The 136,961-nt window shown below is 45.9% G+C and overlaps 2 protein-coding genes across 3 annotated transcripts; one reads left to right on the forward strand and one right to left on the reverse strand.

Moving 5' to 3' along the window:
- The first annotated feature begins 21,211 nt into the window (after positions 1-21,211).
- Positions 21,212-51,141, forward strand: LOC102462613 (butyrophilin-like protein 2). 2 transcript variants are annotated; one of them, XM_075914244.1, is made up of 6 exons: positions 21,212-21,370; positions 32,636-32,798; positions 34,896-35,246; positions 36,192-36,542; positions 37,161-37,511; positions 50,903-51,141. In XM_075914244.1, the coding sequence occupies exons 2-6, from the start codon at positions 32,726-32,728 to the stop codon at positions 51,010-51,012; spliced, it is 1,236 nt and encodes a 411-aa protein (XP_075770359.1). In that variant the 5' UTR covers positions 21,212-21,370; positions 32,636-32,725; the 3' UTR covers positions 51,013-51,141. The 2 variants fall into 2 exon arrangements, with proteins under 2 accessions (XP_075770359.1, XP_075770360.1); XM_075914245.1 differs by lacking the exon at positions 21,212-21,370 and adding an exon at positions 31,750-31,865.
- Positions 51,142-56,274: 5,133 nt separating this feature from the next.
- Positions 56,275-92,233, reverse strand: LOC102458418 (butyrophilin subfamily 3 member A1-like). Its single transcript, XM_075914249.1, has 11 exons — positions 92,126-92,233; positions 88,167-88,213; positions 86,569-86,661; positions 82,327-82,356; positions 72,058-72,078; positions 70,258-70,278; positions 67,720-67,740; positions 65,710-65,730; positions 61,757-61,777; positions 59,875-59,901; positions 56,275-58,107 (listed from the first exon to the last, which is right to left on the reverse strand). The coding sequence occupies exons 2-11, from the start codon at positions 88,177-88,179 to the stop codon at positions 57,581-57,583; spliced, it is 795 nt and encodes a 264-aa protein (XP_075770364.1). The 5' UTR covers positions 88,180-88,213; positions 92,126-92,233; the 3' UTR covers positions 56,275-57,580.
- Positions 92,234-136,961: the final 44,728 nt, after the last annotated feature.

A 136,961-nucleotide genomic window follows, 5' to 3' on the forward strand; every position in this document is an offset into this window, starting at 1 on the left:
AGCGTCATGGCCGGCTTTGCTGCCCTCGGCTTCCCCAATTGCGGAGGAGCGCTCGATGGGACACACATTGCCATCCGTGCACCGCCCCATCGAGCAGCCCAATTCATCAATCGAAAGGGCTACTTTTCTATGGTCCTCCAGGCCCTGGTCGACCATCGTGGACAGTTTTCGGACATTTGTGTTGGGTGGTCAGGGCGGGCACACGATGCCCGCATCCTCAGGAACTCGTACCTGTACTGGAGGCTTCAGGCAGGAACATTTTTCCCCCATCGCCAGTTTGCGGTTGGGGATGTGCACATGCCGGTGTGCATAGTGGCTGATGCCGCCTATCCCCTGATGCCGTGGCTGATGAAGCCCTACACCGGCCAGCTGGATGCGAGCAAGGAGCAGTTTAATGCTCGCCTTAACCGGGCTCGCAACCAGGTGGAATGTGCGTTTGGCCATTTAAAGGGCAGATTCCGGTGCTTGCTCACACGCCTCGACATGGGGGAGACCAACATCCCCGAGGTGGTGGCCGCGTGTTGCGTCCTCCATAACCTCATGGAGAGGAAAGGGGAGGCCTTCCTACCAGGGTGGGGGAGAGCTGCTGATGCCCAGGAGAGGCTCTTTGCCCAGCCCCGGACAGCTGCCATCCGCCAGGCTCACCGGTCTGCAGTTGGCATCCGGGAGGCCCTCCGGGAGCAATTCTCCAGTGGAGGCCACTGAGTGCACTGAGGGGCTTCTGCCTGGGGACTGGGCCCTGGCCCCCAATAGAAGCTTCCCTCCACAACCCATCTCCTGACCCAGTTTGGACACATCACTTACACCAGGGTGTGTTTCAAAATAAAATGTTCTCTTTAATTATTTTTAATTTAGTACATATTATCAAACAATGTTGCAAACATAACAAAAATTTTTTTCATTTTTGTTGTTGCCAAACTATATACAATAAACAAACAGTTCGTTTAACCCTTTGTTTGTGCTTTAACTGGGGTGATGGGGGTGATTGAAACCTGGAGGGGGGAAGGGGACTGGAAACCTGGAGGGGGGAAGGGGACTGGAAACCTGGAGGGGGGAAGGGGATCAGGTTGAACGGGGCTTGGCAGATTTCCCTTTCCTGCCTGGGCCTCGTGTTTGGGGTGCTCCCCGGCTACGGGATCGGGTGATGCACCTGTCAGTTGGCTGGCTGCTGGGGGGCTCTTGGGACGTGGAAGCCTGGGGGAAAGGAGGGCCAGGGGGAGAGAGGGGCTGGGGAGCTGGGGGAGCTGGGGGAGAGGGAGGTCCAAGGGGGGAAAGGGATGCTGTTGTGGAAGGGGGGTTTGGTGGGGTGGGGTCATGGGGTGCTGGAGGAGCAGGACCTGGCACAGCAGCAGGCAAGCCGCTGACCTCCCTCAGGGTGCTGTACAGCACCGTGTGCTGCAGGACCAGCTCATTCATGAGCCAATCACGCCACCGCTCCTCTGCCTCCGCCCTCTGTAGCAGGATAGCGTTCTGCTCCTGCACAGCCTCGACGTGCTGCCGGAGGATGTCGGCGTACACACGCCTGTATCTGTGGCTCCCATGTCTCCGAGATGGAGATGGAGGTGGGGCTCTGGTGCTGCGGCCCTCTTCCACGGCTGGTCCGGCTGTGGAGGAAAAGAAGAAGACACAATCAGTCCTATAAACTGGACTCTGTAGCACTTACAATACTAACAGGATGGTTTATTAGGGGATGAGCTTTCCAGGGCCAGACCCACTTCCTCAGATCAGAGTAACACGGCTACATTTCTATCACAATCAGTCATGTATGCAACAGCTGTCCAAAAGGGCATGCCCTCTCCCTTGAGACAGGGGAAGCAGACATTCTGAAGGTCACACTGTGTGTGTGTGTGTGTGTGTGTGTGTGTGTGTGTGTGTGTGTGTGACCTGGGCATCAGCCTGAGCATGACAGGTTTCCCTTGTGCATCACCCACTGTGCACCCACCTACCTCCCCCCCCCGGGTGTGACACAAACTCACTGTACTCACCTGCTGCTTCCTCTCCCACGCCAGATGATGCCTGGGAGGCCTCAGAGGTCTGGGTGACTGGCTCCAGGGTGAGGGTCGCCGTCTCCTCGCTGTCGTCCTCTGGGACCATGTCCCCGTCTCCAGACTGCTGTAGCTCCCACTCTGGAGCGTCCACCACGGGATCTGCCAGTCCGGACTGCACGAACCGCCGTGGTGTGCGTGCTTCTGCACTGCCACCCAGGATCTGGTCCAGCTCTGGGTAGTAGGGGCAGTAGTGGGGGGCTGCCCCAGAACGGGAGCTCTCCTCCCTGGCTTTGGCGTAGCCCTGGCGCAGCTCCTTTACCTTGGAGCGCACCTGGTCCTGGGTGCGGGGGTAGTGGCCCTTCTGGGCCAGGGCTTCAGCCATGCGGCCATAAATATCCGCATTTCGCCGCCGGCTTTTGAGGGCCTGTAAGGCCTCCTCCTCTCCCCACAGCTCCAGCAGGCTCTTGATCTCAGCGCCGGACCAGGATGGTGCCCGGCACTTGGAGCCCTTGGCTGGGTCCCCAGAAGGCTCTGTGGAAGGGCCAGGACGCTCTTGGGGCTGGGACATGCTGCAGCAAAGTAGCCGTGTGCTCTGGCTCCTTGTCTGCAACAAGTGGCTGTGAGGGTGCGCCTGTCCCTTTAAGGAATGGCTGCAGCCAGGAACCACAGACGTGCAACCCATGGCCCAGATTGTTCACCAGGGCTTCTTCCTGGAGGCCAATAATTTCGAAAGAAAGGGCTCCCCCCGTCCAGACTCACGTTCTTTCGACGGATCTCCCTCGAAAAAGGCGTTCTTCCTCGTGAAACGAGGTTTACCGCCGTCGAAAGAAAAGCCGCATTCTTTCGATTTACTTTCAAAAGAACGCGGCTTGAGTCTGGACGCAGGGGAAGTTCTTTCGAAAAAAGGGTACTTTTTTCGAAAGAACCCCTGAGTGTGGACACAGCCTAGGAAAAACTTCCTAACTGTCAGGCGGTTAAACACTGAAATAAATTGCCTAGGGAGACAGTGGAATCTCCATGGATATGTCTACACCGGCATCTTCTTGCACAAGAAAATGTCCACACCGCCATGTGCGAGCTGTGCTTTTGCGCAAGAGCACCCATGGCAGTGTGGACGCGCTCTTGCACAAGAAAGCTCTGATGGCCATTTTAGCCATTGGGCTTTCTTGCACAAGAAATCCCTGCCGACGTCCACATTGCCCTCTTGCGCAAGAGCTCCTGCGCAAGAGGGCTTACACCTGTTAAAAAAGAGTGTAGCTCTTGCGCAAGAAGCCCTCTCTTACCACGCCGTACTGTAAATCTTCTTGCGTAAGAGCGGGTGGGCAGTATGGATGCCTTCCAGAAGAATGGCCGTTCTTGCTCAATAACTCGCCAGTGTAGACATAGCCCATTAGTGGAGATATTTAAGAGCAGGTTAGATAGATACCTATCAGGGATGGTCTAGACAGTGCTTGATCCTACAGTGAGGGCAGGGGATTGGACCCAATGATCTCTCATGGACCCTTCCAGATCTAGAGTCTATGATTCTCTGATTCTATCCAGGCCTGAATCTGGAGATATAATTTGTGTGTTGAGAAGGGCACCTCAATGAGGGATAAAATATGAATTTAACTTTGGCTGAAATCATGTCTCCATTGAAGCTTATAGGCCTTTCATGAACAATGAAAGAAAAGGCATAAGGAAAGAGAGGCTAACAAAGGAAAAATTATAAACACACAAATGGCCTTGTCAGTAACATGTACTTAGGAAGAGAAATAGTAAAAAGAGAAACGTGTGATATGTCTTCAGCTGCAGCTTTGCTTATCGGCATACTTTGCCGGTTTTGGATGGTTCATGGTCTCTACAGGGAATGGGTGCAAACATTTGTAAACTGATACAGCATGAAGTGTAATGTGCATGTGTCAGTTTGTTTTAGAATATGAATAGAGAATAGAATCATAGGATTAGAAGAGACCTCAGAAGTCATTGAGTCCAGCCCCTTGCCCAAGGCAGGACCAACCCCAACTAAATCATCCCAGCCAGGGCTTTGTCAAACCAGGACTTAAAAACCTCTAGGAATGGAGATTCCACCACCTCCCTCGGGAACCCATCCAATGCTTCACCACTCTCCTAGAGAAATAGCTTTTCCTAATAGCCAACCTAGACCTCCCCCACTATAATTTGATACCGCTGCTCTTTGTCCTGCCATCCGTCACTACTGTGACCAGCCTCTCTCCATCCTCTTTGGAACCTCCCTTCAGGAAGTCAAAGGCTGCTATCAAATCCCCCCTCACTCTTCTCTTCTGTAGACTAAATAAGCCCAAATCCTTCAGGGTATGTCTACACTGCCACCCTAGTTCAAACTAGGGTGGCTAATGTAGGCATTCGAACTTGTAAATGAAGCCTGGGATTTAAATATCTCGGGCTTCATTTGCATGTTCCTGGGCGGGCGCCATTTTTAAATGCCCATAGTTCGAACTAACTGCCCACGGCTACACGCAGTACAGACTAGGTAGTTCAAATTAAATCTCCTAATTCGAACTACCGTTACTTCTCCTGCATGTGAGTACAATCCACACCACCCTGATTTTGTACTTATCGATTGTGTCTCTTACTAGCCCAGACATGGGTTATGGTGGGTTTTCCAGATTGAGCAATTCAGCTTTCTTAGGCTTCCTATTATTTGTATTTGTTTGTAATTACTTGGTCTTATGCAAACTTGTTAGCATTAAGTTGGGAGTACAAAACAGGAGAATTCCCTACCCACTTTCCTGACTGAATAAATTGTCATTGATGTTGCTTTGTATGAATTTTTAAAGAATGGCTAAACTTCTGAAAATAAACAATTATTAAATGTGAATAACACAGACATGTTGGTTACATTATAAAAGATCACCTGCTTGTCTTGGTAACTAAGGTTGTTGTTTTTTTCTGTACCGTCGCATGGCCCAATAATCTCTCCCACTCAAACCCAGAGCAATGAATCTTGCTTTACTGAACAAGGAAAGTTTTCCTTTTTGCTGTATTAATTTTCAGGCCACTCCGAGGTCCCAGTCAGTGCTTCTCACAACCTCCACCTCCCAGTAGTGTTTTCCAGAGGAGAATCCTTCAGAGCCCAGCAAGCAGATAGTCAAATTGAAACTCTCCGGATTTGGTGGAGCTTTCTGATATATCCCCAGCAATGGAGAGGTTGAGGTGGGCAGCTCCGGCTTCAAGAGTCATGTCATCTACAGGAACAGAGTTTTGGTTTTGAGAATCACTCCTATTATGCCAGTATAAAAAGACAGTGGCTGTAAATGCACCCTGTGGGCCTTTTCTTCAGTCCTTCCTCATGTGGAGCTCCCACTGCAATCATTGAGAGTGTTACCTGAGTAAGAACATAAGAATGGTCACACTGGGTCAGACCAAAGGTCCATGCAGCCCAGTAGCCTGTCTGACGACAGTGGCCAATTCCAGGTGCCCCAGAGGTAATGATCAAGCAACCTCTCTCCTGCTATCCATCTCCATCCTCTGACAGAGGCTAGGGACATCATTCTTTACCATACTGAGTAATAGCCATTTATGGACTTAACCACCATGAATTTATCTAATTCTCTTTTAAACCCTGTTATAGTTCTAGCCTTCACAACCTCCTCAGGCAAGGAGTTCCACAGATTGACTATGAGCTGTGTGAAGAAGAACTTCCTTTTATTTGTTTTAAACCTGCCGCCCATTAGTTTCATTTGATGGCCCCTAGTTCTTATATTATGGGAACAAGTAAATAACTTTTCTTTATTCACGTTCTCCACACCACTCATGATTTTTATATACCTCTGTCATATTCCCCTTTAGTCTCCTCTTTTCCAAGCTGAAAAGTCCTAGTCTCTTTAATCTCTCCTCATATGGGACCCATTCCAAACCCCTCATCATTTTAGTTGCCCTTCTCTGAACCTTTTCTAATGCCAGTATATCTTTTTTGAGATGAGGAGACCACATCTGTAAGCAGTATTCAAGACGTGGGAGTACCATGGATTTATATAAGGGCAATAAGATATTCTCCATCTTATTCTCTATCCATTTTTTAATGATTCCTAACATCCTGTTTGCTTTTTTGACTGCTGCTGCATACTGCACGGACGTCTTGAGACAACTATCCACAAAGGCTATGTCTACACTGGCACGTTCTCACGCAAAAACTCTTTTGCGGAAGAGTTCTTGTGCAAAAACTCTTCCAGAAGAGAACATCTACACTGGCATATGCTTTTGTGCAAGAAATGTGCTTTTGCGCAAGAGCATCCAGGCCAATGTAGACGCTCTCTTGCGCAAAAAAACTCTGATGGCCATTTTAGCCATAGGGCTTTCTTGTGCAAGAAATTCATGTTGCCTGTCTACAATGGCTTCTTGTGCAAGAACAGTTGCACAAAAGGGCTTATTCCTGAGTGGGAGCATCAGAGTTCTGATGCAAGAAGCCCTGATTTCATACATCAGAATGTCAGCTTATTTGCAGAAGAACACGCGACCAGTGTAGACAGGCAGATTTACTGTAGAGAGAACTCGGTGGTAGTGTAGACCCAGGTACAGTTTTGTCGGCAAAAGTCCGCTGTTGTCGACAAAACCCTGTAGTCTAGACACACCCTCAGAGAAGACTACATGTGTGTCACTGAGGGTATGTCTAGACTACATGTCTCTGTCGCCAGAGCCATGTAGATTAGTTTACTAGACTTACCCAAATGAAGCGGGGATTTAAATAATTGCTGCTTCATTTAAATTAAAATGGCTGCTGCGCTGTGCCGATCAGCTGTTTGGAGATACAACGCAGTAGTCTGGACGCTCTGGGATGAGGTTTACCAGGGAGGTCGACAAATGCCTTTGATGTCGACCGCGGAATGTCCAGACTACTGCGCTGTGCCACAAAAAAGCTGATCGGCAAAAGCGCGGCAGCCATTTTAATTTCAATGAAGCAGAGCCATGTAGTCTAGACATACCCTGAGAGTACGTCTACACTGTGGGGGGTTTCTGGGATACCACTGTGTCCAGGGAACATGTTTGCTCTTCCACTTTTTTTTCAATCACGCTCTTTTGGGGAGCCCTGTATACCTCATTCAATGAAGCATAAGGGCTCCTCTGAGAGAGGAGGCTTTTCTGCCATTTGGCCCCATCTAGAAGAAAGCCCTCTTCTGGAAAAGCAATCGGAAAAATCTACGCAAATTGCGGAGTGCATTTTGCAGAGCGCATTTTGTGTAGCTTTTTCTGGAAAAAGCTGATAGTGTAGACCTAGCCTGACTGGAATATCATTTCATTTCACATGGAATCTCACAAAAGCTGCGACTGTTTTAAATCATATAGCATTTGAGAATGCAGCCCAAAGAGGGTGTTAAATCATAGTTATTCTAAAAATGAAAAGTATAACTTTTTGCTTGTGTATTAAATAGATTAAAATAGCATGGAGCCAAGCAAACGCACTAGGCAGACAGAAGATGTTTCAAAGTCCACATTATATATCAACAGGCTGTAGATTTACAAGATATTAATAGCTTTGTTTCTTGGTAGAATTCATAAGAGCTCAGAACCATGCTAGTAAACTCAAATGCATACGGTATACCTATCTATTATATATTTTGAAGAGTTTGTTTGTGGATTTGTTTGTGCAAAATAAAGTCAGACTTCACAATTATCTACAGATACCAAATTTTGCATAAACAATCTTTCAACTTAAATTAGCTGAATGTGATACTTTTTACACTGGAATATGCTGGGTGAAAGGTTTAAATAGTAATTTTTGATTTTCATTGGAAAAAAGTCATGACTATTATGATTAGAGTTCATAAAATATTTGTTAAAATTAAAATTGGGTCACCTATTCAACTGTCATTTTAGTGCAAAAAATATCTTACTGTTGCAAATAATAAAATACTTCAAATTAGTTATGGAAAGATTAATGGAAGCTTTACAAGTTTCTGATTCAAGTTTTTTTTTGTTTTTTGTTTTTTTTTTAGATAAAGGAAATGCAGTGGATCTAATCTACCTCGACTTTAGTAAGGCATTTGATACAGTACCACATGGGGAATTATTGGTTAAATTGGAAAAGATAGGGATTAATATGAAAGTTGAGAGGTGGATAAGCAACTGGTTAAAGGGGAGACTACAGCGGGTTATATTGAAAGGTGAACTGTCAGGCTGGAGGAAGGTTAATAACGGAGTTCCTCAGGGATCAGTTTTGGGGCCAATTTTATTTAATCTTTTTATTGCTGATCTTGGCACCAAAAGTGGAAGTGTCCTAATAAAATTTGCGGATGACACAAAGTTGGGAGCTATTGCCAATTCAGAAAAGGATCGGGATATCATACAGGAAGATCTGGATGATCTTGTAAATTGGAGTGATAGCAATAGGATGAAATTTAATAGTGAGAAGTGTAAGGTTATGCATTTAGGGATTAATAATAAGAATTTTAGTTATAAGCTGGGGACACATCAGTTGGAAGTAACAGAGGAGGAGAAGGACCTCGGAGTCCTGGTTGATCATAGAATGACTATGAGCCGCCATTGTGACATGGCCGTGAAAAAGGCTAATATGATCTTGGGATGTATTAGGTGAGGTATTTCCAGTAGGGATAAGGAGGTGTTAGTGCCATTATACAAGGCATTGGTGAGACCCCATTTGGAATACTGTGTGCAGTTCTGGTCTCCCATGTTTAAGAAGGATGAATTCAAACTGGAACAGGTACAAAGAAGGGCCACTAGGATAATCCGAGGAATGGAAAACCTGTCTTATGAAAGAAGACTCAAGGAGCTTGGCTTGTTTACCTTAACCAAAAGAAGGCTGAGGGGAGACATGATTGCACTTTTTAAAAATATTAGAGGGATAAATACCAGGGAGGGAGAGGAATTATTTAAGTTTAATACCAATGTGGACACAAGAACAAATGGATATAAGCTGGCTAGTAGGAAGTTTAGACTTGAGATTAGACGAAGGTTTCTAACCATTAGAGGAGTGAGGTTCTGGAACGGCCTTCCAAGGGAAGTAGTGGGGGCAAAAGATCTATCTGGTTTTAAGATTAAACTAGATGGGTTTATGAATGGGATGGTTTGATGAGATAACATGATCTTGGTAACTAATTGACCATTCATTATCAGTGGGAAATAGGTCAATGGAGGGATGATAGGAGTTGCTATAGGGAACTTTCTGGTGTCTGACTGATGAGTCTTGCCCACATGCTCAGGGTTTAGCTGATCGCCATATTTGGGGTCGGGAAGGAATTTTCCTCCAGGGTAGATTGGCAGAGGCCCTGGAGGTTTTTCGCCTTCCTCTGTAGCATGTGGTACAGATCACAACTGGAGGATTCTCTGCATCTTGGGCTCTTCAAAGTATTTGAAGGCTTCAATATCTGAGATATAGGTGAGAGGATTATTCTAGGAGGGGTGGGTGAGATTTTGTGGCCTGCACTGTGCAGGGGGTCAGACTAGGTGATCATAAAGGTCCCTTCTGACCTCAAAGTCTATGAGTCTATGAGTATTGTAATTCCATAAAATGAATTACATTTGAAGTTGAAATCCCTCAAATGTAAACCTTTTTTTTCCTTCCCTTTTGCAAGCATATTAATAAAAAATTCTACCCAAATGAATCTACACAAAATGACTTTTGCCCAGTCAATGATGGGCCTCACCTACTAGTTATCTATAAATTACAAAGGTGCTATTTTCTTTCAGAAGATTAATATTGAAAAGGAAACTGATGCCGTGTTCATTATCTTCAGTTATTTCCTGATAAGTTGGATTTAAGCCTATTTTATCTCTTCCAACTCACCTTACTTTAAAGATCATTGCGTGTCTCTGGTTTCCATACCAATAGATTAGTTAAGCCCTAATGATGAACTCAGGGCTGTGCAAACACTGTGAAAGGTATGATCCCTGTCAAGAACAGTTAACAATAAAAGACATCAGTCAGCAAGGGTATGTCTACACTACCCCGCTAGTTCGAACTAGCAGGGTAATGTAGGCATACCACACTTGCAAATGAAGCCCGGGATTTGAATTTCCCGGGCTTCATTTGCATAAGCCAGGCGCTGCCATTTTTAAATCCCGGCTAGTTCGAACCCCGTGCCGCGTGGCTACACGCTGCACGCAGTAGCTAGTTTGGGTTAGGCTTCCTAATCCGAACCAGCTACTCCATGCCGCGTGTAGCTGCGCGGCACGGGGTTTGAACTAGCCGGGATTTAAAAATGGCGGCGCCCGGCTTATGCAAATGAAGCCCGGGAAATTCAAATCCCGGGCTTCATTTGCAAGTGCGGTATGCCTACATTACCTTCCTAGTTCGAATTAGGAGGGTAGTGTAGACATACCCCAAAGTCCTTAATTATGAGCATATCAGTAGATACACTGATGTAAAAGGGACAACCTGCCTGTATCTTACGTGCTTTACTGGATGGGGATCTACATAATAAGAGAAAAATATTCACCCACAACAAGCTGTGAAAAAGCTCTAGGTCTTGCTTATGTTTTGCAGCATAATTGTGTGTGTGCAATACTTATTCCAGACTGGTGTGTAACAGTATTTTGCTGAGTGGGTTAACACAACTAGGGTTTTACCTAAAAAGACACTTGAGTGAAGCAAGGCTGTGTGTATTCCATGCTCAAGAAGACCACAGGGAACTCTAGGAATATGGGGAAGCTGGGAGGGAGCCATGCATAAAAATGTTATCTGCAGAAAGATAAATAGGGAGTGGTAGGATCAGAGTCAGGAGAGAACAAGTGGAGAAATTGTGGGCGATGAAGATGGACGTGTTGTTGCACTGTGCAGATGTAACCCACACACCTACTATGGTTCACTGTCCCATGTAGGGGCACTTGGACCACTTACAGCCAAAGATAAGAATGAGTTTGCTCTACAGCCTTAGCTGAGAGCCAGCTGGATTTTACCTCAAACTGAAGAGGATCATGCACTAAACTCCAGGGCTACAGCTACACTGCTTCCCTCTCCCGCAAGAGCCTATGCAAATGAAGCGTGGATTAGTATATTGCCATGCTTCATTTGCATAATTAATTAGGAGTGATTTTTATGCAAAAAGGCATCTACACAGCGCCTTTTTGCACACAAAAATCCCTCTTGCACAAGAGCTGTTCTTCCTGAAAAAATGAGGAAGAATGGCTCTTGTGCAAGAGGGACATTTTGTGCAAAAAGGCGCTATTTAAATGGCACCTTTTTGCGCAAAAATCTCTTGTGAAAAAATGGCTCCTAATTAATTATGCAAATGAAATATGGCAATATGCTAATATATGCTTCATTTGAATAGGTTCTTGTGGAAGAGGGAAGCAGTACCCAGAGCCTGGATGAAAAACTTAATTCTGGTGTGCAGGGTGAGAAGAAGATAAGGGTATGTCTACACTACAAAGTTAGTTCAAACTAACGGACGTTAGTTCGAACTAACTTTCCTAGGCGCTACACTAGCGCTCCGTTAGTTCGAACTTAATTCGAACTAACGGAGCGCTTAGTTCGAACTAGGTAAACCTCATTTTACGAGGATTAAGCCTAGTTCGAACTAGCTAGTTCGAATTAAGGGCTGTGTAGACCCTTAATTCGAACTAGTGGGAGGCTAAGGCTTCCCAGGTTTCCCTGGTGGCCACTCTGGCAAACACCAGGCAAACTCTATTGCCCCCCTCCCGGCCCCGGAGCCCTTAAAGGGCCACGGGCTGGCTACACACTTTGTGCCAGTTGCAAGGCTGCCAGCACCCGTGCCTGCACAGTCTGCACCTGCCACAGGATGAGCCAGCCACCCGAGGGCTCCCAGCCCTCCACTGCTCCCCAGGACCAGCCTGGCGGCTCCCAGGAGCCTGCCCGGGGGTGCAAAAGGCGGGCGCCCACCTGGTCAAGTGCGGAGATCATGGACCTCATCGAGGTTTGGGGGGAAGCCTCCAATGTCCATGATCTCCACACTAGCCACCGGAACATGGCCGTCTACGGCCGCATGGCTGCCAGCCTGGCCGCCAGGGGCCACCAACGCAGCCGGGAGCAGGTCCGCTGCAAAATTAAGGACTTGCGGCAGTCCTACTCCCGGGCCTGCCAGCCAGGGGCCGACCCGGAGGCCTGCCCCCACTTCCACGCCCTGGACCGCCTCCTGGGGGCTCATGCCGTCCCTGCCCCCCGGGACGTGATTGACCCCGGGGCAGAGGGACCGCTCCTGGAGACGGAGGAGGAAGAAGAGGGCTCTGAGAGCCAGGAACCTGCCGCCAGCCTGCCCAGGACCCGGGACCCCCGAGGCACTCCACAGACCCGCTCGCCTGCGTCGTCTGAGGCCGGGGAGGCGTCCACCTGTGAGTACCCTCGTGTTCCCCTTATGTGTACGGGGGGCTGGGGCGAGAGGGAGCCCCGGGACCGTGCGCCTGGGCCTTTCCCACCAAGGAGCAGCAGCTGGGGATCCTGCAGGGGCCCTGGCCTTGCAGAGGGGAGCTGGGTTTCACACACCTGGGCCCCTGGGGTAATTGACCGCTAGTCTTGTTGCACCACAGCTGCAGCACCTGGGACTGCAGGGCACACCACCCCGCCTGCAGCAGCCGCCCACGCCCGGGCAAGCAGGACAGCCAGGAACCAGGAGGACTACCAGAGGCAGCACCTCCGGTTCCTGGATCAACAGCTCCGTCTCCAGGACCACTGGGTCCAGGAGGACCTGAGGCTGCGCCGGAGGAGTCTGGAGGCCCTGGAGGAGCAGGGCCGTGCCCTGCAAGGCCACCTCCAGAACCTGCTGGACCGCTTCCCATTTCCTCCTTCCCCTGCTCCCCCTGCTCCCGCTCCTGCTTCCGCTCCTGCTTCCTCCACACCCCCTGTCCCTCCTGCCCCCCCCCCACAACCATTTCCCACCGACGCCCCCGGACCCGCAGTGTGGCGAGACGGGAGAGGCAGCCGGACTCCCACCCCTGAGCTTTCCTTTCCCTTCCTCCCTTCCCTCCCCTTCCCTTCCAGCTCCCTCGTCCCAGGTTTCCCCCTCCCCTCTCCAACCCTCATTCCTCCCTTCCCGCACCCAGTTATGTTAAATAAACAGACGTTTTTGTTTCAAAAACAGGTGTCTTTATTTGACAGTAGGTAGGGAGGGGAAAGGGGAAGGGGGGGGGTTGGGTGGAAGAAGGCCCCAGTGGGGCATGCAGGGAGAGGTCAGTCCTCCTCCTACTCCACCAGGAAGCTCTCCCGCAGGGCTTCCCGGATCCGGACGGCCCCCCGCTGGGCTTCCCGAATGGCGGCGGTGCGGGGCTGACCGTAGTGTCCAGCCATGCGGTCAGCCTCAGCCATCCAGGCTGGCAGGAAAGCCTCCCCCTTCCGCTCACACAAATTGTGGAGAACACAACATGCCACCACCACGGGAGGGATGTTGTGCTCGGCCAGGTCCAGACGGGTGAGGAGGCATCGAAAGCAGGCTTTCAGTGGCCCGAAGGCCCCCTCCACCATGATGTGGGCCCTGGTCAGCCTGGCATTGAAGGCCTGGCGGGAGGGATTGAGGTGCCCCGTGTAGGGCTTCATGAGCCAGGGCTGCAGTGGGCCGGCGGCATCCCCCACCAGGCATACGGGCATGTCCACGTCCCCGACCCTGATGTGGCGGTCGGGGAAGAAGGTCCCGTCCTGCAGCCACTGGCACACGGAGGAGTTGCGGTACACCCGGGCGTCGTGTGCTTTGCTGGACCAGCCCACATTAATGTCCGTGAACTGTCCCCGGTGGTCACACATGGCCTGCAGGATCACGGAGAAGTACCCCTTTCTGTTGACGCACCGGGACGCCTGGTGTTCCGGGGCACGGATGGGGATGTGCGTCCCGTCGATGGCCCCCCCGCAGTTGGGGAAGCCGAGGGCGCCGAATCCCTGGATGACGGCGTCCGGGTCGGCGAGACGGACCACCCTGCGGAGCAGCACCCGGTTGATGGCCTTGACCACCTGCGGAGAGAGACAGCAAAGCGCCAATCAGTGGGGCGCCCGGGTGGCTGGGAGTGTGCGTGCCCTGGCAGTGCCCCGCGCCCCACTCCCGGAAGCAACCCCCTTGGCGGCGTGTAGTACGGCCGGGACAGCCCGACCCCTCCGGTTCGGGGCGCTTTTGCCTCCTCCCGCCCCCCCTTTGTCCCTGGGGCGGCCCATCCCCTCCTCACAGCCCCCCTCCTCCCCGGCTCGGTGGCCGACGAGTGCCGTACCTGCATGAGCACCGCTCCAACGGTGGATCTCCCCACGCCGAACTGGTTCCCGACGGATCGGTAGCTGTCCGGCGTGGAGAGCTTCCAGAGGGCGATGGCCACCCGCTTCTGGAGGGGGATGGCGGGTCTCATGCGAGTGTCCCTTCTTTGCAGGGCAGGGGTGAGCCACTCGCAGAGCTCCAGGAAGGTGTCCCTCCTCATCCTGAAGTTCTGGGTCCACTGTCGTTCCTCCCAGCGCTCCAGGACGATGCGGTCCCACCAGTCGGTGCTGGTGTCCAGACGCCAGACGCGACGGGGCACGCCGGTGCTGGGGCGCCGCCGCGGCTCCTCCATGGCCCCCAGGGCGGCCAGGTGGAGAGGCAGGGGGCTGACGTTCACCAGGTGGTGCCAGGCAGCCTCAAGCCATTGCTGGCAGGCTTGCAGCAGCAAGTCCAGAAAGTGCACCAGAAGGTGCAGGGCGAGCTGTGGCTCCATGTTGCCACCTGCGGCGGCCCCCCCCGAAGGGAAGCACCAACACAGACGGTCACAGAGACCAACGCTTTGCTGTCCCTCGGCGAGGTTGGCAAGCAAGCAGGAAAAGCTGAGAACCGGCTGTCCAGGGGGGTCCCTTTAAGCTCGAGCCTCAGATAGCCTCAGACAGCAGCCACACAAAGCAACTACTGACCTGATGCCCTGCCAGAACCGGTTTCAGCTGCCCTTAAATGCCCCCCTGCGTCCAATCAGTGTGGACGCGCTAGTTCGAATTAGCAAAATGCTAATTCGAACTAGTTTTTAGTTCTAGATGCGCTAGTTCGAATTAGCTTAGTTCGAATTAACTAATTCGAACTAAGTTAGTTCGAACTAGCGCTGTAGTGTAGACATACCCTAAGAGAGGTATTGAAGAATGTGACAGAGAGGGGAGGCAGCATGACACAGGGCAGAAGAGGAGCCTGACTTGAAATGATGATGTTTAAAAGAAAGGAGGAACGTGAGGTGTGAGCTGGGGAGGTTGTGGGGGAGGAAGCTTTGGGAAATGGTGAAAGACTGGAAAAGCTGTTTTGTCGTAGGGAGAGGTGGACTTTTAAGACGTTAAGGAGAAAGAGCAAATCAGGTTTGTCACAGAGGGTAGATGAATATAACACCTAGGTTGGGGATCTGGACCCCAAGGTTAAGACCTCAGTGTCACAAGGAATGGTGATGGAAAGGAAAGTAACAGTCTCAGGATGAAAGCTGAAGAGTTTACCCTCCACCCTAGCCCTGAGCCGCCCTCTGACACTCAGAAGCCTTTGGCCCCACATCACCCCCATATCCATAAAACTTTTCCGTTAAAAGTATTTCCGTAAAATCATGCCAGTCTAGATGCAGCCTGCATGGTTATTTCAGAATAAGCTATTCCAGACGATATATTCTGAAATTGCTTATTTCGAAATAGCACATCTATACTACAGGGAAGCCTCAAAATTAGTCCTAGGCAGGTTTCCCTAATGTGTATGTGTTATCTCTACTTAGAGCCCCAGGAAGTACTGGGGAGAAATTATGTAGACTGGGTGAGGAGCTATTTCAAAATAGCAGCAGTGGAGCTATTTCAGAAGAGGAGTTATTCCTCATGGAATGAGGTTTACAGAACTTGGAATAAGCCGTCCATTATTTTGATATTTCAGACTAATGGAATAGCTATGTAGATGCTCACATTGTTATTTCAGAATAATGGCTGTTATTCCAAAATAATGGTGCAGTGTTACAGGACTACTCATTGTTTTTAAAGTTACAGACTAATACGCCAACCCTCTGAGACCTGTGATTTAGGATTGTCATTTTGACACCTTTGGGAAGTCACAATGCACATCCCCAGAGGCAGGAATATAGCTGCAAAGGGAACTTTTCTTGCAGAACCTTAGGTACCAAGTGGGTTTAGGCACTGGCAGGTTTGGTGGAGAGCAGGAAAGAAGGTGCTGAAATCAAAGTGGATGACCCTTTTTTCCCCATTCTATTCAGATCACATGTGAACTTGGCTGCCTGTTTCTCTCCAAAGGACAACAGCTTCCGGTTTAACTATTGCATTTGGTTAGTCAATAACTAAAAACGTGTATAAAATGAAAGTACAATCTTCAGTGGTAATAATCCACATTTGTAAAAGTTCAAAGATTCCTTCAAAGCCACAAGCCGTGCACCACTTTGAATTGTGCTGTGCTTGTAAAAAATCACGTTTGGGTGACAATGGTCATAAATAGATGGCTGAGTGTCCAGCTCCTAATATAATTGGGAAATTAAACTCAGATTTTTTATTCGAAACAACACTGTTCTCCTTGAGGTACAGCAGGATCTCAAAGGTGAGTGGTCTGGTAAATTTGTCTGGCTATCTTGTGAGCGAAGACCAATAAACATGGCCAAATGCCAGCCTGGGAGACTCTGAGTCTTCTTTAGAAAGTAAGTCATCTGTGCAACCATGGGCTTGAGATATATTCTCCTGTGATGATGGGTCTATCTCACTGAGTATATTATTTGATTTATTTATTTAAGTATATTAGGGTATCACCCAGGTGGCCCAGAAATTGAGTAGGGTCCCATTGTGCTACGGGTGGACAAATTGAGCCCAAAGAAGAGCCAGAATTTACTGTGTATATTGCCAGTCAGCCACAGTAATATATCAGTAGCACCTATCAGCTGCATCCCCATGCCTGCTTACAGTACCTTCTGCTTATTGGCAGAGTTTCCAATTAGCATCTCCCCTTCACTCCCCACACTACGCTCCTGATGCAATCAGCTGTTTCATATTTTGTAAGAGGCGCTAAGGAGCTGAGGGAGAGAGGGCATGCCAGCTCGGGGGAGGGATGCAGGAAGGGGAATGGGTGTTGGGGGTAGGGGTGGAGTGGGGGGTAAGGTCTGGGGCAGAGCTGGGGCTTAAGCAGTGAGCACCTCCAAGCAAATTGGAATGCCTGCATTTGTAGCTGAGGCCCCAGAGTCCGCACCTAAGCATAGAGTCACATCTTAACTTCTGAAGAGCCCCATGCTCTTCAAACCCTGAGCCCTGGAGCTTAACACAGCATCCCATGAGCTCAGAACACCAGATAAATCCATCTTACTCTGCATAAAAGTTTTACACAGAGAAATCTCATACAGTTCACTCCCTTTAGCAATGGAAGAGAGAAATGCACAGCTGTGGCTTCCCTCAGGAAACAATTATTTACATTGGGTTTCAAAATATACAGAAGTGATTTTATTAAGAATAAATAGTAGGATTTAAGTGATTTTTAGTGATGATGGACTGATCAAAGTAAGTTACTAAACTAAACTAAAACAAAATATGCCAGATACGCCTAATACACTAAGAGAAATTTTGACAAATGATAATTTCTCACCCAAATTCTTTTTTTAGGTGAAGTTCTTCTCAGGCCAGAGCTAATCTTTCTTTTTCTAACCTGGCCCAACAGAGTCTCCCTCCCCCCACTTGTTAGAGTACTTTTGTTTCCATGTCTTTTCATGTGTTCTCTTGGGGGTGGAGCGCAGAATATGAAGCCAGATGAAGATAGTCGTCATTTGCTTTCCCATTCCTTAAATAGAATTTCCCCAAGGCAGGAATCCTATGTTCCAGTCTCCCCACCCCATGGTAAAATACCATATTTAAGATGGATTCCAGCATCAGGGGGCATGATTACATGTCTTTGTAGGACCAGCTACAGTTTAGACTTGCAGGAAAAACAAGGCTATTGACTCAGATAATTGTCTTGAGCTCCGGGCCATTAAGTTGCTTAAATACCACAAATGGCATTCACAAATGGCATTCACCTAGATTAAGAAAAAAGATTTACACTTTATATTTCTAACTTCACACACACAGAAATAGAATATATATATTCAGGAGATTAAAATATCTTGAATGATAGTATATTCCACATTGTTTTGTATAAAATGAATTTGAGTTATGTTTACACAGTAAGCCTGTCATTTTGGGCTTGCTATTCTGACATCCCCATAAACCTCTTTCTACGAGGAGTAAGGGACGTTTCGGAATAGCGCTTTATTTTTAAATTTGGTGCTGTGTTGACAAAATAAGCAATTTCAAAACAGTATTGAAATGATATACAATTTGAGTAGCTCAAATTGCCTACCTTATTTTGAGTTATAGTGCAGTGTAGATGCACCCTTCATTCTAGCAGAGAAAGGCACAACATGATCCAATGGCTGGAAGTTAAAGTTAGAGATATTCAAATGGGAAATAAAATGTACATTTGTAACGGTGGCAGAGAACTATACAAAACAGAGGGTTTGATCCTGCAGGGTGCTGAGCGCTCTGACCCAATCCAATGAAGCAAGCGCTGTTAATTGGGCTTTCATGGTCTCAAGCTCTTTGCCAGAGATCTCAGCACTGCTCAAGTTTGGGCTCATGTCACTTTTCATAATGAACTTTCCAAAACAAGACTTAAGAAGATTCCTGCTTGTGGTCAGCAAAGGGTCTCTGGGGTGTTGACCCCCGCCCCCTCCCCCCCCGCAGTGGGTCCAGAGCCAACAGCTACCACAGGGCAGAAAGGGTCAGAGCAACATGCAGGAAACATGCTTCATGTTGCTCCTGCCTGCAGCTCACAAAAGAGCACCTTGAATCTCACCTCCAGCCACTGCTTCATCCTGGCCCTTGACCTTTAGAGCAAAGACGGAGTAGGGTGAATCTCAGCCAGCGCCTCTGTGGCCTTATTCCAGCATTGGAGTGCAAGAGTGGGAAGAGGTTCCCGGTCCGGTCTTTGCCTGCAAAGTGTGTAAATGGCTGTCATAGTGCTACTGCTTATGTTAATATTTACATGGATGTATCATTTCAAACTTCTGTTTATTCCTTGATTCTTCTCCTTGCACTGAGCAGCGCTGATTAACCCTTTAGTAACCAGGGGACTGTTCCAGTTTCTCTCTCCTGTTCCTATCATTCCTGACCCAGATTACAAGCACCCCAATCAAAGTGTCTGAGGGTCGAAAACGACTCTGTTGTGAACCTTCCTGTCCAGAGCAGGTGAGCGCAGAGGGAGGGGTTTGTTGCTGGCACCACAGATTCCAAGTCCCTGGGTAGATCTAGGTTTGACACTCCTGAAAAAAAGTATGTGCGTATTCAGAACCCACGAGCCACTGTGGCTTGCATGAGCTACCAGTCGCCTGTTTGGCAACGCCCCTTATCAGCTAATTGGGGCACTGCCAAGTATCCTATCAGGGCACTAACCAACAGGGTGCCAAGAGATAACTGAGCAGTGGTGCTGCCAAACAGCTTGGAGAGGGGTGTGGAGGAGGATGGAGAGCAGTGTAGGAGGGGGAAGAGGTGGATTGGTTTGGCCTTACAGGAATAATTTTAGATGTTAGGATCAATATTAGACTTATAATAGGAATCTCACTTCTTCATTTCAGAAAAATCCACATTACTCAAGGACAAAGTCTCATTTAAAGCGTGTGGGTGATATGTGGTCCCCTCTGAACACAATGGGAATGTTGCTATTTCACCTTATTGGGACATTAATTTAATTCCACACAAGTAAAATTACATGAGTAAAACAGATAAACTTTGGGGGATTAAATAAGTACAAAATGATGCAATGCTTGTCTTGAGGCAATCAAAGGCAAGACATGTCCTTACGTTGCAGGAAAAAAGAAAAAAAAATCCTATTCAGAGACTGTAATAAAAATTAATTAAAAACGTCATCCTCAAAAAACATGCTTGTGGAGGGGAATGGCAGGCCTCGTATGTGCGTCCCATCTCCTCAAAGCTGGGGCAAGCCACTCACAGAGCTCCAGGAAGGTGTCCTTCTTCCTCCTGAAGTTCTGGATCCATTGTTGGTCTCCAGAGAGCTCCAGGACTATGTGGTCCCAACAGTTGCTGCTGGTGTCCAGATGCCAGATGTGGTGGGGCACACCAGCATCCAGGTCCTGCAGCCGCTCTGCCACATATCCCAAGAGGGTCTGGAAGAAGGCCTGGGGGTTGGTTTGCTGCAGAGCCTGTGAGGCAGCCTGCAGAAAGTGCTGCCAGACATGCAGCAACATGTCCAGGAGCTGCGGAGTGCCATGGGGCAGCTCCAGCTCCGTGCTGCAGAGTCCTGTGGTGTCCTGAGTCGGGGAAACCAGAGCACATAGAGAAAAAATGCTTTGCTGTCCCTCAGCAAGATACACAAGCAAGCAAAGAAACCTGAGAACCGGCTGTCCAGGGGGGTCCCTCTAAGCACAAGCCTCAGATAACCTCAATCAGTAGCCACACAAGGTAACTACTGACCTGATGCCCTGTCTGAACCAGTTCCAGGCAGTCTTAAAAGTGATTCAGTGTCCAATCAGTGTGGATGTGCTGTTTCGAAATAAGATTTGAAATAACGCTGTAGTGTAGACATACCCAAACTGTTTGCAGGGCCAGAGAGCCTAGCACTGCTCACGTTCAGGCCCACATCATTTTTCATAATGATTTTTCCATAGCAATACTTAAGAAGATCTCTTTTTGTGTTCAGCAAAGGGGCTCTGGGGTGTTGACCCCCCAGCACCAGGTCCAGAGCCACCAGCTACCACAAGGCAGAAAGGGTCAGAGCAACATGCACGAAATATGCTCCATTTTGCTCTTGATTGCAGCTCACAAAGGAACATTTTGTTATCTCATCTCCAGACATTCATCCTGGCCCCCAGCCAGCAGAAGCCCATCCCTTAAAGCAAAGATAGAGCAGGGTGGATCTTAGCCAGCACCCCTGTGGCCTTATTCCAGTGCTGGAGTGCAAGAGTGGGAAGAGGTCCCCAGTCCGGACTTTGCCCACAGGGTGTGTAAATGTCTGTCAACTACTGCTTGTGCTAATATTTACATGGATGTATCATTTCATTGTTTAGTTTTATTTCCTGCCTGTTCACTTTACATTGAACATCACCAATTAACCCCTTACTAACCAGGGGACTGTTGCAGTTTCTCTCCCCAGTTCCATTTGTTCTTGCTCCAGGTTGCAAGTGTAACCCACCCACAGTGTCATGTACTGTGTGATGGGGCGAACAAGCCCCACACTAAAGGGCTGGGAGAGGCCCAGGCCCAACTGGCTGAAAGAGCCCCACCCTTACAGCTCTGCTGGGCATGCTCCCAGCAGAGCCAGTATATAAAGCAGGCAGCGGCCCAGCAGAGGAGAGGAGAGAGCAATCAGAGGTTAGGAGGAGCCAGGCTGCAAATCCAGTGTTCCTGCAACATCTCGGACCCCACTGAAGGCCAGTGTTGGACCCCGGGAGTGAAGCCGACCCCAACCCCAACCCCATGGAGTAACGAGCACACCTATCCTGCCAACCCAGCCCTGGTAAGGACCGCCACACAGATGGACAGACTGGGGGGGGGAGGTGCCAGGGTGGTAGGAAGCGGCCCAGGGCGGAGGTTTCTTAATCCAGCTTGGTGCGTAGCGGCTGGATTCCCCGCCAAGCTGGCAGGACCGAGAGTCCCTGCCCACAGGGCCCTGGGCCAGGACCCGGTGGAGAGGGAGGGCCTGGGTCCCCCCCACCATCCCTTGCTGCACCTGGGGAGTCACTCAAGCCAGGAGAGGCTTTTGCCCCAGAACTAGGCCTTGGGTACTGTAAATGCCCTGAGAGAGGGGCCAAGACTTTGGGGATTTTAGGTACTGTATACGCCCTGAGAGAAGGGCCTGGACCAAGATATGGGCCAGTAGAAGGGGGCCGCAACCCACGTCAGGGGCGTACCCCCTGACATACTGGTTCTTAGACCACTTACAGCCAGAGAAAAGAAAGAGTGAGCTCTATAGCCTAAGCTGAGCGTCAGCTGGCTTTATAGCTCAAGCTGTATTGGGTCCTATGCTGAACTCCAAACATACCAGGTTTGGTTCCACCCACAAGCGGTTTCATAAGCACCCCCCAACTCAAAGGCTATGTCAACACTGGCGTATTCTCATGGAAAAAAATCTTTTGTGGGCACTTAGGAAAGCGGGAAGAAGCCTTTTTTTTGTGTGTGTGAAAAGGTACTGGTTAAGGAAAATATGGAGGGGAGAATGGAAGATCATTGATAGTTGCAGGTTTATAGATTTCATAGATCTGAATATCAGAGGGGACAACTGTATTAGCCCTTCAAAATTAAGGGCATTAATTAGGTCTGGAAAAATGATGGAGTTGGTTAAAAAATTGTATTAAAAATAAACATAAGTCTCTTTTTCATTGCATTTTGGCTCCTCGGTATTTAGACTATACTTGCATCATGTTTGCAAGATATTCTGTGTAACAATAGTGTTAGAAACATGCTATTTTTTGTTAAATGAAACCTGAGATTCAAATGACTCCTGTAGATCTGAAGAGAAACACAATATATTGTAAGATTTGCACTAAAAGTACAATAACTAGCAACACTGGATTACAAAGTTTGACTTCTTACAACACAGGCTTGAGAAATTCATTCAATAAAACCCACAATGTTTTTCTGAGCTAGAACAAATCTTTTAAAAGACATCCAGTCCTGATCTAAGAGCAATCTACCATCACATTAAATATAGAATCAGTCTCTTTCTGGCCTAGTCAATACTTAAGTATTTAGACATAGTAGAACATTTCTGGCAAGAGAAATTGAGAGGTTTATAGAGGATATTGTGTGAGATTTCTATTCAAATTCCCTGATCCAACTAATCTCCTCTCCCCTCACCCCCCCCCCCCATCTCTCATTTATATTAAAAAAATCAAGTTTTTTTTTCTTCCCTCCGAAGTAATGCCACTTCTTTTCCTGCATGACCTCCGGAACAGTCTCTCTTCTCTGGCTGCAACTGTGCATACTAACCCAAAAAGAATGTCAATGATTGAGTTCCTTCTGCCATACCAATGACACAGCCTCAGAATGACCTGTTATAGCCAGACATGAACCCCATCTTGTTCTCTCTTCCCCCCCCCCCCCCCCCCCGAGAGCAAGAGAAAGGCAGTCAGCCTTTGATGCCCTGGGAACGCAGGTGTGGTGCCTGTCCCTGACTCTACCATAAACAGAAACCAGACAGTAAATGGGCTAGCTGACGACTGGGAGGCCTCCCGCCACCCTGATGGCTAGTACCAGTAGTTGACACATCTGCACTGTCCCAGGAGAGGAATCTTCGCCCATCACATACCAGAGGTGCCCATTGTCTGAATTTTCCCAGGTGTGAATTATGCTTTGCACCCTTTGTGGGAAACTTGGCATTCAAAGCCATTTTTCCTAACTGGCCACTTGAGACCAGGAAGAAGCCTAAGTGACCCAACGGGTATAAAGAGGGGTTTAGTAGCCCACCCCATTTGAACTCCAATCATCTACACCTGCTGGCAGGTATTGATTGACTCCCGAGGTCTGTGGGACGCCCAACCTCATCCTACTTCTTCCCGAGGGATTGAGAGAAAGATGCTTGCCATGCCAAGTCTGGAACGCAGGGGTGAGAATATATACCTGCTAGATGTCTATTTTGCATGCACTTAATAAGAGCTCAGAGAACCAAAAGGGTTTCATGGTACCTGTAAGTGACTTATTAGTGTAATTTCTGTCCTGTCCTTTGTAGTGGCTGTATTATCTGTAACACAGCAGTAGCATTTAACAGCTAAGTTTACCCTGTAACAAAATAGTAACTGTTTAAGCTGTGACCTGACTTCTTCAGTTGCTGTAACAGAACCAAGCACAATTTTAAAAAGAACTTCAGGACAGATATAGGAAAAGCTTGAGAGTTGGATTATGTCGCTTCCAGGGGACAGATCCGTTGGGGCATCTCTCAGCCTCCCCAGGCTGCCTGCTGTGAAGGGATCGTGTATCCTAGCAGTCAAAATCTGAGGTGTAATAAGCTCTCCCTGTAAACTTCTAGGGGCACCTGGCAACCTTCTCCAGGTTGCCCGATGCGAAGGGACCCCAGTCCCAGCAGTTGAAGTCTTGGGTGTATAACACACACACACACCACTCACTGCCCTGACCATCGGCTGACACCTGTGCTATTGATCTTTCTGAATGTAATAATAATAATGAGATATAATAATCATTAATAACTTCATTACAAATTAAACATAGCCAATACTTTACATGACAGCACTTTTGTTGAGTTGTGGTTCTCTGCTGAGAAAGGTGCCATAATTTATCATCTAAAAATAAGTAAACAAATCTTTTAAAAACTGATGTTCAGTTAAGCGCTATTTAACTATCATAGGGTATGTCTACACTATCCCCCTAGTTCGAACTAGCGGGGTAATGTATGTATACCGCACTTGCTAATGAAGCCTGGGATTTGAATTTCCCGGGCTTCATTAGCAAGTGCGGTATGCATACATTACCCTCCTAGTTCGAACTAGGAGGGTAGTGTAGACATACCCATATCTACTTGAAAATTCTCAGAAAATCTGTCTTTACTCACAGATTGTGGCCTAGAATTTTAGATACACACAGTCTACCTTTTTTGTATAGAGAGATTTCATAGTGTCATAGAGCTTAGTTTGAGAAGGAGCCATTAGATCATCTAGTCCACTGTTAGCTGTAGTAAGTTGAGTCAGTAATATGGAGTCAACAGGCTTGAATAAAGGCCTGTATTATAAAAACAGCACCAGGCCTGGAACCTAGCAAGCAAGACTTTGGTTCAGTAACATGGCAGCCAAGAAAGAGGCCTTATTGATTATTAAATGTTTGTGTGAGTCGGGCCGAACATGGAAGGACATGGGGGGCATGGGGGATTGTAAGCCACAGGGGAGTAGTAAAACATCTCAATAAGAAATGTCTTGGTACCAGCCAATTCCTCAAACAAATGTAAATAACGACCAAAGTTCAGGACTGGGTCGAAGTTGACAGCATGAAAGATAGTAAGTAATCCCCCCCGCCTTCTGCATGGTGAAGGGTGGTAACCAGGTAACAGAGGCTGGCAACCTGGTACGTAAGAAGTGATGTAAGGTGTTTGTTTGTTTGTTTTGTACATGTCTATAAAAGGGCTCCACAAATGGTGATCACTTTGAGAGGGTGCACTAGGCACCTTTATAGGTAAGTGTCATTGGCAAGACTTACAGAATGCACAGTAGTTTAGCTGTGAGATTATCTGCTAACATCTATTAATGTATTTATTTGGCAATAGGCCTGCTAAGTGTTGATACATTGCCAATGCTTGCAGAATGCACAGTGGCTTGGTGTTGAGAGTTTCTGCTGACAACTGTTAATGCATGGCATTTGGCAATAAACTTGTGTCACAGTGCATTGAGGTTTTCCCGTCTCCTGCACCCCCATAATGGCACGAACAGACTCCACCAGCCAGTAGAATAGAGGTGTTTATTGCCTCTCCAGGATACAGCACAGATGTAATCTGGTTACAGGGCAGGCCTAGGATGCCTCAGCCCCCCCTTGAGATGGAGGAGACTGGGCCCTTAAATTCCAGCCCCTTTCCCCAGGCTGTCTCCTCCATGCTCCCAGACAGAAACCCACCAACTCACTTTGAGCCCTGCCCCCAGTCAGGGCTCCACTCCCCTTCTTCCCACTGTTCTGCTCCCTGGGAGAACTCGTCAGACAGGTTCAGAAGTCCCCTTGCATAATGACTCATCCCCTGCCTTGCTGGGCTGTGCTGCAGACAGCAGCCAGCAGCCAGTGGAGGTCACTCACAACCTACTGCCCAGCATAGCAACCAGCAAGGTACCCCCCACTATGTCACAACTTGCTTGATTGGTTTCATCCTTGCCTGAATCTGTAATTTCTGGAGGCTCTCAGGAGTCTACTGTATTGACCAAAGTGCACACAATTTAACTCTTTAGATAGAGGGAGCACACACATGCAGCCAAAAGTTTATCATTGTTAACGGAGTAGAGGTCTGGTCAGGGATCTGCCAGGACAACCCAGAAACTCTGACAACAATAGGGAACTTGTAGCCCATAGGCTGCATAAATGGCTTCTATATGTAGCCTGTGAGACATATTTTTTTACCATTGCCCACACACAGGGTTGGTAGAGCCAGCTAATTTCCATCCATGCATGTTTTTTTTCCTATTGTACTCACATAAAACTAGGGCAAGTAAAGTGAAGTACATCCAAACAAAATGCTGCCACAGTTCCATTGGTACACCCTGAAAATTTTGGGTTCACAATGGCACTTAAAACTTCCCTATCCTTGGACACTCTCTCTTGGTTATTGAAACAACCTTGTGGCCCTCTCATTAGCCTAGGTTGCCTATCACTGGTCAACATCTTTATTAGTGACTTCCATGAGGGAATGGATAGCAGTGTCAGAAAGTCTGCAGATGACACTAAGCTAGGGGGAGAGGTAGATACGCTGGAGGGCAGGGATAGGGTCCAGAGTGACCTGGATAGATTAGAGGATTGGGCCACAAGAAATCTGATGAGGTTCAACAAGGACAAGTGTGGATTCCTGCACTTAGGACGGAAGAATACCAAGCATTGTTACAGGCTGGGGACAGAATGGCTAAGCAGTATTTCTGCAGAAAAGGACCTGGAGATTACAGTGGATGAGAAGCTGGAAATGAGTCAACAGTGTTCCCTTGTAGCCAAGAAGCCTAATGGCATATTAGGTTACATTAAGAGGAGCATTGCCAGCAGATCCTGAGATGTCATTATTCCCCTTTATTCGGCTCTGGTGAGGCCACATCTGGAGTATTGTGTCCAGTTCTGGGCCCCCCACTATAGAAAGGATGTGGATGCATTGGAGAGTGTCCAGTAGAGGGTGACCAAAATGATTAGGGGGCTGGAACACATGACCTACAAGGAGAGGCTGAGGGATCTGGATTTGTTTAGTCTTCAGAAGAGAAGAGTAAGGGGGGATTTGATAACAGCTTTCAACTTCCTGAAGGGAGCTTCCAGTGGGGATGGAGAAAGGCTGATCACAGTAGTGATGGATGGCAGGAGGAGGAACAATGGTCTCAAGTTGTGGTGGGAGTGGTCTAGGTTGGATATTAGGAAAAAACTATTTCACTAGGAGGGTGCTGAAGCACTGGAATGAATTATCTAGGGAGGTGGTGGAATCTCCATTCCTAGAGGTTTTTAAGTCTCAGCTTGACAAAGCCCTGGCCAAGTTGATTTAGTTGGGATTGGTCCTGCCTTGGGCAGGGGTCTGGACTTGATGACCTCCTGAGGTCCCTTCCAGCTCTGAGTCTGTTTCTATGATCACTGATCTAACCTGACCCCATGACGAAGGCCATTATATTTCACCAAGTTACTCCCATGCTTAATCCAATAATTGCTTAGACTAAAGCTTTTCAGTCCTCAGGAGACTGAACCATGATGTGAGTCTGGTGAGACAAGGAGAAAGTGAGGGTCCAACAATGACTAAGTAGAATGAGGTGTACCGGTAGAGAGCCTAATTCGAACTACGTACTCCGTGCCGCGAGTAGCCACAGGCTCGGAGTCTGCACTAATGGGGATTTAAAAATGGCAGCATCCGGCAAGATGTAAATGAAGCCCAGGATATTTAAATCCCGGGCTTCCTTTGCAACTTCGAATGCCTACATTAGCCACCCTAGTTCGAACTAGGATGGCAGTGTAGACATACCCCTACATAGTAGGGAATGGATGAAGTGAATCAATGCCAGCAGACAAGCCATCCTGTAGTGAAAGGCAAAAACACAAGAACAAAACTAGGGATTAAATTAATATGCCTCCATTAAACTGTAGTTATTACCACAACGCATGCTCATTAATATTTGGATTTATGCTTTTTGTAGAAGCAGATCCCATTGTTACCTGCCCAGCTTGTCACAGATTCAGTGACATCATGACTACCTGACCTGTATTTCTTTCCAATAAAATTGTTCACAAATTTGCTGGTGTCTGGTTAATAGATAGCTATATGCACATGAGAATATGATAGTAAATTTTGCAGACTGCTATAACTGATAACCCAAAAGGCTCAAAGGTTCACAAGAGCCACATGCCATACAGAGGGTGTGAGGGCCCTATTGTCACTGGGTCCTGTTGCGTAGGTAAGAAAGCAATTACTGCTAAATCAGAGAAAAAATTCAGCAGCAATCCTAGCTGTCTGACACACACACACAAAAATCAGATCTTTCCTGGGCTAATCTTCCTATCATTGGTAAGTAAGTAAAAGTGATTTTGTTTTCAAGTGTTTGTTTCAGTTGCACGGAATTTAAGACTTTTCTCTGAACTGGAGAGATTAATCATTGTGAAGACGGGTGGTTGTTTCTAACCAAAGCAGGATTTTGAAAGAGCTTAATACTGATCATTGAATGGCTTTATTCACCCCTCTGGGATTTATATACATGAAACCGTATATAAAATTGTTCAAGTTCTCTATACTCGGAGGGTTGACACAACAAATGTGTCCAGCATCTGCCCTGATTTTAAGACAAATTAATTGTTGATGAAATGAAGTTGCAGTCATGTGGGTAAAAGGCATTAGACGGACACAGTGGGAAAAGTAATATCTTTTACTGGATGAACTTCTGTGGATGAATGAGACAAACTTGGGGCTTACACAAAGCCCTTCGTCAGGTCTGAGGAATCTTTAACCAAATGTGGGAGAGGAATCCTCTCCTGGCTATTAAAAATCATAAAAGGAACCCAGAGAGAAAGATCCATCTGAGTCTTCTGCTTTCTTCTGTTTTATACCAATATTACCCTACTCACTTCATCTGGCATTCCTCTGACTTCAGCCATCGCTACCTTGCGTTCTTATGCATTTTAACATTACATTACAGCTGATTTGCATGTGTCAGTGACTGGTGATTCAATCCTTATAAATATTTTCTTTTTAGCAGTGGGGAATTGATTTTGGAGAGCAGGAAGGACAAAAGGAATATGTTAACTGAGTAAGCAAATATGTAATCATTTCGGCCTGACAACATTTTTACTCAAATCAGAATCTGAACAAAAGCAAGTTTTTAGGTATAACTTTCTTGCCTTGATGAGCAGGAAACTTGTGGAGATCAGTAACATCAGGCCCTGGCATTGCAACAGTGACAAGTGCACCCAATGTAGGGTTAATCCATTTTTGCCTTTATTTAGAAATATTCAGACAGAATTGTTGTCACTGGCAGTTTCTCGACAGAGACTGATGTCAACAAGAAACAGACAAGAAGAAAGCAGTAGGGGCCCAGCTTGCCAAGTTCTGCCATAATGGGAAGCTCACCCACATTTCATAATGGGTTTTTTCTGTCTATGGCTTGGTTCCTTCACCTTCTCATCTGGTATTCCTCTGACTTCAGCCATCGCTAACTCGCTTTCTTATACATTTTCATGTTATATTTTTGTTAGCTTCCCTCCAATCCATATCATCCATACAATAGGTATGTCCAAGCTTCTATACATATTTTAGCTCTCTATGCTATTTTCATGTCATATGTTCCTATTACTTTCTTTCCGTTTTCCCTTGCATAGGTACTTGTATTTTTTGTATTTATTATCTTCCTCTGATTCGTGTCTTTTGACACAATGCTATCCATTAAAATTGTCCTGTCAGGAACACTGCATGTGCATTTTTAAGTGGTCTTTTAAATTTAGGTTGTTGGCATATAATGTTTCCTTTCAAAACTTTTGGAAATTTAGTATTTTGAGGGTGTAACTTATTTTACTTGAGGGAATAGGTGGTATGTCCCAGTAGTAGTTTTCTTTACTGTTTTAAATGCCAGCTGTGAAACATTCAGCTTATAACACATTAGAATTGTTAGTAACCATAATAACTGAAACTGAGTTTCATTAGTTTGTGGAGGAAATGGTATGATAAGACTGCCTACAATGTAGCCAATCTGTGCCTCTAGCAAAGGTCTCCAATGGTCAGTAATGGAACACTAAATTGGGAGGTAAAGCTGAGTTTCCCAGATAGCTGTCTGGTCGGTCTTGCCCACATGGTCCAGGTCTAACTGATCACCATATTTGGGGCTGGAAAGAAATTTTTCTTCAGGTCAGATTAGCAGAGAGCATAAGGGAGTTTTCCTCTATAGCAGGGAGTATGGGTCATGTGTAGGTTTTGCCCAGCTTTTTTTGTACTTTGAGAACCCAGTGTAGGATCTGAGACTTACTCTTGCCGGCAACTCCTAGTGTGAATGGTGACGTCTATGTAATATAAAGTCTGTAAGCCACAATGTGAGTTCTGTAGCTCAGCCAGAGGGTAGGGGTCTCTTACAGGAGCGGCTGGGTAAATTTCTTCGACCTGTAATGTGCTGGAGATCACAATAGATGATCATAATGGTCCCTTTTCGCCTATATAACCATGTTTACTAGATGGGCCATGGTCAATCAGGACAAACTGCAAGGAATGGGGCCAACAATCTCCCAAATAAATGGTTATTCTAATAATTAGATTCTCCTAGCCAGGAAAAAGTTTCTACAATACCTGGCTGGTTATCCAGAAATGAAAATGCAGATTCCCTGGGCTTCCACAAATCCTTGTCATATTTGACAAGGCTTATGTAAAATCTTGTTCACCATCTATAAAGTTCTACCAATCCCAAGAGATCAGACACATTACCCACCAGATCAATGAGTATGTCCAATCTTACCCAAATATATACTAAATATATGTACTAATATATAGTACTACATATGTATACTAGTATAGTATAATAAATATACTAACATCAGATTTATTTTAAGAGAGGACAGAGTACTGTGGTTAAAATATCATTATACACACAGATATGGATACAATTCTTAGGTCAGTTTCATAGCAGAGATCATGACTGCTGATTTGTAGAAAGTTTGTACAGAATTAACTTCATCTAATATATAAAGGAGAATGTTTGTATGTTTGTGCTCTAATAACTTGGACTCTATAAGGGTACATCTACACTAGCCCCCTAGTTCGAAGTAAGGAGGCTAATGAGGATGAACGAAATTGCAAATGAAGCGCAGGATTTAAATATCCCGTGTTACCGGGCAGTCGCCATTTTGGAAATTGACTAGCCCGAAATAACTGCCTACGTCTACATGCAGCAGAGAAGGGCGATTCCGAAATAAACCCCTTACTTCGAATTAACAGTTAAACCTCATGGCGCCGGGCCAGACACAAGGTAGGGAGTGAGAGAGGAGGAAGGGAGAGCAAGTTTGGCTCTTTTGCACGCTGCCACCCCCCTTCCCCACCACCTCCCTAACTACCAGCCTGCGCCACATACAGACAGCTTCCTGTTCCTCCCCGCCCTTCCCCACCACCTCCTTAAAAGTCACCCTGTGCCCCTCACAGACGGTGCCCCGCTCCTCCCCACACCTCCCCCGCCACCTCCCTAACTGCCAGCCTGTGCCCCACATAGACAGAGAATCTGATTTTCTTCCACCACATCTGTCCAAGTACCACCCTATCTAATATATAAAGGAGAATGTTTGTGTGCTAATAACTTGGACACTATATGAGCTACCGCAACCAAACTTTGCATGGGATAACCTTTCCTCCAGGAGAAGGTTTTAAGGTACTTTTGGACCCAATCGGGGTCCTGTCCTGCCCCCTATGGCACCTGCAGCCCTGGGCGTGAGCTGGGGTGCCCCTCCCTCATTTAGCTTCTCCAGATCTCGTCCCCTCCCACCCGTGAGGTTACATAACCGACCCTCTTCCTGCCCCCCCCCTCCCCGCCCCACACAGTGCGCACAATGGCCTGGGCACCTGCTCTGCCTCCCACGGCACCTGCAGCCTCCGGCACGAGCTGGGATGCCCCTCCTGCGTTAACCTCCCCTCCTACCTGGGGTCACTCCCTACCTGCCACTCCCCACTCCAGAAACCAAAACCAAAGCCAGCCAGCCTTTCTGCTCAGCTCGCTGGGCTTATCTGAGCAGAAGGAATCCATGTGCCTGCTGCAGCACAGGGCAGAGGGGCCGGGTTAAACCCTCGATGCGTTACACTGCTGTGAAGCCAGCCGGCTGCTGTTCGTACTGTGAGTGGGGCTCTTCTGTGTCTCGTTCCAGCCTTCGGGGTTAGATGTGAACTCTGAGCTTTTGCTTGCCAAGGCAGGGCAGGTGGATCCCTGAGCCAACCTGGCAAAGAAGTCCCCTTGCTACTAGCCGCATGGCTGTGTACTGTTCTCCTGGAGGCTGGCTGCTCGGTCCTGGGGGAGGAGGGTCCTGCTGCTCTCAGAGGGTCAGGTGTGGGCCATGGTCCGTGGATCTGGGGGGTCCCTGGCTCAGGGTCCCCTCCTTTCCTACATTTTCTAAATTTTGTTCCTTCGTTTTCCCAAGCAATGCCAGGTAAGTCCAGCTAGTAGGTTATAGGCGAATAGGTCATCCACACACAAAGTTAGTTCAAATTCTTACATAAGAATTTGCAGGGACAGTGCAGAGTATCTATACATCATCAGTGGGCAACTGCACATTTTAGAGCTGGGTTCTCTTGTTGAAACAGTTAAATATTCACTGAGACAGAGAGACTGTCCCTATAGCCTTGTGGTTATCTCACCCCTCTGGGAGACACTGAAGTTCCTGCTGCAATTCCCACAGAAATCAATGAACATTTGACAGGGCATGTAAAGAATATGTTTGCTCCATGTGTGTAGTAAGAGAATGGGCCTGTTCCTGTGGAAGTGGAGGGTAAAACTGCCTTTAGACTCACTGGGTTCTTTCTATAACCTGCTCTTCGTGTCCTTGCTATAGTGTGGGCCTATTGCCTACCCTCACTGCTGTCACTTTATGGTTTGCATTTGCTCACCAGAGGAGGCGGACAACATCAGACGCTGGAAGTTGCACCCTTGATGTCCTGCTGGTAATTTGAAAGCCAAATGTCTCCAGCTCCTGCTCAGTGATGGGTTCTTTATTTCCATCGGGGACAACGATTCAGATTCTGACCTTTCTACAAATAGCCCATCTGGCAACAGGTAATGAGAATTCTATGCCACACGGATTGTAAAACGCAATTCATCTAATCGTTGCTTAGGAGCACAGAAAATCACTAGCACCAAGAGTGATGGATTTGAGATCTGGAACACACATCATGAAATAAGTGATTTCAGGAGCTCACTCTATTTCATTTTACCAAAATAAGGTTAAGGTGATATTTTGCCATTATCCAGGAGTAACCTAGGGAAATTTGTGGTAAGAAAAGGCTTTTTAGTATTCAGAGGCAGATTATTATCCATTGGCTGGAAGCTGAATGTAGATTATTCAAACTAGAAATAAGACACAAATCTCTGTCTGTGAGGGAGACAAATCACTGGAACTAAAGGATGTGGTGGATTTTTATGTCATGATTGAGTGTTTTTATAAAAAAAAATGCACATAGTATTGGGCTTGATTTAGGTCTGGGTTACAAAGAAGGACTAAGTGGCCTGGCCTTAGATCCTATAGGCCTATGTTTTTGTTTGATTGTTAAGAGCGAGAGTTTTCATTTCAAAAAATGAGAGTCTAATCCTATGGTCAGAGAATTTACCACGAGTGTCATTTTGTCCTGTCCATCCCAAGGTGTGGCAGCTAGTCAAACACAAAATAGTGAAACAGATATTATTCAGCTTCCAAGATCAGAAGGGACCAGTGTGGTCACATGCACTGACCCTAAGTACGACACAGGCTGAAACTTTCCCAAGAATCTGCTTATCTAGCAATTAGCAGAGTGGAGTCAACAGACTGGGTTCTGGAAAGTGTCCCAGAGAATGAAGTTCTACTTCTGTGTGCTTTAAAAGGACGAGGGGTCTGGAATACATGACCTGTGAGCAGAGGCTGAGGGATTTGGGGCTTATTTAGTCTGCAGAAGAAGAGAGTGAGGAGGGATTTGATATTAGCCAGAAAGGATGGAGAGAGGCTGTTATCAGTGGTGATGGATGGCAGAACAAGGAGCAATGGTCTCAAGTTACACTGGGGGAGATGTAGGTTGGATATTAGGAAAAACTATTTCCCTAGGATGGTGGTGAAGCACTGGAATGGGTTCCCGAGGGAGGTGGTAGAATCTGCATCCAAGTCCCGGCTTGACAAAGTCCTGACTGGGATCATAGAATCCTAGGGCTGGAAGAGACCTCCAGAGGTCATTGAGTCCAGCACCCTACCCAAAGCAGGAGCAATGCCAACTAAATCATCCCAGCCAGGGCTTTGTCAAGCCGGGGCTTAAAAACCTCTAGGGATTTAATCCTGCTTTGGGCAGGGGGCTGGACTCAATGATCTCCTGAGGTCTCTTCAAACCCTATGACTATATGCTTTACAATGGACACCCGTCCATTGGTGAATTTGTTTCTTCACGGGCCTTCAGTTTGCGTATCTACAAAATGGGTACAATGATACTGAACTCCTTTGTAAAGCAATTCCAGACCTGTGGATGGGAAAATGCAATATGCATTTATATAGACTGATTGAGGAAATAGAAGATTAAGGCAAGGAGGGAAGTGCAACAGAGTAGAGAGAAAAGACACATTGTTTGATATAGCATCCAAATCCCTGTGACTCTGTACCTTCTCAGCACAAATATTTATTATCCTTCAAAATGCATCAATATACTTGCAGGTGTAAGTAAATGGGGGATGCATAGAGAAAAGTTCAGAGGTAGACAGATTGATAGAAGGGCATGTAATACGAAGATAGATAGATAGATATTTGTCTCTTTAGATTTTGATGGGAAAAACATAATGGAAGATTAAAAAATAATTTCTGTCTTTAAATATGTGGCTCATTCAAATGTTTTATTTTAAGTAATCATAAATTGCTAAAATAAATCAGAGCAGAGAGATAATCTGTTTAGTCCATTAAACAAGGGACACATTGCTGGCTCCGACACTGGTGAATACATTTTATAATATTTAGTGTGCTTTGAAGAGAGATCCAGCACATCCCAAGATTGTAAGTCATGGATTGGAACTGTCTTTAGGAGTGAATTGACATGTCTAGCTGCCTCCATTTGGGTTTGGACAGGGTCCCCATAAGAATCCACATCTGCATTCCATTGGGAACTACGCAAAACACATGAAATATGTATTTGTGTCTCCATACAGGCCAGTTCAGAATCCATTCGCCTGACAACACTGTCATTGGAGTCGCTGGAGAAGACACTATCCTACCCTGCTCCCTGTCATCTCCGAGAGTCCCTCTCAGCCCTGTTGTCCAGTGGACACTTGTGAGACCTTTCAAGAGCATAGAAGTGAGCTCCTATAATGGAGGAAGCCAAACAGAAAGGCAGGGCGAGGGGTACCAGGGCCGCACAGAGTTCTTCACCTCTCAGCTGAGCAAAGGAAATCTCTCCCTGATGCTGAAGAACATCCGGGTAACTGACAAAGGGAAATACACTTGCCGGGTTGATATCTCAGACTGGCATGGAGAAGCCTACATTGAACTGGAGGTGACGGGTCAGTGAAACAGTTTCTGGTTTTACAGCAAGATAATCGTAAATCTTCTAGAGTCTGGCAATGGGAGACGAGGGGCCAAATCCATCCCAGACCCAGCTCCAATTATTTGGGAGTTGGGAATCCCAGGGACTGAAGCAGTGGAATCATTTAATGAGCCAAATCTCCATGTGAATGGAACTGACAGGTCAAGGCCACAAAACAAAAGTAAATGTGTCACTTTCTTCTGAGGGCCGGTTGTAAATCTGGTAGGTGATTCCACCTCCTTTTTAAAAGACTCTGTCACTGGAAGAATTGCCTCCCAGAGCTGCCTGCAGTGGCGGGATAGGAGGGGAGTTTTGTCCCGCCCATTGTGAAGATGGGCCTCCAAACAAGAGGCACTGAGACCTGGTTCAAAGGATCACAACGCAGCTCTCCTCTGGCCCAGCCTCCCCTTCCTCACGAGAGGGCAGGCAACTAGGTGAGTGGCTTTGTGGCCTGGCTTGTGGGGTTGCTGCAGTGCTCACTCAGGCTTGGCCTAGCTGCCCCTGTCATGCGGGTTGACTAGGCCAAGCCTCACTGTCACGGCGAACCCTTTGATCCTGTCACAAAGTCTGGGTCAGGATTCCGGCCCAGCTTGATGGACAAGAACCATCAATAACCTGGGGTGGGTTCATTCTCCAAACCCCTCCCACACTGGGTCCTCCTCTCAGGGTATGTCTAAGCTATATGCCTCTGACAACAGAGGCATATAGATTAGGCTACCCGGCATAGGGAAATGAAGTCGCAATTTAAATAATCGCGGCTTCATTTAAATTAAAATGGCTGCCATGCTCTGACGACCAGCTGATGTTCAGCTGTTTGTCGGCCAGGTCGGGGCAGTCTAGACGCGCTGCGATCGACAAGGAAGCCTTTGTCGACCGGCGCAGGTATGCCTCGTGAAACACGTGTATTGCTCTCTCCTGACAGCTCCCTACAGAATCCTTCCTCCCAACAACCCTGTTATTGGAGTCATTGGAGCAGACATCATCCTCCCATGCCAGCTCTCAGTCACTACGTTATCTGGAAGCTTCAAAGTGCAGTGGAAGCTGTTAAGATCATCAGCACTAGTCCATGAAGTCTCCTACAATGGAGGAATCCAGGCAGAATCAGAAGGGGAGAAATACCAGGATCGAACGGAGCTGTTCTTCACTGAAATGACTCAGGGGAACCTCTCATTGAAGCTCAAGCACGTCCAGGCCTCTGACAAAGCAGAATACATCTGCAGCCTGGATTCTGACAGCTGGTATGATGAGATGGTGGTGGAACTGGATGTGACGGGTTGGTGAATCAGCCTCTTTGTTTATGATAAATACGTGCTAAATCTTTAACATTTGCTTTATAGGTGAAGGTCTGAAGGGTGGAGACAAGTATGGAAAAATTGCAAGTTTGGTGCTATATGTGATGTCTCAACATCTAAACAGAGGGCTATTCATAACAGAAACTCTGAGTGTCAATATTCCCATTAGAACTGAGCAGAAATGTTTTGGTGGTTTTTTTTGCCAAAAGATGTCTTTTCCAAAAACTATTTACTCACCCATCTTCAGCAAATAGCTTTGGTTGAGAAGTTGTCTTTTGCAAAGAGTTGAAAGATTTCATTTTGGTCACTGTGTTTTTAAGCTTTTCTTTTCTATATTTTGACTTTAAACCTGGATTTTACCTCTTGATGGTGTTTATAAAAGGGGGAGGAGGGAGTGGTGAAAAAAATCCAAAATGCCCAATATAAAAATCAATTGTAAAACCACAAAAATATTTTGAGGTGGCTCACAAAATGTTGGTAGATTCAAAACTACTTTTTAATTTTATTTTATTTCATTAGTTTTTGTAGCTGCCAAAAAAGGAGAAAAATGAGTTTCAAATGAAAAATCCTTTATTTGTTCATTTCTAAAATCCACACAGGCAAATTCAGAATCCTCCCCCCAAGTCACCCTGTTATTGGGGTTATTGGAAAGGATGTGATCCTGCCCTGCCGGCTCTCAGACACCATTATTCCTACAAACATCATTGTCCAATGGACCCTTATCCAGCCCTCTAAGAAACCAGTCAAAATCCTCTACAATGGGAGGTTCAGTGAGGACCAGCAGAATGAAAGATCCTGGGGTGCGATGGAGGTCTTCAGCACTGAGTGGACTAAGGGCAACATGTCTCTAAAGCTGAACAACATCCAGCTCCCGGACAGAGGGAAATATCTCTGCAGTGTGGCAGCTGGGGACTGGAATGACAAGGTGGCCATCGAGCTGGAGTTGAAAGGTAAATACTTGTTTTGTTCCCTGTTACTGCTCTGCAATGTGAGGCTTGAGAAGAGAGAGGAAGGTGCCAGACCTGCCCCTGGCATAGGCCATTGAATCTGATGGAATTATAACAAGAACGAACAGGGGTCTAAGTCATGCAAGTGTCTTGACAGTCATAGAATCATAGAATATTAGGACAGGAAGGGACCTCGAGAGGTCATCAAATCCAGTCCCCTGTTCTCATGGCAGGACCCAGTACTGTCTAGACCATCCCTGATAGACATTTATCTAATCTGCTCTTAAATAGCTCCAGAGATGGAGATTACCACCCTGACAGTTAGGAAGTTTTTCCTAATGTCCAGCCTAAATCTCCCTTGCTGCAGTTTAAGCCCATTGCTTCTTGTCCTGTCCTCAGAGGCCAGGAAGAACAATTTTTCTCCCTCCTCCTTGTAGCCACCATGTGCAATGCACCCTACTTAACTGAGGGTATGTCTACACTTGCTCCCTATCTCGACATAGGGATGCAAATGTAGTGTACTGAAATTGCTAATGAAGCACGGGGTTCAAATATCCCGTGCTTAATTAGCATAATCGCATCTGGCTGCCATTTTGAAATCGCATTATTGTGAAATAAAACACCCTGTGTAGCAGCGTTATTTAGAGCAAAAACCCTTCTCTCAAAATAACTGTTAAACCTCACTGTGTGAGGAATAACAGTTATTTCGAGAGAAGGGTTTTCTCTTGAAATAATGCTGCTACATTGGGCATTTTATTTCATAATAATGCGATTTCAAAATGGCGGCAGGACGCGGTTATGCTAATTAAGTGTGGGATATTTAAATCCCTTGCTTCATTAGCAATTTTGGTAAACTACATTTGCATCCCTATCTCGAGATAGGGAACAAGTGTAGACATACCCTAAGGGAGCAGAGAAAAAATTGTGCATCTTCCCAGCTGGGGTGTTAAAGAACTCAGTTCTTCAATTGTCCTAGAAATTGCCTTTCAGGGAGCTGTGTTCCATTGGCATTGATCATATCTATACTAAAGTGATTCAACAGTTGTGCAACTCTAGTGTGTCCAGTGTAAACTGCCACCTGCCTTCTAGCCTCATGCCTTAACCTCATGCCTCCGGGATTCATCTTTGAGATTTTGGAGGCACCCTTTCTGTCTGTGGTACCTAGCTGTGGACATGGCACCAAAAACCAGTTTTCCACATGCCCTAAACATTTTCAAGATACCAAAATTTTTGCTGTCACAAATCCAGAAAAAAGGCAAAGCCTTGAAAAAGGTGACGAACCAAAAATTCTACCCACAATTATGTGCAGATCAAGCAAAGCTTTTAGATTTTGCTAATTTCAAAATGTGTTGTTTCAGTTTTAATTTTAATCTCTCTGGGTCTATCCAATTAGCTCCTGTCTCAGAATCAAAAGCAGTTTTGTAAAGCAGAACTAGATTTTTTTTTTATTTGAAAACATGAAAATGGTTCACCATTTCAAAAAAAAAGTTCCCACTCAGAAAAAAATAAAACATAATTTTTTGAGACTGACCCTTCCATGCAAAAAAAATCAATTTTAATGAACTAGCATTTTCTGGTTAAAAAAAAATTTTTTGTCAAACAATCTCTTAACATGGCTCCTCATCTGGCCATCACAAAGTAACAAAGCAAAGTGACAGGGGACAGCAATCAACAGCTTATGTCAACTGGAGCTCTGGCTGGATGCGTGTGTGTGAGACAGCTAGGAAATCAGTCCCATACTCTTGGACTGATGCACACTTTGAAGGAGCAGCTTCACAGGGAAGCCTCTGGACTGACAGCATGCACAGCAAGCAAAGTGGTATGGGAAAGCTCATTCAAATGCAAACAGCTGTAGCCCCATGCCCCATGTAGAGAAGTACATGCTCAAATTTTTCTTACACTGCAAGGCTATGTCTACACTCGCGGCTTCTTGCGCAAGTACGACTGTTCTTGCGCAAGAATCTGAGGGCATCCACACTGCCCACCCGCCCTTGTGCAAGTAAATTTAGAGTACGGTGTGGTAAGAGGGCTCCTTGCGCAAGAGCTATGCTCTTTTTTAACAGATGTAAGCCCTCTTGCGCAGGAGCTCTTGCGCAAGAGGGCAGTGTGGACGCTTGGCAGGGATTTCTTGTGCAAGAAAGCCCTATGGCTAAAATGGCCATCAGAGCTTTCTTGTGCAAGAGAGCGTCCACACTGCCCTGGGTGCTCTTGCACAAAAGCACAGCTCGCACATGGCAGTGTGGACATTTTCTTGCACAAGACTTCTTGCACAAGAACACTAGCACAAGATGTAGATGCCAGTGTAGACATAGCCCAAGAGAAACACACATCAGAGGAGCAGTGAACCATTCCTACAGCACACCCATGTTCAGAGTTCCCACCAGCTGATGGCCCTGGAAGAACGGCATCTTCCCCTAGAATTTTCACACTCACACAGCAGCAGGTACAGTTTTCATTGCTTGACCATACACTATTTCTCCCCTCCATCTGCTGCATGTAATATTTGAACCTAGAACCTCCTACTGTCCAGCTCAAACTTGACGGCTGCGTCTAGACTGGCATGATTTTCCACAAATGCTTTTAACGGAAAAGTTTTTCCGTTAAAAGCATTTGAGGAAAAGAGCGTCTAGATTGGCATGGACGCTTTTCCGCAAAAGCACTTTTTGCAGAAAAGTATCCGTGCCAATCTAGATGTGGTTTTGCGCAAGAAAGCCCCAATCGCCATTTTCGCCACTGGGGCTTTTTTGCGCAAAACAGTTTTTACCTGTCTGCACTGGCCCTCTTGCGCAAATACATTTGTGCAAGAGGGCTTATCCCTGAGCGGGAGCATCATAGTATTTGTGCAAGAACACTGACAATCTTACATTAGATCGTCAGTGTTCTTGCACAAATTCAAGTGGCCAGTGTAGACAGCTAGCACTTTTTACGCAAAAGCATTTGCTTTTGCGCAAAAACTTGCCAGTCTAGACGCAGCCAACTTGTTTGAAAGCTGAGTAAAAGTTAGACCCAGAACTCATGGTGACTTGACTCACAGCTCCCTAACCTAAGGGTTCTTTCTTAGAATGGGGTCTTGCTTCCCAGTTTGTTCTGCATTATCGCTAGGCATAGGCGGGATAGCTCAGTGCTTTGAGCATTAGCATACTAAACCCAGTGTTGTGAGTTCAATCCTTTTGGAGGCTGATTTAGGGCAAAAATTTGTCAGGGAGGATACTTGGTCCTGCTGTGAAGGCAGGGAACTGGACTTGATGACCTTTCAAGGTCCCTTCCAGTTCTAGGAGATAGGCAATCTCCATTAATATAATATAGATGCACACAGTAACTGACAAGTCCAAATTAAAGACAGGCCCTGCTTCAGGGGAAGAAGAGCACTCTGAGGTACATGGATATTGCTTATGGAGCTAGGTGAGCACAGTTGTGTTTTTATACTGCTCAGGTATCAACCATTCCCTCTCTTTATTGCGTTACTGGAGCTGTTGGAGGAGACGTTATCTTGGGTTTCACACTGCCAGTGGTCAGGGCCCCCTCAAACATCTCAGTCAAGTGGCTTCTCTGTAGAGCCTCAGAATTGATTCATTTGAGCCCTTATAATGGAGGTGCCCAAGCAGAGAGACAGGATGAAAGATACGGGGATCAGCAGAACTCTTCAGCCTTGAACTGAGCAAGGGGGGTATGTCTTGAGGCTAAAAGAAACCCAGGTCTCTGACACGGGTATGTTTCAGTTGCATGTCTGCTTAGGACTGGTATGAGGAGCTTAGGACTGGTATGAGGAGCTTAGGACTGGTATGAGGAGCTGGACTTTGAACTGAAGGTGGCAAGTCAACAAAACACCTTGTTTTGTGCCAGATGAACAAATAGACTCACCTAAGTAGAGTTCTGGGAAATGAAATACAGCTGACATTATATAATTGCATGGGGTGGTGTTAAGACACTGCTGTCTGGGTACTGAGACAATGCCTTATTTAAGACTTTCTATGATGGTTTATTATAAATACACTAAAATAGCACCCAGAGGTTTCAACAGGGTCAAGGCCATATTGTTTTATGTGCTATTGTTAAGTTAGAATGTCCTGAGTTTCTGTTAATTATTAACTCTGCTGTCCTGGAGCACTGATACACATTTACAGAATTGAGACACACCTGCAACCTTTTCTTCACCTTAGCAAAGGGTTTGGTGTGTGGATTTTTAGTATCTCCCTCCCCTCCACACCTACTGGCTCTGCAAAAGAAGGAAGGCCTGGTCCTGCAGAAGCTATATGGAGAACAGGGAGGGAACAGCATTTTCTTGTGCTGGCCGTCAAAGGCTAGATCCACAAAGGGGACTTGGATTCAACATTGCAGAACCTATTGCTTGGGTGTCTTACTATCTAGTGGGATCCATAACATCAAATTGGGTACCCAGGCTTCCAAGCAGGTATGGGGAATGTTTGGCTCCTAAGAATTGTTGGGATTTTGCAGTTCCCTGAGAGTCGGGTGCTAGGCAGAATCAAGGGTCTTCGATAATTCAATTCAACAAGACTTTATTCAATGTGCACAAAGGGAGAGCCCCGGGTACTAAAATCAGTCAGAGCCCCACGAGCAAGGAGCCCCTCCCCTTGCTGTTTTATAGCACATGGCAGTTACATAACAGGTCACATAACACAAACTTCTAAACCAATCAGATTCAACCTTTCCATATATGGCTTTGTTTGTCACATGCTTGTACTTCTCCACTCCACATGTTGAGTTCACCCCCCTCCCCTTGGCCTTTTCTAGACTGTTCCTAGGGTGGTGAGCCACAGCATGCTTCTTTATGCATCTCTACTTTCCAAACCACATTTTGTTTCAAATGAACACATGCATACCCTTCAGCTCCCCCATTTGGTTTTGGGGCTAAGAACAATTCTTAGACCCCACTAACACCACTTCCTTGTATTTATTAGGAGCTATAATTGACCTTATCAACACTTAATTAACTGCAGTTTTGGTAACAGAATTAAACAATACATTCAACCTTTAATACATAATGATATCTACTCTAAAAGTAATAATAAGTCCCCATATCCATTGCGAAAACACAACTGAAATCCATCCCCAGGGAATCTCTGTTCCCACAATAGCAAACTCTTCTATCCACCGAATCACTGTAATTGCCTTACCACTTCTTTCATAATATCGTCCACAATAGGAAGAACGAGATGTTCAAGCCAGGCTTACCTTCCAAAGCTAAATACCCAAATCCACACCAGGTAGTGGAGTCTTTCTTCACTGTAATATCATCCATTAAATTAAACATTACATGCACCATTAAGTCAGGTCCCAACATTTGAGATAGGGCTTGTCCTGACTCCATGTTTCTTATATGCAAAACCCATCCTCCCAGGATGGAACATTGGTCCCATGGGAAAGCTATATAGTTATCTCCAGCCATTATTACATACTCAGCTACACAGGTGTCTATGACATGAGAATGGGAGTGGGTGGAAGGGCTGAGCCTCAAATCCAGGAGACCAACCCACAGGATTTAACACCTCTCCAAAGATGGAATGATCATTCCAAAATGCCCGTTATCAATAAAGACCACTCCCCTGCCATCATCCAAGGTGAAGACATTCAGTCTTTGAGAACTGCGGCTCTCACCCAACAGGGCACCTGTGACACGAGCAAGTCTCCTATCAGGGCTGCAACTTTCATGTTGAACACCATGCCAGTATGATAACACCATTCCAGACCAATGCTTGCTCATACGTTTTAGTAGTTTTTAATAGATGGCTGAGTACAACAGTGAGGACTTAACCAACTATGTTGCTGAGTTAAGGTAATATCTAATTAATTAGACATGAGCCCTACTTTCACCACAATAAACTGTCATCCCTGCTACTAACACATTTTCAACCCAGTTCCTATTATGAGATTTGATAGCTTGAGTAATGGCATTTACAACTGATCCAGTGGCTCCTCCCCAGGTGACTACATCAATAAAACACTGAAAGCCATGGCAGCATTATTAAGATGAGACTCTAAAAGAACTTTCAAGTCTCAGAAACCACTCAAAACAATTAGTAGATCACAAAAAAATTCCTACATCAATTTTAAACTGGGAATATCAAATTTAAACACTTAACAATACTGAGAATGGCCCTCAAAGAGTCCATAGGGTAAACAGAGATTAGTGTGCCCTATGTTGAGTGTCATCCTTGTATACTTACTCATGACAGGTGCACCCAAACTGGAATTCCAGTGACCTGGGCCGCTGAAGGAGTTACCAAGAGAACCATGTGAGGTCCAGTCCAGGCTGGTTCAAAGGTTCGTTTTCTATAGGCTTTCACCAGTACCTGATCACCGGGCTGCACCTCACATGTGTCCTCTTCGCTGGCCTTTGAGTCTGGTTCAGTTCGGGGATCCTGTGAGACACATTGAGATAACAATTTGCAATATTCAGCAAGCTGGTCACCCATGACATACAACTCCCCCGCTCCAATGCACAGATTTCCTGGCGTCCTAATCGCCCACCCTGTCAGCATTTCAAAAGGAGATAAGGAATGTGGATTAGTAGGACTGGATCTCATAGACATGAGAACCACTGGTAAATTGGTGACCCAGTCTTTCCTTGTAGCAGAAAACATCTGTTTGGTTAATTTGTTTTTAATGGTTCGGTTAGCTCTTTCTACTAATCCCGAACTCTGGGGATGGTAGGGACAGTGGAATTTCTGTTTGATCCCCAGTGCCATGCATACCGTTTCATCACCTTCCCTGTAAAGTGGGTACCTTAGTCACTATCAATGAAGCATGGAAATCCCCATTGGGGAATTATTTCGGTCATCAATATTTTAGCTACATCAGACGCAGTGGCCTTGGCCACTGGGAAAGCTTCTATCCACTTAGTAAAGTGATCCACAATCACTAGAACATATTCTTTCCCTCTGCACCTTGGCATGGGTCCAATGAAATCTATTTGTAACTGTGTGAAGGGCTGTGTTGGTCTTGGCTGATGTCGCATTCTCACTTTTACTGTGGGAGCAGAATTACATTGAGCACATGTTACACACCTCCTCACATAATCATGCACATTTTCTTTAAGCTTAGGATGCCACCAGGTGTCCGACATCCGGTGGATCACCCTCCGTGCTCCATCATGTCCCAACATGTGATATTTGTATCATAGTTCCCATCAGCACATTTGGTAACACTAATGTGTTTTCTGGGCCTCTCCAAGTGTTATCATCACACAGTTTGCCCCCATTATCCATCCATAACCACTTCTCTTTCCTTGGTGCAGCATGTTGGATGTCCTGTAATTCAAAAAAGTTTGGGGGTTTTATGAGAGGCTCTGTTGCAGCAATCAGTTGCATCTCTTTACCTTCTACTGCTGCTCGTTTAGCTAGTTCATCTGCCCTTCGGTTCCCCTTACTATGAGGGTCTGTCCCCTTTTTTCACGGCTAATTCGGTAGGTTTCTGCATGGCTGCATGAAGTTTCTCCACTATTCCCCCATTTTGTATTGGGGATCCTGTACTCGTCAGGAATCCCCGATTTACCCACAAGTTAATGTAATCATGTACAACCCCAAATGCATATCTAAAATCAGTAAATATGTTCACAGCTTCACATGCTGCAACTAATGCCTGCAGTTCTGCTACTTGTGCAGATGTCCCAGGCAAACTGCCATGTGCGACCAGCTGTCCATCTTGAGTACAAACGGCCCATCCTGTGTGTCGCTTGCCATCCACATAGAAGGAAGAACCATCCACGTATAGGCAAGGGGCACCAGGTATTTCAGTTTCTTTTACAAATGGAAGGTTCATGGGCTCTTCCTCAAGGCAACAGTGATGTGGGTGTCCCTCATCTGGGGTAGGCATGAGGGTGGCAGGGTTTAACGATGACGCTCTTTGCAGATGTACTGAAGGAATTAGCAAGCTCGTTTCCCATCGAGTCCATCTTGCTACATGGACTGCTGAAGATTTCTTCCCTGATAAAATAGCAAGGACAGCGTGAGGTACAACAATATTTACATTCTGTGCACCAATAAGTGGTGTGGCCTGATTTAGAGCCATAGAAGCTCCTTCTACTGCCTGAAGGCATGGTGGCATTGCTTGAGCAACAGCATCTAGTTTAGAATAGTAGTATGCTACTGGGCGCTGTTTGTCCCCATGTTTTTGCATTAACACTGCTGCCATATGTCCCTCACTGACATGCGTGTACAATGTAAATGGCATTAATGGATTAGGAAGTCCCAACCCTGGGGCAGTACTTAGCCTTTGTTTCAATGTGGTAAATGCCTGTTCACAGTCAATTGTCCATTCAATTGCCTCATGGGGTCCACCAGCACCCTTCAGGAGACTATTAAGAGGCTGGACAATCCTTGAATAATTGGGGATTTGAGTTTGGCAGAAATTGAATAGCCCCAACACTTTCCTAACTCCCCTGACCGTAGTTGGTCATGGGCATGCATTAATAGCCTCAGTGTGGTCAACAGTTAAACGCCTGTACCCTTTGGATATTAGGTACCCCAGATATGATACTTCCTCCTTTGCAATCTGAGCCTTTCTAGCGTTACATTTTACCCCACTGTCTGCCAAATGCTGCAGGATCACTTCTAAGTCTTTCATGTGCATTTGGCGATCTGGTGAGGAGATAAGAAGATCATCAACATACTGTACAACACAAGAAGCCATGTCTGGCAGCTTTGCCAGCACATCAGCTATTGCTCTATGAAACAAAGTAGGTGAGTTATGAAAACCCTGGCTTAGGCAAGTAAAAGTATATTGCTTCCCTTTAACAGTAAATGCAAACCAAAACTGACGGTCAGGGTGCACAGGACATTTTGCTTTATCATGGTGAAAACATCAAAAGCATGCAGGCCTCCCACTACTATCCACTCCTGCACCTTTTCCCAGAAGGGTATGTTTGGGTTATTAAGCTGCAAAGATGGCAATTCTTTTAACATGCTCCGCAGGTCAGATGGACTCATAGGAGTGTGCTCTAGGTGACTAACAGTAATCCTTGATTAGGATTAGGGACAGTGTGCACTCTCACTGGAGCCATAAAACCAGACTGATATCCCCACATTCCACATGTAGGGTCCAAAGGTGCTGAGGGACAAGATCTCTTTTCCTGCAAGGCTGTTTCTTTATAGTTTTTTGCTTCTGTTTGCAGTTTTTCTACCTCTGCTTCTAACTCTCCTACCCTTCCTTTTAGCGTATCACACTTTCTAACCAGCTGTTCATAATCACCAATTAAACACATACCAGCCATTTTGTCCTTCTCGTTACTGTCTTTTAACCCCATACACCAACAGGCAACATAATATGGATGTTTAGTTGGGTAATCATCATGTGTTGGATATCCTTGTTTCAATGCCTTGTCATACTGAGACAGGGCAGATCTTATACCCAGCAACCTCACATCTACACTGAGGACATCATCTTCCTCTGATAAATATTGTAGTTTATGCACAAAATCAGTGTTGCCCACCTGTATTGGGGGCTGGTCATCCTTCTTTCTTTCAGTCATACAGCCAAAATATCTCAACAAGAAAACTAATAAACTTACTGCTACAATAGTTATAAAAGCACTAATTAAACACTCTTCATATTGTGGATCACCATATCCCTTCATCTTTCCCTTTTTTTTAACCTAAATATCCTCCAATCTCAAAATCTTTAAATACAATTCTGTTTATAAACTAATAACAATTTCCAATTAGGAGATCTGGGCCAGCCAACACATTAATTAGAGGTACTTATGGCTATACCTGCCCCTACACTAACTGTTGGTCCTTATGGCCTCTTTGATTTCCCACTTCAACAACACTTAGTCAGAGGAACTTACAGCTTAACCCGCCCCCACACTAAGTACAGTGTCTTAAGACTGCAACCAAAATGTTTCAAAACTGCAACAAACCCCTTAAATTCCCCAACACCCAGATTCACTTACTACAAAAGGAATGAGAGTCACCAGTCAGGTCAGGGACACACAACCAAATGAAAAATGAACAAAATCACCCTCTAATTTGATTGTAGGTCTTGATCCTGAAGGATATTTCTCACCCTGCTCGCTGTGCCAAGAAACTGTTGGGATTTTGCAGTTCCCAGAGAGTCAGATGCTGGGCAGAATCAAGGGTCTTCTATACTTCAGTTCAATAAGACTTTATTCAATGTGCACAAAGGGAGAGCCCCTGGTACTAAAATCAGCCAGAGCCCCTCGAGCAAGGAGCCCCTCCCCTTGCTGTTTTATAGCACATGACAGTTACAGGTTACATAACACAAACTTCTAAACCAATCAGATTCAACCTTTCCATTTATGGCTTTGTTTATCACATGCTTGTACTTCTCCACTCCACATGTTGAGTTCACCCCCCTCCCCTTGGCCTTTTCTAGACTGTTCCTAGGGTGGTGAGCCACAGCATGCTTCTTTATGCATCTCTACTTTCCAAACCACATTTTGTTTAAAATGAACACATGCATACCCTTCAGAATGAGATCTACAGAAATCAGCAGGTTGAGTGGGGAACTACCTAAGCTACTCACTTGGCAACACCAAGGAGAAAGGAGTGTCCTACCCCTCAAAAGGAGTGGGGTGTCTTAGTTAAGCCAGCAGAGGACTTAGTACCTCCCTTTCACATTAGGTAGAGCACTCGTATGGGATGGTAATGGTTTGGGTTTAAGTCCCTGCCCTGTATGATGTAGGCCAAGGACTTAAATGCAGATCACAACACCAGTGCTCTAAACACAAGGCTACAGGACAACCTGCTCCAGGGCTCCCTCACTCTCTCCTGTCAAGGGTGTTCTATTGTGTATAAATAACTAAATAGCCATCTGTCTCTGTGCTTGAATTCTAGGGGGCCCATGATGGGACTGAACACATGAACCAATCACAGCAACTTCTTCCTATGGCTGATTTTAGTTTAGGGTCTGATCTAGAAAGTATGTTCTGGTGGGATAGATCGGGAGGACACCCAATTTGGGGCCCATGCAAAGACCTGGCCACTATGTTGGTGATGGAAACTAGAGATGAGATGAGGGTGCATGAGCTCATAACTAGAAATGTAGGAACCTGGTGTACTTCACCAGCAGAAATGTAGGTATCTGGAGGAATTCAGGCATTTACATGAGTGGGCAGTGACTGAGTGGAAATTTGGAAGATCTAGATTTTGGACTCAGGCACCTAAAGTGCTAGGTAAGCCTCACATCCCTTTGTGGATCTAGCCCTGGCACGTTTGGTAAGCATCATTCCCGCCTTTCTGCCTGTCGAAGGGAAATCTGCTGCTGCTGCCTCTCTAGGAACAAAGAACACGAGTCAAAATTACAGGGTGGGTGACTCTATCTTGGGAAACAGGGATTCTGATAAAGAATTCTGGGTTGTGGTGGATAATCAGAAGGTCACAATCCTGGGAAGCATACGCGGGAGCATCTGGAGTATTAAGAGAGAGGTTATTTTACCTCTGACTTGGGCACTGGTGTGGACAGAATTGGAATCCTGTGTCCAGTTCTACTGCCCATAACTGAAGACAGATGAAGTGGAGAGGGTTCAAAGAAGAGCCATGAGAATGAGGAAGGGATTAGAAAATCTCTCTCACTGAGATATTTAGATTAACAAAGAGACGATTAAAGAATGACTTGATCAAAAGCCATAAGTGCCTATAGGGCAACAAATACATAACAGTCTGCTCCTCAGTCTATCAGAGAAAGGTTTAACACGAACCAGTGACTAGACAAATGCCAACTGGAAAGAGGGTGCAATTTTTAATTGTGACAGTCTAGTCATGCCAAACCTCAGGTTGCACCTCACTTAAAGACGATTTGCAGATAAAAAATACAAAAGCGTCGCTGCATACTTATTCAATGATTACTCATCTGCTCATTTTTTCCACATAATTATAAAATAAATTGCTTGGAATATGAATATTGTCCTTACCTTTCAATGTGACACTTGAGCCTGTAATTCACTTGTGAGCCTTGACTGATATGCGATCCCAGGAAGGTGAGGATGAAGGCTGTAACTTAGCATTGTGAAGCAATAGGCATTTCCCTACTGCCAACCTCACAGTTATGATCCCCTAAAACCATCTTGTGACATCTCCTGAGGGCTGCAATCTTCAGGTTGAGAATCACTGATCTAAATTAGTTGAGTACCTCCTGGCAGACCTCTGGGATGTGTACTCCTGCATGAGAGTCACTGGACTAAATGATCGCATGATCCCTCCTGACCTTGGAATCTATGATCCACACAAAGGTTGTTCCATATCTGTGCTGTCAGCAGAGCCCAAAGGGGAGAGCAAGCATGGTTCCCTTTCTTTCAGCTTCATAACAGCCCATGGATTGGAGATTACCTTTTAGAATCAGCAAGGGGCAGATGACGTCTGTCTTGCAGGTCAGCAGAATTTGGGGAAGAATCTTAATTTTTTTCCTTATTCACCTAAATGCAATGAACCAACACAAGACCTACTCACCCTCACCCTTCCACTTAACCTTCAAAACAGGGCTTAATTGGTGCTTAGGAGAGCTGAGATAATAATGGAATATTATCACTGAAAGTGACGGTATTCTTTCTACTTTTCAACTGAAAACAGTGTTTTGGTTTTAAAGTTGGCTATTTTAATGCCACTTCCCTCCCCACACACAAACATAGAAAGGGCAAAAGACACATATAACAACTGAATGATGTCAAAGACTCAGAATAAAAGTCCTTTCAAATATTTCAGTTGATTTCAAATTATGTTTTCAAACTCTTTAATTCAGTGCACAATTAAGAAAAAAAACTAATTAGAGAAATCCACCACTTCCCAATAAATCTGATTCATCTGGAATTGAAACTTTTTTTTTCTAAATTGAGCATTAAATCAAAGAACTCATTTTATTTCAGTTCACTCAATATGATTTTTTTCATATCTCCTCCTCTCCCAATTTGACCTTATGGAGGGATTTTTACCCATTTTTGTGTTTATTTTAAAATGAACAAATTTAAGATGGATATGTCATATTGAATTGAAAAGTTGAAGCCAAATATTTTACCCATTTAAAAAATTATTGTAATGGAAAGAATTAATTGAATTTAATGCAAAAATAGATTTGACTCCTTCAAAAATGTATATGTTGACCAGAACACCCCAACCGCTTCCTATATTCCCCTAGTTCTGGTGCTGAGGTCTGTGTCAGAAGGTTCACTGTTATGCCAGGCCTACAGTGGGGACAAATTTGAACTAAGGAATGCAACTCCATCAGCATGAATAGTATAGCTGGGGTCAACAAACCTTAGTTTGACTTACCTCAGCATTCCCACTGCTGGGAGTTGACAGCAGAAACCCTCCTGTCGACTTCCCTTCCTCATTGCGACCCAGTGAAGTGTGATCGGTGATTGATTTTATGTTTTGGTATGTGTGGAGGGGGTCTCATCTGTGTCATTGCTCCTTCCCTCTCAGCAACAGGAAACAGACAGAGGGGAGGAGAATTCAGAAGAGCTGGCCAAGGTCACAGGAAAGCTCCAGCTAAGAGAACTAAGAAGCATAACGTGAAGAAGAAGGCAGAATAACAGAAGAGCAGAACAACCAGAAATGTCTATGGGATATTGGCACTAAAGAGGGTGTTTACACTGTGTAACAAACATCACATTGATTATAGCTTTGTTAATGGAATAAACTGAGGTGGCACCATAACAAAAGTCTCAGGGTTCAGTTAGAATTGTTATTGCTAATACTGGGCGGGAAAGAATTTTCCAACGTCCAGGAAATTTTTTGAAACCACAAAACGGCTCTGACTGTCTGATGCTGGGACTGGACGACAAGGGATGGATCTCTGGATGTTTGTTGTGTTCTGTCTATTTCCTCTGAAATATCTGGCAGTGGCCATGGATGGAAGACAGAATATTGGGCTAGATCAACCATTGTTTTCATGCAGTATGGTCATCACTAATTCACATGTTCTTAAATCCAGAAACTTGACACTGGATAAGTGTAAAGTAATGCACATTGGAAAAAATAACCCCAACTATAAGTACAGTATAATGGAAGCTACGACAAATCAGGAAAGAGATCTTGGAGTTATCGTGGATAGTTCTCTGAAAACTTCCACACAGTGTGCAGTGGCAGTCAAAAAGGCAAATAGGATGCTAGGAATTATTAAGAAAGGGATAGAAAATAAGACCCAGAATATCTTACTGCCCCTGTATAAAACTATGGAACGCCCACATCTTGAATACTGTGTACAGATGTGGTCTCCTCACATCAAAAATATATTTTGGCCTTGGAAAGGGTTCAGAAAAGGGCAACTAAAATGATTAGGGGTTTGGAATGGGTCCCATATGAAGAGAGGCTAAAGCAACTGGGACTTTTCAGTTTAGAAAAGAGGAGAATGAGGCGAGATATGACAGAGGTATATAAAAATCATGAGTGGCGTGGAGAAGGTGAATAAATAAAAGTTATTTATTAGTTCCCATAATAGAAGAACTAGAGGACACTAAATGAAATTAATGGGTAGCAGGTTTAAAACTAATAAAATAAAGATCTTCTTCACACAGCATGTAATCAACCTGTGGAACTCCTTGCCAGAGGAGGCTATGAAGGCTAGGACTATAACAGAGTTTAAAGAGAAGCTAGATAATTTCATGGAGGTTAGGTCCATAAAAGGCTATTAGCCAGGGGATAGAAATGGTGTCCCTGGCCTCTGTTTGTCAGAGGCTGGAGATGGATGGCAAGAGACAAATCGCTTGATCATTGTCTTTGGTCCATCTCCTCTGGGTCACCTGGTGCTGGCCACTGTCGGCAGACAGGCTACTGGGCTAGAAGGACCTTTGGTCTGACCCAGTATGGCCATTCTTAGGTTCAAAAATCTCAGCATTTTCTTTGGAAAAAAACCCATCCTCTTTGGAACCCCGCTTCAGGAGCTAGTTGAAGGCTGCTATCAAACCCCTCCTACCTCTTCTGGAAACTAAAGAAGTCCAGTCCTCTCAGCCACTCCTCTCAAATCATGTGCTTCTCTCTTTCTGAGCACCAGCAGGAGAGCAGCATCGGTAAGGATGGGAGGCTGTTCTCAGTGGTGACGGATGGCAGAATGAAGAGCCAGGAGTCTCAAGTTACTCTTTACCTCAGGGTGCTCGACTACCCCTCCACCATGGGACCTGCCCCTATTGCACCCTTCCCCAAAGCCCCCTCCTTCCGTGACTTTTACTGCCCCCATTCTGCCCCCATTCCACCTCTTCTTGTCCCCTGCTCTGCTTTGTCCCACCTCTTCCCCGCCACTTTCTGCTTCTTCCCCTCTGTCTCCCTCTCAGAGTCTCCTGCACATCATGGAGCAGCTGATGGCAGTAAACGCTGGACGTGAGGGGAAGGAGTTGATTAGTGAGGCTGTTGGCAAGCAATAGGCACTGAGAGAAGGGGCAGAGCTTAGCTGCTGGTGCATACTAAGAATCTGCTAATTTAATGTAATATGAAGTTGGCACATGTGCTGTTGCTTCTCCCTGCCACAGCATTCCCCACAGTTTTAGCCTTTCCCTATGACAGAGAAGGGGGGCTATGTTGGGAGAGGGCTGGGAACCAGGTCTCTTTGGCCCCATCCCCCTCTGTGGGGGACACAAGGGGGGAGCAGCAGAACACTACACTCTGAACATAGCAATGCAGATGTGAATGCATTGCATGGGTATGCACAAAGCCATGGAGGGTATATACCCCATGGTTCTGGCATGGCTTTTCTTGCCTAAGCTGTGTCTGCCTGTCTTCATTGCTCCTTATACCCATGCTGATGGATGGGGGAGTAGTGCACGTATACTACACACTGCTGCAATTGCAGACATGGCTTTTTCTGGGCACAATATTTCCTCCTATGACTGCAAATCACTGATGCTGCCACTGCAAACCTTTGATAGGATTATAGCCGGGGCAGTGGGTAAGACATAGCATGTGTTACCACAGGGGAACAGGCCAAAGGCGATGACCCATTTCTGAAGATGGTGTGATTGTCATGCTAGACCTCACACAGAGAGGTGAAATCCTGCACAATATCTTCTCCAGTCAGGTCAGTCTAGGCAGGCAGCAATGCGGAAGATAACTACAGATACTTCCTACCCTTTGAGTATGCTTAGGAACAACTCTTGTGATTGTTTATGGACCTGGAGGGCACCGCATGGTAATTGGAAGGGATACTTCCCAGGATGAGGATGATACTAGAGAACACAGTCATGAATAGGGCCAGGAAGGATTTGCATGGGTTCTGATTTTTTTTAAAGGGTGAGCTCCTTGGAAGGCCCTACCAAAACTCTATTAAATATTGTTTTTCAAAGGCTCATGAATTGTCATAATTGGAGAAAATCACAAACCAAAACTCGATAGCAAATGATTATTTATTATTATTTTTATGTGATGAAGACAGCATAAAAATGAACATTTGAAACAACCGCTTTTTTACATCAAAATAAATGTGTGAAAATCTTGATTTTGGTTACATCAGTATAAAATCTGCATCCATGTCTGACAGGCTATGTTCAAACTACAAATATAAGTAGGAAGAAGAGAGACAAACCGTGAACTACAATTTGTGTATCTTTTTTCACTTTTCTGTCAAAGAGTCTTTTCTGACATTTGGCACATCTACACAGTAGTCCAAAGAAGAGCAACAAAAATGATGAAAGGTCTAGAAAACATGACCTATGAGAGAAGACTGAAAGAACTGGGATTTTTTAGTTTAGAAAAGAGAAGACTGAGAGGCGACATGATAGCAATTTTCAAGTATCTAAAAGGAGAGAGAAAAAATGTTTCCCTTGGCCTCTGATGATAGGGGAAGACGCAATGGGCTTAACCTGAATCAAAAGGGCTGTGTCTAGACTGGCAAGTTTTTGAGCAAAAGCACCTGCTTTTGCGCAAAAACTTGCCAGCTGTCTACACTGGCCACTTGAATTTGTGCAAGAGCACTGACTTTGTAATGTACAAAATCAGTGCTTCTTGCGCAAATACGTTGATGCGCCCACTCAGGGATAAGCCCTCTTGCGCAAGAATACTTGCAAGAGGATAGAGGATAGAGTCATAATTCATGTTACCTTCCTATCAATAAACTAGGGAAATACAACCTAGATGGGGCTACCGTTCTCAGAGAGTAGTTATTAACAGTTCGCAATCCTGCTTGAAGGGTATAACAAATGGGGTTCCACAGGGGTCTTACTTGCGCAAGAGGGCCAGTGTAGACAGGCCCTTAATTTTTTGTGCAAAAAAGCCTCGATGGCGAAAGTGGCCACCGGAGCTTTCTTGCGCAAAATTGCATCTAGACTGGTCACATATGCTCTTCTACGCAAATGCTTTTAACGGAAAAAGCATTTGCGGAAAATCATGCCAGTCTAGAGGCAGCCATCAAGTTTGAGCTGGACATTAGGAAAAACTTCTTGTCAGGGTGGTTAAACACTGGAATATATTGTCTAGGGAGATAGAATCTCCATCTCTGGAGAAATTTAAGATTGAGTTAGATAATTGTCTACGGGTACGTCTACACTACAAAGTTAATTTGAACTAACAGCCATTAGTTTGAATTAACTTTAATAGGCGCTACACAGGCAAACCGCTAGTTCGAACTTAATTCGAACTAGCGGAGCGCTTAATTCGAACTAGGCCTTAGTCCTCGTAGAATGAGGTTTACCTAGTTCGAATTGAGTGCTCTGCTAGTTGGAATTAAGTTCGAACTAGAGGTTTGCCTGTGTAGCGCCTATCAAAGTTAATTCGAACTAACGTTTGTTAGTTCGAATTAACTTTGTAGTGTAGACATACCCTAGATGAGGACTAACGCCTAGTTTGAATTAAGTAGTTCGAATTAAGGGCTGTGTAGCCACTTAATTCGAACTAGTGGGAGGCTAGCCCTTCCCAGCTTTCCCTGGTGGCCACTCTGGGCAGCACCAGGAAACTCTTCTGCCCCCCTCCCGGGCCCGGAGCCCTCAAAGGGGCACGGTCTGGCTACGGTGCCCGTGACAGGTGCAAGCCTGCCAGCACCCAGCCAGCAGACCCTGCACCTGGCATAGCACGAGCCAGCCACCCGCTGCCACCCAGCCCTCCGCCTCTTCCCGGGACCAGGCTTGCAGCTTCCAGGAGCCTGCCCGGGTCCACAAAAGGCGGGCGCCCGCGTGGTCTAGTGCGGAGATCATGGATCTCATCCACAACCTCCACACTAGGCACAGGAAAGTGGCCGTCTAGGGCAGGATAGCTGCCAGCCTCGCCACCCAGGAGCAGGTTTGCATGAAAATCAAGGTGGTCCAGTGAGACCCCCGACCCTGAGCCCTGAACTTAGAATGGCCGTACTGGGTCAGACCAGTGGCCAACACCAGCTACCCTGGAGGGGATGGACAGAAGACAATGACCAAGCCATTTGTCTCGTGCCATCCATCTCCAGTCTTCCAAAACAGAGGCCAGTGACACCATTTCTATCCCCTGGATAATAGCACTCCATGGACCCAGCCTCCATGAATTTATCTAACTTCTCTTTGAACTCTGTTATAGTTCTAGCCTTAACAGCATCCTGCAGCAAGGAGTTCCACAGGTTGACTATTTGCTTTGTGAAGAACAACTTTCTGTTATTAGTTTGAAGCCTGCTACCCATTCATTTCATTTGGTGTCCTCTAGTCCTTATATTATGGGAACTAATGATGAACTTTTCTTTATGCACCCTCTCCACACCACTTGTGCTTCTCTAGGCCTCTATCATATCCCCCCTCACTCTTCTCTTTTGTAAGCTGAAAAGTCCCAGTCTCTTTAGCCTCTCTTCATATGGGACCTGTTCCAAACCCCTCATCATTTTAGTTGCCCTCCCCTCTCCCACCCTCTCTCTTCCCCTCTCCCACCTCCTTTTCCCAGTCTCCCCGAGTGTTGTTAAATAAAGAGAGTTTCTATTTTTGAACACACGTGTCCTTTATTTTGTACATCAGGAAGGGGGGCTAGAGAGGGGTAAGTGGAAGGAGGTGAGGGAGGAATGGGGTACAAGCCCCCGATGGGGAAGACTGGGCTGGCTCTGCAGGCTCCTCGGGATGGAAGCTCTCCTGCAGCCCCCCGATTGACACCCCAGATGGCAGCCTGTGGCAAGTGCAGCTGGGCTGATGGCCGAGTGCTGTGATGTGCCGAGTGTGGGCATTCAGAGCACTCCAAGCCAGGACTGCTTTGCTGTCCCTCATCGAGTTAGACAAGCGAGCGGGGAACCCCTGAGAACTGTCTGTCCAGGGTGGGGGTCGGGTTCCTTTAAGCACAGCCCTCGTCTAGCCTGAGACAGCAGCTCCACGCTCTAAGTCCTCATCTGATGCCCTGCCGGCACTGCTTCCGGCCATCCTTAACCTCGGTTCAGGGTCCACTCAGTGTGGACATGCTAGTTCGAATTAGCAAAACGCTAATTCGAACTAGTTTTTAGATCTAGATGCACTAGTTCGGATTAGCTTAGTTTGAATTAACGAATTCGAATTAAGTTAGTTCGAATTAGTGCTGTAGTGTAGACATACCCTATCAGCGATGATTTAGACAGTGCTTGGTCCTGCCATGAGGGCAAGGGGCTGGACTAGATTATCCCTCATGGTCCCTTCCATTTGAGTATTCTATGATTCTATGATTATATAACCAATTATATCCCATAACCTTAATTGGTTTGTACTCAGAAACATTAATTATACAGCAGAAAGAAACAATTAAAGTTCCAGACAGACCATACAGATAAAGTGTAGAGAACTGGGGAGTATAATGAGGAAACACTAAAGACATGAGGATTTCAAAACCCCAACTATTGATAAGTGGTTACTTCACAGACAGGAAACTATCAACCTTATTTTCTTTAAATTTTCTAGGCCCTTCCTTTTATCTGTAGGCAGTAGTTTAGATTGCCTTTCTAACATCCCAAAATTGCCTCATTTCAATATGAATGATTTGGACTGTGTGAGGATATGTCTGTACATTTCTCAGCTTATTAGCTAAAGGGAAAGGATTCAGACTGTCATAGTGAGAGAAGACCCAATCACAGGCAGACTGTAATTCTGAGTCTTTCTTTTTTTAACCCCATAACTAGCTGAATGGTAAGAATAGACCTAAATTCTTAAAGCATAGGACTTTAGAGGCAGGACTGAATATCTATATCCTAGTAGTGTCTCTTCACTTTTATTCCTCTTTAATTGAACAGATTTTCAATGTTGTTTCTTTGTGTGAATTTTTAAAGAATGGACAAACCTCTTCTGAGAACGAACAATCATTAAATCCGAACAACACAGAGATGTCAGTTACATTGAAAAAGGTCACCTGCCTGTCTTTGTAACTAACGTAAACTCCAATTTTCTTGGGCTTTTTCTGCACTATGATCCGGGTCCAGGGATCTGTTTTTGCCCAATAATCTCTCCCACTCAGACCCAGAACCCAGAATCCCTCTTTAGGGGACAGGGAAAGTTTCCCGTTTCTTGCTATGGATTTGCTGGCCAGTCCCAGGTCCCAGTCAGTGCTGCTCTCAACATCCACCTCCCAGTAGTGCTTTCCATTGGAGAAATCTTCAGAGCCCAGCACACAGACAGTCGCATCGAACCTCTCTGGGTTTGGTGGAAGTTGTTGAGGTTGGGTTTCATGTGTCAAACTCTTCTTATCCCCAGCAATGGAGAGGTTGGGATGAGCCGTGTCTGCATCAAGGGTGATGTCAGCTACAGAAATAAAATTTTGGTTTAGAGAATCACTCCTGTGATGCTGGTGACAGCGGAAAGAAATACACCCCGTGGGGCCTTCTCCTGTCACCCCTTCTCATGCAGAGCAGCTATTGATTTGAGTGGGTATTTTGCCTGAGTAAGAACCGCAAGCCTTGACCAGTGCTGCACACTTGGCCTATTTGATATTTCATAGAAATATTTCAGAAATGAGAATTGCTTGTTATTTATGTAAAATAAACGTGACCTTGAGCAAATTATCACACTTGCACTAATTCTGATCTGTTACATAGGTGTGAATCCAGAGTAACTTCATTTAAACTTCTCACCAGGAAAGTATATCATTACCATTATGACTGAGAGAAGAAATGGTCCCACTATGGCTATCGCTATGTGATGATTTGTGCATGAACTGTGGCAAACATATACTTCCAATGATAGCTAACTCTAACGAGAAATTCAGTATCATTGATCATTGGTCAACATGCCCCTCTTACTACCATTATAAATAAATAATATATAAATAAACACTAATTCATTATAGTACAGTGTATTTTACTCATTAAAATAAAGACCTGGAACCACTAGGTTCGGTTCCCAACTCTGCTGCTGTGTGAGGTTGGTTGGATCACACAAGCTCTGTGATAGCTGGTTTATGCCTCAGTAAGCTCAGTATGATGCCATCATTATTGTCAGCAGAAAATGGCTGTAATACGCAAATTATTACCTGCACTGTCTCCAATGTCAGATCACCCATTGCTGTTCCCTGTGACTCCCCCACATAATTTTCATCTTCTCTCACTATAACTATTATAACTAACAACATTCCCACCAGTGCCCATTATCATCAGAGAAAGGAACCCATCACTGTCTTTATCACTGGCAAATGCCTCATAAACCTTGTTGACTTGCTCCCAGCCGTGCCTGTCACCACTGCAGTGCCCTTCATGATCTTACTATCTCTGTGTTATGGTTCTCATTGCAGTCACCATCCCTGCTACCACATCATCTTTGCCTTCATTGTGGCTCTTAAGAACCTCCTGAGGGATTTCTGCAAACCTCACTACAAATAAATCCTACGGTTTAGTTCCTTAAAAGGTATTTAGATGTCTTACTCCCATTGGTGGCATTTCTTTGGAGAATAAAAACTTAGAATAAACATGGTTAAGATCATGGTTAATTTTTTTTAAATCAGTTTGGGCACATCTACACTGCAGTGTTATTTAAGAATAAAAAAGTGTGCATCTATAGAGCAAGCCTTTTATTTCAAAGTAATTTTGAAATAACAGACTTCTTATTCTGACTTCTGTAACCCCCATTTCATAAGGAATAAAGGAAGGTGAAGGAAGAGTGTTCTTCCTTCAACTTCCTGCAGTGTTGATATACCCAAAAGTCGAGTTAAGCTACTTTGACTTCAGCTACATAATTACCATAGCTGAAGTTGTGTACTTTCATTTGACTTCAGTCCACAGTGTAGGCATAACATTGGGAGCTAGAAAGTAAGTGCCTTAGGAGCTATGTCTCCGATAAGAAAAAGTTTCTCTTTCTAGTTTTTTTATCAGAGACACAGCTCTTAAGGTTTTTACTTTCTAGCTTCCAATGATATATCTACACAATGGGCTAAAGTTTATTTTTCTGTTTCTAGTTTGATTATAGTAGCAAACATGCTGATTTTGTTAACATTTGGATAGATTCTAATGTACTGAGATTTTCAGGCTACATCTATCAGCATTGGCACCTCTGTCCATGTGGGGTGTGTTCTGTTACCTGAATTGTTCTGAGCCTTTCTCCATTCTGAAAGTGAGAAAACAACAGACATTGAATTAAGAGAGGCTTTGACTCTTAATTTCCTCCCTCCAGTAGTAGGGAAGTTCCAGACTGAGGTCACATTAAGATGCCAGATGTAGTAAGTGGAAATTCCTTTTACGGGAAATTCCTTTTAATATAGGCGAAAATGCCCTCTGAATGGTCATTCTATTTCTCTTTCTGTCATACATCACTTATACTGAACTAAGTTTAGAAATGAGGGCAGCAGTCTTTTTCTAGCTAAAATTTGTCTGTCTGTCTTGCTCCTCCTGCAACCCCTCACAATATTATCTCTTCTCCTTGGCTTTGATCTGTTTCTAAAGCCCTCTTACATCTTCCCATCTTACTCAAGCAGAAAACGAACCTTTCCATCCACACATGCAGCATTTCCAACCATCAGCAGCTATATTCATGGCAATCCAAGGGTGCATCTACCCTGAAGCTCGGAGATGTGATTGCTAGTGCACTAAAAACCAACAGTGTGACCACATTGGATCAGGCTAGCTGACCAAGTACAATTCCACCTAACTCCAGAGTACATGCCTCTATGGCCTCATTACTATTTTGAAGTAGAGTAACTCGAGCAAAGCTGATACTTGAGCTGGGAGATACAAACTCCAATTGCTGTGCAGAGCTATTCTAAGCCAGTGACAATCCAGTTGTGGCTATTGAGACATTTTCAGACCCCACATGTAGCTCTCAGGTTACGTCTAGACTGCAGGCTTCTTTCGAAATATGCTTTTCGGGAAGAGATCTTCCAAAAAATCTTCTTCCAAAAAAAGTATCCACACTGCCAAAGGGCATCAAAAATGTGATGTTTTTTCAAAAGATAACATCCACGCTGAATGGACACTATCTTGCATTTAAACTGTGATTTCTATGGACAGAGTGGGCACTAGGGCACCTGTGCTTTTCCTAGAGGCCTCTTCTTTAAAAAAAAACTCCCTCTTGTGTGTCCACATATGCATTTTTCCAAAAGAGCTTGTTCAGAAAAGGTGTTCTGCCTAGTAGAATGAGGTTTACCAATGCTGGAAAAGCCCCTCCATTCTTTTGATTTTCTTTCGAAAGAACGCAATTGTAGTGTGGATGTAAGTAAATTTTTTTTGTCAGAAAAACAGACAGTTTTTAAAAAAAAAACCCTACAGTCTAGATGTACTCTCAGGCAATCAGTGGGTCTGTCCCACCCTTCAAGTTTAATATAGTCAATGGATAAGAGGTCACATTTCCCATTCTGCCTGGTATGTGAGAGCAGAGTGGGGAGATGCAATGTGCTGCTGAATTCCTTGCTATGAGTAGGGAAGGAAACAGACTCACAGGTTATGTCTAGACTACATCCTTCTTTCAAAAGAGGGATATAAATTAGGCAAATCGAAAGTGCAAATGAAGTGAGGATTTAAATATGCCGTGGTTCATTTCCAAAATGGCATCCAAGCACTTTATCAACAAAGATTTTTCGAAAGTGAAAGTGCTGTATAGATGCAGTTCTTCCAAAAAAACCCACTGTTTTTTTAAAGATACAATTTTGAAACTTTTTTTTTCCAAAAGAACCGCGTCCAGAATGTGCTTTCACTTTCGAAAATCCCTTTTTTGAAAAAGTGCTCAAATGCCATTATGCAAATGACACATGGGAAATTTAAGCCCCCGCTTCATTTGCACTTTCGATTTGCCTAATTTACATCACTCTTTGGAAAGAGGGATGTAGTCTAGATATAGCCTCTGACTTGTGTTTCCTTTCAGAAGCAGCCAAGAAAAACAGGAGAACAGGAGCAATGGTTCCTTTCACCTAAAACACAGGCAATGGAAGTGGGGACAGCAGCAGGTATGTACATGGGTCTTAACTCACCTAATTCCTTTGTTGTCTCATCTGAAGAAAAAAAATCCAACAATTATGACAGCCCTTTAAAGAGACTGGAACTTTTCAGTTTAGAAAAGAAGAGACTGAGGGGGGATATGATTAAGGTATATAAAATCATGAGTGGTGTGGAGAGGGCGGATAAAGAAAAGTTAGGGTATATCTACACTACAAAGCTAATTCGAACTAACAGCTGTTAGTTCGAATTAACTTTCATAGGCGCTACACATGCAAACCACTAATTCGAACTTAATTCGAACTAGCGGAGCGTTTAATTCGAACTAGGTAAACCTCATTCTATGAGGACTAACGCCTAGTTCGAATTAAGTAGTTCGAATTAAGGGCTGTGTAGCCACTTAATTCGAACTAGTGGGAGACTAGCCCTTCCCAGCTTGCCCTGGTGGCCACTCTGGGCACCACCAGGGAAACTTTTCTGCCCCTCTCCTGGCCCCGGAGCCCTTAAAGGGGCACGGTCTGGCTACGGTGCCCATGCCAAGTGCAAGCCTGCCAGCACCCAGCCAGCAGACCCTGCACTTGGCACGCCATGAGCCAGCCACCCGCTGCCACCCAGTCCTCTGCCTCTTCCCAGGAAGGAGTTCCACAGGCTGACTATTTGCTTTGTGAAGAAGAACTTTCTTTTATTAGTTTGAAGCCTGCTACCCATTAGTTTCATTTGGTGTCCTCTAGTCCTTCTATTATGGGAACTAATGAAGAACTTTGCTTTATGCACCCACTCCACACCACTCATGATTTTATAGACCTCTATCATATTCCCCCTCAGTCTCCTCTTTTCTAAGCTGAAAAGTCTCTTTAGCCTCTCTTCATATGGGACCTGTTCCAAACCCCTAATCATTTTAGTTGCCCTTTTCTGAACCCTTTCCAAGGCCAAAACATCTTTTCTGGGGTGAGGAGATCACATCTGTACACAGTACTGAAGAAATGGCGTACCATAGTTTTATACTTCCCCTCCTCCTTCTTCCCCTGGTTTCCCCCTTCCAGCTCCCTCCTCCCAGGTTTCTCCCTCCCCTCTTCCACCCTCTCTCTTCCCCTCTCCCACCTCCTTTTCCCAGTCTCCCCAGAGGTTAATCCCCCCCCCCCCCAGTTTTGTTAAATAAAGAGAGTTTCTATTTTTGAAAACGTGTCCTTTATTTTTCACATCAGGAAGGGGGGCTAAGGAGGGGTAAGTGGAAGGAGGTGAGGGAGGAATGGGGTACGAGCCCCTGATGGGGAGGACTGGGGTGGCTCTGTGGGCTCCTCGGGATGGAAGCTCTCCTGCAGGGCCTCCTCGATCCTGACAGTCCCCCGATTGACCTCCTCGGATGGCAGCCTGCGGCAAGTGCAGCTGGGCTGATGGCCGAGTGCTGTGATATGCCGACTGTGGGCACTTAGGGCACTCCAAGACAGGACTGTTTTGCTGTTCCTCATCGAAGTAGACAAGCAAGCGGGGAACCCTGAGAACTGTCTGTCCGGGGTGGGGGTCAGGTCCCTTTAAGCACAGCCCTCGGCTAGCCTGAGGCAGCAGCTCCACACTCTAAGCCCTAACCTGATGCCCTGCCGGCACTAGTTCCAGCCAGCCTTAACTTCGGTTCAGGTTCCACTCAATGTGGACATGCTAGTTCAAATGATCAAAACTCTAATTCAAATTAGTTTTTAAGTCTAGATGCACTAATTCGAATTAGCTTATTTCGAATTAACTAAGTTAGTTCGAATTAGTGCTTTAGTGTAGAAATACCCTTATTTATTAGTTCCCATAACAGAAGAACTAGAGGACACCAAATGAAATTAATAGGTAGCAAGTTTAAAACTAATAAAAGAGAGTTCTCCTTCACACAGCGTGTAGTCAACCTGTGGAACTCCTTGCCAGAGGAGGCTGTGAAGGGTAGGACTATAACAGAGTTTAAAGAGAAGCTAGATAATTTCATGGAGGTTAGGCCCATAAAAGGCTATTAGCCAGGAGATAGAAATGGTGTCCATGGCCTCTGTTTGTCAGAGGCTTGAGATGGATGGCACAAGACAAATCGCTTGATCATTGTCTTCGGTCCACCCTCTCTGGGGCACCTGGTGCTGGCCACTGTCGGCAGACAGGCTACTGGGCTAGATGGCCTTTTGGTCTGACCCAGTACGGCCATTCTTACAGTCTTGTAGTCAAGAAGGCTTATGGCATAAAATAAGTTCACAATCCTACTGGAAAGGCATAACAAGTGGGGTTCTGCAGGGATCTGTTTTGGGACTGGCTCTGTTCAATATCTTCATCAACGATTTAGATATTGGTATAGATAGTACGCTTATTAAGTTTGCAGATGATACCAAGCTGGGAAGGGTTGCAACTAATCTGGAGGATAGGGTCTTAATTCAAAATGATCTGGACAAATTGGAGAAATGGCCTGAGGTATGAAGTTTAACAAAGACAGGATGCAAAGTTCTCCACTTAGGAAGGAACAATCAGTTTCACACATACAAAATGGGAAGCGACTGTCTAGGAAGGAGTACGGCAGAAAGGGATCTAGGGGTTTTAGTGGACCACAAGCTGAATATGAGACAGCAGTGTGATGCGATTGCAAAGAAAGCAAACATGATTCTGGGATGCATTAACAGGTGTGTTGTGAGCAAGGCACAAGAAGTCATTCTTCTGCTCTACTCTGCACTGGTTAGGCCTCAGTTGGAGTATTGTGTCCAGTTCTGGGCACCGCATTTCAAGAAGGATGTGGAGAAATTGGAGAGGGTCCAGAGAAGAGCAACAAGAATGATTAAAGGTCTAGAGAACATGAGCTATGAGGGAAGGCTGAAGGAATTGGGTTTGTTTAGTTTAGAAAAGAGAAGATTGAGAGGAGACATGATAGCAGTTTTCAGGTATCTAAAAGGATGTCATAAAGAGGAGGGAGAAAACTTGTTCATCTTGGCCTCTGAGGATAGGACAAGAAGCAATGGGCTTAAACTGCAGCAAGGGAGGTTTAGGTTGGACATTAGGAAAAAGTTCCTAACTGTAGGGTTGTCAAACACTCGAATAAATTGCCCAGGGAGGTTGTGGAATCTCCATCTCTGGCGATATTTAAGAGTAGGTTAGATAAATGTCTATCAGGTCTAGACAGTATTTGGTCCTGCCATGGGGGCAGGGGACTGGACTCAATGACTTCTCGAGATCCCTTCCAGTCCTTGTAATCTAGGATTCTATGATATTAGGTTGCATTAAGAGGAGTATTGCCATCAGATCCAGAGAAGTGATTATTCTTTTGTTTTGGCTCTGAAAGTATTGTGTCCAGTTCTGGGCCTCCAACTACAGGAAGAATGTGGACTCACTGGAGAGGGTCCAATGGAGGGTGAACAAAGTTATTAAGGGGCTGGAGCATATGATCTATGAGGAGAGGTTGAGGGATCTGGGTTTGTTTAGTCTGGAGAAGAGAAGAGTGAGGTGGGATTTGATAGCAGCCTTTAACTCGTTGGAAGGGGGTTATAAAGAGGATGGAGGAAGTCTGTTCACAGTCGTGACGGATGGCAGAACTGGGAGCAATGGTCTCAAGTTACAGTGGGAGAGTTCTAGGTTGGATATTAGGAAACACTACTTCACGAGGAGGGTGGTGAAGCACTGGAATGGGTTACCTAGGAAAGTGGTGGAATCTCTATCCCTAGACGTTTGTAAGTATTGTCTTGATAAAGCCCTGGCTGGGTTGATTTAGTTGAGATTGGTCCTACCTTGGACGGGGGCTGGACTTGATGACCTTCTAAGGTCTCTTCCAGCTCTATTATTCTATGAACCTATGAACAGCACAACAGAGATCCAGCAAACACACATATATGCTATTGTCAAGCCAGGAGAAAGATGCATTTGCCAGGTAAGGAGAGTGTCAGGGGAGAAGGGAGATGATTTAACAATAAATCTTTCCTCTTTTCATTATAAAAGACTCCGTTGTGTTGGAAGTCTATTGAGCTGAAAATGACTGACTTACATATCGTCTTCTGCTGTTCTTCTGTAAAAACAAAATGCACCAAAAAAGATATGTTTACTATTGTTGGCAGAACCTTGCATCATTGAAGAGCTATGCTGTTCCTTATTCTGTAACTTGTTAGACATTTGGATGCAGACATTTCTTGTCACTCTGATGTGTGTAACCCAGCTCCCCAGCATTGGAGATTTTTCACCTGTCAGGCTGGAACATGTGCCCTGTGTTTCTTCAGGGCTCCTTCCAAGGACAGCTAATGGTAATGCAGTCTGAAAATACCTCAGTTCCTTCACACTTGGGAGGCTGGCTTATGATCTGGATCAAGGGGAGAACTGAGAATTGGCAAAGGGACCACCAATCGGGAGGGGGACAAATAAGGCAATTGCCCTTTTTTCAGTGATGCTATTGCTACTGTGGCAGCAGCCTCAGCCAGAGCTCCATGCCCTTTAAATCACCACCACCTAGCATGGCTTGTTTTGGGTGGTGCTTTGTGGCGTGGCGTGACAAGGGAGGCAGACCCAGGCCCAGAGCTATCCCCACAGCTTGTAAAAGGGCCCAGCAATTCTGTCTGCCCCTCTGGTGGATAATGGAACATGCCTTTCCAAATGGTAGCAGATATGTCCACCACTCAGGTGACTCTGAGAATGAACAGTTCAGGGGAAGGATTAGGGTTTACATGATAAACTCTAGAAGTTTACCTCTCACTTTGGTGCCATTGCAGCTGCAGAGTTCCAGGTAAATGTGTACACTAAGGACCAGATAGCAACCCCATAAATGTCTACTAACAAAGTATCCCTGAGGAAAGCTACCAGCTGCAAAGACTGGGGTGTGAGTGATAAGGCTTACTGGTCAGAGCTACAGTCAAGCCTAGAGGTCAAACCCAGAGTTCGTAACATCTCTACTAGACTGTAGCTTCAGGAGGAAGACCCAAAGATATATCAATTAAATTAAATTAAATGCTGATAAAACTTTAGTGAAAAACTCAGGGTGTGGACATAAGTCTACATTGCCCTTGAGAAACACTATTCTAGGAGGCCCAATCATCAATGTTTATAGTTCAGAGACTGTTGTGACAGTTACTGCTGTAAGGAAGGTGATAAACTCAAATGAGGCCAAGAAAAAGTGACCAGTGGTTCAAAGGGCAGTCTATGAGGGAGGTCAGTACTGAATGGAGGTTCAAAATAGTTTTTCTCTAAACCAACTTCAATTTATCAACTCAAATTTTCAATCAGGCACAGCAGAATTGGAGTCTGTGCCCCAAATGCAGAGCTAGTATGACCTCCCTAGTCCTATTTAAGACTGTTCAATTGTCCTCCAGCCCAGAGCCAATTCAATCTTTTCTTACTGAAGGGGTTTTGTGGGAGTCCAGAGAGAGGTACAGCACTGCCAAGACACAATCCTGTCTCTTGGCAGGAGACAAACTACATGACCACTGCAGTCCCTTCCAACCATACGATTCTATGAAATCAGACCTGATTCCCTCTTGGGCAATGTGTGAGACAGCCTCAGGTGGGTGTCAGGGAAGGTGAATGAGTAATTGAACTGCACCACATCATTGGTGCTCCAAATGAGATTGCATCTCAGAGTGTGAACAGCTCCTCCCGGAGATCTCAAACATGGAGGGGGAACAGCACCCTCAGTACCCTGCTGCCAAGGACAGGGGAAGCCAGGACAGTCTTCAGTCAGAAAAGCCCAAGAGCTCCCAACATAAGGTCTGGTTTCCAGTAGACTTTTGGGCTTTGCAATGATCCCAGGATGCTCTGCATTCTGCTGTATGATGGTAGAGACCAGCCACCCCAAATCACGAAAGAATACAATGAGAGGCCCTTGGCTGTCCCAACGGAGGTGTCCCATCCAAAGGAAAGATCTAGCCTTTCACTATCTTCCCCTTTGTCATTGTGACAGATTATTTAACTCCACAGAGTTTTCAAAGACCCAGACAGTTGATTGGGGCAATATAGATGGGATAACGTCTGACCCTTCACCTTCCCAACTGCATAAGTCAGAGCAACTTACCCTTTTCCCCCTCGAGCTGGTCTGCAAAAGAAAAACAAAAATACTACTTATCAATGTAGGCACTTTACTGTTATTAAACTAGGGGCAGACTGAGTTGAGAGTGAACAAAATCCATTATTTCTTCAATACTAGGAACATTAGCCATGCCCTTGAACATTAGAGAGCCTTCTCCAGCTGTGGCAAGACTCTTGTGGCAAGACGGTTGCTTGAACTATCTGTCTAAGTACACACCCAAAAGGTCAGGTGACATTGTACTTTGGTGCCCAGTCTGAGCAGCTGCCTTTTCAAATGGTTTCTTCTGCTATTCGTAGCAGAATGCTATTTCTTTCTGCCCAAGAAAGAAAAATAACTAAGGCTACATCTAGACTACTAATGTAAGTCAGAAAAAGATATGCAAATTGCAGTTTGCAATCTGCATATATTTTTCCGCTTTTCTGTTGAAAAAGGCTTTTCTAAAATTTGGTGCATCTACACGGCCCCACATTTTGGAGAAACCTGCTCTTTTGACCCATTCCTTCTTCCTGATTAAAACAAGGTTTACAGGGATGATTAAAGAGTGTGTCTGCTTTTTCAATTTCTTTTCTGAAAAAGCAGATGTGTTCTTTGGATGCAGTGTTGTTTTTCTGGGATACCTCTGGAATCCCAAAAAAGCAATGTAGTCTAGAAAAACCCTAAGCAGATGAATGTCAGGCTGGGTCATGGCAGATTTTTTCCCCACAAAGCTGAAGACAAAGCCAAACAAGTCCAAGGCATATGTGCTATGGCCAAGCCTTGATAATTGTAGGAGAGAAGGGAGAAGTTTAACCATAAACCTACTATACTGGAAAACGTGGCTTATGACTCCACTAAAGAGAACACCCAAAAGTCTTTCATGGAATATGCATCTGCATATGGTCTCAGACATGGATTTCAGTCAAGTGATTCTCAGTCAGAGGAGGGCCAGTGTTCACTTGAAAAATGATAGCAGTTTCACTTTGTTAAAATCTGCTTGAAGCTCAAAGCTTTTGTAACTGCACAGTGCAAAGAAATTGAGTGCAAATATCTGATAAAGCTCTGAGGAAAGCTCCAGGATGCAATAAATGGGTTGTAGGTAGCAGGCTTATTGGTTAGTGGTCAAATCCAGAGTTCAAAACCAAAGAGATCATCACAGAGTGAGCTGCAGGGCCAGAGTCAGAGACAGAGTCAGATGCAAGCTAGAGATCACAGCAGGGCTGTGTCTAGACTGGCAAATTTTTCTGGAAAATCAGCCGCCTTTCCGGAAAAACTTGCCAGCTGTCTACACTGGCCGCTTGAATTTCCAGAAAAGCACTGACGATCTCATGTAAGATCATCAGTGATTTTCCTGAAACACTATGCTGCTCCTGTTCAGGCAAAAGTCTTTTTCCAAAATACTTTTGCGCAAAAGGGCCAGTGTAGACAGCACAGTACTGTTTTCCGCAAAAAAGCCCCCATCGCGAAAATGGCGATTGGAGCTTTTTTGCGGAAAAGCGCGTCTAGATTGGCCACGGACGCTTTTCTGCAAAAAGTGCATCCTGCCAATCTAGACGCACTTTTCCAAAAATGCTTTTAACGGAAAACTTTTCCGTTAAAAGCATTTCCGGAAAATCATGCCAGTGTAGACGTAGCCCTAAAGACAATATCAGATGCCTGCCCGGGGGCAGACCTGGAGACAGTGTTAGGTGTATGGAACAGGAAGAGGGACCTGGAGAGGAGCTAAGAGTAAACAGGAGACAGAAATAGGAGACAGGAACCAGAAGCAGAAGGGGAAGCAAGATTCTATGACCCAGTGACAAAGCCAAATACAGAGCTATTATAATCTCTCTAGTCCTACTTATGTCCACTCCGGTGCCATCTAGCCCAGTGCAAAAAATTTCTTGCCTACTAAAGAGGTTTGTGGGGTCCAGAGGGAGGAGTACAGCATTGCTGAGACAGATTCTTGCATTTTCGCAGGTTTAGAAATATGACCACTGCCATCCCTCCTAACCATATAGTTCTATGAAATTGCACCTATTTTCAGCATAGACAATGACCAGCTGGGTATCAGGGAAGGTGAATGGGTTGCTAAACTGAACATTTGGTGCTTCAGATTGATTATAGCTCAGGTGTTACCAGCTCCTCCTAGAAGTCCAAGTTATGCAGGGACACAGCACCCTCAGTGGCCAGTACCCTCCAGGGCACAGAGAAGCCAGGACAATCTTTGGGAAGAACGGTCTGAACCCCTCAGCATGGGGCCTGGTTTTCAACAGACTTTTGCACTTTGCTGTAATTCCGGAATGCTCTGCACTCCTCTGTACGATGTCAGAAACCCCTCGCCTCACTCACATTGTGGAAGAATGCAATGAAAGGCCTCTGGGTGTCTCAACAAATATTTCACATCCAAGAACCTGTTCTGGCCTTTCACTACCCTGACATTTCTCCTTTGAGCAAATTATGAAACCTCACAGAGTTTTCAAAGAGACCAAAAGTTTTTTGATGGAATATAATTGGGAAAATCACTGAACCATCCCATTCCCAAATGTACAACTCAGAGCAACTTACCTTTTTCCTTCTTAAGTGTGGCTGCAAAATAAAAACAAAAACGATACTTTTCAACACGGGCACTTCTTTGTTATCAAATTAGGTGCCTATTAATTACAAAGTGATTGATTTCCTTTATTCCTTATATAGTAGGAACATTAGAAAATAAAGGAGCTTCATCATCTGTTGATTTGTGGAACTCTTCACATGCCCATTCCTCTAATATGGAAGACAGAAGATGGATTTGATTCCGATGTATTGTGATTAATTTGAAAGAATTTTCATGGTCACTAATATATATCAATATTTCTGTGACACACAATACAAGCCTCCTATTATGACATAAGGCATTTAAACTTCCTTCTAGAACTGATGAAGGAACCAACCAGAGGCCATGCTTAGCTTGACCTATTATTCATAAACAGGGAGGAATTAGTAGGGGAAATAGATGTGAGTGGCAACTTGGGTAGCAGAGATTGTCTGACCGAAGGAAGAAAGGAGAGCAGCAGGATACATACACTGGACCTCAGAAAAGCAGAGTTTGATTACATTAGGGATCTGATAGGTAGGAATCCCTGGGTTGCTAACATGATGGGGAAAAGAATCAAGGAGAGCTAACAATATTTCAAAGAAGCCTTATTCAACATGCAGGAACAAAGCATCCCAAGGCACAGTAAGAAAAGCAAATATGGTAGATGACCATTTTGGCTTAACAATGAAATCTTTGGTGAGCTCAAACACAAAGAAAGCTTACATGACATGGAATCTTGGACAGATGACTAGGAAAGAGTGTTGAAAAACTTTATTGACACATTTTTTTCAATTAGGCACAGCAGAATTGGAATTTGTGTCGCACATGCAGAGGTAATATGACTTCCCAAGTCCTATTTAAGACCATCTAATTGTCCTCAGCCCAGAGCCCTACTTACCTTTTTCCTACTGAAAGGTTTTTGTGCTGTCCACAGACAGGATTGCATTACTGCTGAGACACAATCCTGCCTCTTGGCGGGGAACACACTACACCCTTAGCAGCCTGTTACTAATCTTCTATCAGAAAAGACAAAGACCTCTGAGCATGAGGCCTGGTTACCAGCATACTCTTGTCCTTTGAAGTCGTCCCAGGATGCTCTGCACACTGTTGTATGATAGTAGAGACCACCCACCATAAATGAGGGAAGAATTCAATGAGAGGCCCTTGAATGTCCCACCAGGAGTGTCCCATCCAAAGGCATGAGCCTGCTTTCATTAAACTGGTCTCTGTCCCTGGGACAGATTAAAAAATCCCACAGAGCTTTGAAAGACACAGGGGCTGTATCTAGACTACATGCAGAGGCATGTAGATTAGACAGATCAGCAAAGGCAAATGAAGCCGCGATTTAAATGATCGCGGTTTCATTTACATTTACATGGCTGCCGCGCTGAGCCGACAAACAGCTGATCAGCTGTTTGTCGGCTCGCGCGCTAGTCTGGACGTTCCCCCTGTCGACATCAAAGCCCTTTGTCGGCAGCCCTGTTATTCCTCGTGGGATGAGGTTTACCGGGGCTGCCGACAAAGGGCTTTGATGTCGACAGGGGGAACATCCAGACTAGCGCGCGAGCCGACAAACAGCTGATCAGCTGTTTGTCGGCTCAGCGCGGCAGCCATGTAAATGTAAATGAAACCGCGATCATTTAAATCACGGCTTCATTTGCCTTTGCTGAACAAACAAATCTACATGCCTCTGCCGACAGAGGCATGTAGTTTAGACGTACCCCAGGAGTCTTGGTGGGGGTAACGTCTGACTCTTCACCCTCCCAATTGCATAAATGAGAGCAACTTACCATTTTCTTCCTTGAGCTGGGCTGCAAAAGAATAACAAAAATAATACTTACCAATGTAGGCATTTATTGTTATAAAACTAGGGGCAGACTGAGTTAAGAGTGAATGAGATCCATCATTTCTTCAGTACTAGGGACATTAGCCATGCTCTTGAATATTAGCCAGCCATCTTCAGCTATTGACTCTTGGACCTATTCACATGCCCATTCCCTCAAAACTGAAGACAGATTTATTTCCAATATATTGTGAATAAATTGGCAAAAAGTTTCAGGATCACTGCTATGCATCTACATCTCTGTTACATGCAATCCACATCTCCTATAATGACATCATATTTGTACAAATCATTATGTTTCAGTTTTACTGAACAATCCTTTTTCTTTGCACATCATCTTTTATAGTGCAGAGATGGAAAGTAACTAAGTAGAAATACTTGTTACGCTAGTCAAGTACATTTTTTTGGTATTTGTACTTTACTCAAGTAATTTATTTTTGTGATACTTTGACTTTTATTCAAGTAGGTTTTCTAGAAAATATTCTTTTTACTCTACTACAATTTCTGGAAACACTTAGTTACTCAATACTTTCATCAGTCTGATTTGCCTAAGCACAGTTGCATGTGAAAGCACCCAATCATTCAAAAAAATAGCCAATCAATAAGCACAATGACCTGCCCAAGGAAAAAGCCTTTTAATAGCCACATCAACACTTTTTCATTCAAAAATAGTATCTATGCAGACACTGCCAGCCTGAGACCTGAGCAACCAGGGCGGCTGCCCAGGCTGATGTGCTAAGGGGGGCACATTTGAATAGTCTCATGTGACTTTACCTGGGGCCAGACAGTTAAATAGGAGGGAAACCCAGCAGTCAGCTCAGCCAAGGTCAACATGTGCACATTGTCTTTCATAGAGTGTCCATTTTATGAAGTTATGTTTCTTGGAGAATACCCAACAGCATACGAGAGCTCATTTAAAAATGTCATTATATATGAGCAGCACTCATCAGATCTAGCAAATATTTACATATGCTATAGGCTAGGCAAGGCACTCAAAGGACCTCATGAAAGTCAAGAGAGTATAGACATACCCTAGGTTAGGCTAAAAGGGATTAAAAACAAAGGTGATGTCATGCTAGGAGTCTACTACAGGCCACCTACCCAGGTGGAAGAAGTGGATGAGGCTTTTTTTAAACAACTAACAAAATCATCCAAAGCCCAAGATTTGGTGGTGATGGGGGACTTCAAATATCCAGATATATGTTGGGAAAATAACACAGCAGGGCACAGATTATCCAGTAAGTTCTTGGATTGCATTGGAGACAACATTTTATTTCAGAAGGTTGAAAAAGCTACCGGGGGGAAGCTGTTCTAGATTTGATCCTAACAAATAGGGAGGAACTGGTTGAGAATTTAAAAGTGGAAGGCAGCTTGGGTGAAAGTGATCATGAAATCATACATTTCAGGAAGGTGGATTTTGGTAAGATCAGAGAGCTGATAGTTAAGGTCCCATGGAAATCAAGATTGAGGGGAAAAACAACTGAGGAGAGTTGGCAGTTTTTCAAAGGGACATTGTTAAGGGCCCAAAAGCAAGCTATTCTGCTGTGTTGGAAAGATAGAAAATATGGCAAAAGACTGCCTTGGCTTAACCACGAGATCTTGCATGATCTAAAAATAAAAAGGAGTCATATAAAAAATGGAAAATAGGACAAATTACAAAGGATGAATATAGGCAAACTGCACAGGAATGCAGGGGCAAGATTAGAAAGGCAAAGGCACAGAATGATTTCAAACTAGCCACGGGAATAAAGGGAAACAAGAAGACTTTTTATAAATACATTAGAAGCAAGAGGAAGACCAAGGAGAGGGTAGGCCCACTGGTCAGTGAGGAGAGAGAAACAGTAACAGGAAACTTGGAAATGGCAGAGATGCTTAATGACTTCTTTGTTTCGGTCTTCACCGAGAAGTCTGAAGGAATGCCTAACATAGGGTATGTCTACACTACAACGTTAATTCGAACTAACTTAGTTTGAATTTGTTAATTCGAACTAAGCTAATTCGAACTAACGGATCCAGACTAAAAAACTAGTTTGAATTAGCGTTTTGCTAATTCGAACCAGCATATCCACATTAAGTGGACCCTGAACCGAGGTTAAGGATGGCCGGAAGCAGTGCCGGCAGGGCATCAGAGGAGAACTTAGAGCGTGAAGATGCTGTCTCAGGCTAGCCGAGGGCTGTGCTTAAAGGGTCTCGACCCCCACGCCGGACAGAAAGTTCTCAGGGGTGCCCCGCTTGCAAAGCAGTCCTGGCTTGGAGAGCCCTGAGTGCCCACACTGGGCACATCACAGCACTCGGCCATCAGACCGGCTGCACTTGCCGCAGGCTGCCATCTGGGGAGAGGAGGTAATTGGGGGGCTGCAAGAGAGGTTCCACCCCCAGAATCCTACAGAGCCAGCCCAGTCCTCCGCATCAGTGGCTCGTACCCCATTCCTCCCTTACCTCCTTCCACCTACCCTTCCCTAGCCCCCCTTCCTGATGTACAAAATAAAGAAAACGTGTGGTCAAAAATATAATCTCTCTTTATTGAACAAAACTCGGGGAGACTGGGAAAAGGAGGTGGGAGAGGGGAAGAGAGAGGGTGGGAGAGGGGAGGGCAACTACAATGATCAGAGGTTTGGAACAGGTCCCATATAAAGAGAGGCTAAAGAGACTGGGACTTTTGAGTTTAGAAAAGAGGAGACTGAGGGGGGATAGGATAGAGGTTTATAAAAGCAAGAGTGGGGTGGAGAGGGTGCATAAAGAAAAGTTCTTCATTAGTTCCCATTATAGAAGGACTAGAGGACACCAAAGGAAAGGAATGGGTAGCAGGCTTCAAACTAGTAACAGAAAGTTGTTCTTCACAAAGCAAAGAGTCAACCTATGGAACTCCTTGCTGCAGGAGGCTGTGAAGGCTAGAACTAGAACAGAGTTTAAAGAGAAGTTAAATCAAGTCATGGAGGTTGGGTCCATAGAATGGTATTAGCCAGGGGGTAGGAGTGGTGTCCCTGCCCAAAGTTTGTGGAAGGCTGGAGAGGGATGGCACGAGACAAATGGCTTGGTCACTGTCTTCGGTCCATCCCCTCCAGGGTCCCTAGAGTTGGCCGCTGTCGGCAGACAGGCTACTGGGCTAGATGGACCTTTGGTCTGACCCAGTACAAACATTGTAAGTTCAGGGCTCAGGGTTGGGGGTCTCAGTGGACCACCTTGATTTTCATGCACACCTGCTCCTGGGTGGCCAGGCTGGCAGCTCTCCTGCCCTAGATGGCCACTTTCCTGTGCCTAGTGCGGAGGTCATGGACGAGGTCCACGATGTCCGCACTAGACCAGGTGGGTGCCCGCCTCTTGCGGTCCCGGGCAAGCTCCCGGGAGCCGCCAGCCTGGTCCTGGGAAGAGGGGGAGGGCTGGGGGGCATCGGGTGTCTGGCTCGAGCCGTGCCAGGTGCAGGGTCTGCTAGCTGGGTGCTGGCAGGCTTGCACCTGGCACGGGCACCGTAGCCAGTCCATGCCCCTTTAAGGGCTCCGGGGCTGGGAGGGGGGCAGAAGAGTTTCCCTGGTGGTGCCCAGAGTGGCCACCAGGGAAAGCTGGGGAGGGCTAGCCTCCCACTAGTTCTAATTAAGGGGCTACACACCCCTTAATTCGAACTAGTAAGTTCGAACTAGGCTTAGTCCTCGTACAATGAGGTTTACCTAGTTCAAACTAAGTGCTCCGCTAGTTCGAATTAAGTTCGAACTAGCGGAGCGCTAGTGTAGCGCCTATCAAAGTTAATTCGAGCTAATGTCCGTTAGTTCGAATTAACTTTGTAGTGTAGACATACCCTAAGGCTACATTGGCCCCTTCTTCGGAAGAGGCATGTTAATTTCTAACTTGGGAATAGGGAAATCCGCGGGCGATTTAAATATCCCCTGCGGGATTTAAATAAACATGGCCGCCGCTTTTTTTCTGGCTTGGGAAAAAGCCGGAAAAGAGCGTCTAGTCTGGCACAATCCTCCGGAATAAAGCCCTTTTCCGGAGGATCTCTTATTCCTACTTGCAAGCCAGAAAAAAGCGGCTGACATGTTTATTTAAATCCCACGGGGGATATTTAAATCCCCCGCGGATTTCCCTATTCCCAAGTTAGAAATTAACATGCCTCTTACGAAGAAGGGGCCAATGTAGATGTAGCCCAGGTGTTCTCAGTACCACTAGATGAGACAGTACAAGACCCAGAAGGTGTGTGGGTTACACTAACCCTGTCAAATAAATAATTCTTTCATCAAACTAATGTCGTCTATAGCAGAGTTTATGTTATCCATCACTCAGTTCGGTGGATTTTTCACATCCCTGAGCAACCTAGCTACTAATTAACAAGGGATATTTGTTATTATAGATGTGTTTTTTAATTGACTGAAATGCTAGTAATTGCTAAAGGATGGTTGTTCTGTGATCAATGAAATAATAAACCACTGTCTGGTGTTTAGGTCAATAAGAATTAGATTAACACGGATTACTCGTGATTTCTGCAATAGTAGCTCAATGACTCAGTCTTTAGCTTACTGGTTACACAAGTTGGGATATCTGGGACAGAATTCACAGAACAGTCTGGGGAAAGGATTTTTTAGTGCTGAACAGTATGTAAGCAAAGGAGCTGGAGGAGTTAGTGAAGAATAAATTAAGCAACCATCACTTCTCCAGTTTTTAGATTGTCTGGGTGATGTATAAAATACGGCTGTCAATAAATTGCAGTTAATTCACATGATGAACTTAAAAATATTAATCACATTTTTAAACCCACTGTTCAACAACAGATCACCAGTTGTTGATTGATTGTTTTTCTTTTCAATTGTCATACAGGCTGCCCACTCAGTTCTTCTCAGTGCCAGACCAAGGCAGCAAATATCACACAGACTGCCCATTGGCTTCACCCTGCAGCCAGTCTGAGGCAGCAGGGGCTGCCTGCATAGGCTGAAAGGCATGGTGGGCAGATGCTTGCAGCTGTTCAATGGGGCCAGCCCAGAGTAGCAGAGACCATGTGGCACAGTGGGCAGTTGCTCCAACAGGGCCAGCTTGGGGCAGTGGATGCCATGTTACCAGCCAGCAGCTGCAACTCAGGGTGGGGGTGCTTGCTATCCCCCTGTGTTCATTTGTGAGTGTGATGGGGCAGGGGAGTCCTGCACTTACCCCTGGAGCTCTCCAGGAAGAGCAGGGCCGACCATGGCACTCCGCACAGACGCAGCTGGCTCACCAGCCGACATGGGACCAGTGCGGTGCCTGAATAAGGGTATGTCTACACTGCAAAGTTAGTTCGAACTAACGGACGTTAGTTCGAACTAACTTTCTTAGGCGCTACACTAGCGCTCCGTTAGTTCGAACTTAATTCGAACTAACGGAGCGCTTAGTTCAAACTAGGTAAACCTCATTTTACGAGGATTAAGCCTAGTTCGAACTAGCTAGTTCGAATTAAGGGCTGTGTAGACCCTTAATTCGAACTAGTGGGAGGCTAAGGCTTCCCAGGTTTCCCTGGTGGCCACTCTGGCCAACACCAGGGAAACTCTATTGCCCCCCTCCCGGCCCTGGAGCCCTTAAAGGGCCACGGGCTGGCTACTCACTTTGTGCCAGTTGCAAGGCTGCAAGCACCCGTGCCTGCACAGCCTGCACCTGCCACAGAATGAGCCAGCCATCCGAGGGCTCCCAGCCCTCCACTGCTCCCCAGGACCAGCCTGGCGGCTCCCAGGACCCTGCCCGGGGGCGCAAAAGGCGGGCGCCCGCCTGGTCAAGTTCGGAGATCGTGGACCTCATCGAGGTTTGGGGGGAAGCCTCCAATGTCCACGATCTCCGCACTAGCCACCGGAACGCGGCCATCTACGGACGCATGGCTGCCAGTCTGGCCGCCAGGGGCCACCAGCGCAGCTAGGAGCAGGTGCGCTGCAAAATAAAGGACTTGTGGCAGTCCTACTCCCGGGCCTGCCTGCCAGGGGCCGACCCGGAGGACTGCCCCCACTTCCACGCCCTGAACCGCATCCTGGGGGCTCATGCCAACCCTGCCCCCCGGGACGTGATTGACCCCGGGGCAGAGGGACCGCTCCTGGACACAGAGCAGGAGGAAGAGGGCTCTGAGAGCCAGGAGCCTGCCGCCAGCCTGCCCAGGACCCGGGACCCCCGAGGCACGCCACAGACCCACTCGCCTGCATCATCTGAGGCCGGGGAGGCGTCCACCTGTGATTACCCTCGTGTTCCCCTTATGTGTACGGGGGGCTGGGGCGAGAGGGAGCCCCGGGACCGTGCGCCTGGGCCTTGCCCACCACAGAGCAGCAGCTGGGGATCCTGCAGGGGCCCTGGCCTTGCACAGGGGAGCTGGGTTTCACACACCTGGGCCCCTGGGGTAATTGACCGCTGGTCTTCTTGCACCACAGCTGCAGCACCTGGGCCTGCAGGGCACACCACACCGCCTGCAGCAGCCGCCCGCGCCCGGGCAAGCAGGACAGCCAGGAAGCAGGAGGACTACCAGAGGCGGCACCTCCGGTTCCTGGATCGACAGCTCCGTCTCCAGGACCACTGGGTCCAGGAGGACCTCAGGCTGCGCCGGAGGAGTCTGGAGGCCCTGGAGGCGCAGGGCCGTGCTCTGCGAGGCCACCTCCAGAGCCTGCTGGACCGCTTCCCATTTCCTCCTCCCCCTGCTCCCCCTCTTGCTCCCCCTGCTCCCCCTCTTGCTCCCCCTGCTCCCGCTCCTGCTTCCGCTCCTGCTTCCTCCACACCCCCTGTCCCTCCTGCCCCCCCCCCCACAACCATTCCCCACCGACGCCCCCGGACCCGCAGTGTGGTGAGACGGGAGAGGCAGCCGGACTCCCACCCCTGAACTTTCCTTTCCCTTCCTCCCTTCCCTCCCCTCCCCTTCCAGCTCCCTCGTCCCAGGTTTCCCCTTCCCTTCTCCCACCTTCATTCCTCCCTCCCCCACCCCAGTTCTGTGAAATAAACAGACGTTTTTGTTTGAAAAACAGGTGTCTTTATTTTACAGTAGATAGGGAGGGAAAGGGGAAGGGGGGTAGGGTGGAAGAAGGCCCCAGTGGGGCATGCAAGGGAGAGGTCAGTCCTCCTCCTCCACCTGGAAGCTCTCCCGCAGGGCTTCCCGGATCCGGATGGCCCCCCGCTGGGCTTCCCGGACGGCGGCGGTGTGGGGCTGACCGCAGTGGCCAGCCATGCGGTCAGCCTCAGCCATCCAGGCTGGCAGGAAAGCCTCCCCCTTTCGCTCACACAAATTGTGGAGCACACAACATGCCGCCACCACGGGAGGGATGTTGTGCTCGGCCAGGTCCAGACGGGTAAGGAGGCATCGAAAGCGGGCTTTCAGTCTCCCGAAGGCCCCCTCCACCACGATGCGGGCCCTGGTCAGCCTGGCATTGAAGGCCTGGCGGGAGGGATTGAGGTGCCCCGTGTAAGGCTTCATGAGCCAGGGCTGCAGTGGGTAGGCGGCATCCCCCACCAGGCACACGGGCATGTCCACGTCCCCGACCCTGATGTGGCGGTCGGGGAAGAAGGTCCCGTCCTGCAGCCGCTGGCACACGGAGGAGTTGTGGTACACCCGGGCGTTGTGTGCTTTGCCGGACCAGCCCACATTAATGTCCATGAACTGTCCCCGGTGGTCACACATGGCCTGCAGGATCACAGAGAAGTACCCCTTTCCGTTGACGTACCGGGACGCCTGGTGATCTGGGGCATGGATGGGGATGTGCATCCCGTCAATGGCCCCCCCGCAGTTGGGGAAGCCGAGGGCGCTGAATCCCCGGATGACGGCGTCCGGGTCGGCGAGGCGGACCACCCTGCGGAGCAGCACCCGGTTGATGGCCTTGACCACCTGTGAAGAGAGACACAGCAAAGCGCCAATCAGTGGGGCGCCCGGGTGGCTGGGAGCGTGCGTGTCCTGGCAGTGCCCCGCGCCCCACTCCCGGAAGCAACCCCCCTGGCGGCGTGTAGTACGGCCGGGACAGCCCGAACCCTCCGGTGCGGGGCGCTTTTGCCTCCTCCCGCCCCCCCTTTGTCCCTGGGGCGGCCCATCCCCTCCTCGCAGCCCCCCTCACGCCCGGCTCGGTGGCCGACGAGCGCCATACCTGCATGAGCACTGCTCCAATGGTGGATCTCCTCACGCCGAACTGGTTCCCGACAGATCGGTAGCTGTCCGGCGTGGAGAGCTTCCAGAGGGCAATGGCCACCCGCTTCTGGAGGGGGATGGCGGGTCTCATGCGAGTGTCCCTTCTTTGCAGGGCAGGGGCGAGCCACTCACAGAGCTCCAGGAAGGTGTCCCTCCTCATCCTGAAGTTCTGTGTCCACTGTCGGTCTTCCCAGCGCTCCAGGATGATGCGGTCCCACCAGTCGCTGCTGGTGTCCAGACGCCAGACGGCCCCCAGGGCGGCCAGGCGGAGAGGCAGGGGGCTGACGTTCACCAGGTGGTGCCAGGCAGCCTCGAGCCATTGCTGGCAGGCTTGCAGCAGCAAGTCCAGAAAATGCACCAGAAGGTGCAGGGCGAGCCGTGGCTCCATGTTGCCACCTGCGGCGGCCCCCCCCGAAGGGAAGCACCGACACAGACGGGCACAGAGACCAACGCTTTGCTGTCCCTCGGCGAGGTTGGCAAGCAAGCAGGAAAAGCTGAGAACCGGCTGTCCAGGGGGGTCCCTTTAAGCACGAGCCTCAGATAGCCTCAGACAGCAGCCACACAAAGCAACTACTGACCTGATGCCCTACCAGAACCGGTTTCAGCTGCCCTTAAATGCCCCCCTGCGTCCAATCAGTGTGGACGCGTTAGTTCGAATTAGCAAAATGCTAATTCGAACTAGTTTTTAGTTCTAGACTCGTTAGTTCGAATTAGCTTAGTTCGAATTAACTAATTCGAACTAAGTTAGTTCGAACTAGCGCTGTAGTGTAGACATACCCTAAGGGTGCGGAGATCCAGCTGCATGGCCCCGCCAGGACTGCCAGATGTGCAGCAGAAGGGCTCCCCAGTAGAGCCTTCTGCACATGCTCCACCTCCCTAGGACAGGGAGCTGGGGCGTTGGGGGTTGCTAAGCAACCCCAAGCGGCCACAGCTGCAGCCACTCGGCCCCCCGGGGAAAACCACAAAGATACGGCTAGGCGGCCAGACATTGGCTCCCCAGGATGCCAACCCGAGGAGGCAGTGGGTGACATCACAGGTCAGGTGGGGTGGGGGGAGAGATATAAAGGAAATGGCACCCGGGGTAAGATGGTGGAGCATAACGAGCAGCACTGTTGGAGGCAGGGGGAACTGGGAAAGTGGAGCCTCAGGACCCAGTGGTGGGAGTCAGGACGGAGGGTGTACTGGTGAGCCAGTGAAGGAACTGGCCGTGCCGACATACGGACCCAGAACAGTCAGGTGAGTACCCACCCCGTGGGGAACCGGAGGTGCTCTAAAGTGGGGGGCTGGTGTGGCCCAGGGAAAGGTCGTGGAGCCCATGGGCCGATGTGTTAAGGGGCAACAACCCCCCAGCCAGGTCAGGGCAGATGGCTCAGTTGCCCCTGGGCTGGGACTCGGAGAGAGGTTGAGTCCCCCAATCCCCCTTCGCCACTAGAGCAACAGCCCAGCTTTCAGGATTGCGTTCACCTTGTCAGTGCCATGAGGGAACCAGAAGGGCCCAGCCATGGCTGGAAGTGTGTGGAAAAGCCCACCAGGGTAGAAGTTGACAAGACTAGACACATGTGTCCTGTCACAGTGAACATAAATGTACCCATTATATATAAAATAAATAGTAGATGGAAAAAAAGAAATAGTACTTTTCAAAAAGTGGTCAACATTATATTCCATTAATATAAACAAGCTTTTTTGCCTTACCAATTGACTGAACAAGATGTAGGACTGAGAGGACAGGTAGGCTATACATTGTCTTGTTTTTGAGTGAAGTTATTCAGCCTAAAAACCCATCTTCCTTTATATGCTGCACTTTCACAGTAAAAAAAAACCCTATTTTTTGCACTATTGGACCCTAATGAGGTGACTTGAAAAGTACTATTTCTTTTGTTTATCATGAATAATCCCATTAACTTCAAAATTTATATATCCATTCTCCTCTAAATTCCCATGCAACCCAATTGAGTTCAGTACATGCTAGTTATATTGGAAGGGGTGTGAGTCTGGAAAGACTTGTCTGAAGATATTGTATCGGTCTAAAAGGGTAAGGCTAATGACAAACGTATTATAAATGGCATGGCAATTAACAGTTGCTAATATTTTAGATTAGCCCAAAATAATTCTTACCTAGTTCAGGATCACGTTCCTTGTGACTTCCTAAAAGTGAAAACAGATACAAAATATTTAATCTAGGCATACAGATAATTTTCCAGTTACTACTTCACATATATACTATGCAGTATCTTCTTATCCAATTTACCAAACTTAAAATGAAGAGAAAGAGAACAATCTGCCAGTATGTAAACATTTCCCTGTTATTATAGCCTAAAGTGACATCTACATGTAAGGGGACTGTTACCCCTTACTAAAACTCTGTGGGAGTTTTTTGGTTTACCAGCTTCAGAAGGGGAAGGGTTCATGAGACTGACAGACCCCAGAGACAATGGAAAGCAGTCAACACTCCAGCTCAGCCTGACTGACAGGTTGTAAGTGGGGATTGTTCTGGCTCTCTCTCTGAGCAAACAGGGAGCTGAAAGAGCAGAGCGAGCTGTGTGCAGGAGAGGTCCTGCAAAGACAGAGATCTGAAAGAGGAGTACAAGAAGAAGTCCTGCAGCGACAGAACCAGACACAGACAGGCCAAGCAGTGCAGACCCTGTGTTGAGCAGCAGACTGGCAGTGCTCAGAAAGCCAAAAGGAACAGAGAAGCAACACAAAGAGCTGGAACTGGCCAAGCAGCACAGCCTGCAGCTGGATGTGGTGAGCTACTGGGACCTGCAAAGTGTGGGGAAAGGCTCTGGACTGGGAGAGGGGTCTGGCCACTTAGAGACTGAGGCTGTGTGGTCACTGCCAGTGCAAGCGTGTCCAGCCTGCAGCCCCTTGCAGCACATCCAGGGCTTCTAAGGAAGAGACTGTGAACTGTCCTTACACTCTGCAGACTGCTGTGTTGATGTGCCTGTGCTACAGAGCAGGGCTGTGTGTTCTCATTTAACCATTCTCATTGTTTCTTATTCTATTCTCTTTAATCAGTTGATGTTTAATAAATTGTATTTGCTTTGAACCTTATGAAGTGATCACTGGGCCAAGAAGGCCTGCAGTGTAAAGAGAGCACCTCGGAGTGGGGACACCCTAACTCCTGCCCCTAGTGACTACAAGGTCAGGGATTAAGCCCCAGGAAACCTGGGCCCAGCCTTGTTGGGGTTTCAAGGGCTCTGCTACTCAGGAGAGTGGAGGGGGAGCCCTCAGGATCAGGGAGCCGTGGGGTAAAGGAAGTGGGAGCGGGGACTCAGATCCTTTCGCTGGTTCATTTCACCGGGGTGTATAGAAGCCAGGAAAGTTCCCCACAAGAGCGGGACCATTCCCCCGCTTACATACAGTCCATAACAGGAACATATCATATTTTATAGCAGTGTCATCCTGCTATTAAGAAGCAAGTTTATTCCCCCCCCCCAAAAAAAAAAACCCTGATAGTTTCACTGCTTTTCAGAATGTATGTCACTAAGCTCTGATCTACACTAAGACCTTAGTTCAAAATAACACCCCCTCCTCCTCAAACTTCAAAAGTAAGCAGATTGACCACACTACCAAGCATGTTATTTTAGAATAACAGGCTGTGCAATTTGAACTCTGTACTCATGCTTTTAATCAGGATTAATGCTAATTCTGAATTTGTAAATCCAAATAACAGTAGTGTGGATACTCCAGTGCTGCTAATTTGAACTAATTGGCCTCTAGAGGTCTCCCACAGATGTCAGTTCTTATTGCTCTGGCTACACCTGGCATCTTTACTGTTCTCCTCTTCCTGAAGAGCTCTACAAATCCCAGGAGCAGAAAAGCCTCTCTCTCATGGCCAGCTTAGTGAGCCTATGTGAGCAAGTGGCACACAGAGATTTGAGCACCTCCAATGATCCCTCAGACCTTCCAATGGCTGCCAGAACTTCTACTGCTCCCATGGCCTCCACTGTCCAGGGTTTCACAAGAGCTCCACAATGGACTACTAGGGAGATCCTGGAGCTCATTGAAGCGTGGGGGGAGGAATCCATCCTCCAGGATCTCTAAATCAAGAAGAGAAATGCCAACATCTATAGCAGGATTGCCACCAGCCTGGCAGAGAAAGGGCACAGCAGGAGGCTGGAGCAGTGCAGGCTCAAATAAAAGAGCTATGCTAGGCCTACCACAAAGCCAGGGAGCAGAGCAAACACTCTGGGTGGCACCTCATACCTGTTACTATTATGACCAGCTTGATGCCATCCTGGAACAGGGTTAGTCACCTCTCCTGTCATGGTCATCAAGTCCAGCCAAAACCCACCTGGCATCAGTTTGCAGGAGAGCAGGGTGGTGGAGGAGAAGGATGATGATGATTCAGAGGAGGAGAAAGCCAAATGATGATGCCTGACAGACAGGAGCTGTTCCTCCCCTTGAAGCCAATATCCTTCCCCCCTTTCTAGGACATTTCCCAAGCTTCCGATGTATCTGGGAGGGCACTTCTGGTGAGTTTTCTAACTTTTCCAATCTACAAGCAGGGTCAGACAATGGGCTGTGAGGGACTACATGATCCTTTCTCAGACTACTTGGCCTGAGAATCACACAACAGCTTGCTCACATGTCTGCACAAGGAGCTCCAGTCTGGAGCACACAGCTCCATTATGTTCTCACATAGAAACCCCTTGATTCTTTTCACAAAGTTCCTGGAGAGGCCTGACTGATTCCAACCTCCATGATAGTACACTCTCACACACCAAGCCGCCACTAAATAGTCTGGGGTCATGGAACTACATGGCAGTGCAGCACACAGCCCAGAGTCAGGACCACATGCAGTCAGCTTTCACTTCCGATCAAGAATGGTGATGTGGAGGAGACTGATTCTATGCATGGGAACATGCCAGAAGAAGGACAAGGAGGGGAAACCATGAGCACTCTCTCCAATACGTGGTGTCTGTCACTCACACACACTTCCCACACGCGCACCATCCTGCGGGAAGGGATAGAAGTTCTCTCTCTGTGGCATGATACGAGAGCCACTACCAGAGTTTGTGTGACACAGTAGAAAGACAAACCATTCAGTTCCTTCTTCTTGCCTACAGGCTTCTGGCCTGGCCAACACCTTCCTATTTCTATTTGTCCCTGGGTTATGCTTCCCTGGGACATCTCTGCACCTGCTGGGAAAGTCCTGCTTTCTAGGCAACATATGGCCTTGCTTGAAACACAACACCATCATTTGAACTGAGACCTTCTGTGTCAGTTCTAGGAATTGAGTCTAGATTTCATACACTGTCTCTTGTTATGATTGCCCTTGTAAATTTTCTTTACAGATGGAACAGCTGTAAGTGTTGCCTACCTCCCTCTCCATATATCTGCCTTAGCATTGAAGTAAGTTGAGGGTCAGTAACATGGAGTTAGCAGGCCCAAACAGAGACCTGTAACATGAAAACAGCAACAGGCCTGCAATCTAGTGAGCAAGACTTTGGTTCAGGAACACAGGAGCCAAGAAAGATGCCCTACTGATTACTGTGTAAGGGTATGTCTACACTACAAAGTTAATTCGAACTAATGGACGTTAGTTCGAATTAACTTTGATAGGCGCTACTAGTTCGAACTTAATTCGAACTAGCGGAGCGCTTAGTTCGAACTAGGTAAACCTCATTCCACGCGGACTAACGCCTAGTTCGAACTTACTAGTTCGAATTAAGGGGTGGGTAGCCCTCCCCAGCCTTGGCCATAGCAGCTCCAAGGAGGGCAGGGGGAGGTGAGATGGCTTGGCCTGGACCAGCTGTGGCAGCTCCTCTGAGGAGGGGGAGTGGATAACGCTTCATGGCCCTGCCTTGGCAACCCTCGGATGTGTGTGGGGGGGATGTAGCATGGAACTGCACTGCCCAGCCCTTGCAGTGACTTTCAGAGTACAGCCCAACCTGACTTTTACAGGCACTTAGCAGGGCAGTGGGGCATGGCCCAGCACAGTCCCTATAGCTCCTTGCAGGGGGTGGAGGGGCTGTGCTAGGCGATGCTTTTTGTCTCTGAAGGTGCCTCTGGCTCCACCTGCCCTGTTTGATACTGGTACTCTGCATTTGTTGCTTCCTGTGGTCATTGCACAGCATGAAGTATCCTGACTCGCAAACCCCTCCCTTTCTGTGTTATGGAAAATAATCAGATTTCAGGCACAGCCCTTTTGCCTGGCACAAGCAAATGCTTACCTTGCTTTAAGTGATAAGAGGAAGTTGCATGCCAAATTTGGAGGTGCTAGCTCTAACTATTTAGGAGTTCTTGAAGAAACGAACACAGATTGATAGATGGAGAGACTCATGGACAGGTAGATGCAAAAACTCTTTGACATACATCTCTATAGACAATAGTATTTAAGGTGTATACACTCACCAAAATGGACTGGACAATATAAAATCAACTGGCGGATGACATTACTGATGAAAATAAGGATAACTATTATCAAAATTGCTATAGAGATCGAATCTGTGGGAAAGAATCAATCAAGAATTATCACAAATTCCAGTTACTGTACTATATTATTAGATATATATTTGCATTTCAGATATAAAAAAGTTACTCAAAGTGTTCACATTACTGATGTAAAACAGAAAAACAGCATTGTTGATGGATAGGAGTCATGCTGTCCTTTTCTGTGCATCCCAGAGTTCAGTGACTAATGGGTTAAACTGAGCTAATTAGGAAATGTTGGCAGGGATCCAGAAAAGCCAATGGAAGAAGATATTATCACTTTAATTGAAAAGATCTCTGCTTCCTACACACACACACATACACAAACACTTGGTGTGAGTTTAAGCCAGGAGCTGGGGCAATTAGATGAACCAGGCAGGACTACCATGACTACAAAGAATAATGAGCAGGGGAATAGAATGGAACTTGAAGCATGGTTATGTGAGTAGACAGAGAATGTCTAGTAGACAAGATCAGGTTATTTTATTTGTTTTCTTGTTTGGTTAAATTCCTCTGTGCTAAGTCGATGTGCCTCCCTCCCCCATTCGCTGTAATTCTCTGTATCACAGAGATTAAACTCTCTGGGTGCGTCTAGACTGGCAAGATTTTGCGCAAAAGCGGACACTTTTGCGCAAAAACTTGCCAGCTGTCTACACTGGCTGCTTGAATTTGTGCTAGAGCACTGACTTTATAATGTACAAAATCAGTGCTTTTTGCACAAATACTTTCACGCTCCCGCTCAGGGATAAGCCCTCTTGTGCAAGAATACCTTAATTTTTTGTGCAAGAAAGCCCGATAGCTAAAATGGCCATCGGAGCTTTCTTGCGCAAAAGCGCGTCTATACTGGGCACAGATGCTTTTGTGCAAAAGCACTATTTGCACAAAAGTATCCGTGCCAATCTAGACGCTCTTTTGTGGAAATACTTTTAATGGAAAAACTTTTCCATAAAAGTATTTCCGCAAAATCATGCCAGTCTAGACGCCTCTATGTTTTAATTTTTCTTTTCTCCATTGCTTTAAAACATCTAGCAAACTAATATGCTTTATCAAGAAAATTTTTTGTTTTGTTAATAAAATCACATTTTATGGCAATGATTTGATTTTTGTGTAAAGGAAGATAACAAGAAGTCTGTATGCGCATGCCTAACACTGAGAGGTTGGCTATCATAGATTATAGTTTATTTATCTATTTTTTTCTTTCACTCTCTCCTGTAGTAAAAGATCTTGGGGCTCTGCCCAGGAAGAAGCATTTGGAACTTCTTCCAGAGAAGTCTTTTAAAATCTCCAGCTCTGTGTATGGTAATGATGAGTCTGGAAATTGTTTTTATTTGCTGAAATCTAGACAAATTACTTGTCTATTGTTGCATTTGGAGGAAGGTGTGAGCTTCAGGTACAGAATAACTTTACCTGGAATCTAAAATTAAATATATTAATTTCCATCTTTGTTCTAATCCTCCATCTTTTGTTATCTTATTGTGCTATAAAACATGATATACTTCATGGTTTAAAATTTCACTTACCAGTAATTGTCATGTTGGGAGAGTCAAAAGAAACTGGAAAATAACAGCTGTTTGGATGAAAACCACATGAATGAAATGTAGATTTCACTAAAATAATAATCATGATGATTTATATAACAGTAGAAGATTATATTTTTACAAGGGAAATATGGATTTTATTACATTCAGATCTGGAATTTACAAAACAAACACTACACAGGCACTGAATTTTTCGATAAAACTACTCCGTGGATTAAAGGAGCTTATCTCTGGATCATTATCTGGATCATTAGCTTATCTGTTCACAATCATGAACTCCCAAAATTCATCCCGTTTTTATGTATGATGAAATGACATAATACATATAGTAGCCCAATGTCTGTGACTTTGTAACGCTGAAACGCTCGGTGTTGCCTCTGGGCGATGCTGTTGCCTCCCTCACATCCTTCGCCTCCCACCGTGGTGCTCGGCTGACTTCTGCACTACTCAGCTGAGCTGCTGCATGGGAGCAAGCCGGTGTTGCATGGGGACTGCAGTGCCCAAACGGCCGCTTGCGCCACTTGCTCCCACGTGGCAGCTTGGCTGAGCGGCACAGAAGTCAGCCAAGCACCACGGTGAGAGGTGAAGGGGGGCAGAGCGGTGACATTCATGGCCAGGGAGTGGGGCCTGGAGTATCTGTCACGCCCTTCACCTCCCACGGTGGTGCTCAACTTACTTCTGTGCTACTCTGCCAGGCCACCATGTGGGAGCAAGCCACGCAAGTGACCGTTTGGGCTCTGAGCTCCCCATGTAGGAGGAGGAGGAGAAGAGAAAGAGAGAGTGAGAGGCAGAAGGGGGAGAAGAGAGAGACGGAGAGAGAGGCAGGAGGTGGAAGAGAGCTGAGAGGCAGTAAGAGGAGGAAGAGAGAGAGAGATGGAGTGAGAGATCAGACTCAGGAGAGAAGAGTGAGATAGAAAAGGAAAAGGACGTGGAGGAGAGATCCGAAAATCCCATCTTATGATAGGCTATTGGCTAGTAATTAAATAAGAATCCAAATCCTGGTTCATTACCCCTGTCTCTGAAAAGTACCTTGAAAAAAGGCTACTATTCTCTAAACACCAGACATATTTGTAATTCAGAAATGAGTCAGTAAATGGACTGACACCATAAGATTGTGCACTTGTAGTAATACTGTTCTCTGCAGGTGGCATTTGCCATAGTGCAGACTTAATTCAGGACTACCACATTGGCATGCAGTGTTCTCTTATCATAATTTAAAGCAAGGTAAGAGTTTAGTAACTGCAGAACAATGGGATATGCTTGGAATTTGATTTTTTTTTCTCATAAAATGGAAAGGAGGAATAGTTAGACTGCAGAACAGCATTGGGGGCAACACGGGGTCAGGGATGGGAACCAGTACAGCTATAACCCCAATAGGCCAGTAGCAGGCAGGGGCAAAGGAAGGGACAACTATCTATTATATCTTTCAGGCAGTTTGTGTGTCTGACTGTGCCCCAGCCAGAGGATATGGTGGTGTATGCTGCAGCGACAATAGAGACAGATGCTGCTCATCTGGCCCCAAGCTGCTGTAGTGAGAGAGGACTGGGGCTGTCCTCTTTCTGCAGGGCTATCTGCTTCTGAACCCCTCATACTTAATCCCACCCCAAAACAATGATTAAATGAAGGAAAACAAAACTTATTTGAGTTAAGGACCCAAGCAACGCCAGGTAAATCTTCTAGCAAGACCCTATTGAAAGAGAAACTGTAGTAGAAGTAAGTATTGAAAGTGCCAAATGAGTGAACCTTTAAGAATCAGTCTGTGTAGTAATGCTGCAGTATTTTTTCATCCCTTAGGACTTTAAAATACACCAATTATAAATTACTTCCTTGTACAAAGAACAACACTGTTAAGGGTGTGTATAGACTACAGAGTTTTTTTGCAAAAAGTGGCCTTTTTTGGAAAAAGCTGTATCTACGTTTAGACTACCACCGTGTTCTGTTGACAGAACATTGAAAGAATATGGTGGTTTCTTTGACGGCAGGACACCTCATTCTAAGAGGAATACACCTCATCTTTTGAAAAACTTAAGTCATCTTTCAAAACAAAGTGCTATTGCATGAAATCAGGGCTTTTTCGAAAGAGAGAGACTAGACACTCTTTCGAAAAAGTGAGCTGCTTTTTCGAAAAATCATCTTGTCTAGATGCTCTTTTTCGAAAGAGGCTTTTTTGAAAGTATCTTTTAGTCTAGACGTAGCCTTAGAAGGGAAATTTAACATTCTTTTACCTGAAACTGCAAAGGGAATTTATGTAGATAAATATTCATTAAAAAAACAGGGTAATTTGTCCAAGACACAAGGGTTAGCATACCATGATATGTGACATTTTCATGTCCAGAAGGTTGTTACCCTTTCATATTCATATATTCATGATAGTGTAATATATTGTTTTATCAGTATCGGTACATTCAATCTACCTATTTCTAATTAGGCAAAATAAGAAAGTTCTTTTATGCAAAGATCACAGTATTAATATTGGTGAAAAGTATAATTGATGTGGAAAATCTATTTGAATTATAACACCCACATATTAAACTGTAATCTCTCCATATATAAAGTTGAGACCAGAATACCTTGAAAAGTTTCCTTGTGAATGTTTGTCTTTTACCCTACAAATTAAAAATAAAGAACCCTTATGGGTTTCAAATCTTTCCATTCCAGACTTATTGTAGCCTTGGATCCCTTCTGAACTATTTTCCACAAAGATGTTAAGACAACAAGTTTTAAATATACCTTCTTTTTAGAAAAAAATAAACAAGTGGATAATATTTTTCTCCTCTTCTGTCTGGCCAACAAAATCAGATTAAACCATAATATTTAAAACACTGGATGATTTAATGTTGTCTCACTAGGACCTCTTCCTCCCATCACCACCAGGACTGGGACCCTGCAGATAGTCCACTCTTTATTCCAACACACCCTCATATTGGCCCTGGGGACAACACTAAGTGGGGGAGAGGAGACAGATGCAAGAGCAGTTGCTGTATTGCAGGGATATCAGGGGCAGTTTTATTTTTGTGGGTGAGATAGCAGTACATAATTTGGACATTGGGGAGGGGATAATGAGTGATTTTGATGTAGGGACAATGAATAGTTTTGGGGATGGGAGAGGCAATGAGTGATTTTGGGGGTGGGTCTCTGGTGAGAAATCTATTGTGACCAAACTTGTCAGTAACACCACATTGGAAGGGCCAGCAGCAAACATGGAGGAGGAGTAGAACTACAATTAATCAAGATTTGAGAAGCAGAGCATGCAGGCCCTGGAAGTGAGAGCTGTTAGAAATGAAAGTAAAGTCTTGCACCCAGGGAAAGAAATAATATGGGAAAATGTAAATAAGAAGCCACAACTGTTCCATGAAAACAATGTGATTATAGCTGTCAGAATATTCAGTGGGGATGGGGAGGGAGGCACCAATATCCACCGAAGTTCAATGAGGGTAGGTGACCAGCTCCCTGGAGCTGTTTTGCAAATCCCAGTCTTTCAGACATAAAGACATTCCTTCCTATAGCCAAGCCAGAAGGGAGGTCTTGGATCAGGACTCAGAAGCTGCAAGAAGCATCATTGAAAGGCCTTCTTGGTTAAGGACAGGCCCATAGTATGAACACATGTGGCTTAAGAAGCACAAGTGTTCATCCCCTATGGTGAGAGTGAATGTAATACACTGAGCTGGCAGACAAACACAGATACTCAGCACAGGGAAGGCCTAGGTAGCTGGATAGAGAAGGCCAAAGGAACCAGAGGGCTGATCCTCTGGACTAGAAGAAAAGCAGGACAATTTTCCTCAGGGAAAAAGAATGGAATCACCCAAATTAACCGTGCCTTGGAAGAAGAACAAAGCAATCCCACCAGCCAGCAGCATGAGGCTGGCCTGGCTCTGAATATTACCTTGAATACTGATGAACACAAGCTGTATTTTAAATTTTAAATAAATAAAATATACTACCTGAAAATCCAGTATCTCTGAGTACCTGGCCGTGCTGGTTTGTCTGCCTGCTGCCTTTGACCGCTGCCAATGAGTAACAGGTATTGGTGAAACCAGAGCTGCCATTTCCCAAAGTTATCTATTAACTGAGGAGGGGAAAACGAAAGCAGTTTCTCCATGTAAGGGGAAGGCAGTGGGTGTGGCTGTAGATTTGCTGCTTTTTCTGGGAAACTCCTCTATCATTCTGCTAAATTCATGTAAACAGCCCTTCGGTTTCTTTACAAATATATCAGCCTGAATCCCATGTGTGGCTATGTAGACATCTGGGAAAGGAAGCAAAATGCAGGACAATGTAGCACTTTAAAGACTAACAAGATGGTTTATTAGATGATGAATAAAGGAAAGGAAGGTTACTCACCTTGTGCAGTAAGTTAGTTGAGATGAGTGTCCCTGTGGGCATGCCACTCATGGTCTGGGTGCCATCCTGGTGCCTTTGATCAGAGATTTTTTAGCGCATATGTGGACCACATATGCACAGGGCCCCCACCATGCCCCATGATGATCAAAACAGCATGTGCACAGTCTGAGCCCTCCTGTTCCTTCTTTACATTGGAAGCGGCTATCTCCGAAGCACAGGGGAGCAGGATGAGTGGTGGAGCACCGACAGGGACACTCATGTCGAAGAATCTCAGTTACTGCACAAGGTGAGTAATTTTCCCTTCTTCAAGGAGTGACCCTATGGGTGCTCCATTCTGGGTGACTAGAGAACAGTTTCCTTCATGGCAGTAGGGGTTTGGGAGTGTGCTGAAAGGCTAAAGAGATCACTACTCTGTCTAATAAATGTCAGCTCCTGGGCCATATACAAGTGGGCTACATCTACACTGGTGCGCTCCCACGCAAAAACTCTTTTGCGGAAGCGTTCTTCTGCAAAAACTCTTCCAGAAGAGCATCTACACTGGCATGTGCTTTTGTGCAAGAGCATCCATGCCAGTGTAGATGCTTTTTTGCGCAAGAAATTCATGTTGCCTGTCTACACTGGCCTCTTGCGCAAGAACAGTTGTGCAAAAGGGCTTATTCCTGAGCAGGAGCGTCAGAGTTCTGGCACAAGAAGCCCTGATTTCAGACATTAGAACGTCAGTTTACTTGTGCAAGAATACACAGCCAGTGTAGACAGTCAGCAAGTTTTTGCACAAGGTCACGCCAGTGTAGTCACAGCTGGGCATAATGGTTAGCAAATATATGTTGTGATGTCTATGTGGTGGATTTGCAAATTTCTAAGGCCTGGTCTACACTAGCACTTTACTCTTAATTCAGGCCCCCCACCCATGTTTGCTTATTTAAGTGATTTGTCCACACTACCAAGCCTGTTACTCCACCTTTAGGGGCCTATAAATCTGATGACCTAGTCCTAGGCCCCAGACCTGTGCTCTGGCCTATAAACAAACACCCACCGATCCCCTTTAATTCCCTGACCTGGAGTACAGGGTGGGCTTGGCAAATAAAGATGAATAAATAGTAGTTCAACAGTTGGTAAGCTCAGGACCTGGTTTAGGGGAGAGTAGCAAAACAAATTCAGTTCCCTAGGCAAGAAAAGGGAGGGGGAGACTGCTACCCTGTGTGTAGGATGGCAGGGGGGATGCACGTCCTCCCTGTTCCGCCTTGTCCTGGCCCAGGGCCCTAGCAGTGGAAGCTTTGGCGGCCACTAGGGTCAGTGGGGATCTATCTAGGGTTATGTAGCCAGACAGGAACCCTCGCCATAACATCCATCTTTGCTTGCCTGGAGCACACAGGACACACAGAGCAGGAAAATCAGCATAGTATTTGAAGTCTTGACAGAAGGCCTGGATATGCAGGCTGCTGTGACCCTGGATGGCTGTAAACAGAGATACGCCAATTGTTGACCTTGAGGCTGCGAGAACTGCTTTGGCTAGAACCTATTGATATGAACACACACTCGTCCAGGGGGAGGAATCTCCCGCCCAGTAAAGAATGTCCAGTACTCACAATTTCATTATCTCTCTTGCAAGTGTAAATTAACTTGAAACTCCCTTGTAAGAACTGGCGTCACAAAGACGGACCAACATAATTTGGCACCTTATATAAGAAAGAGGATACGGGCCCCTATGGGTATAAAGATGGGTCCAGCAGCACACTTACTCTGAGCGTCAATCTACCATCTATCTGCTGGTTGGGTTAGGTGATTGGCCTCCCAAGGTTCCACGGGGACGCCCACCTCGTATTCGTCTTTCCTAGGAATTGAGGGACCGGGAGTGTGAAAGTATTTGTGCAAGAAGCACTGATTTTGTACATTACAAAGTCAATGCTCTTGCGCAAATTCAAGCTGCCAGTGTAGATAGCTGGCAAGTTTTTGCGCAAAAGCAATTGCTTTTGCGCAAAATCTTGCCAGTCTAGACACACCCTGAAGTTTTATAAAATCAGCCTGACAGCCATTAGCTTCCCCTGGTCCCACACAGGCTGCTGGCTCTCAGCATCACTGAAGTCTGCACCCTCTGGCAAGGTAAAGAAGGTCTCCTCCTTAAAGTAGGGGCCCAGTGGTCCAAGTGAGTACTCTTCTTCTGCAAAATCCTCAGGGCTCTCCTGGCAGGCCTCCGCTTCCTCAAGTGGCTGGGGCCTTACTGAGAGCCTGGGCTGGGTTTTTATATCCCTTGCCCCGCCCCTTGGCCTCTGGGAAGTTAAAGAAGCAGGACTGGGCTTAACCCACCCAGGCTTAGAAAGGGGTTCTTCCCCCTCAGGGTCAGTGAGCAGCCACCACTGCTCACTATAGGGCCATGGAAATTGAATCCTGTAATCCTGTTTTCACAAGGAGTAACACTATTCTTGACCATACATGTTTAAAATTATGATAGCATAGGTCAGGGCTGGGCAAGATGTAGCCTGGAGGCTGGATCCAGCCCACCTTACACTTTCATTGGCCTGCGGACTACATCTGACTGTTTTCTATTTATAGCCTGCTGCCCGGGCCTCTGAATTTCCAGGTGGTGTCTCAGGAACCAGATCCTATTTAAATGGCTCTGAGCTCTCAGGCATGGCATTATACATGTAGAGGGCAGAGCCACCAGCCCTTTAAATAGCCACAGCAATCCCAGGTGGCTGCTAGGCAACATGGTAGTAGTGGGGCAAGGAACTGTAAGCCCTTGGCTGTGTTTTTAATTCAAATCTCTGGCTTCAGACAGCTCTGTGGGAAGGCTAATCCACAGAAACATCTCTTCTGACCCAGGCTTCACCCCTTCTGGGGTGGAGCTGGCTCATGATTACCAAACAAAATTCATGAAGTCAGGGGTTCTCAAACTCTGTGATACCGCAACCCCTCTCTAATTTGCTTGTGACTCCCCTCTAATTTGCTGACCTCCCCGAGGGGTTGAGACCCACAGTTTGAGAAACACAGCATTAAGTGACCCTGCTGTGAAATTATTGCCCACCCCTGGTGTAGGCGCTGCACCGAGGGAAATCTGACCCCATTAGCCTCCAGGAGGCCTCCACAGCTGTTCACTATGACCTCTCTAGCCACAACATGTATCATTACTCCTCTCCTTGGGTATGTCTACACTATAAAGTTAATTTGAACTAACAGCCGTTAGTTCAAATTAACTTTAATAGTGGCTACACATACAAACCACTAGTTCGAATTTAAATCGAACTAGCGGAGCGCTTAATTCGAACTAGGTAAACCTCATTCTACAAGGACTAATGCCTAGTTCGAATTAAGTAGTTCGAATTAAGGGCTGTGTAGCCACTTAATTCGAACTAGTTGGAGGCTAGCCCTTCCTAGGTTGCCCTGGTGGCCACTCTGGGCCAAACCAGGGAAACTCTTCTGCTGCCCTCCCGGCCCCGGAGTCCTTAAAGGGGCATGGTCTGGCTACACTGCTTGTGCCAGTTGCAAGCCTGCCAGCACCCAGCCAGCAGACCCTGCACCTGGCACAGCATGAGCCAGCCACCTGCTGCCACCCAGTCCTCTGCCTTTTCCCGGGACCAGGCTAATGGCTCCCAGGAGACTGCCCGGGGCTGCAAGAGGCAGGCACCCACTTGGTCTAGTGCGGAGATCGTGGACCTCATCAAGGTTTGGGGGGAGACCTCCAACATCCACGATCTCTGCACTAGGCACAGGAATGCAGCCATCTAGGGCAGGATAGCTGCCAGCCTGGCCACAGGCGAACCCAGGAGAAGGTTTGCATGAAAATCAAGTTGGTCCAGTGAGACCCCCAACCCTGAGCCCTGAACATAAGAACAGCTGTTCTGGGTCAGACCAAAGGTCCATCTAGCCCAGTAGCCTGTCTGCCGACTGTGGCCAGCACCAGGTACCCCGGAGGGGATGGACCAAAGACAATGACCAAGCCATTTGTCTCGTGCCATCCATCTCCAGCCTTCCACAAACAGAGGCCAGGGACACCATTCCTACCCCCTGGCTAATAGCACTCGATGGACCCAACCTCCATGAATGTATCTAACTTCTCTATAAACTCTGTTATAGGTCTAGCCTTCAAAGCCTCCTGCAACAAGGAGTTCCACAGGCTGACTATGTGCTATGTGAAGAAGAACTTTCACTTATTAGTTTTAAACCTGCTGACCATTCATTTCATTTAGTGTCCTTTAGTCCTTCTATTATGGGAACTAATGAAGAACTTTTCTTTATTCACCCTCTCCACACCACTCATGCTTTTATAGACCTCTATCATAGGAAAAAATTCTTAACTGTCAGGGTGGTCAAATATTGGAATAAATTGCCAAGGGAGGTGGTGGAATCTCCCTTTCTGGAGATATTTAAGAACAGGCTAGATAGACATCTGTCAGGGATGGTGTAGACGGAGCTTGGTCCTGCCTTGAAGGCGGGGGGCTGGACTCGATGACCTCTCGAGGTCCCTTCCAGTCCTATAATTCTATGATATCCCCCCTCAGTCTCCTCTTTTCTAAGCTGAAAAGTCCTAGTCTCTTTCACTCTCTTCATATGGGACCTGTTCCAAACTCCTAATCATTGCAGTTGCCCTTTTCTGAACTATTTCCAAGGCCAAAATATCTTTTTTGAGGTGAGGAGACCACATCTGTACACAGTACTGAAGATGTGGGCGTACCATAGTTTTATACTTCCTCTCCTCCTTCTTCCCCTGGCTTCCCCCTTCCAGCTCCCTCCTCCCAGGTTTCCCTCTCCCCTCTTCCACCCTCTTTCTTTCCCTCTCCCACCTCCTTTTCCCAGTCCCCCAGAGGTTAATCCCCCCTCCCCCAGTTTTGTTAAATAAGGAGAGTTTCTATTTTTGAACACGTGTCCTTTATTTTTTACATCAGGAAGGGGGCCTAGGGAAGGGTAAGTGGAAGGAGGTGAGGGAGGAATGGGGCACGAGCCCCCGATGGGGAGGACTGGGGTGGCTCTGCGGACTCCTCGGGGTGGAAGGTCTCCTGCAGGGCCTTCTGGATCCTGACAGCCCCCCGATTGACCCCCTCCTGGATGGCAGCCTGTGGCAAGTGCAGCTGGGCTGATGGCCGAGTGCTGTGATGTGCCGAGTGTGGGCACTCAGGGCACTCCAAGACAGGACTGCTTTGCTATCCCTCACCAAGGTAGACAAGCAAGTGGGGAACCCTGAGAACTGTCTGTGCGAGGTGGGGGTCAGGTCCCTTTAAGCACAGCCCTCGGCTAGGCTGAGGCAGCAGCTCCACACTCTAAGTCCTAACCTGATGCCCTGCTGACACTGGTTCCATCCAGCCTGAACTTCTGTTCAGGGTCCACTCAATGTGGACATGCTATTTCGAATTAGAAAAATGCTAATTCAAATTAGTTTTTAGGTCTAGATGCACTAATTCGAATTAGCTTAGTTCGAATTAACTAATTCAAATTAAGTTAGTTCGATTAGTGCTGTAGTGTAGACATACCCCTTCTGTCTAGTTCAAGAAGCCCAGGGAACTGGAGAAGAGCTGTCCCACATGGCCAGCTTTGCGAGCCCTTGGCAAGAGAGCAGAACACCTCTGACGATGATGACATGAGTGCCCACAACGTTCCCTCAGACAACCAGTGGCTGGTGAGTTCTTCTGCTCCAATGTCCTCCACTTTCTAAGACTGTAAAAAAGCTCCAGCCTGGAGTGCACAGGAGATTCTGGACTTCATTGAGGTGTGGAGAGAGGAGACCATCCTCTATGGCCTATGGATCAAGTATAGAAATACAAACATCTGTGGCAGGATCGCCACCAGCCTCATGTAGAATGGCCATGACAGAACCCAGGAGCAGTGCAGGCTGAAAATAAAGGAGCTGTGGTAGTTCTACCAGAAGGCCAAGGAGTGGCATGGATGCTCAGACATGGCACCTCATATCTGCCACTTTTATGACCAGCCGAATGACATTCTGGGGGAGAAAGTCACCACCCTGGACATTGAGTCCATCCAAGACATGCCTGGTATGAGAGGGGTGGAAGGAAGGCCATGAGCAGGAAGAAGAGGAGGAGGAAGAGATGGAGGAGGAATCCAGCCAGATGAGAGTGCCCAAAAGCCAGGAATTGTTCCTGACATTGAAGCCAGTTCCCTCCACCCCCACCCCCAACATCCCCTAAGCCATTGACAATTCTGGGGATGGCATTTTAGGTGAGTTATCTAAGTTTGTCTAACTACAAGTGAGGTCTGGCAATGGTCTATCTCTCAGCCTATTCAGTGTGGCTGGGGAGAGGGGGTGGTATGGAACAGCTCCTTCACATGTCTGTACATGGAGTTCCAGTCTTGAGAACTGAGCTCCATGAAGCTCTCACACAAGAAGGTTCCTGGGAAGGCTTGCCTTATTCTAGTATCTGCAGTAGGACACTGTCCTACATCAAGCCACTAGTAAGTAGTCTGGGGTCATGGAACCACACTGTAGTGCAGCATACGGCCCAGGTTCATGCCCACTGTTAGTCAGAATTCCTTCCTGATCAAGCATGGTGATGGGAAGAAGATTGATGTCTTTGCCTGGGAACCTGCTGGGAAGAGGAGGGAAGAACCTGTTAGTACTCTCTCTAGAAAGTGGTGTGCGCTGCTCATGTGTCTTCCTCCCCACTTCCTGTGGACAGGAAAAGAAGTATTATCACCAGGTGGCCACAAGTGCAGGACCATGCATATGTCAGACACAGTGGGAAGCTGACTTGCTCTTTTCCCCACTTCTGCCTGCAGACTCCTGACCTAAACAGGGAAGATGCAGTGTCTTGAGAAGCCACATGTGCTAGACACAGTGAGAAGACACTCTCTGCAGCCATCCTCCTCCCACCCTTATGCTCATGATCTGGCTTGCCCTTTACCATGACTGCCTGCCTCTGGACTGAGTATATTCCGATGCTCCCTGAGACATCTGTGCACCTGCTGTGGAGTGCCCCCTTTGAAGAAAATGTGTGGCTTTTTATGATACACCTCACCATTGTCTGAACTGAGACCTTTGGTGTATTCTCAGAGATTAGGGGTAGGCTTCACAGAAAGTATTTACTATAATATCTGCCCTTGTAACTTTTCTTGACAAGTGGGCCAGATGCTAGCTGGTTACATCTTCTACCTCCCATTGCATCTGCCCACCTGGCTGGGATCCACATATGGACATGCAACAGGGACGAGCTCTTAAGGGAGAAAATGGATTGCCTGCACTCCTTTATGCTTCCACTGAGTGGAAGGAGAGGAAGGCCATGAGGAAGGGTGGAGATTCTCAGAACTGGACTTGAATAAAATTGTCCTTCAAAGAGTCTCTGATTAGAACAGCCCCTTGTAGTACTCTCTTTATGGTGCTGTTGTCTAGCTGCTTAAACTCCCTGGCCAGGTGCTGTGCAGATCCCCCCTCCCACCCTGGCAAAAAAGATATTCTCCTTATTTTCATACAAATTGTGGAGCACACAACACTCTGCAAACAAGAAGGGGATGTATGCACTTGCTAAGGTCCACGTAGGTCAAGAGACTCCTGAACCTCTCCTTTAAACATTCAAATAACTACCATTCTGCACCTACTGAGTGTAAACTTGGTAGTTTGGGGAATATAATTTGGGTTCTAGACTCACCAAATCTGACCAACAAAAGACAGGACTATGCAGCACTTTAAAGACTGACAAGATGGTTTATTAGGTGATGAGCCTTTGAAGAAAATTTTCTTCCACAATTTGATCTGAGGAAGTGGGTCTGGCCCATGAAAGCTAATCACCTAATAAACTATCTTGTTAGTCTTTAAAGTGCTTCATAGTCCTGTCTTTTGTTTCAGCAAGACCATACTAACATGGCTACATCTCTATTACAAATCTGTCTTCCACCCCTGGTCACAAGGTTAGAGGTTACTGCGCTCTACATCTGAGAGGATATTTCAGGACCCACAACATCCACACCCACAATGTGTCTGGTACAAACTTATAACAACATTTATTGCAATACGTTCCAAAAGTACACACAAACATTAAAAAGCTAAAGGCAACAATTACATAAAGTGTTTCAATAAACCCAGGTGGTAACATGATTATAGCATAAAATCAATCACCTATTTAAAGGCACCTGAATGTAAGTTACAGAGGCACATTTATAGAGGTTCCTTGTGATATTAGACCTATTGTTATTATTTTCATTACCGAAGTGTTTAAATGGGGATCGCTGCAGGTGCTGGGTGTATCAGTCAAGCCTGATTAACTTTATAGCTGCACCCAGGGTTTATTCATGAAGGGTACGTCTAGACTACATGCCTCTGTTGGCAGAGGCATGTAGATTAGGCTACCAGGCATAGGAAAATGAAGCGGTGATTTAAATAATCACCGCTTCATTTAAATTTACATGGCTGCCGCACTGAGCCAATCAGCTGTTTGTCGGCTCAGCGTGGTAGTCTGGACGCGCGGGTGTCGACATCAAAGGCATTTGTCGACCACCCAGGTATGCCTCAAGACAAATGCCTTTGATGTCGACACCCGCGCGTCCAGACTACCGCGCTGAGCCGACAAACAGCTGATCGGCTCAGCGCGGCAGCCATGTAAATTTAAATGAAGTGGCGATTATTTAAATCACCGCTTCATTTTCCTATGCCTGGTAGCCTAATCTACATGCCTCTGGTGACAGAGGCATGTAGTCTAGATGTACCCCTAAACTCCCCTGTGTGTGATCCAATGTACTTGTCTTTGATGTAGCCAAATTCTTAGGGGTTTGGAACCTACATTCAACCTTTCTGACTAAGAAGAAGGAGGATTTCATAGACATTTTTGGGACTTAGTGTTATTGAATTGGCACAAAGAACAGGCCATCCATGGTTCTTAGGAGCAAGCTCCATTTGTTCGTTACACTGGAAGTATCTGAGTTGATTTTGTTCTTCTTCACTGTAGAGCTAACTGCCCTGATTCTGTGCAAAGCCAAATTTTACTATCTGAAGGACAGTTGTAGTCCCTTCTGGCACAACCTCCTCCTCCTTCCCCCCAAAAACAAAGCAAAACAAAGAAACCACCCCCTTCCTGGGTTAGTTGCCATTTCTGAGTTAGGATTCCTTCGATTAGCCATTTGGTCTGGGGTTACTTTCTCCTTTGAAAACCCATTTTTGCATCTGCTGCAGATTTAAGGTATTTTGATGCCTTGTCAGATGTTCAAAAGCACTGAGGTGCCTAAAGTCCACAGAGATCTCTCCTGTGTCCTAAGGCTGAGCCCAATCACTATGGCCCAGATGCTGGGCCATGCCACCAATATGAAGCTTCTAAAGCCATCTGCAGAGCTATGTCTAGATTACGTGGCTCCGTCAATGGAGCCCTGTAAAATAGTTTATTCGACATAGGAAAAGAAGCAGGGATTTAAATAATCCCTGCTTCATTAAAATAAACATGGCCACCGCGCTGTGCCAACAATCAGCTGATCTGGCACAGCAGAGCAGTCTAGACGCGTCGTGGTCAACAAGGGAAGCCTTTGTCGACTGCTCTGGTATGCCTCATGAAACGAGGTTTACCGGACCACGGCACATCTAGATTGCCCTGCTGTGCCGGATGAGCTGGTCATCGGCACAGCACAGCGGCCATGTTTATTTTAATGAAGCGGAGATTATTTAAATCCCCGCTTCTTTGCCTATGCCGAATAAACTATTTTACATGGCTCCGTCCATGGAGCCATGTAGTCCAGACATAGCCCAGGAGTCCACCTCTCTAAGGCTACAAGGGTATTTTGAAATAAGTTATTGCGGAATAATAACTCCTGAAATAACTATTTTGAAATAGCTCATCCACATTACAGGGAAGTCTTGAAATTAATCCGAGGCAGGCTCCACTAATGTGGATGTACTATCCCCTAATATGGAGGCACTGGGGAGTAATTACTTACAATGACCTGGGAATGATCTATTTCGAAATAGCAGCCATGGAGAGTCCACAAAACTGCTATTTTGAAATAACAATTTCAATATAAACATTATTTCTCATGAAATGAGGGTGTCATATGCCCACCCCCACCCCCAGGGTATGTGGGATTGGGGCACTCACGTTAACAGCACGGAGGCCCCGATCCCTGGTTTAAACTGGGTTAGTAAGTCCTAGGGGATAGGCGTGCCCCTATAAAAGGGGGAGCCCGAAGTAGTGTAGCCTACATCCCCCACAAGCCGACTGTCCCCTCACGGCGGCCAAGGGGGTGGGGTATAGTCTGTGCCCGCTGGGGGGCATCTTTTCCCTTTTCTCGTCACTCGCAAGAGTTCCGTAGGAAGAAGATCCCTCCTAAAGGATGATCTTCACCGTCTTTACAGTGTTTGGTTCATGTGGGGTAGGGGAACTTGGGCCCTCCCCCACTCCCGAGTTCCAGCCCCAGAACCCTAAGGTGAGGCCACACCGACCTCATTCGAATGGTGAGTTATATGTGGATCACTCACCACCCCTCTTGGGGGACTTTGGTTACCGTCCATGTCAACGCCCCCATTCTGGGGCTGCTTCCTACGACTTTCAAATGCTCCTCTGCTGGGTGAACCCCTCGTGGTTTGGAAGTGTCCGTTCTGGTGCCCATGGGTGCTGTTCTTGCGCTGGGGCTTGGGTCCCAGGTTTGGCCGCACTGGCTGCTGACCTCCCTGCCTCGGCGTCTCTGTTCGCCTTGGCATCAGCCTTCGTACTCCTTGCCACTTTGGTCTTGGCCCCCGCCTTCCTAGCTGGTTCCCCATTGGCCCCAGTATCTCCAGTGGCTTCTACCCCAGCCCCGGCGACTCTTGCCGCCTCTGCCCCGGCCCCGGCATCTCCGGCCACTTCCGCCCCAGTCAGTTGTGCCGGCACCGCTCTCTCCCCCGCCAGCTAGGTCGGTGCTGCTTTTGAATGTGGCACGCGGCTCAGGGCGCATGCGAAGCCCTGCCGGGGGGGGGGGGGGGGGAGGCACCGCTATAGTCTATCCCCGGGCCTAGGGCCTCGGGATTGCTCTGGCCCGTGAGAGGGGATGGGTTCACCTCATCACAGAGGGTTTATTATTTCAAAATAAGAAGCGCATTATTCTGAAATAATTTTGAAATAACTGGCTTGCTGCATGGATGCTCACCTTGTTCTTTCAAAATAACTCTAGTGTAGACATGCCCTAAGAGAGTCTGCATGATGTGGAGCTCCTGGGCCACCCCTTTCCCAATGGTTAGTGCAAAGGCCATGTGCAGGGAAAAGACTAGGATACAGGGCTGCCTTATCCCCAGAAATCCCCAATTACTGAAATGGCCTTTATGGGCTAATATCAGCCAGCGTAATTTACAGAGGTTCCCAGTAATGCTTTAAATTGTACCAAGATGGCTTCAGGACGGGGAATCACATAGATGGCTTAACACCCTGTTGGTGTGTTCCCTTCCTGACACACACGTCACTCCTTGCCCACAGCTCAGGATTTGGGCCAATCACTCTAAAAATTATAGGTCTGAGTCTGCTTTCACTTCCATGTATGTCAATTAGGAAAAACAAATTTAATGTGACAGGTTTATGTTTGCTTTGTCTCACCACAGAATTTGGGACACACTGACCCATAGCTTTTATAAGCAAATGAATCTAAATGGATTATTATACTTCATTCTGCAGGTAAAATCTAGGAAAGCTTGGTTAAATTTAAGGGTGAACGGTAGGGGCAAAAATGTGTTTAGATTGGAAATATTTCATCAATCTAAATTTTGTCCAGCACTGCTACTTCCTAATACAGTAGTATACAGTTCCAAAATATAATTATTAGTGAAATATCCACATCGTCTTATTTTATTGTCGATGAAAATGCTGTGCTTAGCAATAAGATTCTTGTTACTGGGCCTCAGAGTTAAAGATGCCATAAGGAAGGTGTGAGTCAGGATGGTGTTTCAATACCTGAATCAAAGGCCCGAAAACACTGTTTTTAAGAGGCTAAGTAAAATATTGTATTGGACAAAAGTCACAACAATAGAAAATGGAAGCATTTTATTCCAAAATAAGTAATGAAAATATACAATTAAAATTGCTTTTTATATCACAGTTCCCTCATTATAACCTTGATTTCAGTTACATTAATATAAAATCAGCATCACTGTCATGTTATATTTATTCCTCTTTAATTGAACAAATTCTAATTGTTGTTTCTTTGTGTGAATTTTTAAAGAATGGACAAACCTCTCCTGAGAATGAACAATCCTTAAATGTGAACAACACAGACATGTCAGTTACACTGAAAAAGGTCACCTGCCTTTCTTGGTAACTAAAGTAAACACCAATTTTCTTGGGCTTTTTCTGCACTATGATCCGGGTCCAGGGATCTGTTTTTGCCCAATAATCTCTCCCACTCAGACCCAGAACCCAGAATCCCTCTGTAGGGGACAGAGACAGTTTCCCTTTTCTCCCTGTGGATTTTCTGGCCACCCCCAGGTCCCACTCAATGCTGCTCTCAACATCCATCTCCCAGTAGTGCTTTCCAGAGGAGAATCCTTGAGAGCCCAGCACACAGACAGTCGCATCGAACCTCTCTGGGTTGGGCAGAGATTTTTGAGGTTGGGCTTCATGAGTCAAACTCTTCTTATCCTCCTCAATGAAGAGGTTGGGATGGGCCGTGTCTGCATCCAGAGTGATGTCATCTACGAGAAGAAGGGGATTTCTTTTGAGAAATAGGTATATACTTATTATATCAGTATAAACTGGAATAGGAAGTGTGTATAAACAATGAAACTTTTCCTGCTGCCTCTCCTCAGCTCCCACTGATTTCAATGGCAGGTGTGTCTGTGTAAGCACTGTATGACTTTACCAGTGTTGCACACTTGCCAATTGAATGAGTCACCAACATATTCCAGAAGTGTGATTTGCCTGTATTTACACAAACATAAAACTGATCCTGAAATGATTATCACATTAATACTCAAACTGAACCAGTTTATCATTTGCTACATAGGTGTCAATCAAGAGAAACTTGACTTAAATTCATGATCAGCAAAGTACACATCACCTTCACCACTGAGAGTTCAATTGGACCCACTAAGTCTAGCATTAGGGGATGTTCTCTGTGAGAAGCATGGTAATGCATTCAGTGATAGGTAACTATGAGTAGAACTTCATCATGAAAAGCAGAATTCAATCATTAGGAATTGTAACACTGGTTGTGTCATTTTGCCCCTATTGCTATTCAGTGTAAAAATATAAGATGCATGTAAATAATACAAAATGAGCATCTCTTCTCTGAGGCTCTCTTGTCCAGCAACATGTATGGTCCAGCCAGATGACCGATGGTGCTGGAGGAGACAGCACCCAGGCCAGAGAGCTTCAGAGCTGCTGGGAGTAGCCCCCACAGGCCTGCAGCCAGAAATGGAGCTGGGAGCCTGGTGACAGGTCTCACAGCAGAGCCAGCCAGGGGGCAGGAAACCAGCTTTGTGGTGTTGGGCAACCAGGACCAGCAGCAAAGCTTGGAAGGGAGCATGGAGCCCAGCAGCTGGGGCCCAAACCTATCATCCCAGCACAGCCAGGAGCACAGAGCCTGAAGCTAGGACCAGAGCTGGGGCTGGTCCCAGCAGCAAAACCTGACCAGGAGCACAGATCCTAACTGATGACTGTAGCCTGGGCCAGACCAACAGAGCATCTTGGCTAACAACTGAGGGTGAAGAGCCGCACTGACAGCCAGGGTCAGGGCTGAAACACAAGCCCAGGTCATTATGGGGGCTGGAGCCCAGTGTCTGAGACCAACAACCTGGGGGAAGGGAGCCAGACAGCTGGGCTGGCAGCCAGGTGGGGAGCCATACTGGCCAGCAGCAGAGCCAGGTGGAGATGCAGAGCCTAGAAAGGAAGTCTGCCAAGTTCACTGATGGACACTAGGAGAATCTCGTGTCCACCAGCAGAAGGATCGGAGTTGATCTCCCTGGTCCAGAAAACTCCCTCATTTGGGACTGATCAGGTCCGAAGGGTGCTGGACCAGGGAGGTCAAACCTGTAATGCATTATAATTACTCATTAATATAAAGTTTTATTTAGCAATGAGACCTTCAGTCAGGACCCTGGGCTATATGTACACTGGCAGGTTCTTGTGCAAGAACATGTCCACACGGCCATGATCTTTTGCACAAGAGCATCCATGGCAGTGTAGATGCTCTCTTGCACAAGGAAGCTCTGATGGCCATTTTAGCTATAGAATAGTGATAGAAATGTAGCCGTGTTAGTCTGGGGTAGCTAAAACAAAATACAGGACTATGTAGCACTTTAAAGACTAACAAGATGGTTTATTAGATGATGAGCTTTCGTGGGCCAGACCCACTTCCTCAGATCAAATAGTGGAAGAAAATAGTCACAGCCATATATTCCAAAGGATACAATTTAAAAAAATGAACACATATGAAAAGGACAAATCACATTTCAGAACAGAAGGGGAATCCAGCGGGGGGGGGGGAAGGAAGGTGAATGCCTGTGAGTTAATGATATTAGAGGTGGGGAAGGGTAGATGTCTGTGAGTTAATAGTGTTAGAAGTGATAATTAGGGAAGCTATCTTTGTAATGGGTAAGGTAGTTGGGGGTCTTTGTTCAGCCCCCTGCGGAGAGTGTCAAATCTTAGCATGAATGCCAGTTCAGAGGATTCCCTTTCAATTGCAGATTTGAATGTCTTCTGAAGTAGGATGCAGGTGAGTAGGTCATTGAGACAGTGTCCTTTCTGGTTGAAATGGCAAGCAACTGTTTTTTCTTTGTGATCCTGTCTAATGTCTGTTTTGTGGGCATTGATTCTTTGGTGAAGTGTCTGAGACGTTTGTCCAATGTACATAGCAGACGGACACTTTCGGCACATGATAGCATAGATTATATTTCTGGAGGCGCAGGAATATGTATTCTTGATCTTATAACTCACTTGGTTAGGCCCAATAATGGTGTCAGCAGAGTGAATATGTGGACAAAGCGGGCAACGGGGTTTGTTGCAAGGGAAAGTACCAGGGTTGGTATTAGTGTGGTATGTCCTGTGGTTGTTGGTAAGAATCATCTTGAGGTTAGGTGGTTGTCTATAGGAGACTATGGGTCTGTCTTCCAGAGCTTCTTGGAGTTTAGTGTCCTGTTCCAGTATAGGCTGTAATTTATTGATAATGTGTTGGACAGGTTTAAGTTGGGAGCTGTAGGTGATGACAAGTGGTGTTCTATTGTTGGTTTTCTTGGGTCTGTCTTGTAGTAGATGGTTTCTAGGTATTCGTTTGGCTCTTTCAATTTGCTTTTTTATTTCTCCGGGTGGGTAGTTGAGGCTTATAAATGCTTGGTAGAGATCCTGAAGTTTCTGGTCTCTGTCAGTGGGATTAGAGCAGATGCGGTTGTATCGAAGGGCTTGGCTATAGATGATGGAACGTATGGTGTGTGCTGGATGGGAGCTGGAAGCATGTAGGTAACTGTATGAGTCAGTGGGTTTTCTGTAGAGGGTGGTGTCTAATTTTCCATTGTTGATTTGTACTGTGGTGTCCAGGAAATGGATCTCTCGTGTGGAATGGTCCAGGCTGAGGTTAATGGTGGGGTGTAGGTTGTTGAAATCTCTGTGGAATGTCTCCAGTGTTTCTTGGCCATGCGTCCAGATCATAAAGATGTCATCGATGTAGCGTAAGTAGAGAAGGGGTAAAAGAGGACGGGAGTTGAGGAAACGTTGTTCTAGGTCAGCCATAAAGATATTAGCATACTGTGGGGCCATGCGTGTACCCATGGCTGTGCCGCTGATCTGGAGGTATAAGTTGTTCTCAAACTGGAAATAATTGTGGGTGAGAACAAAGCTACATAGGTCTGCTATCAGGTTGGCAGTGGTATCCTCTGGGATAGTGCCTTAACAAAGACTCCAGCTATCTTACCCATTACAAAGATAGCTTCCCTAATTATCACCTCTAACATTATTAACTCACAGACATCTACTCTTCCCCACCTCTAATATCATTAACTCACAGGCATTCACCTTCCTTCCCCTCCCCCCCTGAATCCCCCTTCTGTTCTGAAATGTGATTTGTCCTTTTCATATGTGTTCATTTTTTTTTAATTGTATCCTTTGGTATATATGGTTGTGACTATTTTCTTCCACAATTTGATCTGAGGAAGTGGGTCTGGCCCACGAAAGCTCATCATCTAATAAACCATCTTGTTAGTCTTTAAAGTGCTACATAGTCCTGTATTTTATTTTAGCTATAGGGCTTTCTTGTGCAAGAAACCCCTGTCATATATCCACACTGCCCTCTTGTGCAAGAGATCCTATGCAAGAGAACTTACACTTGTTAGAAAAGAGTGTAGCTCTTGCACAAGATGGCCTCTCTTCCCATGCTTGACTGTAAATCTTCTTGCGCAAGAGCGGGCTGGCCGTGTGGGTGCTCTGCGGGTTCTTGTGCAAGAAAAGCCATTCTTGTGTAAGAACCCACCAGTGTAGATGTAGTCATGGGTTCTGTTTCCAGCTCTGCTGCTGTGAGAGGTTGGTCAGGTCACATAAGCTCTATGATAGTCAGTTTACTCTTCACTCACCTGAATATGGTGCCACCCTCACCAGGTGCTGAAGGGGGGGAGGGCATAATTGCTTGTAAAGAGCTCTGAGATAATAAGCAACAAATGGAAATTCTGCAAATTATTATCTCAGACTTCATCACTACCAAATGCCTCACAAACTTTGTCTCACTCTAGGCCACGCCTGTCTCCACCTCAGGGCCCATGATGGCCCCACCACCACTGCTTTATGATTCTCTTTGCAGTCACCATCCCTGCCACCACATCATCTCTGCCTTCCCTGTGGCCCACTTGCCAAGGGCCTCCTTAGGCCCTTCTGCAAACCCCACTCCTGGTAAACACTAAGGCCCAACTCCTCAAAGGCATTTAGGTGCCTGACTCCCATGAGGAGATGGGACAAAGAGATTCAGGAACACAGAGAAGAAGTGTGAGAGGCTAGGGATGCCTCCAGAGCAGGGGCAGCAAGAGGCAGCTCAAGAAGGTGCAAGAGCTGATTCTGGCTGTTCCCAATAAGGCAAGGCTCTTGAGATGGAAGCTAGTGGAGTGGGTGGGCTCATTCCCTTACCTACTCTATTGAAGGAATTTGGAGACAAAGGGTCTAAAATATAGAGACTTCAGGCTAAGGGCTAAGGGATTTCCAACTCCCCATTATCCTGAAGGGGACAGAGACTGTTAAGGACACAGCCAAAGGACCAGACAAATACAGAATTGGGGGTTGTGACGGGGCAGCCCCGCCCCGCACTCAAGCCCAGGGAAACCACCTGGTGCCGGGGGCGGAGAGGGCCCCACCCACACAGCCCTACTGGGCATGCTCCAAGGGGAGCATAGGTATAAAAGGCTGTTGGCCTGCTCAGAAGGGGCAGACTACGGCTAGAGGTGGAGGGAGCACTCAACTGCCGAGGAGGGAGTCGACGGGACGGCTGAACGCGCCGCTGCCAACCCCAAGCCGGGCCCGACCCCAACGAAGAGGCCGCCGGCCGACACCCCGGGTCCCAGGCACCGAGCCGGACACTGCCAACCCCGACGCTGACTGGGGAAGTGCCGCTACAGCCACCCGACCAACGCCAACAGGTGGGACCGCTGCCGGCCGGGGGCCGGGGGTAGGAAACGACCCAGGGCAGGGAGCTGGGAAAGCCCCTGAGGGCTCGGGGCGTTGCGGGGAGGAGCCCCCGCCGAGCCAGTGGTGGGAGCCACCCACCACTGATGTGTAAAAGGGAAGTCAAATCCCCCGGAGCCATTGATTCCCCTATGAGGGGCACGTACAATATACATACATTGCTAATGCTTAGATATATTTGCTATTTGTATACGAGTAAGACATGACAAAGGTCAAGGCCTGTCACAGGTAATAACTTATAATAAGGAGACGAGGGGAAGTGAAACCAGTCTTCTGTTAAGTAGAGATATGGATAGATTCCACATCCTTTAAACTTGTGACCGGCTCAAGCAGGAAAGGAAAAAGGGAAGTATGGCTTGCCCATTGTTCAGCAAGTAGGCACTGTATTTAACCTCATTTGGAAAATTAACCTGACCTATAGGAATGCTAAATGTCAAAGATGAAGTAACCTATCATGTTAAGGCACCTAAACCAGGAAGGATGTTAACCCTATAAGAACCCCTGCATATGAGATGTTGGGGGTCGGCTCTGATTTGAACATTGAGTTCCTTAGCCGTACCTTGGTTGCAACCAATAAACTTGAGTTGGACCCAGCCTGAAAGTGTGACTCTCTTCTTGGGGTAAATCAGACTAGCCTCCAAGGGGACGAAACCAGCAATTTATGCAACACCACTGACAGGGCCCTGGGTCGGGGCCCGGTGGAGAGGGAGGGCCCGGGCCCCCCTACGCCTGCTGCCCGGAACCCCGGTGAGTGGGAAGCTCAGCCAGAGGACTAGGCTGCAGAGCCCGCATCCGGAGGACTAGGCCAGGAGGCCGTATTTCCCCTAAGAGAGGGGCATTGTACTTTGGAACTAGGCCAGTGGGCCGTATTTCCCCTAAGAGAGGGGCATTGTACTTTGGAACTAGGCCAGTGGGCCGTATTTCCCCTAAGAGAGGGGCATTGTACTTTGGAACTAGGCCAGGGGGCCGTATTTCCCCTAAGAGAGGGGCATCGTAATTTAGGACTAGGCCAGTGGCCCGTATTTCCCCTAAGAGAGGGGCATTGTACTTTGAGGGCTAGGCCCAGGAGGGCCGAACTATGCCCCAGATGGGGGTGGCAACCCCAAGTCAGGGGGAAGCCCCCCAAAAGGGGTGGAGGCATAAAGGAGCAGGAGAGTTGGGTGGTGTAGCTCCACAACCTGCCACACTGGTGCAAGGCCCCTCTCAGTTTAAATAGAATTTTTGCTCTGAAATCACATCAATGATTTTGAAAATCACGTTAAGTCATTTACTCAGGGAACTCTCTCACTCAGGACTGATTCTGATCCGATAAATGTGATTCATGAGTAAATGCATGTGTGTTATTAGTATCACAATAGTGTGAAATTAAGGTACATAAAGTCAGGATCAGGCCCAGAAATCAGTTTGGGCACTGGGAAGTAAGGAACTTAGGAGCTGTGTCTCTGATAAGAAAAGTTTGTTTCTAGTTGGATGATGGTAGCAGACATGCTAATTTCTTTTACATTGGGGCAGATTCTAATGTACTGTATTGAGGTTCTCACACAACATTGGCATCTCTAGCCCTGTGCTGTGTGCACCATTACCTGAATTGTTCCGAGCCCTTCTCCAGTCTGAAATGAAATTGAGAAAACAACAGACACTGAATTAATAGAGGCTTTCACTGTAGATTTCCGACTGAAAGTGAGTGAGGATGCCAGACACAGTAGAAGTGATTCTTTTTACAGAGTTATTATGGACAAAAGTGGCATTGGAATGGTCATTCTCTCTTTTTCTTTCTGTCACACACAGAAGGCTGTTCAGAGCTAAGATTAAAAACTAGGGCATAGTCCTGATCTGTCTGAGATCTGTTCTGTCTGCCTTGCAATTCCACCTGAAGAAATCACCTCACAAAGTTACCTGATTTCACTGCCTTTGGTTTAATTCCCTCTTAAACATTCCATTCTCACTGGAACAGAAAATGGACCTACCCATTCACACACACGGCATTTCCAGCCACCGGATGCAATAGTCACAGCAATCCAACTCCTCCCAGGCAGGACATAGAAGGACAATACCCTCCAATTTGCGTCTCCATTGCATCTGGGGAGTATAATACCCCCTCATGGGTAGACATCTTTATGCCAGCTCTGTTTGGATTAGTGCATTAAAAATAGCATTCTGACCATTCTGGCTCAGGTTAACCACACAAGTACAATTCTACCTGGGTCTTGGGTATGTATTTAGGCAGCTAACCCAAGCTGCTACTTGTGTCATCACACTGCTGTATTTAACATGCTAGCTGGAGCAGAGCTGGCAGGTGTGTATTTGCACTGGGAATTGCACAGCCCAGATGCTGTGCAAATTGATGGTAAATCAGTGACACTTTGGGTGTGGCTACTGAGTTGTCTCAGATCCCATTGTGGCTAACCAGGAGACCAATCTATCCCTAATCTGAGGCTGAGACAGGTGAGAGGTAAAAGGCCATATCTCCCTTTCTGCCTACTAGGTGTGAGCAGGGAGTGGAGCTGCTGTACACTCTGCTGTGGATGGGGAGGAAGCGGACTGTCAGGATCCCCATCTCCATCAAGAGTACCCAGGGAGATGGAAGATTGACAGGAGAAATGGCCCCTCTAAATATCCAAGCAATGAGAGTGGGAATAGCAGTAAGGGCGTATACAGGTCTTCACTCACCTAATTCCTTCTGCATTTTTCCTGTGAAAAAAACATCAATAAGTACAGCCTTTAAAATTCTTGTTCAGTGTTTCCTTGTAACCATGGACCAAAGATTATACAGGAAATTAACATTTTACAAAATCTATTATGACTTACATTTTAAGAGCCAGAGAAATTGACAGCCAAATAGAAGGAATCATAGAATCATACATTATTATGATTATCATCAAGTCCAATCCCCTGCAATCACAGCAAGACCAAGCACTTTCTAGGTCATCCCTGGCAGGTGTCTATCCAACCATAAATATCTTCAGTGATGAGGCTTCCATGACTACCCAAGCAATTTATTCCAGTGTTTAACCACCCTGACAGTTAGGAAGTTTTTCCTAATGTCCAACCTAAACCTCCCTTGCTGCAAGTTAGGTCCACTGCTTCTTGTCCTGTCCTCAGAGGTTAAAGAGAACATTCTGTCCTGCTGTACTCCCCATCCAGCGCTTTCTCCTGTGCTCAATATATTCAGTTCCTGGATGTCCTGACTGCATTTGCTTTCTTCCCCAATGCCATTGAACCTCTTCCCCTTCAGTCCTCTTTCCAAAGACCTGGTGAGATCTCAGCTACATTACGCTCAATGGCTGCTGAGTGCCCTACAAGGACTGCTTCTCCTGGCTCTGAAGGTCATGCCAATAATCACATGTCTCCTTCAATTGGGCCATGTGTACTTTGCAGATGAGATTGAAGCAGACACAGTTCAAATCTTCCAGGGTTCAAATTGGTGTGTCTATTGAAGACACACTAATTCAAGCTGAGAGGACACTCTGGTCGATACTGGTAGTCTTGCTTCTATGAGAAGTAAGGAAGTCAAAGGGAGAGTCTATTCCTTTGACTTCCTGCAGTGTGGTTTGCACCAAAATTCAAGTTAAGATACTTTTACTTAAGCTATGCAATTTACATAGCTGAAGTTGTGTATCTTAATTCAACCTTATCCCATAGTGCAGACCAGGAGTTGGGTCTAAAAGAACCCAGGCCAGGATTGCAGTGTTTGGTTTCTGGACTGTAACTATGAGGTGATGAAGGCAAACTCACCTACTTTCTCCTGCAGACCTTCTGCAAAAGAAAAATGAGAAGGCAGAAAGAATTTAGTCCACACACACTGAGTTCCAAATTGAAGAGGGTGAATGAGATACTTTGTTTCTTGAGTAGCATAATTATTGACCATAGCAATGAGGAAACAGCAAGATGCACACTGGCTATTTAGCCTGTTAGCTAGTCCCATACCTATCTCTGTAAATCACAAAGACAAGGTTCTCATATTGTTTGACTCTATTTCAGAAGCTTTGCTGTTAAAACTAATTACAAAAGAGGTAAAAATGGTATACAATGGTCTTCCATTAATATGGTATCACAAAGTGCATTTCATTTCAGCTTTAATGCAGAGTCTTATAATTTGTTCATTTCCCTTCTTACTGTATCTCATTACAGGCAGGCTATGGTTTTTGAGTATATGAAACAGAAATGAGGAAATCTATTTAGATGTTAATGATGTATGAGTAGCACTGATCAGATACAGAAAATGCTCATATATGTTTTTGACAAACAAACCAAGGAAAATGCTCCATCAATAGTGGGAAGGAAGTGTGAGTTTTAAGGATAAATCAATATTTTTTTTCATTCTTCTACAATAGTCCTACAAATTAATGCAGTATATGGAAGAAAAAGTATACAGCTTTACTTATTGTCTTCCCTGTGTTCCCTAAAGAAAAAAAAGTGCCTTTTGTCATAAAATGGCCAGAATAAAGGTAACTAATGGTTAAAACATTGGAAGCTGTATTGTACTTTTGAAAAATATTTATGAGGGAGGTGATGAGACAATGAGCCCAATCAAGATTAAGGCCAAAAGGGACCATTTTTATCATCTATCACACAGTGTGGAGATCTTTCCCAAAATAATGTCCATCTTTATTAGGGCAAATATTTTTGGGAAAAAAATCCAATCTTGATTAGAAATTTCAAGTGACACACAATGTGATATGAATTTTGGTAATTAATTCCAATGGCTAATCACCCCTATTCTTACATTTTTAAATGTACTTAAAATATATTTCCCGTCTGAATTTCCCTAGCTTCATTGCCAGCCATTGGTCTTGTTAAACTTTTCTCTGCTAGAGCGCATTATCCTATATTTGTTCTCCTATTGATAAAGTGTAAGTAATTGATTGAGTGTAATTAAGTCTCCCCTTCACTTAGTTAAGCTAAACAGATTGAGCTCTTTGAGTTTATCACGATAAGACACATTACTTAATACTTCAGTTATTTTCATGATTTTCTAAGACACACTTTTCACTTTATGAACGTCCTTCTTCAACATTGGTTTTGCTGAAAACTTGGTTAATATTTATTTCCTCTCATCTTCTGCAGTGTGATACCCAAACCTGAAGAACCAGAGTGGCCATCTGCCAGTGGAAAATACCTGTATTTTCCTTAATGCAAATTGCGAACCTCACTTTCGTCCTACTCACTTTAAAAGGAGAAAGACCCTTTCAACAGTTAATGAAATGCTAAGTATGCCATGTCCATCAATGGGAAGATGACTGACCCTTCTCCATCCAAACTACAGACATCAAAGGCAACTTACCCTTGTCCTTCTTGATTTGGTTTACAAAAGAATACAAAAGGACACTTTTCAATATATGCATTTATAGCTCAGTGTAATCAATGCAACTGAGTTCATTAAAGGAAGAGTCAAGTCTTGGATTTATTTTTCTGACATTCTCACACTGAACCCATGGGGGACATCCGTTAAATTTAATCTTAATTTCTTTGTGGATTTATTCACCTCTGATCCCAGGTTCCCAATGTGCTGCTCCTTTAAGACGATGGGGCAGTGTTTCAAAGGGACAGCGCTGCACAGAGCCAAGGGTCATCTGCAGCATTTCAAAGGGGCTGCTACATTGAGCCTAGGGTTGGTTGAAGACTCCCACTGATCCTGGGCCAGCACAGCATTTCAAAGCGGGCAGTGCACGTGATTAATCACGGGATTAATCACGATTCAATTTTTAAATCATGCAATTAATGGTGATTCATTTCTTAACTTTTAAACTTTTTTAATTGCTTGACAGCCCTACTTGAGACCATTGCTCCTCACTCTGCCTTCTATCATCACTGAGAACAGCTTCTCTCCATCCTCTTTGGAACCCCTCTTCTGGCAGTTGAAGCTGCTATCAAATCCCCCCTCACTCATCTCTTTGTACACTAAATAAGCCCAAATCCATCATCCTCTCTGCGTAGGTCATGTGATTCAGTCCCCTAATCATATTTATTGCCCTTTGCAGGACATTCTGTAATGCGTCCACATCCTTTCTGTAATGGGAGCCCAAAATTAGACACAAAACTCCAGAAAGACATCAGATGGTAGGGTACAGCTATAAAAACTGAGCACACAATCTAGTTAGATGTTCACAGAAGTCAGAATTTATATTTAGTTACAATTTCGCGGAGATTAAAATTACTTTTTCCTGTGAAGCACAACAGAAAAAATCATATTGAAATTTCCTGTAATATTTTTTGGTCAATCAACTCTTTTGGTTCTCTAAAACTATGGGTTTTTTCCCAATGTTGATGATTTCAATATAACTGTAACTTCATTTTGACATGAAAAAATCACCCAAAAGTTATCCTACTTTCCTGCTTTCTCGCTTTCATTCCCCCAGATTTTGTTTCTTTGTTCTCAGAACATATATATTCTCATGGAAACATTTTTAAAAACCTTTAATCTGATAGTAAATACACTGGACCAGTAGGGAAAATTTCTGGGTTCTGCTCTGACACATATTTCTGTGTGACTATTGTCACTTCTTTGACTAGAAAATTGTTCAACAGCCCCATCTGAGTGCGCTGCACTGGACATGGGTTCTCAGTACGGGAGCAACTCTTTGGAGAAGGCTATTTGAGACCCATTGCTGTATCATGCTCTGCCCTGATGCACTCCTCAGAACCCAAAATCTGTGCATCCTGCTTCTGCACCTGTACCCCTCCCCCATCAGCACCCTAATCTACTCCCGGTGGTAAGAAGAAACTGAGTGGGGACGGATTGACAGTGGACTATATACAGCACCATGGCAATGCCACTCCATGGTACTCCACAGCTGACTTACAGGTACCACTAGGGGTAAAGTCTTGAGATGACAGTGAACATGGAAGTGTTATGGAATGGCGAGCCCTATCGATCATATCTGTGTGAGCCACCTACATCACCATATGGGTATGAGCAATCACTCAAAGAAGAATTCCCCCTGAAGATACTTTAGTAAATCCTAGAGTTGATTAACACTTACAGAGGTTTGCATGGTGCAATGCAGGACTAGTTGCTAAACATGTCCCTGATAAACTCAGCACAATCTGGCTTGGCAGTCTCACCTGCCAACCTGGACCAAGCAGAGAAAGACCATCAGACAATGAAAAAATACCCTGACTCTCCTCAGTCCTGGTTATAAAACTCATTCACTTCCAAGTGACTGCAAAAGCAGAAGGATGCTGCCCTCTCAGGCTACATCTAGACTGCAAAGAAAAGTCTGAAAGAGATTTTCAAAGATATGTATCCCGGAAAAGCTCAGCACTGTAGATGTAGTCTCAGACATTAAAAAAATCCTGCCTCCACTATATCTCTCAATGGAGAAATGACAGACTCTTCTACCTCCAATCTGCAGAAGTCACCACCAACTTACCCTTTTCTTCCTTGAGTTGGGCTGCAAAAGAAAAACACAAAGGACAATTTTCAATATATGAAAACGGTTGTTATCAAATTCATGGCCAACCCCAATCCCAGTGTTGCCAATGGAAGTCTAGTCACAGAATTCTTTGAAGGAAAGGTATAGTTTTGGATTCTTCTGTTTTTCTCCCTGAAACACTTAGTCTGCCCCAATATGATTGATAACTGCATGGTAGCTTTAAAATATCTCCTTCAATTTGTTATGTAAAAAAAAAAGGTTCAAAATCACAAAAGTAAAGGAAAAGTTTACTAAATAAAAAGTGAGAGTGTTCCATGTTTATTAGTGACAAAATTCATCCATTCCCATGGGAAGTTTCTGCTAACATCTTGATCTTGTAATGAATCATAGAATCATAGAGCTGGAAGAGACCTCAGGAGGTCATCAAGTCCAGCCCCCTGTCCAAAGAAGGACCATTTGCAACTAAAACAACCCAGCCAGGGCTTTGGCTATACATTGGAAAAGAACCCAGAATAGGCAGGTTCTATTTTCCCTATCTAGTAAAAATTCCAGAGTGATTCAGATTACTTCCCTTGCAGAGAGTTGTCAAAGCATCATCTCTGGTTGTTCTCTCCAGGACATGATTCCCATTTTTATGAAGTTGAATGGGGAAAACTATTCTCTCTCCATCTCTGTCAAGTAGAGTAGAGTGTCTGCATGGCCTGTGTTATTACAAGCTCTGAATTAGCACTAGCAACTAACTTCATCATTACTCATCACCCAGAACTTTTTTATTTAGTGGAGAGGTTCCTGGATTGAGAGGACATTTTCACTCACGTGTTTGACTCCTTTGGATTCCTCCCTCCCCCCCCCCCCCCCGCCCTTCCCCTCCTCTCGACAAAGTGCAGGTGAGATTTCACTTCCATGATAAATATATTGCACATTACCAGAGTCACCTACACAGACTCTCCTACCAGACGCGTGGGCTCTTCAATGACAGCATATCCACTGCAGATCATAGAATCATAGAACACTAGAACTGGAAGAGACCTCAAGTGGTCATTGAGTCCAGTCCCCTGTCCTCATGGCAGGACCACGCACCCTCTAATTGGGAGATTTTACATGGATCTGGAGAATTAGGCCTTTCTGATGTTGTACAAATATGACTGCAGTGCTCTCAGTCCAGCTCCCATACATGTACATATTCAAGTGCAAAGGGTTTTATGGTCACAGAAAGATAAGTGTAGGTAAGTGTAGGTAAGATATGAAGGGGAGATCTTAGAAGAAATCTTGAATGTTAATGTGTGAACCTTAAAATGTACTCCACATTCAGTGGGAAGCAAGCATTAACCTTGCTCCTATTTGGCTGTGTCTAGACTGGCATAAGTTTTTCCGTTAAAAGTATTTCCGCAAAAGAGCGTCTATATTGGCAAGTGCCTTTGCGCAAAAGATTTACTTTTGCGCAAAAACATCTGTGCCTAGTATAGAAGTGGTTCTGAGCAAGAAAGCTCCGGTGGCCATTTTCATCGGGGCAAAAAATTCCTGTCCCTGTCTACACTGGCCCTCTTGTGCAAGAACACTTGCGCAAGAGGGCTTTTTCCTGAGCGGGAGCATCAGAGTTCTTGCGCAAGAATACTGACAATCTTACATTAGATCGTTGGTGTTCTTGTGCAAATTCTCGCAGCCAGTTTAGATGCACCCTTTATGTGTAATGCAGATATGAACCCTCAAGTCCAATTTTACCAACTGAATTAATTCTGTATTCAGCACATTGATGTCAATTGAATTATATAAACAGAAAATGATACCTAAGAGAACTAGTATTTTGGAGCCTGCTGAGGTATAATGGAATGTTTAGGGAGTGATATAGTATTTATATATATGTGATATATATTATATTTTAGAAAAATAAAACCAGGGTGATACTGCTTACACAAACTCACCATTTTCTCTCTGCAGTTGCTCTGCAAAAGAATAAACATGATTAGTCACCATTTGCAGTTTTATGATCTGGGGGGTGGGAGGAGGAGAGCATAAAATGCGGACACTTAGGGTGTGTCTAGACTACAGGGTTTTGTCGACAAAACTGGACTTTTGTCGACAAAACTATACCTGCATCCACACTGTCTTTGAGTTATGTCAACATAACGTTGACAAAACTCAGCAGTTTTGTCGACGAATGTAAAACTCATTCTACGAGGAATAACACCTTTTATCGACAGAGTTCTGTCGATAGAAGGCATTATTGCATCTACATTGTTCTTTACGTCCACACTGTTATGTCAACAAAGCAGCTTGCTTTGTCGACAGAACTGGATGTAGTCTAGACGCTCTTTGTCGACAGAAGCTTTGTCGACAGTATCTGTTGACAAAACTTCTGTCGACAAAACCCTGTAGTCTAGACATACCCTTAGAGTACGTCTAGACTACAGGCTTCTGTCGACAGAAGTTTTGTCGACAGATACTGTCGACAAAACTTCTGTCGACAAAGAGCGTCTAGACTACATTGAGTTCTGTCGACAAAGCAAGCTGCTTTGTCGACATGGTAGTGTGGACGCAAAGGACAGTTTACATGCAATAACACCTTCTGTCGACAGAAACTCTGTCGACAGAAGGCGTTATGCCTCGTAAAATGAGGTTTGCCAGCGTTGACAAAACTGCTGAGTTCTGTCGACATTATGTCGACAGAACTCAGCAGTAGTGTGGACGCAGGTATAGTTTTGTCGACAAAAGTCCACTTTTGTCGACAAAACCGTGTAGTCTAGACACACCCTTAAAGTACTAACAGTATGAATAGCATGATGTGGCCATATTCCAGAAGGCACATATTCAGTGAGCTAAATATTTTAGTCTAATATTGATCCAACTGAGCATTTGATCACCTCTTGCTGTCTCTACTGTTCTCAGCCCTAGACAGGTTACAGATTACCACCCATTTTCAATACAGGTTGAACCTCTGTAAACCTGTACTCTCTTGTCTGGCAACATCCATAGTCCAGGACCACAGATGTTCCAGGATCAGAGGGCATGTCTACACTAGCTCGTTAGTCCAAGCTAGGTAGGCAAAAGAGGGCAACCGGAGTTGCAAATGGAGCCCAGGATTTAAATATCCTGGGCTTCATTTGCATGTTCCTGGGCGCCGCCATTTTTAAACCCAGGAACAGGTTTGCACAAAAATCAAGTTGCTCCAGTGAGACCTCCAACCCTGAGCTTCCCTTCCCCCTTCTTCTCCTTGCTTCCCCCTTCCACCTCCCTCCGCCCAGGTTTCCCCCTCCCCTCTCATACCCTTTCTCCTCCCCTCTCCCACCTCCTTTCCCCAGTCTCCCCAGAATTTCACCCCTCCCCCCAGTTTTGTTAAATAGAGAGTTTATATTTTTGAAAATACGTGGTTTTTATTTCACATTAGGAAGGGGAGTTAGGGAGGGGTAAGTGGAAGGAGGTGAGGGAGGAATGAGGCACAAGCCTCCAGTGGGGCAGATCAGGGAGGCTCTGAGTGCTCCTCAGGGTGGAAGCTCTCCCGCAGTGCCTCCTGGATACTGATAGCCCCCCGATAGACCTCCTGGATGGCAGCCTACGGCATGTGCAGCCAGGCTGATAGTAACGCATCCATGAGAAGCACCAGAGTGCCCAGGGGCAGCTCTGGCTCCATGTTGCAAAGTGCTATAGAGTACGTCTAGACTACATGGCTCTGCCTACAGAGCCATGTAAACTAGGCTACCTGACATAGTCAATGAAGCCAGGATTTAAATATCCCCGGCTTCATTAAAATAAAAATGACTGTCGCACTGTGCTGAATCAGCTGATTGTTGGCACAGCATGCGAGTCTAGACGGGGATCTTCCGACAAGGGATGCCTTTGTCGACCGATCCTGTAAGCCTCATGTAAGTTGTTAGTCCCAGTTTTCTGTCTCAGTCTATAAATGGTGGGGTACCTTGGCTGAAACTTTTATGTGGCTTGGGAAAAAGCACAAAGTCCCACTGCCAACTGAAGATATGTCTACACTGCAGAGTTTTTCTGGAAAACCTACACTTACTACACACACTGCAATTGCATTCTTTTGACCGAAAGTCAAAAGAACACAGAGGTTTTTCTGGTGGTGGTAAATCTCATTCCACAGGGACGAAGAGAAGAGCTCTTTCAGAAAAAGGCATGTGTGGACACGGAAGAGGGAGTTTTTTCAAAAGAAGAGGCCTCCAGGAAAAAGCACAGTGTCCTGGTGTCCACTCCATCCACAGTAATCAGAACTTATTTGTGAGACAGCATCCAATCAATGTGGAAACTATCTTTTGAAAAGGCAGATCGTTTTTTCATTTCACTTTTGGGCTACGTCTATGCTGCAGGCTTTTTGTGCAAGAACAGCCATTCTTGTGCAAATACTTGCAAAGCATCTACACTGCATGTGCTTTCTTGCACAATAAATGTACAGTAAAGTGTCGGAAAACAAGACTCTTCTCACACAAAAGTTATTCCTCTTCCCACACAGTGGCTGTGTCTACATTGGCATCCCTTTCCATAAAAGGGATGCTAATGAGACACTTCGGAATTGCAAATCTGCAGGGGATTTAAATATCCCCCGCGGCATTTGCATTTACATGGCTGCTGCTTTTTTCCGGCTTGGGGTTTTTGCCGGAGAAAAGCGCCAGTCTAGAAACGCTTTTCCGGAAAATAAGCCCTATTCCAGAACATCCCTTATTCCTACTTGAAAGTAGAAATAAGAAATCCTCCGGAAAAGGGCTTATTTTCCGGAGAATCACGTCTAGACTGGCGCTTTTCTCCGGCTTTTCCCCAAGCCGGAAAAAAGCGGCAGCCATGTAAATGCCATTGCCACGGGGGATATTTAAATCCCCCGCGGATTTGCAATTGCGATGTCTCACATTAGCATCCCTTTTCCGGAAAGGGATGCCAATGTAGATGTAGCCAGTATGTCTACACTTGCCACCTAATTCGAATTAGGGAGGCAAATGAAGCATACTGAAGTTGCTAATGAAGCACAGGATTTAAATATCCGGTGCTTGATTAGCATATTCACGACCGGTCGCCATTTTAAAATGCCGGTAACTCAAATTAACTCGCCGCGTGTAGATGTGGTCGTCCGATCCAAAACACTTCTCTTGAATTAACTGTTACTCCTCATTGCACTACACTGAGTGGGAAACCAGAATATCTATTTCCTGCACTAGCAAAAATCACTGTAACCATCACTACTTCCTTTCAATGGACTTTTTCAGCTCCTGGAGATTGTATGTTTGTGTTCTCATTCCGGACTCTCCTTCAACTTCTTCTGTTCAGACTGTATTTGCACAGCACTGCTCAGGTCTCAACTCTATGACACACATGATTCAAGTGACCCCTGTACGGACCATTCTCTTCCCAGTCCCAATAGCCATGCAATGAGAGCATTCTTGTTGCAGTTGAAGGTTTTAGAACCCATACAGGAGATGCAAAGTTTGCTGTGTGGACTAAATATTTAGTAAATTAGGCAAACTCACCTGTTCCCATCTGGAGTTCTTCTGAAAAAGAAAAAGTGGGAGAAAAATCAGTTCAGTAGATACGACTTGAAGAGGGTGAATGAACTCCTTACTTTCTTGATTAACTTAAAGAACAGTCATAGTGCATGAAGCACACAGACTAGTCAATCAGGGTATGTCTACACTACCCCGCTAGTTCGAACTAGCGGGGGTAATGTAGTCATCCGCAGTTGCAAATGAAGCCCGGGATTTGAATTTCCCGGGCTTCTTTTGCATGAAGCCGGACGGCACCATTTTTAAATGCCGGCTAGTTCGAACCCCGTGCCGCGCGGCTACACGCGGCACGGGGTTCGAACTAGCCGGCATTTAAAAATGGCGCCGGCCGGCTTCATGCAAATGAAGCCCAGGAAATTCAAATCCCGGGCTTTATTTGCAACTGCGGATGACTACATTACCCCCGCTAGTTCGAACTAGCGGGGTAGTGTAGACATACCCTCAGTGAGTTTGTCCAAGGCCCTTTCCCCTTCATAGTAGAAAGACAAGATTCTACTTTTGTTTGAATACATTTAAACAAGAAGCTTCATGATCCTGAGTATTACAAACAATGCTCTTATGCTGACCTCTTTCCAATTGTCAAATTATGGCTTAGCGTGAAGTTTATAAACTTTTCTGAAAGAACTATTAATTTTCATTCATACTTTTCCATTTAACTCTTTCTTCCCAGTCAATAGTTTTTATAATTTCCCTTACCTTAGAGAACTTAGCCCTTTTGAAGCCTAAACCATATGTAAAATTCTTCGAGAATGCCCTCTGTTTGCCCATATTCAATGCGATTGGATGATAATCACTGCTGCCTATGTGATCACTCATACCCTATCCAATGTTCAATTAATCATTTTCAGTCATACTGAGGTCCAAAATACAGTTATCGTGTGTTGGGTGCAACACTGTTTATGCTAAAAATCATATTCTATATTTTAGAAATACTAATAGGATTTGTCTACATGGTGAGTTTTTGAAGCGGAAAATAAGCTAATGAGTGACTCGTTTGCATGAGTCACAATCTCATTTGCAAATTTTCTGCAGTTTTTCTGCACAAGGGGTTTTTGTGCAAAAAGAAGCAGTGTAGCCGCTTCCGTTTTGCCCCAAACCCCTGCTGCATCAGATTCCTGTCTCTAGATTTCAGGTGGTTCACTAAAGATTATATTGATTTCAATGGGAAGTTAAAGTCTGTAATCATAAAATCATAGAATCCTATGGCTGGAAGAGACTTCAGGAGGTCATCAAGCCCAGCCCCCAACCCAAAGCAGGACCAATCCTAACTAAACCATCCCAGCAGGAACTGTGTCAAGCCAGGACTTAAACACCTCTAGGGATGGAGATTCCATCCCCTCCCTAGGGAACCCATTCCAGTGCTTCCCCAACCTCTTGGTGAAAAAGTTTTTCCTAATATCCAATCTAGACCTCCCCCATTACAACTTGATTTTAGGGCTGTCAGCTGATCTGTGTTAACGCCTATGATTAACTCAGGGCAGGATTAACACATTAATTTTTTTAATGTGTTAATTGCAGGCATTAATGTTGCACTGCCCCTTTGAAATACCGCTCTGGCACTTCAAAGGGGCAGTGCATTAGGAACGTGTGATCAGCTGGAGTCCCCAGCTGACCCAAGGTTCCATGAAGCAGTGCCCCTCTGAAACTCTGCCACTGTGTTTCAAAGGGGCAGCACTAGAGCCCTGGATCAGCTTGGGACTCCAGCTGATCCCAGGATCCTTCTGTGCTGCTTCTTTGAAATGCTGCTGCTGCATTGGGGAAGGATTGACAGTGGACTATATACAGCACCATGGGAATGCCACTCCATGGTGCTCCACAGCTGACTTATGGGAACCACTAAGGGTGAAATCTTGAGATGACAGTGAACATGTAAGTGTTATGGAACGACAAGCCCTATGGATCATATCTGAGTGAGCCAACTACATCACCATATGGTCATGAGCAATCATTCAAAGAAGAATTCCCCCTTAAGATACTGTATTAAATCCTAGAGTTGATTAATACTCACAGAGGTTTGCATGGTGCAATGCAGAGCTAGTTGCTAAACATTTCCCTGATAAATTCAGAAACTAAAGCACAATCTGCCTTGGCAGTCTCACCTGCCAACCTGGACCAAGCAGAGAAAGATCATCGGACAATGAAAAAATACGCTGACTCTCTTCATTCCCAATTACAAAACTCATTTGGCTGCATCTAGACTGGCAAGTTTTTGCTCAAAAGCAGTCGCTTTTGCACAAAAACTTGCCAGCTGTCTACATTGGCCGCTTGAATTTGTGCAAGAACACTGATGATCTAATATATGATCATCAGTGTTCTTGTGCAAATACACTGACGCTCCCGCTCGGGAAAAAGCCCTCTGCCCAAAAGCGTTTGCACAAGAGGGCCAGTGTAGACAGGGAAGAACTGTTTTGTGCAAAAAAGCCCCGATGGCGAAAATGGCCATCACAGCTTTCTTGCGCAAAACCGCATCTATATTGGCATCCGTGAAAATTTAGACGCTCCTTTCCGCAAATGCTTTTAACAGAAAAACTTTTCCGATAAAGCATTTGCGGAAAATCATGCTAGTCTAGATGCAGCCATTCACTTCCAAGTGACTGCAAAAGCAGAAGGATGCTGCTCTCTCAGGTTACATCTATACTGCAAAGAAAAGTCTGAAAAAGATTTTCAAAGATACGTATCCTGGAAAAGCTCAGCAGTATAGACATAGTCTCAGACTTTAATAAATCCTGTCTCCACTATCTCTCTCAATGGGTAAATGACAGACTCTTCTACCTCGAATTCTACCTCGAAACTGCAGAAGTCACCACCAACTTACCCTCTTCTTCCTTTTGTAGGGCTGCAAAAGAAAAATACAAAGGTCAATTTTCAATATATGAAATCTGTTGTTATCAAATTCATGGCCAACCCTAATTCCAGTGTAGCCAATGGAAGTCTAGTCACGAAATTCTTTGAAGGAATGGTGTAGTTTTGGATTCAGGAATTCTCTTCTTTTTTCCCCCCTGAAACACTGAGGCTGTGTCTACACTGGCAAGTTATTCCGGAAAATCAGCCGCTTTTCCGGAAAAACTTGCCAGCTGTCTACACTGGCCGCTTGAATTTCTGGAAAAGCACTGACGATCTAATGTAAAATCATCAGTGCTTTTCCGGAAAAACTATGCTGCTCCCATTCAGGCAAAAGTCTTTTTCCGGAAAACTGTTCCGGAAAAGGGCCAGTGTAGACAGCACAGTAGTGTTTTCTGCAAAAAAGCCCCGATCGCAAAAATGATGATCGGGGCTTTTTTGCGGAAAAGCGCATCTAGATTGGCCACGGATGCTTTTCCAGAAAGAGTGCTTTACCAGAAAAGCATCCTGCCAATCTAGATGCGCTTTTCCAAAAATGCTTTTAACAGAAAACTTTTCCATTAAAAGCATTTTTGGAAAATCATGCCAGTGTAGACGTAGCCTGAGGGTACGTCTACACTAGCCCCCTAGTTCGAACTAGGGAGGCTAACGAGGGCAACCAAAATTGCTAATGAAGAGCGGAATTTAAATACACCATGCTTGATTAGCATATTCCCGGCCAGTCGCCATTTTGGAAACTGACTAGCCTGAAGTAACTACCCGCGTCTACACGCCGCAGAGAAGCGAGATTCCAAGATGAATCCCTTAATTCAAATTAACTGTTAAACCTCAGTTTAACATGTATGATAAGGGAACATACAAAATCCTATCAGAGAACAGTTCAATCTGCCAGGGCATTCATTAACAGATCTTCAAGTGGCTGTTTCGTAACAGACAAATTCCACAAGCCAAATACACAGGGAAGGACTGGAATTACAATTCATTCACAAGTTTGATACTCATGCTAATGGTTTACATAAAGATACTGGATTGCTGGGACATTATCAGCCTACCAAACAATGTAGGTGCCAGTTGTTCTTTGTCTGTACAATAGTGGTAGAGATGTAGCCGTGTTAGTCTGGGGTAGCTGAAGCAAAATGCAAGACAATGTAGCACTTTAAAGACTAACAAGATGGTTTATTAGATGATGAGCTTTCGTGGGCCAGACCCACTTCCTCAGGTCAAATAATGGAAGAAAACAGTCACAACCATATATACCAAAGGATACAATTTAAAAAAAATGAACACACATGAAAAGGACAAATCACATTACAGAACAGAAGGGGGATGGGGGGGGGGAAGGAAGGTGAATGCCAGTGAGTTAATGATATTAGAGGTGGGGAAGGGGAAATGTCTGTGAGTTAATTGTATTAGAGGTGATAATTGGGGAAGCTATCTTTGTAATGTGTAAGATAGTTGGGCCCCAACTATCTTACACATTACAAAGATAGCTTCCCCAATTATCACCTCTAATACAATTAACTCACAGACATTTCCCCTTCCCCACCTCTAATATCATTAACTCACTGGCATTCACCTTCCTTTCCCCCCCCCCCCCATCCCCCTTCTGTTCTGTAATGTGATTTGTCCTTTTCATGTGTGTTCATTTTTTTTAAATTGTATCCTTTGGTATATATGGTTGTGACTGTTTTCTTCCATTATTTGATCTGAGGAAGTGGGTCTGGCCCACGAAAGCTCATCATCTAATAAACCATCTTGTTAGTCTTTAAAGTGCTACATTGTCCTGCATTTTGCTTTGTCTGTACAGTATCTGTTGTTAGATCTTGGTATTTACATCAGATACTGTTTGGATGGTTCACTGTTTGATTTGAGATGCCTTACTGCAAAAACCAAGACACTTATCACTGAAGCACTGTTTGCTGATGACTGCACCCTTATGGCACACCAAGAAAACCACTTTCAAACCATGATTGACAGATTCTCTGAAGCATCCAAACTGTTTGGTCTCACAATTAGCCTCGGAAAGACAGAAGTCCTCGTCCAGCCTGCACCAAACTGTGCTCCTCCACAGCCATGTATCACTATCAATGGTACACAACTGAAGGTAGTGGACAGCTTTAAGTACCTGGGCATCATAATATCAAGAGATGGATCCCTTGACAAAGCGATTACAGCGAGAATCCAGAAAGCCAGTCAGGAACTTGGGAGATTGCGTATTAAAGTTCTCCAGCACAAAGATATTTGCCGTTCAGCTAAACTCAAGGTATATAATGCCGTTGTCCTCACCTCTCTCTTGTATGACTGTAAAACATGGACCCTGTATCATAGGCACATCAAGCAGATGGAGCAGTTTCACATACGCTCTCTACGATCAATCATGCGAGTATGTTGGCAGGACCGAATTACTAATCAAGAAGTGCTTGATAGAGCTAGTTCCACAAGAATTGAAGCTAAGATCCTCCAGACCCAGCTTTGATGGTCTGGCCATGTTCTCCGCATGGACGAAAGCAGGATCCCAAGGCAGCTGTTCTATGGGGAGCTGGTACATGATAGTCGCAAACAGGGATGCCCAAGGAAGAGGTATAAGGATAACCTGAAGACCAACTTGCAGTGGACAGGCCTTCGACCTCGACAATTTGAACTAGCTGCTGCAGATAGGACTAATTGGTGTTAACTTATGAGGAAAGCAGTGACAAAGTTTGAGGATGACTGTCGTAAATGCCTGGCAGCTGCACGTGAAAAACGACATAGAACTGTGTTCTCTCCTGTCCTGACAATCTGCGTCCCAGCCCTATTTGTACCTGCATGTGTACTTCGACCTTTGGGCTCCAGAGCCACATGCATTTCCATAAATGAAATGCAAAAATGTCTTCTTCAGTGCCCGAGAAACAATCAACAATCTGTCGTTAGTACTCTTCCTCTCTAATTGGCTCTTAATGGGTCTTATCTGCCTCTTTTGACTACCCAGGCTTTTCAATGCTAATATTTCTTTTTCCTGTTACATTTCACCTTGGCTTTTACCTTGATATTTTATACCCATTGCCTCTTCTCCCTCACCTCCTCCCATTTTTTTCTTCTTCCTCTCCCCTTTCCCTTCTCCCCTAGGGTATGTCTACACTACCACCCTAGTCTGAACTAGTGGACATTTAAAAATGGCGGCGCCCGGCTTTATGCAAATGAAGCCCAGGAAATTCAAATCCCGGGCTTCATTTGCAACTCCGGTTGCCTACATTAACAACCTAGTTTGAACTAGGGTGGTAGTGTAGACATACCCCTATTTATTTTAGTTCTGGACATTTCACACTCTGGTCATCTGAAGAAGTGGGCTGTGCACACAAAAGCTGATGATAACATCTGCATGTTTTGTTAGTCTATAAAGTGCAACCAGACTATTTGCTGTTTTTTAAATTTATCCTGTACAGACTAACTCGGCTACACACCTGGAGCTTTTGATGCTTATCCAGTTTGTCCCCAGCCTGTAACAATGCTCGGGATTCTTCCATCCCAAGCACTCTGCAATTCTTATTGACCCTCATCAGATTTCTTTTGTGCCAATCCTACAATTTGTCTAGGTTACTCTGCACCCTATCCCTGCCTTCCAACATATATACTCCTTCCCTTAGCTTAGTATCATCCACAAACTTGACAAGGGTGTAAATTATCCCCTCTTCCAGGTTAATAAAGATGTTGCCAAAATCAGCCCTAGAACTGCTTGGGGCACACCCCATGAAACTGACCACCAGCCCGACAAAAAGCCGTTGAGCCCTGTTGAGCTTGAAAATCTAGACAGCTTTCTGTTCACCTTACAGTCCATGTATGCAATCCATACTTCCTTAAATTCATGGCAAAAATATTGTGGGAGACTGTGTCAAAAGCTTTGCTAAAGTCCAGGTATATCACATCCACTGATTTCCCCATGTCCACAGAACAAATTATTTCATCAAAGGCAACCAGGTTGATCAGGCATGACTGGCCCACAGAGAATTCATGCTGACTATTCCTGATCACATTCCTCTCTTCCAAGTGCTTCAAAACGGATTCCTTGAGGATCCCTCTATGATTTTTCCCAGGGACTGAGGTAAGTCTGACCAGTCTATAGTTCCCTGGATTGTTCTTCTTTCCTTCTTTTAAAAAGATGGACAGTACATTTGCCTTTTTCCAATAGTCCGGGACCTCTCCCAGGGTATGTCTACACTACAAAGTTAATTTGAACTAACAGCTGTTAGTTCGAATTAACTTTGATAGGCGCTACAATGCAAACCGCTAGTTCGAACTTAATTCGAACTAGCGGAGCACTTAATTCGAACTAGGTAAACCTCATTCTACGAGGACTAACGCCTAGCTCGAATTAAGTACAGGCAGTCCCCGGGTTACGTACAAGATAGGGACTGTAGGTTTGTTCTTAAGTTGAATTTGTATGTAAGTCGGAACTGGTACATATTGTAGGGGAAACTCTAGCCAAACATTTGTTTTAGTTTTGGATAGCATAGGGAAAGGTTAACTCCCCTCTAATGTTTGTTTTGCTGTCTGTTCCCCTGTTCAGAAGATTTCACATCTATTTCTGTCCCTGTGACAAACTCAGGACTAAAGGAGTAACTCATCAAATACCAAACAGCTCTGCACCATGCTTTGAGCTAATAGCTTTATTTCCACACACCACCCAGGGTTCTAGGAGGAGGGTCCTTTTTTTGCTAACACAATGAGGCCAGCACTTTGTTTGTTTTGGTGGAGTCTTTGTTTGCCCAGGGAGCCCAGCATGTATAGGGGGAGGAGGGGCGGAGAGGCTGCTTTTGTTTGCTGTTCGGCAGCCTGTTGCTCAGGGGAGGGGGCAGCCTGTTGCTGGCAGGGGGGGAGGGGGGAGGCGTGCAGGATGCGAGGCCACGGGCGGGGGGCAGCGGGCGTGGGGAGGCACTTTTCCTCTGCCCAGCAGTTCTGCGGGATCCCTGTCCCTGTGGCCAGCTGCTGCAGGCAGAGGCCAGTTGGAGCCAGCCGAAGAGGAGGAGGAGGTGGATTCTAGGACCCAGGTGAGCGAGCCCCGGGGACGCTGCTGCGCTCCGGGAGCCCAGCATGTATAGAGGGGAGGAGGGGCAGAGAGGCTGCTTTTGTCTGCTGTTCCGCAGCCTGTTGCTCAGGGGAGGGGGCAGCCTGTTGCTGGCAGGAGGGTGGGGGGGGCAGCGGGCGTGGGGAGGCAATTTTCCTCTGCCCAGCAGCTCTGCGGGACCCCAGTCGGAGCCGGCCCGAGGAGGAGGAGGATCCTAGGACCCAGGTGAGCGAGCCCCGGGAATGCTGCTGCGCATGTGCGGGAGTTGCCTCACCCCGTTCGTATCTAGGGATCCGACGTAAGTCGGATCCACGTAAGTCGGGGACTGCCTGTAGTTCGAATTAAGGGGTGTGTAGCCACTTAATTCGAACTAGTGGGAGGTTAGCCCTTCCCAGCTTGCCCTGCTGGCCACTCTGGGACCAACCAGGGAAACTCGTCTGCCCCCCTCCCGGTCCCAGAGCCCTTAAAGGGGTGTAGTCTGATACGGTGCCTGTGCCAGGTGCAAGCCTGCCAGCACCCAGCCAGCCAGCACGACATGAGCCATCCACCTGCTGCCACCCAGCCCTCCGCCTCTTCCCGGGACTAGGCTGGCGGTTCCCAGGAGCCTGCCCGGGGCCGCAAGAGGCGGGCGCCCACCTGGTCTAGTGTGGACATCGTGGACTTCAGCCACGACCTCCGCACTAGGCACAGGAAAGTGGCTGTCTAGGGCAGGATAGCTGCCAGCCTGGTCACAAAAGGCCACATGCAAACCCAGAAGCACGTTTGCATGAAAATCAAGGTGGTCCAGTGAGACCCCTGACCCTGAGCCCTGAGCTTAGAACATAAGAACATAAGAATGGCCGTACTGGGTCAGACCAAAGGTCCATCTACCCCAGTAGCCTGTCCGCCAACAGCGGCTAACACTAGGTACCCTGGAGGGGATGGACTGAAGACAATGACCAAGCCATTTGTCTCGTGCCATCCATCTCCAGCCTTCCACAAACAGAGGCCAGGGACACCATTCCTACCCCCTGGCTAATAGCACTCCATGGACCCAACCTCCATGACTTTATCTCACTTCTCTTTAAACTCTGTTATAGTTCTAGCCTTCACAGCCTCCTGTGGCAAGGAGTTCCACAGGCTGACTATTTGCTTTGTGAAAAAGAACTTTTTTTTATTAGTTTGAAGCCTGCTACCCATTCATTTCATTTGGTGTCCTCTAGTCCTTCTATTATGGGAACTAATGAAGAACTTTTCTTTATGCACCCTCTCCATACCACTAATGACTTTATAGACCTCTATCATATCCCCCTTCAGTCTCCTCTTTTCTAAGATGAAAAGTCCCAGTCTTTTTTGCCTCTCTTTGTATGGGACCTGTTCCAAACCCCTAATCATTTTAGTTGCCCTTTTCTGAACCCTTTCCAAGGCCAAAACATCTCTTTTTGAGGTGAGGAGACCACATCCGTACACAGTACTGAAGATATGGCGTAACATAGTTTTATACTTCCTCTCCTCCTTCTTCCCCTGGCTTCCCCCTTCCAGCTCCCTCCTCCCAGGTTTCCCCCTCCCTTCTCCTACCTCCTTTTCCTAGTCTCCCCAGAGGTTAATACCCCCCCTCCCAGTTTTGTTAAATAAAGAGAGTTTCTATTTTTGAACACACGTGTCCCTTAGTTTTTACATCAGGAAGGGGCCTAGGGAGGGGTAAGTGGAAGGAGGTGAGGGAGGAATGGGGTACGAGCCCCCGATCGGGAGGACTGGGGTGGCTCTGCGGGTTCCTCGGAGTGGAAGCTCTCCTGCAGCACCCCGATTGACCCCCCCGGATGGCAGCCTGTGGCAAGTGCAGCCAGGCTGATGGCCGAGTGCTGTGATGTGCTGAGTGTGGGCATTCAGGGCACTCCAAGACAGGACTGCTTTGCTGTCCCTCATCGAGGTAGACAAGGAAGCGGGGAACCCTGAGAACTGTCTGTCCGGGATGGGGGACGGGTCCCTTTAAGCACAGCCCTCAGCTAGCCTGAGACAGCAGCTCCACGCTCTAAGTCCTAACCTGATGCCCTGCCAGCACTGCTTCCGGCCAGCCTTAACTTCATTTCAGGGTCCACTCAATGTGGACATGCTTGTTCAAATTATCAAAATGCTAATTTGAACTACTTTTTAGGTCTAGATGCACTAGTTCAAATTAGCTTAGTTCGAATTAACTAATTCGAATTAAGTTAGTTCAAATTAGTGCTGTAGTGTAGACATACCCCCATTCACCATGAGTTTTCAAAAATAATGGCCAAAGTCTCTGCAATGACATTTGTCTACTCTCTCAGTACCCTCAGATGTAATAAATCCAGTCCCCTGGATTTGTGTGCATCCAGCTTTTCAAAACAGTTCTGAACCTGTTCTTTCTCCAATAAGGGCTTCCCACCTCCTTCCCATAGTATGTTGCCTAGTTTAGTGGTCTTAGAGAAGACCTTGTTTGTGAAGACAGCAGCAAAAAAAGCATTGAGTACTTCAGCTTTTCCGACTTCTGTCACTAGGTTACCTCCCTCATGCAGTAAGGGCCCCTATCCCTCTCCGTTAACCCTGTTATTGCTAACGTGCAGGTAGAAACCTTTCATGTTGCCCTTCATATCCCTTGCTAGCTGTTGGCTACTCACATCATTTGTTCTTTCTGTCTTTTTTATAATGTTGCTGGCTAGGCCTGGCTCAAAGCCATGCCTCCAATCCCATCAGCCCCTGAAGTCCCACTTGGAAAAAAACACTCTTGATTCACACCTTTCAAACTCCCGCTCTTTTCAAATTGCCAAACACATGGTCAAACAAACACAGACAGACAGACAATTGGATACTCATATCACCCGCATATTTCAACTGATTAACATTGAACATGCTTAACTATGAGTAATTTTACCAGGTATCCTGTATTTAGCATAGGGAAATATGGTCACCGTAAGTTTTTGAGGCCCTAGACCAGACCAAGTGGGGACATTCCCCACCACTTCTGTCTGCTGCAACCCTCCTATTGCCCGAGCTCCTGTGGAGGGTAGGTGAAAGAGGGCAAGCCTCAACACTCCAACCACACTCACTGGCATGAGCAAGGGGCAGGGCCAGAGGGTCAGGTCACTGGAGTTCTCATTTTTCCAAGGCCCCAGCACTTGGTAGGGGCCTCTTGGCATGGGCTCTGTAGCTAATCTACCACTGATGATCAGATAGAGGATGCACAAATTGACATAATTAAGGTTGCTCTTTCAACTGCTCAACTTTGCGGCCTAGATAATGTCCTTTTAACACAGGTACAGTTTTATACTTTCTGGTATTGTTCATATACATGTAATCCCTTTGAACGTCCTGGCTAACTATAGTTCAAGGATGATTGGATGAGGGACCTCAATTGAAGCAAAATATTTGAACACAGGACAAATGTAAGTACACACAATCTTTCTCTTTTATAATGTGAAAGTAGAAAGAATTATACTGTAAGAGAAAGATGAATTGTACTGTAATAATTGAATAAGTTGAAGGAATTCTGTTTGTCTTTTAAGAGGAAGAAGAAAAGTATGTTAATGTTGATTGTAGGTATGCAGATCAAGGTGCTAGCCAATTTGGGCCTGAGTTTAACAGGAAAAGAAACATTAGGTGTTAGACAGAAAGCAATTCTAGATAATCAGGGAGATATAGCCAGGAGATTGCTGTGTGCTTGATATTGAAATGAAGATACTTAACCACACTAATAATGTGAAGTTTTGCTACACCCTTTGATCTTGTTAACTTGGCCTTTTGACTGTATAAAATCAAGGGGTTTGAACCTTGTATGGTACTCACATTTTCTGAATGCATTTTAGCAAAGCTTTGCTGAAATAAACAGAAGCGGTCTAACAAATCTGTGAGTCCTGTCTAACTTTGACAATAACATAACACACTGTATCATCAAAAATATTATGCATGATGCAGCGATTCACATTTGCTAATATTTTAAATTAGACCACTATAACTCTTACCTGATTCAGGATCACATGATTCCCTACAACATTCTAAAAGAGAAAACAGATACATGGAATTTAATCTAGGCATGCAGATCATTGTCTAGTTATTGTTTCACATATGCACCATATAGGATCAAACTATTCCATTTACCAAACACAAGATGCAGAGAAAGAGAATATTCTGCCATTCAGCAAATGTTTCTCTTTTTCTTCAACTTAAAATTACTTCTATAGTCCATAGCAAAAAACCACCACATTTCCTGGCAGTGCTTCCCTGCTGATAAAAAGCAACATGGTTACCTCACAATTTATAGTTTTAGTGTTCTTAGGAATGTCATGCAAGTCACTAAGAATATGTCTACACTAGCCTCTTAGTTAGAAGTAGGGAGGCTAATGAGGGTGACCGAAATTGCAAATGAAGCACGGGATTTAAATATCCCACGCTTCTTTAGCATGTTCCCGGGAGGTCGCTATTTTGGAAATTGACTAGCCCAGAATAACTGCCCACGTCATCACACGTCAGTCAAAAAGGAGATCAAAGTAAACCCCTTAATTCGAATTAGCTGTTAAACCTCATTCCATGAGGAAAAACAGCTAATTCGAGTTAGGGGTTTACTTCAATCTCCTGTTTGACTGCCGCGTGTAGACACAGGCAGTTATTCCGGGCTAATCAATTTCCAAAATGGCGACTGCCTGGGAACATGCTAATGAAGTGCAGGATATTTAAATCCTGCGCTTCATTTGCAATTTCGGTCACCCTCATTAACCTCTCTATTTCGAACTAGGGGGCTAGTGTAAACATACCCTAAGAAGTCCATTTTTAAAGAAACTAAGCACTGTTATTCTGCTTCAGTAACACAACGTATGACAAGTAGATCAGGACAATCACTTCCCATGTCTTACTCGCAACACTCTTGCTAATATACCACAAACTGGTATTAGCCTTTTTCATGACTACAGCACTTTGTTGACTTAGTTTATCATCCATTAATGCCCTCAGAATCTTTTCAGCAGCACTTAATTCTATTTTTTCCTTTTTAAGTCTAGTAGTTTGAACTTGTCTTTGGTCAATTCACATTCTTTTTTGTTCAGTATCACACCATCATTTCCCAAAGTAAAACTGACAATAACTTGCAAGATCTCTCCCCCTCCCTCTTCCTTTGCTCTCTAGCTCTGCCCCTTGCACTCATCTACTCCAACAAAACACAGTAAAGGCCACATTGTGCTTCTGCTTTACATAGGTATACAGGGTGCAAGAAACCATCTCCCTCTCTCTTGGGCTACATCTAGACTGTATTGCTTTTCCAGGATCCCAGATGTATCTCAGAAAAGCATCACTGTGTCCAAGGAACATGTCCGCTTTTTTTAATTATTTTTTTTAAGCGTACATATTCTTTTGCCATCCCTATACACCTTGTTTTACAAAGAGATGCATTGAAAGACCACCTTTTTCTGAAATTTGGCACTGTGCAAACATGCCAAATTTCAGAAATGCCTCTTTCAAGAGTAAATTGAAAAAGATATGCAATTTATGTACCACAAATTGTGTTTCTTCTTCCGATTTAACATTGCAGTGTGCACCTAGCCATCCCTGATAAAAGGATCTAACACAACAGCTTCAAACTCTAGGCCAAGGCTGGACAACATGTGACCTGAGGACTGGATCAGGCCTGCCTAACACTCTGATCTGGCCCACAGGCTGCATCTGGACTCTTTCTATTTATATCCTGCTGCCTGTGCCTCAGGCAGCAGGATCTTATTTAAATGGTTCATGGCTTACCGTCATGGCACTACCTCAGCATAGGCTGGAGCTGTGAGCCCTTTAAATAGCTGCAGCAACCCCAGGGAGCTGCCAGATAACTGGGTAGCAGCAGGGTCAGTAGCCAAGAGCCTTTTGCTTTGTTTTTAATTTAAAGCTTCTAGTACCAGACAATTCTGGGGGAACACTAATCCTCAGCCCCATCCCTTCTGCCAAGGCCCTGCCCCTCCTCGTCTGTGTTCACTTACCAGAAACCAAAATTCATTAAGTGGCCCCCTCTTATGAAAATTATTACCCATCCCTGGCCTAGTACAACCAGACAGCATTTTGTCCCATGTCATCTAGCCCTGTTGACCACTGCGGCAAGCCTCCTTTCTATTGTGGCTCTGACACAAACCTCCCACAACAGTTAATGTAGGCAATGAATGACTCAACCC

This window comes from Pelodiscus sinensis, chromosome 33, assembly GCF_049634645.1.
Source record: "Pelodiscus sinensis isolate JC-2024 chromosome 33, ASM4963464v1, whole genome shotgun sequence".
In the NCBI taxonomy this organism is placed as follows: domain Eukaryota; kingdom Metazoa; phylum Chordata; order Testudines; family Trionychidae; genus Pelodiscus; species Pelodiscus sinensis.

Excerpts from the sequence above, each read along its gene's own strand:
- LOC102462613 (XM_075914244.1), top strand. The coding sequence starts at position 32,726 with ATGGGTTCTTTATTTCCATCGGGGACAACGATTCAGATTCTGACCTTT. Across the intron at positions 36,543-37,160 it reads GGTGGAACTGGATGTGACGG|GCAAATTCAGAATCCTCCCC; the intron begins GTTGGTGAATCA and ends AAATCCACACAG. Across the intron at positions 37,512-50,902 it reads CATCGAGCTGGAGTTGAAAG|CAACAGGAAACAGACAGAGG; the intron begins GTAAATACTTGT and ends CTTCCCTCTCAG.
- LOC102458418 (XM_075914249.1), bottom strand. Across the intron at positions 70,279-72,057 it reads CCAGCTCAAGGAAGAAAATG|CCACACTTAAGAAGGAAAAA; the intron begins GTAAGTTGCTCT and ends TTTATTTTGCAG. Across the intron at positions 61,778-65,709 it reads AGAACAGCAGAAGACGATAT|ATGAGACAACAAAGGAATTA; the intron begins GTAAGTCAGTCA and ends TTTTTTCTTCAG.